Here is a 144,179-nt window from a genome sequence, read left to right on the forward strand (position 1 = left end):
AAATTGCACCATTAAAGTGATCAGCGTCTACGAGGCGGACGGGAGGGATGGTGGGTCGGGCGGTGAGAAGACAAGCCGACCTTGACGGAGCAGATCAGTGTCACGGGACGCTTCGGGCCGCTATGCGGGTGGACTCACTGATAGCTGCTTCCCCTGCGACATACTGGGATGCAATGGTCTTTAGTTTGCAAAGAACAAAGAAGAAGAAGAAGTATTATGGCTTGGCTATATCAGGGCACTGGATATGACACGTTTTTTGACTTTCAATACTTTAAGTACATTTCAGACCAAGTACTTCAAATACTTTTGCTGAAGTGGTACTTTCATCTATACTGGAGTAATTCTGTCAGGGTATTTTGTACTTTTTGACAGTAAAAGTTCTGACCATTTCTTCCACCACTTTTTTCGGTTGTTGTAGTCCATTTTATGGATTTTGGAGGCGATGCAGATGGTATCATTAATTTTTGATATTCTGTTTTCTAATTATATAAAAGTATTTACACTTTATTATCATTATTAATATTATTATTAATATTATTATTATTACAATGTTTGTTTTTTTATTTTTGAAATATTATTATTACACTTTATTAATTACACTTTTCCAAACTTTATGGGTATTCAGTTCTAGTAAATTTCAGAACCAGGAGGGCCAGAAATTGAAATAAACTATTCTATGCATTCATGCATGTTTTTTTTATTTGTATCTATTTTTTAGATATAAGATATTGACTCTTGAGGCGACAGGGAAGCTCATCAAGGTCACCTGGAGGAGAGGGAAGGTGGCACAGCAGTGGCGACATGCAGAGGGTGCATGGATTCCAAAGGAGGAGAGCTCAAGCACCATAGAGCATTTCAGGGTCATTTCACTCCTTAGTGTCGAGGGCAAGGTATTCTTCAATATTGCTGCCCGACCCATGATGGAGTTCCTCCTGAGGAATACCTACATCGACACCTTTGCGCAAAGGGTGGAATCCCGAAGGTGCCAGGATGCATCGAGCATACAGGCGTCGTCACCCAGCTGATCCGGGAGGCACGTGAAGGCAAAGGAGATCTAGTGGTCCTCTGGCTTGACCTTGCCAATGCCTCCGGGTCGATCCCTCACAAGCTGGTGGAAACCTCACTTGTCCGACACCACGTTCCAGGCAAGATCAAGGACCTCATACTGGACTATTACAGCTGCTTCAGTTTGAGGGTCACCTCCGGAGCAGACACATCTGCATTTCATTGGCTCGAGAAGGGCATTATCACCGGATGCACCATCCCTTTGATACTGTTCACCTTAGCCATGAACATGCTGGTAAAGTCAGCAGAGGTGGGGTGTAGAGGCCCAATCACCAAGTCAGGTATGCGGCAGCCCCCCATCAGAGCATATATGGACAATCTGACAGTGACCACAACATCTGTCCCGGGCTGTAGATGGATCCTCCAAGGGCTTGAGCGTCTCATCAGCTGGGGCCGGAGGGACTTCAAGCCAACCAAGTCCAGGTCACTGGTTGTGAGGAAGGGAAAGGTCACTGACCGGTTCCACTTCTTCATAGGAGACACCAGATCCCATCGGTCGGAGAGAAGCCAGTTAAGAGCTTGGGTAAGATCTATGACTGCACCTTGAGGGACACCACAGCACTCAGAGAAAACACCGACCAGTTGGGAACATGGCTGTCACAAGTCAGTGGACAAGTCAGGTCTGCCAGGAAGTTTCAAAGCCTGGATCTACTAACATGGCATCTTGCCACGACTTCTCTCCACCGTAAAGGACTTCAAGAGGAAGGCAGTTTTCAGCGGAAGTGGTTGGGCCTACCACGAAGCCTCAGCTACATCCCTCGTGTGGGAGGAGGAACAGGTTGAAACTGCCCTTCAGTAGTCTGGTAGAAGAGTTTATGATGACCCGGGAAAGAGAGGTGCTCCTATACAGAGACTCGAGTGACAGCAAAGTCTCCTCAGCTGGCATAGAAGTGAGAACCGGCAGGAAATGGAAGGCTCATGAGGCTGTTGACCAGGCTGAGTCACGACTGCGACACAACAAGCTTGTTGGAGCAGTGGCATCCGGACGGGCAGGGATCGGCAACAACCCGAGACCTTGATACAACAAGGTCCAAGGGGAAAGAGAGACGCCAGATGATCCAGGAGGAGGTCCGAGCAGGGGTGGAGGAAGCTCACTGCAGTAGGACAATGGGGATGTGACAGCAGGGGGTGTGGACCCGATGGGAGCAGGCAGCGGACCAGAAGATCTCGTGGTCAGACGTCTGGAAGTCTGGGCAACACCGCATAAAGTTCCTTGTCCAGTGACTACGATGTTCTCCCCAACCCGTCCAACCTCTTCCGTTGGGGCTTGGCAGATACTCCATTGTGTCCGCTCTGCCAGAGAGGAGGATCGCTGGAGCACATCTTGAGCTACTGCCCAAGAGCCCTGGGAGAGGGGCGCTATCGATGGTGCCATAACCAGGTGTTGGAGGGTCATAGCAGAGGTCATCACCACAGCCATCTCGTGCAGCAGGCAGCAGCAACCAGCTAGGCAGTCCATTGCCTTTGTTAAAGCTGGGGAGAAGCCGCAGCAGCGCCCGAGCCAAGCAGGGGGTCTGCTGGCAACAGCACGGGACTGGACCCTGAAGGTTGACCTCGGGAGACAGCTCAAGTTCCCGGAAATCATTGCAGCGACCACACTCAGACACAAGACAAGTGGTCCTGCTGGAGTTGACTGTCCCCTGAGAAGACCGGATGGAAGAGGTCTTTGAGAGGAAGAGGGCCAAGTATGAGGAGCTGGCAGGCGAGTCCTGAAGCAGGGGAAGGCAGACCAATGCAACCCTATCGAAGTTGGGTGCAGATGTTTCGTCGGCCAGTCACTCATCAGAGCAATGAAGATGCTGGGAGTGAAGGGACTGCACAACAGAAGAGCCATCAGAAACATCACAGACGCTGCAGAAAAGGCTTCGAGATGGCTGTGGACCTGATCACCCCGGCTGGGTCACCTGGGGGAGGGTGTATGATGTTGAAAGACCCGAAACACCCGATGATCCCAGGTCACATCGCTGATGATGTGTCTAAGTTGCACCAAGCGGTGTCTGTTAGAACTGTTAGTTTTGACAAATGCAGTTGACATGATGAAATGTAATGTTTTATTTTTTATTTCATATTTCATCCAATCGGGACCAAGATGGATGAAAAGAAGAAGAAGGAAGAAGAAACAGTGAAACAATAGCAATGGCATATATATATGAATAATATAAGATTGAAAAATGAAGAAGAAAAACGTATGTTCTGTGGTTCTCTGTTTTGTGGGGTTGCACAGCGATACACTGGTGTTACAGTGTGATAAAACTACATCTATTCTTCACGGCCTCGCTCAAATCACACAATCTCACACACACATATACACACACACACACACCCACATACACACACATACACACACACACACACACACACACGCACGCACACACATACACACACACACACACACACACACACACACGCACGCACACACATACACACACACACACACACACACACACGCACACCTACACACAAACACACACACACGCACACACTCTCCTTGGCGCTGCCTACACACAGCGCCATCTCGGCGGCAGCGCGACGTCGGGTCCTAATTGTGTCTCGGAGCCACGGCGCTGCTCATCTCTGGAGATCTCATTAGAAGATCCACCAGCTTTTCAGGCACGTACCCACTCTCCTCACGTCCACAGAGCTGTCTGAGCTCTCCGTTGTCCCCCCTCGCCGTATCGATGGACTAAAGCAATTATTGTTCATTAGGAAAATTGTAATCATGCTCCTAGAGAGATGCACAGAGAGACAAAGAGATAAAGTGCTTTTGCCGGCGCTTAGACCCCCCCCCATGTGTACTTACTACTGTGTACTTAGCGCCTGGGCTGCTGGGCTGCTGGGCTGCTGGGCTGCTGGGCTGCTGGGGAAGTTCGGCTTTCAAAGCGTTCAGGAAAGTTTTGTCCATTTGACAGGAGATATAGCCATCCTAACGCCAAAAACATGGACGTTTTCTTGTTTCCGTAGCCCCCTCAGTTTTAAACCGGGGAAGGAGGAGAACACGTACTCTGGAGTCTCACTGGATTGTGTGTTTACTACTAGGGAGGAAATACTGAGTGTTGGGGGTATAATCATTTTATATTGTTTTTTGTTAACAAACTCACCATTGTTTTTATGTTTATATTTATTGTTTATCATTAGGTTTACTGTATGCTTCCAAATATGTATTGTTAATAATTTATTTTTAGGTAAATTCTTCCTGAGTTATGTACAGTACATTTTTATTGTTCATTTTTAGGGTTTATTGATATTCTAACATTTTTACAATTACATACATACAACATCTTCTAGTTATTTATTTTAGGTTTTTTGTACATTGCAAAGTATGAACTGGTGTTACCGTATGTACATTATCCTAATTCCCATGTTCCCCCTCAGCATTCATCTACATTTATGCACGTTTTGCTTTGAGAATGTAAAGTTAATCAATATTAATAACAAATAAGGGTTTCTTCAATACTGCAGTAAATTGGATGGATCACAAGATTCTACACGGCTTATATGTGACATTAGGTTAGGACGCCTTATTGTCCTCTGTCTTTACTTAAGTCAATATCATCTCAATGTATCTCATTGAATGGTGTGTAGCTAGTTCTGTCAGACAACTTGACGACACCACATGCGTCCACGTCCTTGTGGGCCATTTTAAGCAGCCAATCCCTCCTGAGCTCCCTGCTTTGCTTCCTGCTTCCTGCACTCCCTCCGCTCCTCTGCATCCATCTGCTGGGCTCTACTCTTCTATCAAATGAAGGGATTTAAGCTCATCACTCCATTATTTCCGGCTCAGGACTGTAAGTACGCCTATGGTTTCTCGCTGGGAGTGATGAGCAATAAAGTCCAGACACTAAACTCAAATAATTAAAGATTATTTAAAGGGCAATCTAAGAGTTGTCTGTCAGAACGGAACGTAATCAGTTTTTTCAAAATTAATTGGCCATGCCTACATGTGATACAGGCACGTGCGAGGTGTGCCCATTTGCCCCATGGTGCCCTTTTTATCAGGCACATTTTATTTTTAAGTGTGAATGGGCATCGAGGTAGTACATTGCCCGGGCAAGATTTCCATATTCATGAGGAACGTGTCCTCAGCGCGTCCGGGATGTGTGCACAGCGGAGGGTGGATCACGGGGGCCCAGATGCGCACCATGGCCCCCCACCTGATGACAGATTGCCCAGAGCGGCAAGATGCCTCAAACCGGAGCTGGGGTCCATGTGCCTTTTTTTTTTTTTTTTTTTTTTTGAGCACCTGCCCCTCTTAACGTCTCTGCACGGCCCTGATGTGATACGTACACAATAAAATACTACAATACAATACTTGTGTTGTTTAAGGTCCCAACCCTCACTACTTGTAAATTCAAGCTCAAAAACCTCTCTATTCACTGTTGCCTTTGTAGTGAATAATCAGCCTGCTTTAAATTGAACTTACACCTTTTATATAAAGTTGGCAAATTATAGGATTGCGTTTAATAGAGGATCTGTGTAATCTGTCAGAGTGTGGAAATACATCTTTCAAAATGTGTACAAAGTCTACTATACAATTAAACTTGCCTTGGCTTACTTTCATTAAATAATAGTCATTTATTTGGTCTAAAATATCGAACAATTTCTCTTATGCCAGGCTTATATTTTCAACCATGCAGGAAACCAGGGTGAGGAGGAGTAATAATCTAAAACTATGTATGGAATGCATGTAATGTATAGTATATTAACCAAATTCGCGTCACCTCCTCAGTAAAGACTGAGGTGGAGATTTTGCGGGATGGGATTTCAGTCCGGAGTGTTACGTGTGAATATACAGTGACTTTTTCCTTAGAAACGCTACAGCGCACATCACACCAGACCGTAATTAGGAATTTTCCTCCACCCCTCCCCTTGAGACCCCCACATTGGGCAGATATTGCCAGAGGGCCTGTCAGCTCCAGTTGAGCGTCTGGAGCTGTGAGACTGCAAGAGAAAGTGGAGTTTTTGGGCGTCTTTATCGAGATTTCATCGAGACACGTTGTTAATGCATTGCAGAAACTTGCACATAAGGAGAAGAAGCACTCGGATATTGTGAGGATAACGAGGGCCAGATGAGGACTGTAAGAGAGAGGAACATATTGAACCGGGAGACGATCATCGGGTCTCAAAGAAACATGTGTCTGTTTTATTATACTTGTGAGGACCAATCCCTGAATGGACTATTTCTTGGGTCACAAGTGGACCAGAAACATGGGTCCTCAGTTACTACATCTATTTACTCAGACCTCACTTTGATACCAGAATGTGTGTGAGTGCTTTACTGTACTTGTGAGGACCAGTCACCGAATGGACTATTTCTCGGTTTAGAAGTTCACCAGAAACCTGGGTCCTCACTTTGATACCAGTACAAGAATGTGTGTGTGTGTGTGTGTGTGTGTGTGTGTGTGTGTGTGTGTGTGTGTGTGTATGCCTGTGTGTTTGTGTGTGTGTGTGTGTGTGTGTGTATGTGAAATTAATATATGGAGAAACGATCCACTCGTACTCATCCAGGAAGCCAGGCTGTTTCCCACCCAGTACTGAAGAGGTATGTTTATTTCTTTCAAATTTTATAATCATTCCTTGGTTGGAGCTCGTAACGACTTAGGCTGAAGTACACCCCCCACCCCTTGAATAACAAGATGATATGGACAAAAAAACAAACGTATTTCATTTTGTTGCGAGGATTATAAACCAGTTTCGTCTGAACCTGCAGTTCGCCCGCTCACCGTGCTGTAAACATCGCATCCAGGTTTGCTTGTGTTCACCCTCATCACTCTCAGGCTCATTAAAAACTTTTTACGATTTATACGCTTTAACTTATCGGGCTGCATATCTTTGCAAGATCCCCCTGCTTTCCCGACTCTCGACTCCGGGAATTTATTTAATTGTTTTCAGAATAAATAAACATTGATTTCTCTTTGGGGCCTCATACTTACAAACATACAGTTCGTGCAAACTGGAGACGTGGAGCGATTTTCTTTCAAAATGCAAGTAGCAGCATTTTACAAGTTCAACCACTGTTAAACACACACACACACAAACACACACACACACACACACACACACACACACAAACACACACACACACACACACACACACACACACACACACACACACACACACACACACACACACACACACACACACACACACACACACATATATCCATACCCTCTAATTCCTGCTAGATGTCCGACTGCAGTTGCCTGGATAATGAAGTCACCTCTCCAACTTCTTGGCTGGGGTCCAGGGGTGACAAGACTGTTGTCAGTGGGGACAATGAGAGAAGATTCAGAGTCCCCTGCCCGTGGGAGGGTGTGCTGTCCTTGTCCACCCTGCCAGACCCTCCCCCCACACACAAACCACCACCTGCCCTCGCTGTCCATCAGTCGCTGTCAGCCTGTCATGCACACATGAAAATAAAAACCTGTAATACACACTGACCTTTCCACTGTCCTGTTAGGATGGGCTCAATAGCCGCTAAGGCCATTGTCTCACACACGCACGCGTTTGTGTGTGCATGCACATGTGCATGCACACACAAACACACACACACACACACACACACACACAAACACACACACACACACACACACACACACACACACACACACACACACACACACACACACACACACACACACACACACACACACTTCTTCCAAGCTTGCAGGAATCCGCCATCTGCACCCGCCACCACCCCTCGCTCCCCGGTGGCCACCCGTGGAAACCCGCTCCCCCCCGGCAGGGCCATAGGCTGCAGCATCCAGGGTAGTGGAGGCATCTTTATTCTAAGCGTGTAAGGCAGAGAAAACTGCTATTGATAGAATAATAATTTCCTAGTTAAGGCTATTTCCTGACACGGGCACCGTGAGACATTGCGGCGGCGCTGTGTTTGTAAACCTTGTCTGGGAGCAGAATAAGATATTACCCGGAGAGGGCTGAAGGCGCATTTAGTTTAGAGGACACCGGGATGATGTATTGCTTATATGAAATGATTAGAGGCAAAGAAGCATGACGTGGCGCAGAGCGCAGGCAATCTCTCAGGGCAAACCGGCTGGAAACCAAATTAAAATGGGCCTCCAGAGCACACAGGTGGAGGGGATGGCTCACCCCGGTTAAGGGACTTTTTACTTTACATCACTTCCAGAAACGCGCGCTGCAGCCGAGCGAACGGAGGATGATAGAGGGGAATTACATCGGACACGGCGAGAAAATAAATGGAGCGTCACCATGTCGAGCTGCCACCATCTAAATTTTTGCCTAATTTAAATTCCTATAACAATCGCATGGGTTTTTCTTTTTTTTTCTTTTGGAGTACTTTTACTTACTTTTGAGATAAAATATGAAAGCTGGGAGATATCGAATATGACGTTTTGCCGCGTCCCCTGGGTTGGATGCGGGGATAACGCTTTCAGAAAAAAGCTTTCAGCGCTTTGTGTAGAGCGCCGCTATCCTGTGGGCGGTTGGGAGCCATTAACAGCGAGAGACCTGCAGGAGACTTGAGGAGGTTGCGAGTGCAGGCACAACAACAAAAGAAAAAAAATCACGTAATTGTACTTCTAATGTTCGCAAGCGGTTTCACCACCGAGAGAAAAGTCTGGCTTGGGGCGTAGCATCGCTCGGAAAAGCAAAAGTGAACGCAAGCACATTCACAGCACAACATAATACAGAAAAAATAACTGTAGTTAGTCATAGTCTCAGTCTTATAACGGTTGTTATAAGACTAGATAGATATAGACACTGAGATATAACTACCGAAATAACAATAATAATAACAATAACTAAAAGGTGACCTGGGTGTACAGTAGCTGTAGGGAAACACAACGGGGCGGTTTATCATAAAAAAAGTTTTTTATTACCCTAATTGTTATCAGAGGACAGATACCAATCTTTTTATCACTGTTTACAATATATTACTATTATTAAACATTTTTAATTTGTCTTATACATGGTTTTTATATATTACTCGCTTTCCCTTTATTCCCTTTATACATGCTTTTTGGGGGGACATGTGACATTCCCTGGTCAGAAGATGCGGAGCGATGGTACAAAAAAAAAAAAAAAGGCACATGATCGCTTCTGTGCGCAGTGAGCAATACTCTCACAAAGATAAAACAACAGAATTTGGGTCAGCGAGAGCAGGTGAAACACTCCTCGATCAGACGATGATTAGCAACCCGTTGAACTGAGGAAGCCTTTTTGAACCGGGGTGTGTGACAAGCAAATTTTCCGAAAAAATGATAAAAGGTCGATTTCGGCAATTTATACCGATTGGGTCTTTTTGGGTGTCTTCAGATGAAAACCACCCCCCCCCACACACACACACCCCCCACACACACACCCTCTCCCTCCCTTCCTCTCTTGATCCCATTCTCGCTCTCTCTCTCTCTGAATGATTGTATTACAGTAGAAAACAACAAACAAACATCGTCCGCCGTCTTGAAAATCGGGGCTTGGATGGGCAGAGTCTCTTCTCTTTGTCAACCGTCCGTTCTGTACACGTGGCTGGATGTACGAAGGCGGAGCAAAACAAAACCGGCGCGGCTTGCCGTAAGGTGTCTGTCGGGCACAGCACATAAACGTATCATATTCTACTTTAGGACTCGACTCTTGAAAGCTGGTCGCCTGAGAGGGCCCTCGGCGTGCACGGCGGGGGTGGGGGGTGGGGCAAGGGGTGGAGCAAGGGGGGGTGGGCGGTCAGGCGGTCAGTGGGGGTGGGGGCTTTGCGGTCCATGAGGCGCCTTCCGTGCTCTCCGCACTGCCATCGGCACTGCCGAGCTGTCCCCCGGGTGTCCTGGGTGCTGCGGTGCAACGTGGTCCTGCTCCGCGGGGTGGCCCTCAGTGCCGGGGATGCTTGATCCAGTTCCGGATCATCCACTTCTGGCCGGAGCACCGCTGGACCACCAGCCGGAGGCCAAAGTTGGCATCTTTCGACATCTCCACCTCCAGACACCGGCCGGTATCCCGGCTGATGATCGGGCCGTTCTGCGAAAAATGTCAAATTATTGACTTTTTTGCTTGCAGAAGCTGCAACACTGCACCTATTCCACCAGAAATACTTATATTTATTACTTTGTGATGGTGATTTCAAGTCAATACATTTTATTTTATATTCAGTTAGACTGACTATTTACTATTTAAATATTAAGGACTACTGTTATATTAGAATCATTAGTATTATCACCCTTATTTACTGTTAGGATGGACTGCTGTTATTACTAGTGCTACTTCATGTTAACGAGTACAGATAGTGTACATATCTGTTATTTCATATGTCATTTTAATTTGTATCTCCTTCTCGACGGCACTGTTTTTTGCCGCTGTGATGCCTCAATTTTCCTCGGGGGATTAATAAAGCGTTATCCTATCTTATCCTAGACAAAACAGCGATTATAAAGAAACTCCTTTGACAATAATAATTACACACACACACACACACACGCACGCATGCACGCACACACACGTACGCACGCACGCACACACACACACATACATACAAGAAATAAAATCAAAACCATCTTTTTATTCACCTGCGTGAAGTCCCACAACCGCTGGGAGACCCGAGACACGGAGTCACACTTTTTCAGCGCCGGGGTGCGCCCTCTGCCGTCGTCGACCAGGCATTTGGTGTCAGGCAGGAAGGTGGTGGAGCCCAAGGGTCCCAGCTGGAGCAGCCCCTCGTTGGAGTAGCGCGCCAGCTGCGTTGGGAAAAATACGGCGAAAGCCCCGCCCCCCCCCCAACACGTCAGAACCCGAAAAAAAGAAAATCGAAAAGTGCACTTTTTAGAGGGTGCACCGCCTGGAATCATATCATGGGAAAATTAAAGACACCGCGCTGTAGTTTAAGAGAAAAGCTGGCGTGCTGTTTGTATGTGTGTGTGTGTGTGTGTGTGTGTGTGTGTGTGTGTGTGTGTGTGTGCGTGCGTGCGTGCGTGTGTGTGTGTGTGTGTTTATCGATACCGGTGACTTTCACCAAGCCAAAAACTTGATCTCGCCCGCCGCTTAATCCTGCACATGAAAGGGCTTTGGCGGCGGTTTCTATTACGTAAGGGCACGGTCGAGATAGCATCTATTATTCATGGGCATGATCCTCTCTGAAAAATGAGATGCCAAAGATAGGTGGGAGGGTGTGGTGGGGGTCTTTTGGTGCAGCCCATGTTCACCTGCAGGGCCAGGCTACACAAACACACACACAAACACACACACACACACACACACACACACACACACACACACACACACACACACACACACATACACAGTCATCCATTTAAGCCCGGGCTGGGCAGCTATATCACGCCGAGGCTTGTGCGGTTCAGTGTAATAGAATGCCGTGTTGCTGATAAGCCGACTTATGCGAACAATGCACGCGCCGGCGATATCGTCTGTTGGAAAGTTCTACTCAACCCAACATTCTTGACCTCCCCGCCCCGACGGGGGTATCGGGTGGGCTTGGGATTTTTAAATTTACGGGGCGAACCCCCCCCCCCCTGTGGGAGGGGAAGGGAAGAGGGGAAGCGTCGGAACGAACCCCGCTGGAGAAATCCCCCACAGACATAAAAGAGGCGGATCTCTTGAATAAAGTGCTGAGCGTAAACTGATCTCATCGGCGCAGTAACGTAGCGTAAACTGAGATCGGCGAGATGAGTCCCTCTGTTTTCAGGCCGATCGACTGGTAAATTTGTGTCGAATATCTTGGTGGCAGCGCATTTTAAAAGGAAACAACTACCAACGATAAGCCCTTAATCAATCAAATCAATCAATAAAAACATTTGCGTGGCGCTTTCTGACCTTTTAATTGTACTTTTTTTCCACTACGCCTTCAACACGAATAATCTTTCACCAAGTGCTCGCATGAATATCATATTTTATTAGCAGCATGTGGCACGGTGTGTGAGGCTCCGACTGCCACCCTGTGCGCATAAGTGGCTCTGGGGGTTCACATCTCAAGAAACAAGCAAAAAGTTGCGATAAAAGCCGGTAAGACCCTGCGTCGAGTGTGTGCGTCTCCTGAAGGAAGAAACGCGAGCTTGCTTTTGTGTCATCCATCCGCCATGCTTAATACCCGCATTAGCTTATTGGACACGGGTAGGACAATGTCTGTGATTTCGATTTCTGCTGGGAGCGGCGGGGAGATAGAGGAAGTCATTTCTCAGAAGCACAATAAAGATTTATTCTTTCCAATTACGCCCCCCCCCCCCCGCACAAACAGGGAGCAACGGTAAAAGGGAACGCAAAAAAAAATTATAATTCACAGCGAGCAGCGAAAATTGAATTTGGCCCTTGTGCGGCGATGGCGACCATCGCTATAATCGAATGATACCATAAGGCACGGCGTTCATCTTTATTTTTCACGCTACTGTCTATTTCCCCAGGGGAGCGCGATTAAAAGAGTCGCCGCGTCTTACCATTCGCGGACCCCGCTGCGCGTTCCCAGAAGACGAAAAGAGAAGGAGCCCGGTGAGGTGCTGCCCTATTTATTTATACGTCGCATGCCGCCGATAATAAACATGTCACTCACCATCCAGAGAGAGGGAGAGAGAGGAGAGGGAGAAGGGAGGGAGGAAGGCTGCAGGGGGAAGGAATCTGCCATGAATAATATTTGCATGATTTGTGTCTTTCACATTTTCCTTTGTTTCACTGAATAAGATAAAAGCCGTCACCAACAAAGAAAGAAAGAAAGAAAGAAACAAACAAACAGGACCCTGCCCTGCAGCTGACGCCGACCTCAGACCCCACCTTAAGGTGCGGGCTTTGTTTTTTTTTGGGGCGGGGGGGGTTCTCTGCCTCCGTGGGAAGGATTTGCAAAGCGTGCCTGCGATGGTTTCTGTGGAGGCGATTTGAAGCCTCGAGTTTGTGCTCACGCCCGTCGCCGCCTCGCCAGGAAACGGAGCCAGTGGGTTTCTAAATTCGGAGCCTTGGCGTGCAGGCGGAGGAGGGAAGAAACACTCCCATCTTACCCGAACGCGAATGAGACACCTGTCTAATTAAGGCAACCACACCCTCCAGGCATACACGTCTTTTTAGCCTGAATAGACTCTTTATGGAACAACCACTCATAACGATGATGCAGACACCCGTGAGAAGAAGACTTAGATATTGAGACCCTGAATTCTTGTGGAAAACAAAATTGACTCGGTAATTTCAAGCAGGCGGTTTTCTTTGTTTTTCCATTGACTTCCATTCAGTCCCATATTTTCCAAAGTCAGCATCTCGCGACCATTAGCCGAACTGCGGGTTAAGGCACTTCTGCATTAGCATCAACACGGTCCATAACGGCCAACACTTGATCCATGTTCTCCGACACACGCTCACTACTAGTAATTTTCCATCGCAACTTTTGTCTTCTGTTGGGGTGTAGTGGTTCAAGGGAGTCTCTTCAACCCTAAAGCACAGGGCTTGCAAACTCACGTCAACTCGTGGGTCAGAGTGAACTAAATATAATTTCATGTGGGTGGGATTACTTTTACAGTACAAGCCGTGGCTGGAGGTCTGTACGTACGTGCATGTGTGCAGCAGCCCACACACTCTACTCAAACGCTCTTTCAGTGGCATGTATTTGGAATTAATGAACTTAATGCTCCTATTATAATGGGGGGCAAAGGTCTTTCCCCACTGTAGATGCCTCACAGCTAACAAGCATATGAAATTAGGGTTTGCGAGTGGTTCCACCTTAAGTTTTCTTTTATTTCCAATTGATATATCTATTATGCATCTACAAATAAAGATGAGAGGGGATATAGCTATACGTAAATATGAAGACTGACATTTCCGCTGCCCGCACCACCTCAAAGTTTGTTTAAAGGGGCGTCTAAGGGGAGAGAGCCGCTCTATCAGCCTCCTGTTCTACCTTTAGGACAAGGGCTTCACACACCACATCAGACGGTCCACCACAAATAGAAAAATCAATAACAACTTCCAGAGAGAGTTTATTATTACATGTTTATATTTGATGTACCGTACTCTCACCTGGGAGGACATCCCGTGACAGGGGTAGAGGATGGCTCGGTCGTCATCTTCTGAGCCCTGGTCCAGGCAGTAACCGCTGGCTTTGCTGTTTCTCACCTGGAGAAGCCAATGGTTGAACTGTTACTTTCAAATCAAATCCCTGAACCCCATACTGCATATACCAGGTGGCAACAATAGTTTCCTTGGTTGTCTGTTCGATTTATCCAGCACAGCGAGGAATAATGAACTGAACTGAAATTAACTTTCGCTGACTTAAATGTTAACTATTTAGTGTGGGAGCTATACTCCACAAAAATGGTTGGCCGATATTCTGTGCCATAGAAAATTATACTACAGTCTTACTCTTATCCCCTTCAAACAAAGGATTTTTTCTTTATCCGATTAGAATAAAACCCTATGAAATAGTAGGGCTTCTGACTCGTAGTCTAACAAAACCATACTGATGTATTGCCCATGATTATATATTGATTTTTTCAAAAGGTCACATATACATTTTCCTGTATGTTTCGACATGATTCCTTGGTCATTAAAATATATTCTTTCTCTCTCACTCAGCCTCACTAGCCTGTTCTATGTGTGTGTAGCCTCAAGTTTCTCTATGATAATATAATAAAATATAATAAAATATAATAAAATATAATATAATATAATACAATATAATATAATATAATATAATATAATATAATATAATATAATATAATATAATATAATATAATATAGGTGCTATTTCAGGTACAATAGTGGAGTCTTCTCCAACCTCTCTGGACTTCACTGATGTTTTTTTACATGCACCCGAAAAACGGTCTTTTTTCTTTTTTGTAGAGCCAGGGGGGTTACTCAGACAGAGGTTATTTCCTTTATCCGTGCCTACGCCAAGTTTTTCCCGTGGTTACTTTTGGAGCAGAATTGAAGCCGAAAGCAAATCAATGGTCATTGTTTATTTAGGACCGCTCTAGCCTTTTAACCTGACCCTGCCCCCGCTCCTCTTCTCCTCTTCTCCTCTTCTCCTCTTCTCCTTTCATCCCCCTTTTCTTTCATTCACTCAAGCCTGTCGCGCCGCCTCCCTCCTCTCTCCGCCAGATTCGACGTGTTGTCAGCTCGTCCACGCAGGGTCTCATATCGGAGTCGTCTCAGAGCAATAATCACACGACATGATGGCGCGATAGGATATCAGCGCGCAGAAATGGCCGTGCCCCCCGCTTGCCTCCTCCTCCTTCCCCCAGAGCGCTGGGCTGGGTGAGATTTGAATTTGCCTGACTTCATTTCCAGGTTTTGAGGCATCTATCATGTACCATTGTCAGGGATTTTTCCACCTGGCCGGTCTGGTCGGCAGAGTGGCGGAGTGCGGCTGAGATGGCCAATGACGGATGAGCCTCAACTCGGGCTGCGGCAGCTATGGCAACACCAGGTAGCTGTTCTCTGGCTTGTCCGGAGATTTGAAATGGTGCCGCCTAAGTGGGCAAGGCGATGAAGAATCCATCAAGCTGGGTGCTGCAGCCAAAGCCGATGTGTATAGTCATATACAGTATACAGTATAGCGTTGATGAATCTAGTGGTTGATTTTGATATATTCTGACAACGCGTTTTGAGGGCACATCGATTTTTCTCCCCTCTCTCCATGGTGGGAATCGATGGGGAGGGGGGTTCACTGTAACTTCCAAAAGGCGTCGGACTCTTGCTCAATTCCTCAGCCTGTCATAATCTCTCGTTGTCCCGCTATGACAGGCAAGATCCAGACCCAGAGCGCAAAACAATCAAGTCAGCATGACAAAAACGAATAAGTGTTTAAATAGAACACATTCCCGGGAAATTGCGATCAATTTCGTGCCACAGTGTCGCATTACCACAGCAACATTCAAAGAGTAAGCTTTAAACGGGGCCCCCGCTCATTTCAAGAAATCCTTTTGTCACCACATTATGAGGTTATGAGGTACAAGGTAATGAGGTACAAGGAAAATGCTGCTCCCTCGCACACAGGTGCACAGGGTTTAAGGTTATATACACTAAATCTGTAATGAAAACTTGAAGCATCTTAATCTAGTTTTTAATAACCTGGTATCACGCATTTTTGTGCCTATAGTCGCGAAAATGAATCTATTGAATTGTGGCCCAGAGCATGGTTGTCTGACTTTTATTGTGTTACGCAGAATGAAATTTAAACCAATGCATTTTACACCCTATAGAAATTATTGATACATAAACAACAACAAATACTGTACAACATAGGGTAAATGCAATGAAATGCAATGTATTACGGATTATCCGACTTTTGCCCCAGACCTCCTCAAAAACGAAAACTAACTATGTCCCTTACAGTATGACTTAACTATATATATATATATATATATATATATATATATATATATATATATATATATATATACATATATTATATACTCCACATTTCTCCACATCTGTAACATTTTACATACTGCACTGGCTGATGGGTACATTCACAATTTCAGCAATGTACGTATGCGCAGTTGGGAAGCCAATAAGGACGACGCTACAGGGCAGAGCTAAAGCTGGAGTTAGGTTGGAGGTGAAGGTATCATTCACAATGGTTCATGGGATGAGTAGTTCCTTTTTACGTAGACAGTCTTGTGTCTTTGCCCGTTTTTCCATTTTCCAATTTTTTCTTTTGCTCCGAATCAAATATTTTATGGTCACTATATAGCTCGTACTTTTTTTGGCTTGGTTCCAGGCTTAAAACTCTTTGGTAAAGGATTTTCTGAAACGTATGAATGAATAGGAAATTTACTTCCTGAAATGGAGCAGTCAAAAAGTGCACTGTTGAGCTCTATAACAAGACAATATTATAATATTTATAATACAAAACCAAGGGTATACATACAGTATATTATAAATAAACACTGACATTTATATACAGTTAAATTGAAGAGGTGTGCAAAACTCAGAGTATCCATAATACCCTGCATTTACCCTTTGTTGTTTTGATGAATAAATAACTACTAGAGGGTGAAAAATGCATTTGTTTAAATTTTGTTCTGTGTAACACAAAAAAAGTCGAACAATCGTGCTCCGGGACACGATTCAATAGATACATTTTTGTGACTATGAGCACAAAAATGATACCAGGTTGTTTATTAAAAGGGCATTTGGGTTAACATAGACTCGATCAAAGTTATTTTATTATCCATAGTCATAGTTTGCATTCTCTAATGCTGTGCTTCCAATTTATCAACACAATCTTTTGGCATTTGGCATTTTTCTACATTTTCAGGGTCTTGGTTGGGTTTGGTTGATTTTCCAGGTTTTCAAGGCTGAGCACAGCAGTCTCTAGGGTGGTTCAGCACAAAGAAACAGGTGTGAACCCTGTTCATCTCTTATATCGGCATTCAAGACCCTTGTCCTCAAATAAAGCAAGACTTCTGACAAGCATTAAAGCACATTCAACCTTCTTTTGAATTAAGATTCACATGTTCCTCAAATTACACAGCAAATGATGAGCATCAGAGCGCCGTGTGAAGTCATTGAATAAATAAGCTTGCGCTTGATAATTCTCTCTTCATCACCCGTGGAATCAAATTAAACCCCCGTATCCCTGTTTACGTCGCCCCTTTAACCGTAGCTTCATAGAATTAACAATTGTGCAATCGTAAAATTAACACACGGAGTGTATGCTAATAACCCTGTTCCTGGAAACACACACACAAACACACGTGCACACACACACACACACACACACACACACACATACACACACAGAAAGACTCTCTCACCTCCCCGTACGTAATGGTGTTGTTGTAGATGCGCATCTCGGGGTAGACGTGCTCCAGGTACCAGCGGAAGCTTCGGCACTGCAGTCGCTTCCTCAGGGCCACGCGTTCAGACACGTCCCCGAAGTCGACCCCCGGGTTCTGTTTGTAAAAAAAAAAGAAAAACTCCAATCAGCCGCCGGGCACTTTACTTATGCAAGCAACCGTGTGACAATACTTGTTGTTGCTTAGATAAATGAAAGAGCCTGAAGGATGAGGTGGGGTTTTTTTGGGGTTTTTTTTATTCTTTTTTTTTTTTTCCACAGTTTGTGAGGGGGTTGTTGCCGTGAGTGGAAAGATAGCGTTTGATTCAAAGATAGATGGATGTACCCGTCACGGGGGACCTTCATTGTTCTTTCATTAGGCGTGATCCTGCGCTGAGCAAATTCTAATCAGCTGCTTAATTATGAACCCTGGCGGCCCTGTCGGCATTTACGGAGGAGCCTCCCCCATATTGATTGGGGGTGGGGGGGGGGTTAATCACTGCATGGAGGGAGGGGGCACTGATGCATGCACGCTCTCAGACAACTCAATGTAGGCGTGCTCAAACACGCACAAGTCACACGTTTTCAAGCGTAGATGAGTACATGTTCGCAATGGTGCGCTCCGCCGGCTCACCTGGTAGAGCGCCTACCATTTTCAAGGCTAAAGTCCTCGCCGCAGACGGCTGGGGTTTGAATCCGGCCCGAGGCCATCAGCAGCATATCATCCCTGTCTATCTGCACTGTCACTGTCAAATAAAACATGAAAAATGCCCAAAGCAAAAAAAACACACGTTTGAACTGATATGGGCGCGTGAACCTGTGAACGCACATAAATACACGACAGCCCCTTCAACACACAGACACAAGTTAGCGCAGGTATTCAGATCACATTGCCCTGATTGCAATTCTCTGCGTTGCAAGGCAGATCATTACCTCCCTCACTCTGCGGGAGTCTGCCGCCAGCTGCCGGCACTCTTCACAACAGCTGTCGATAACCGATGCTAGGCGGCATTGTCCACTCGCCATTTCCACCATGGAGAAGGACAAACAAAATGTGTTCTGTTTCATGTGGGAGATGACGGTGATAGTTGCCTTCAGAGGGGGCTGGTCGATGTGGATGGTGGAGAACACCCCTCCACCAAACCAAAGAAATTGTATTCTCAGCAGGCAACCTGAGCAATAGCCCTGGCACTGTGTTTGTAATTACACTGGAGGTGGGATGTGGCTTTGTTTTTCGGGCCAAGTTTGTCGGAACGGTTCACCGCACGTAAGTCGGTGAAGATGTTCCCGGTTTATCTTTCCTACCTGGGTTTACAGTAAGTTCATGAAATTCGGGCCGTTTGGGCCCTCATTTCCAGGCGGTTCGCAGGTTATTTGCATGGCTACTGTTTTACTGTACTGTATATTACCATTTTTTGTCTGCTTTTACGCCTGGCAACGTTCGCAGGCTATTTCAGGTCCCCTTCAGTGACAATCGCGGCATTAATGTAAAAGCAATTAGTATTCAGCGCTAAACACGCCTTTATTAGGAAAAGGAGCTGTTTATTATTTTTGCTACACATCTCAAAAGACCCTTGAAAGCAATTAAGATCAACTGATGAGCTTGAAAGCCGACTCTGATTAACTGTATATATTGCATTAATTTGTTGAACCTCCCCTCATCTGTCTGGAGCGAAACTCAGCTCCGTCTCCCCCGCCGCAGCCGCCCACCAGTGTGAAGGTCGAACAGGGATTGAAATCAGAATTCTGAATTTTTATTGACTACTGTCTCCAGAGGCCCGGCCGCTCTGCCTGAATGAGCAAGCGAGAAGGAGAGAGAGAGAGAGAGAGCGCAGGGAGTTGAGGAGGGAGGGAGGGGGGGGGGGGGTGATCGAAGTCGAGGAAGAACTCACGTTCATGGGGATGTTCCAGGCCATGTAGACGTGCGACTTATATTCATCCATCCACACCTCGGCGGCGCGCAGGGCATTGCGTTTGGCATAGTAATCGATGTCGTTGTTGTAGGGCTTCTTGGTGCGCTCGATGTGGGCCACTCTGGCGCACGGCAACACCTCCATGCTCCCGCCGCACTGCCACACCTGCACAGGTGGAGACGAGAAGCCTCTGGTTAGGAAAATTCAGGGTACTCTACAAATACCTGGAAAATTGTGTTGCAGAAGCAACTTGTTGACGGTACATCTTGTTTTGTACTGACAGAGCTGCCCAAAATTTATACAACGTATTCAACGTATCGCTGAAATACAAGGCATCCATTCTGTACAGGGAGCTTTAAAACATCCACAGTACAAGCTGGGTTGAAATCACATTTGTCGGCAAGACATGAAGACATGAATAACATACGATAAAACACTCTGGGCGAATTCTGGGTGTTGCGGGGGGACACCTGATGACTCCTGGGTTTCCCGCACCCCACAACGGGGCCTCCCTGTAACGGGGTGGTGACCCTGGGTTTTAGTATTCTTAGGTTTATGTGCAGAGATGTACAGATATATATATATATATATACACACACACATTAGACATAGATTATATACTATATATATATATATATATATATATATATATATATATATATATATATATATATATATATATATATACAAATAATCTATCTATCTCTGTCTCTCGCTGCACCCGAGGCTGCGGCCTCCAGGGCTGTCCATGGTTCCTTTGAGTTTCAAGGTCATCTGTGGTTCAATGCCAGTTTTGACCACTTTATCACTGTACCCTCAAACGATATTGAAAAAAAAACAACAAAAAGTCGTTTTAGTTGTTTTTTTTCAACATCGTTTGAGTTTGATAGGAATTCTAGAAACGTCTTTGTTCACATTTCTAACAGCTTATTCGTACAAAAGAATTATTCAAAGTTTCGACAGCTTTCTTTTGGAGTGCGTTCTGAAAACAGCTACCTTCAGATGCCGTGATGTAATAATAATTTTAATGCGCCCCGCGCTGAGCAAACCCCGCTACGTGGATGGGCGCTCGCAGCCGGGTGGGGCGTCTGGTCGGCTGCAGTGGGGCGGGTCCTCGCCCTTGCGTGGGGCGTGGGTGGGCATGGGGGTCCCACCGGCTCACCTGCAGGGCGGGCGGTTCGGGTGGGGTGTCGGTCTGTCGGTGCGGTGCCTGGCTCTGAGCCTGCGGTCCGTGCCTGGCGCCCGCGGCCCGGGTCCTGTGCCTGCGGCTGCGTCTTGTGCCTGCACTTGGGGGTGGGTTGTATGTGTGCGCCTCTGAGTGAGGGAGAGTGCCTTGTGACACACCGGGGAACCTCAACATTTGATTGCTGAGTACTGCCATCAGTGCATATAAATATACTGTATATATACAGTATACTGTATATGTACACAGCCATGCAGTAAATGCATCTAAGCAACCCATCCATCACTTTATAAAGTATTGATTGACTCAGATGAAGTGACGCTGAACTGGCACTCTCAAGGTTAAAGAGAAATTGCGGCAGGCAGCTTCATGCTGGAAGCGAGGGGATTTTTCAGAATGCAGCAAATACAGTTTCAGGGCTCTACTTGGGGCCAATGAAAATATACAGTAAGCAAAACTGAACAAGACTCCCTCGCTGCAGAAGAGCAGTTAAGTAGTTTGACGCGCGCTCAGCAGCCCCGTAATGGGACGGCATATGGCGGTGCCCTCCCGGCCCTACAAACTGCGGCGCCTCAGCCAGCCCGCGTTCTCTTAACGACAATCATTGCAGCATTTACAACAGATGTTCCGACCTATTAGCATCTCCGAACCCCCCGAAAAATGCCTCCCGTGTGTGATGTTAAAAGGGTGTGATTGCAAAAAAAATAAATAAATAAAAAGAAGAGACTAAGTCGAGGGCACAGAAGAAGAAGCGTGTTTCTGTAATGGCATACGTGTCAGCACTATTCCTGGAGGTGGAACGTGGTGGGGGTGGGGGGATTCAACACCGGTGTTGACACATAGTCCGCGGTGCACGGTAAGCAGAGTGGCGCGGCGCATAATATAACACGCTCTGTGCAACGCTGACATGTGGGTCATATATAAAGTGCACAGGGAGCTGATGTGGCCTATTTGCAATGAACACAACACGGTGACTTGAGAACCGAAAACAAAAACAACAAAAACAAAAAGACTCCCAATTAAACCGATAGGGCCGAGATATTTGTGACGACTGTGACGCCTACAGCATCACCTGGATGGCGTCACACGTCCCAAGTACGCACGCAGCGCTTGGGGAAATGAGACGACATCAAATATTTACCAAGTCCACATTATCATAATCCACATGTCGAAGGAACGCTCGGGGTTTGCGGAGCCTACGAGGGCGCTTGTTTAATTGCTCGTTAATATGAAAAAACTCTGAGGCGTTTGTCCTCTGTTCACTCTGCGGATCTTAAAAGCTTTTATTGGCTCCACTGTATCAGCCGCTCGCCAGCTCCCCTGGGCTCACCTAACCCCGGTCACCTCTATCGAGTGGCTGAACCCCTATTTTCACTGCGTTGATCCTGTGTAACCCCGGCTGGGAAAAGAAATCCATGAGAACTCAGAGTAAGCCTTATCTGATTTGCCATGCTGCTCATGGCAAGTACTGTGCTTTTTATTTATTTATTTTCTTATTTCCTTCATGGCCTTCATTGCAAGTATGTGTGTACTTGGAGCTATCCACCATACCTGTCAACATTGGGATTTGAAAATAAGGGAAATTTCCTGTCCCAGTGGGACACCGTTAAACACACTGTTATTATTGGTTTTGTTTGGAGAAATGGGGAGCGGGGACACGCAGAGGTTAGCCGAGCGGAGATCGGGTAGATCAGAGAGAACCTTTTTTTTTTTTTTTTTTTTACATATTTTTTTAGAAAGGTTAAATATACAGGAAATTTACAGAAAAATAAAAAAAACGGGAGGACATCGACAAAGAAGGGAAAATCCGAGACGGGTTGACAGCTATGGTGTCAACTAAATGCTAAATCCTGTGTCCTCGCCAACACATACTTTTTTTATGTGTAATTCAAGGAACTTGCTCGCAAATCAAAGTCCAGTTAAGTTAAAAAATGTATGTATGTGAAGTGGGCTTCAGTTTTAGTTTTTTTTGCACGATTACAAGACTTTGGCTGTTGTTGGGCAAACACTGTGCAGATATAAGCATCTCTCCAGAAAAGCGAAGAGACTGTCATTTGGATCAATGCCTATACATGATTTTTTTATGAATATAAATCAGGGCTTTAACTCGTTCGTACAGGACCAGGGGTCAGGAAGCCTCTGACAGTGGCGATAGACTCCAGTGCCTCTGAGACGAGACTCACCCCAACGACTACTCAAGTGAAGTGCAGCGCCTTAATATGACACATTTGGATGTGCACTAGCCGCTAAAAAGCCACAGCGCTGACACACCACTTAACATTAGCCACTTAGCACCTAAAAAGCTGCTCTGCCGTTCAATTAGATGCACAACTCAGTTCTTATCCGCTCCGCCATTAACCCGTTCACTGGACGACTTCATCTCTGTGCCTGAGATCGCCGTTGCTCGGACGTATAATAATTCCTGCACCTTTTCATTTTGCGACTATCACGCAAAATGGAATCTCCCTGTCACCTCTAATTGCCAGCCCAACCTCCTCCCCTCCACCTCAAAAAAAGAGAGCCATGATCTTCAATCATCAAATGTATCTCGTGGTTACAGAAAATTGTATAGTTGTAATATAATTAAAATAGTGGTTTACTTGTTGGATGACTGCAAAGGTAAAAATGAATTTAGACTCTACCGCGTTATAATAGTCAAATTAGATTCGATGTCAAATTACAGTCTTTTGTTCCTCGATGCATTACCGTTTATCTCATTGTTACTATTAGAATTCTCAGCGGCAAAGCGATACAAAAGTCATTGTCTGTAACTGATTAATTGCTCGCTAAATTATGAGCTGTACTGACAGCTAAGGTAATGACAGTATGTTTGCATTGTGTTCTCGTTTTAAAAGGATCCTTAATGAGATGTGTTGAGGGCAAAGTCGACAAGACGTCCCGCCTGCATGCAGGTCTTATTCTATGCACTTTAATATTGATCTGTGTGTGTTCCATGCATGCAAGAGTGTGTTCAACTGCCATATGGGATCTGGCTGGAAGCGGGGAAGGGCTCATCAGAAAATATCCCAGGCAAAACCGGAGGCTGGAGCGAACGTAGCAGGAAGGCGAGAAAGGATTCTCCTTGATTAAGCACAAGCAACATGGAACATAGCATCTGCGTTTGAGTCCGCTCCGTCTTTGAGGATCATCAATGCAGATCTGACCTTATCCGATGCCTCAACAGGAGAGAGGAGAGAGAGAGAGAGAGAGAAAGAGAGAGAGAGAGAGAGAGAGAAAGAGAGAGACAGAGAGAGAGAGAGGGGAAAGAAAACAGGTGCGCAGCAGACTGCTGGCTCAGTGGTGTGCGACACGTTCCAGTACGACTCTATCCCCCTGCCCGCCTGCTCTGCTCACAACCCGTGCTTCAGCCAAGGCATTTGCCAAACAAATCATCTTTCAATTTTTTGATTCACCCCGGACATATAAGGCATCCTTGCGCCTGGTGATCATCCCTCAGTTTAAGCGGAAAAAAGGGCGCCATGCTGGGAAAGCTTGGTGCGGTAAATCACTGATCTGTCATAATGATGAAAGCTTTGACTCTTTTTTTTTTTAAGATTGGACCCTGACAAGTCACTCAGTAGAAAGAGTCGCTTGATTTTCCAACTCTTCGTTCACTTGATTCTGTTCAGTTGTAATACACGGCGAGCAATGAAGTTGAGTCTAAAGGATCGGCTCGGCCCTATTGGATATGAAATAACGAAAAAAAAACTATTTTTACTGGAGTGACCAGCGACTCCCGAGTCCAGGGACATCGGAACTATTTTCCGAGAGGGGGTGCTGTAAATGAGGGGTGGGGGGTGTGGGGGGGCATGGGCCATGTACTACTTCACCCGTCGCACGCAGACTACTTCACCCCTTGCTCCGTTATCACTTTGGACAGCGCTGTCCGACACAGCAGTGCTGATTAGACTGAGCTATTAATGAGCCCAATCCAAGGCTTTCATTTCAAAAGATTATACAGCTATTAAGAAAACATCTGAGTCAGCTAGATTGATTATCATATATTAACAGAATCCTCTTCTTTTACTTGAGTTTGTTTCTCAAGTGGTAATTTTGACTTTTACTTGAGTGATTTGTTGTGAGCGTAATTGTGGGCTACTTTTACTCCAGTAAAGTTTTTCAGTAAAGGTACCCCTCACTTAACGACCGAGTTCCGTTCCTACGACCGGGTCGTTGAGCGGATTGGTCGATAAGGGAGGACCCGCCCCCTTACTGTTATTTCAGTTTTGGAGATTGCGAACACTAGTGTAGTGAGTACTGACCGACTGCGTGGACTCTCAGTTGTCCTTCTAATAAACATTCACGGCAGCGACAACCATGCAAGATGCACACCAGCTCATTGAGAGCACTTTAGGGTTCAGTGTCTTGCTCAAGGACACTTCGACGTGCCGCCAGGAGCCGCCCTCTGATTACCTCCTGCGCCATGGGGTTGCCCTGATGCAACAGCGCTTAGGAGAGACGGGCATAGCTTTATGAGCCTTTCCACGTCTGACAGCATGCTTAGGGTTTGTGGCTGCAGCTCCTGGAGGATGAACAGCACATCCTGGATGGTGGTGACTTCTCCCCCTTACACATTTACTGTAAGCCAGCAGGGCCAACTCCAGGCTTAGCCAATAACAAGAGCCCGCTTTCGTCGCAGCAACTCGGATTCCCTCCCGGTCAAAATGCTGCTCCACCTCTGAGCGGACCAGGTCCAGGGCCTCAAACACCTCCCTTTTCCACACACCCGGACGCCCTATAATATGAAACCATGCACAAAATCTTGATGATTTGCATTCTAAAGTAACTAAATACTTCTTTTGGAATACTTATTTTACTGACTGCTCTTATATTTGAGTAAAGGTAGGCTAGTGCTCCATGTATTGAAGTAAGAGCTGCATTTCTTGTATGAAAGGTGCTATAGAAATAAAGATAATAATAACAATAATAATAATAATAATAATCATTATTATTATTGTTATTATTATTATTATTATTATTATTATTATTATTATTATTATTAATAATAATAATAATAAAAATAATAATAATAATAATAAATAATAATATAAATAATAATTACCTTCCACTTTGCTCATCTCCTAGTCTTCCACCACCTCTGCATGGCGAAAGCGCACCTAGGTCTTGGTGATTTGCGGTGGATGTAGCATCTTTAAGTTGTAGCGATCGGCATATTTCTTCGTCTTGGCCACAAGGTCGTCAATGTTCGCATCCTGTGGCAGTGTGCTCAGTCATTCGCAAAGGAGTTTGGCAGATTCCATTGAGCCCAGGACTGTGGTGCCTTGCAGAGACTGTGCCACCGCTTCGCACGGAGTGAATACAGTAACGCAGGGAAGCAAACGGAGACCGTGTGCATGTTGGTGGCTTACGGAATAGTCCCGCTACTTGGGCACGTGTCTCCCCCTTGACAGTCTTGTCACTCTCCAAGGTCCGAAACATTTCTGACACACCATGGAGTTGGGCACAGGCAGGGATACCACATCTCCAGATACAAATAGGGACTGGTACAAGGCCTTTCTCTCTGCCGAATCGTTGATAATAACTGTGACCTCCTGCACAGAGTTCAGCGTATCAGCAACCAGGCACAGTTCTGTTGCAACTTCCTGCAACACTAAATCCAATGAGTGATTTGTAAAGTGGACAAATACAGAGTCGGGAAACGTTTCCTTTAATCTAGCCTGTACCCCCTTGAACCTCCCAGACATATTGCTGGCTCCATCAAAGCAGTAGCCTTTCATTCTCTCCAGGGGTAGATTGAGGCACACAAGGACGTAATTTATGCATAAAACTAACATCTCGGTTGTTGTGTCTGGGGCCCGGCCCAGAAAGAAGTTCTCAACTTCCAGGTTGTTATATGCAAACTTTTAAGTACATGAGAACTGTTCTTTGCCAGTGATATCTGTGGTTCCATCAGCTGAAAGCCAAAAAAAAGGCTTTGGGATGCCTTGGCACTGATTTGTCTCTGAATATCATTGGCAAATAGCTCCGGGATTTCATTTTGTTGTCAGTCTCTTCTTTTCAGCCAAATATTCAAGTCAGGATCATTGTGCACCATTTCCGGCATCACGTGCCATAACACCCCATCCCGTTTTTTAGCCCCTCTCAGTGGTAGTCCCTTACGCCCCAGGAATCTTATGCAGCTGAAAAGGAGCTCCAGCATCTTCCGGGCGGTCCTCTGTTCATTTGCAATGACTTCAGATAGCAACGCATTAGTTGGGGTTGTTTTCAATGCAGCCAATTTTTGAGCCGCATCAAAATGACACTTCTCGTGGTCCCTAATATTCTCTGTTGCTTTTCTCCAATTGGAAAAGCCTTTCTCCTTCAATCAGAGACTCTCAGTTTCTGACACCAACTTGATAGCTGACCTGCACACCCCGCACACAATGCTGTCACCATCTGCAATGTATTCTAGCCGCTGCCACTCTTTGAACCAGGCAGCCTTGCAGGGGCGAGTGAAGCTTTCCCCAGTGAATTTCGGACAGGGAATGCATAATTCTCTAGAGGTATGAAGGACGCTGCACCTGCCTTTTGAGTAGCCTCAGGAGGCGGGGAAGGTATAGGTGTACTACCGAGTGGGGCTAGCTGCTGCTGCCTCTGTTGCTGTCGGCCTACTGGTACAGATCTGGGAGGTGCAGGCGTCAACTTGTCAGCCGTCGTTTCTGCCTGCCTCTCTATCGTTCTCTCTCTGTCTCTCCCTCTCTCTCTCTCTCTCTCTCTCTCTCTCTTTCCCAGGCGCTTTGCTGGCTCAGAGTAGGGTTGTCACGATTCGGATTTCGAGGTCGAAGATCAAAATGAACGTTCAATTTCAAACTTCGAAACCACAAGCAGGTTTGCAATTTGCATATTTTTGTGGGTAATATTGTCCGACATGGTCGCCATATTAGGGCGGTCAATATCCCCGGGTAAACAAATGCAGTGCGCGCTGGGGCGTGCGTGTGAATGCACATATACAGTACAGTAGGCTACAGCATATGTGTGCATTAAACTTTATTAACATTGGTCAGCAGTTTTTCTTGCTCGGTTGCTAAGGAGCCCTTTTTGGCTCAAGATGATGCCAACGGCACTGGCCTGACTAACAAATTTTGTTTACATATTTCAAGACGCATGAAGTGCTTTAAACAGGAGACAGGCTTATCATTTCTGACAATCAATCACAAGGCTATGAAAGCATCTTTCCTTTATGTTGTAAGGAAAATAAGAAAATAATGTCAGACAAATTTAAACACCAATTATTATTTATTAAAAAAAAAAACATTTGGCGTAGTTTGGGGTCTCTGCCCGAATCATTAAAAAGATTTGTTCGCTAAAGATCAATCGTTCGCGAGTCTTGCATCACCAAATGTACAAGTGTGTTCCTCTTAGACATCAGTTTATGATGTACTTCCAATCTACAGTACAAGAACTACTTCAGTGGGTGTTGGTTGATGTTAGGCATATACAATACTGGAGGTAGAAGACATTGAAGACAAATGAAGACATTTAATGTAATTGAAGAGGCCACCTACAGTTTCTTATCACGTTAGAGGATAATTAAAAGGGCTGTCAATGTTAGCGCAGGCGATTCATTAAAAAACCTTATTACGCTAGATTTCACAAGCATCGTACTGTATGTGACTTTACCTTCACCCGACATTGACTGTCGCACACTGCAACCGGCGGAAATGGAAAATGTCTGTCAAAAGATTGTTTTTTTTCAAATTTCTTTCTCGCCGTAATGAAGAGACAAGCCGGATGTTGCCTTTTGTGCTGTAATTTGTGATATAGACCAAAATGAATGATGTATGGAGAATTAAGGATTTACTGTTGGTGAAGTATGTGCTAAATGTTTTGCAGACAACATAAAGAAGTTGATAAAAGATGTCCGAGAGGTAAAACCTGATTGCTCTGTGATATTAATCTCTTGCCATAACCAGTTGACAGACATCTGCCAGACTTCTATAGTCACAAACATATGCCTACACGTAGCAGTCTACACCAGGAATCAATCCATGAATGTGCAATTGCTTTGTTTTACCACTTTTGAGTCTCCATTTAGCCTTGATATTTGGAATATAGGATTCTTTGCCGTTCTGCATGCGTTTTGCTGGAGTTTAACAAAGTAGCAGTTACAGTATCTGTGCACGTCATGAAATTTAACATGCAAATAATCACGCAGCAATTTAAAAAAAAGTCATCATCACATTCTGGTTTATATTAGCTTTTTGTCTAAAATTGCTTCGTAAGTAGCAAAATTATCTACTTGAAAAAGGTATTATTTCACTCTTAAAAATAAAATCAAAGAAATCCAATCAAGGACTTTGATTAAGACGAATGACGGTTGTTCACTGTCTCAGCAGGAGTCACCTTCTCCCTTTTAAGTCTCACCCCCTCATCCTCAAATCGAAACGCCACTGCCAGTTACCTTTTCTCTTTCATCTCACCCTCTTCACATCATGCGTTCCAGGTCAATAGACTACATTTTTTTGAAGTACATTTGGCATTGACCCTGAATAAAAAAGGAGACTACCTCATTAACAACAGTCACTTAATAGAGAACATTCACTTTGATGTAGTGGTAATGTAATTGCTAATTTAATTGAATTGCCACTGTACATGCAGTTAGTTAATTGGAGCAGGACCATAAGAGTGATATGCTCCGTGAGGATATAGGAAACATCGCCCATAAAAAGCCTAAAAAGCTATTAACAGCGGTAAACAGGTTTTCATGAGCACCGTTACACAATATAATCAATACAAAACAAGTGGTGACACCCAGAAGGGTTGGGGTGGGAAACATTGAAACCAATTTCCCTCTTGCACCTAAGAATCCTCTCTTAATTTGTCCAGGGTTGAATTTATGTCGACAAAAACAGTCCTTTTTTGACAAACTTAGGTCTGCCAACAACAACAAACTATTATATTATCGATTCAGAAGGTTGAGGGCAAAACAAGGACCCCGTCCATGCTCACTCACTCTGTGATACTGTGATACTCAATGAGCAATGGAAGTAGAGCAATGTTTATTTTGACCTTGAAGGACCAGTTCACCTCCGACGCTACAATTTTGCGCAATGAAGCTTCAACGTCATCCTGCCTTTTCCGTGACAATTTAAGGCAAATTGAATTAGTCTGTGCACAAGCAAGCGATTTAACAGCCCTTGGGAACTCTAGAAGCCCCAGTATCTGGAACGTGAGTGAGTGGGCATGTAAGTTCAAGCGCTAGGCGGAAGCGCCATGCTCTGTGGATGGTGAATTATAAACATGGTCGGGGATGTTTTGACAATTTGGATGTGGTCAGTTGAACTGTAGTGATTGGAAGATTGTGCACTCCCAACAGATGATCCTGCCAATATCGTCCAAACAAAGACTGACTTTGGCTTTTGAATTCCGCTGTATTCAGGTATCAGTGGCAACGTCCGTAAGATGGAATCCGCTGGTGATATGGAAAAAGGTCCATATCCATCCTGTTAACGGTTGCACTGGAGTGAATGAGCCATTGCCCCCATTTGAGTGCGGTTGTTCCCCTTGATGTGTGGCAACACCTATTCAAGGTTCATAGGTGCTATTTCAAATTCTAGGCACCTTTTTACAGCAAATTTCTACAGTCCACCTCACCTTTCTGAAAGACACCATAACATAATTCCAGACCTTGTGAAAAGTTTGCTTAAAGCGCACAAGATGTTAGTTATCAAGCCCTTTCTCTCCATCAGCGGATGGATGAAAATAGGGAGTGGGGCAGTAGTCCAGGAGGCAGATTGAGATGATGAGAGGGCTGGTTGAGGTCAGACTGATTTCATGTCAAGGCTCATCCCGCAAGGCCTTTGAGTGATTTGACAGACAGTGCAGAAGATTTTCCTGCTACAAGGAAATTAGACCCTCAGGTTTGCCCGAATGGCCAGATGAGTTGCCAAGGGTCACCCTGAGTTCATCTCCATCTTTATGGGGTATTCTGTATGCATGACAGAGTAAATGGCTGTTAGATTTGGGGGAAGAGCAAATCACTACCAAGAGGTGCCAGTTATATTTTAGCTGTTGGTTTCTCTAAATGATGGCTCTTCAGTGTTTTTAAACATTGCTAAATTTTAATGGATCAGAAGCCATTCCACAGAGAACTCAAGGTTTGACCGAATGACTGATAGATTGGATGAGACTGCTTGATACTTTGAAGAGGAAAAAGACTCTCCCCTATTTATAACGCCAGGATTCAACTTCCCCAGTGCACATTTGAGCATGTGTACACCCACAGACGCTTGACATTTACTATACCGCTATGAAAATCAATGGCTAGGGTCAGCTAATGGCTTCTTCCTATGGACCATCACATAAATCAGATAATTGGTATTTTGGTATTCTGCATTTGACACATACAGAAATCAGTTCAAATGCCAGAAGAGCAAGTCGAGTTGGGATTCGCCATCAAGAGCTTCCAATGTGAAAGTAGACAGAAGCAAGTAATTATGGGTCCCGTTCATCAGCCAAGGTCAAAGTTACTACTGTGTGGTCAAGCTTTCTTTCCGATCTACAAGGTGTGATTGCGCACGCACGCACACACACACACACACACACACACACACACACACACACACACACACACACACACACACACACACACACACACACACACACACACACACACACACACACACACACAGCAGCCAGACACTGATTTTGCATCAGTTGCCAGAGCAATGCAAAAATGGGAGAAATATCCCACAAATACCAAAATATCTCCCGCTGGAGCCGAATGTCATGAGTCCACTCGTTAAGAATTTCTCTGCATCAATTTTAGGCTGCTTACATAGACTTTTCCAAATATCTGGCATTTGGAGAGAGTTCCATGGCCCCTGCGTGCCCCTACAAACTTACTTTACTGATAAATCTTACAATTCAAGGAGTTCTTCCATGCCAACAATAATTATCTTTTTGATAAATATCTTTATCCAAGCAAATGGATACATTTTGGCATAAATGGCCATAGCATAATACACTTCATAAAAACATTAATCTTTGTCCTAATACTACAAAAGCCCTAATCCTTATCTTGGCAGTCTGAACAAACTATGCCCATTGAATCATACAACATCCAAAAAATAACATCATGTTACTGTGAATAAATACCAATGGATTATAACAGGATTGAAGACCTTACTGTATCTATCATAATCAAAAGACAGCTGAATCATAAGGGAAATTCAGCAGGGGAAAGAGAACATCCGCACTGGAGAAAAAAACAAAACTTCTTCTCTCTATTTGAAATCTGTCTGCATAGTTGTGTCCCAGGAATTTAGGAATGTCCTGCTTTTAATTGAAATGCTGACACAGAAGTCTCTCTTTACCCGGAGGACATCTCTTTGCAAGATAATATCCCAACAAGAGCCCCTTGCTTCCCAGAAATACCAAAAAAAAAAAGGCTAATAAGGAACACGGAATATCCAGTCTACGCTTTTGTAGTTTTTTTTTTTCAATCTTGTATTTTAAGGACTTTAGAAAGACAACCAACATTCGAACTGACAGCTCCTGATAGAGTCATAGCAAATCTAATCATCAAACATGCAGAAGCCAATGTAAAAAAAACCCCATATCCAATATATACAGAAACAATATACAGAAACAAACCAACATTAGAGGGATGAAAACAGGAATCAAAAATGAAACCCAGCAGCTGCAGCCTCGGTCTTACTATTCACAGAATGCAGCGTTTGTGCATTTACATACATTCATTCTGGGGAGCCAGGCAGTGATTATCACACAGTTATTCAGATTTGCCCTTGTAGAAAAAACGGGAACGCTAGAAAACAGTTTGATCCGATGGACATTAATGCTCGCCACCGCTGAACCCATGTTTGTCAAGACTTTGTGGTTATGCACCTCCTGTAGCCGAATAATCAGCATCAGCCATCAGCAATGAGCCTCTGATCTAAATTTGTCTGTGCGTTTAAACCAAGCAACTTATGACGCCCTCTCGGCCGTTATTTTGGTGATATGTGCATTTTCATTCAGCCACCACTTCTGCCAGTGTCATGGCCCCATCAGTCTCTTTATTCGTGACCTACATGTCTGCAGGGAAATGCTTCCATGATTCACTGATTTTAATGTTTCCACCCAAGTCGAGAAAATTGTATTAATCAATGGCAGGGTCAGCGGGACAGCTTCTCTCTCACTGTAATAATTTACACGCGATTTGTCCGTCCTGATTCGTTCCCCATTTTGTTTGTCACGATGGGATCTTCCACTCTGTCTCACATCTGAAGCTTTTTTTCAGTGCCCAATATTTTTAAAAGCATCGTGAGCTGAAGGCACCATTCTTCACAATACCCCCCCCCCCCCGCTACCACCGCCTCCTTTCGCAACTCCTTTTACCCGTCTCTCCCTTTCATACATCAAAAAATGGAGTGCATGTCAGGACATTGACGGAAAAAATGTAGATGCAGGGGCCGCCTTTTAACGCCTCTGTCTGTCAAGATCTAATTCAGCCCAGGCGTGCCTTCCTCCTTCTGATACAGGAGCTCTGATTCAGAGCTGTATGTCTGAGTACCCCTCAAACGTTGGCCCTGTCACATCATTTACATTTTTTCCTTGCAGAATAGGTCCGGCATATCGTAGTGGAGGCAATTAGTTTATCTAGCGGCTTAATAATTACATTATTGTCAGTGTAATCAGGGAGATGGGACTATAAACCGTCGGCAACTGTCGAAGTTTCTTTCCCCTCTCGTCGGTGGAGCAAGAGGGTTGGGATCTAAAAAAATGGAGGGATGTAATAAACACCATCGCCATTGGAAATTATAGTAATTACCCTGTCAACGTACCATTAAAGTGTGATAGGGAGAGCGTGCGGACGGAGTTAAAAACTGTTTTTAATAGTGTCTATTATTCCCAGGGACTGTATTCGTCAGGGTGTATTTAATTACCGTGGCTGTCCCTCTGACCCTGAACGGCGATGGTGCTCCTCCATGAGCTGTACATCTGTACAGCTGTACAGCTGTACATGTCCATGTCAAAGGGGAAACATGGCAGCGCACAGCTCTGCAGCTTCATACAAAACTGTCTAACTGGAGCAGTGCTCCATTTCACAACAGCAATAGTTTATGTACAGTATCTGCGTGCATAAGTAATTTAATGCTATCTATGCACCCAGCTGCTTTAACCCACCGTCCTCGTTTTATTCTAATGCTGCCTGATTTCATGGAAATACCACATTACCATTGACATACTGAACCGTGTCTTTATGTTTTATGCCTGGAAAAAAAACGTACGGCAGCCAATTTGCTTTTCAATTAAGTAAAATCTTTATCTTTATCTTTAAAATTTCTTTATCGAGCGATAATTTTTTACACTCATATCTATTCCCTTTGACAAGTGCAGGATGGAAATGTACAGTAATGAAGCGCAGAGTAAGTAACTTTAAGTCAATTAAGCCCCAACAGATTGATTCTGCTGTTAAATAATGCAGCTGTTGAAAAAGACAAACACTTGATCAATAGCCGAAGCTCTCCCCTATTGTTTCCTGCGCCCGGCGGGTATTGATAGGAAGCAGACATGGCTCCACCCACGGTCTAGACTTAAGGCTGTATTCTGTGGAAATTAATTGGTCATCCGCATGACATGTACAACACTTCACTTGAGAGACCCAGTGCGTATAGATCGGTCAATAGGTCAATACAAGTGCAAGGCAAGTGCATTAGAGAGACTCGTTTTTTTTGTAGAATAATCTTTCAGACACTTAGATAAAGACACTAAAGATACAGACACAAAGATTCTAACTGTAAATACAGAGACTTACTGTAGATTCAGAAAAATACTGCATCAACTGTACCATTTCTACATTGCATCTGACCTTTAATAAATAGAATTCAAAAAGTAATAAAATGTGACTTTTAATAAATTAATAACACAAATGATTGGTATTTGTATATTATTATACTAAATCAATAATAATAATACTAATAATACTAATAATAACAATAATAATAATAATAACAAATATGACATGTTAAATTACATTGATCACAGAAATACATTTGACTTTAAATACATTTAAATTGGACAAATTGGTGTATTTTTTCAGTGTTGGTTTCCTCAGCAGATCGTTTTGAAAAAAAGCCTCAATTTGCATCAAAGCGTTCATATGGCCAGCGCTCCCTCCATCATTTGCTGCGAGGTGGACACAGGAAAGACAGCGATTTTGCAGCTGGTGACCACAGATGGCTCGGGCTTAATGCCTTCTCATAACAACATCTCTGTCCTTTCCAAGGTTATCGCTTTCGCTGAGGACAGCATCCGAGTCCAGCGGAAAAATATCACCCAGAATTTATTTTATCATCTACATTTTAGATGTAAGGTTATCGCTTCGGTATTCCCTCCTTATCTTGTCATACATCTTGTCTGTTTTTGTCCCATCACCCATAAGATACATAGCAGTGTCACAGCAGCTCCCATCAAAATAGACAAAAAAAGTAATATAATAAGAATACAAATTGGAAAAAAGAAAATGGCAGTATGGGATAAACCTGAGGATTACCTGAAGAACTGGCGATATAACAGTAAGGCTAAGGATTAACTCGAGGATAGAAATAGGGAATGTATGATAAACAATAAAAAAACGGATAACAAATAAAATAACTGACTGATAGATAATAAATGTAACCTAGAATTAACAATAACAATAAAATAAGCCTTAAAATCAATAATAAGCAAGAAGTAATGGTAATAACTAGGCTAGGATTATTTTTCAATTTTCATGAACCTAACCCTAAACAATAAAAATAAACCTAACAATAAACCAGGGAGAAATAAAGCAAAGAATGAACAATGAATAATAGAAAATTTGGCAAATATACAATGAGCCTAAAGATCAACATAAAACTCATCATAATACAAGACATTCCAATGAACACACACATTACACATCTGAATAATCACTGCTCTGAAAGTACTTAGTCTCATCATTAATATATCATATGATATGATATCATTACACTTACACGGATACTGTATGTACGTTCTAGCCATACTGTAGCTCCTGCTATAAGTCATGTGGTTGACTCAGCTCCAGATAGCTTCCAATCAAGTTTATATAAATTGTCCTAATTGACTCCTAATTATTTTAAGACACAATGCATTGATTTATCTTTGGGGAACCTATTACTGATTGGTCCAAAATAGTACTGACATGAACATTAGTTGTATTCATAACTCAAGAACTGAATACTTCCACATCTACAGAGGCCTGGCCTTTGCCCTGTCTTGGAGCAAAGCTGTTCAATTTGAAAAAAAAAAAAACAAGCGCAAATTATATTAAAGATAGTACAAAACAAAGATCTTTAACTCCTGGAAGCAGAAGGAAAATACTATTAAGTTCAACTAAAGTAATTTTAAACCAAATAGAGAATACACCAAGAAAAACGATAAATGAACTGAAGCCAAAGCCAATCAGAAGTAAATAAAATAAATGAATGAATTTATCGCTGATGGGACCAAGTTAAAGTGTAATTAGAGCCCTTTCCTCTCCGGTACCCCGTGCTGCGGCAAAACTTTAATTAACAACAATTTCCTTGCCGAGGAGAAATTACGGCCAGATGCCGAGAGGGATTGCCCGCATAATTATATGACGATGACCAGACCGAGAAAAAATAAAAGATTGCAAATTTTTTGTATTTAAATGTGGATGTGGCTGATAAAATGTAAAGGTCATTGAGCAACCAAATGGAGGAGGTTCCTGGTTGACCATTTGGCCATGGTACAGCCCTCTCCAAGGAAAAAAAATGAGGGAGAAGTTTAGGTTTTAACTGTTATTAACAGCACGTTGTTTTTATATGAGCTTAAATTTGCCAGTTAGAGTCATGCAATACCCCTGCCGCAGGGAACTTGGAAATAAAAATCTATGATCTATCAGGAAAGACTCGCTGGGAGGAGCTCTGGGTAGGAATCACAGAATAAACTGTACTGACACTTCTGGCAGAATCCATCATGTCTGCCCTTGAGCACATTTGCCTGTTTGCAAAGTCCACCAAGATGCAAGGAGACATTTCCTCCTTCTAATGAAAAACCGAATTTACCCATAAAAAAACATGCTCACCACACATGCCAATGATTTGATAATGCTACCGAAAAAAGCATTAATTTCAGCGGCTTTTCTGCTCTTCTAAAGCTGAACTTCGAGTATGATGAAAAGCAAAAGTAGATAGGAAACCTCTCCAAATTGTATTGCGATTGCGCGAGAATTTATTTCGCAAGTCCTCAGAAGTGCAAAACACAGGAGAGATGCGTTCATCCAAGATCAATTTGGCTTATTAATTCGTTGTGTTTGCCTGTAATAGGTTTGAGCCTATTTCAACTCAAAAAGATTGTGCCTCTAGAACTTCAATCAGTAATTACTGAACTACTTATATAAGTATACTTATACTGTATACTTCGGTAAAGACTTCCAGTAATCTGCTGAAAATATGCAATTCACTACCGAGCTCCAGTTCATTGTGACAAATGAAATGCTTTAAGCTTGCTGGAATTCATAGGGCAAGAACCAGTACGATGGCAGATCAAAACATGTGAGGGCATATACAACCAAGTTTGACCTCTTTGACCTCTGAGCTCTTAGCTCTTTAGCCCCTGCACTTTTAGGAAGTGTGTGAAAGAGTCAAGAAAAAAATCCCCCACCGTGGTCTATTTCATCCTTCCAGATTCACTTATTCCCCTTCCAGGCACTCTTCCAAATGGAAAAAAACTACCGCCACGCAACCTATGCAACCGAGCCTTGCTTCCTCCTTTTGGGTCCCAGAGGTATTCTTTTCTTTTCTTTTTCTTTTTTTTTTTTTACTTGCTGCGCGTGACAGAAGAACCAACTCAAAGTAAATTATAAATACGCCGTAACCTTTTTGCAGAGAACTGTGACTTCCATCAGCCCCCTGCAGTGAAATGGTCCTGGGCGGGCTTTAGCTATTGCAAGCAGTCTAGGCTAATTGTTAAACATGTTCCTGTCAATCAAGCCCTCTCCCAAATGGCAACTCCTCAGCCAACGCTACAATGAGCTGCCTGAGACACAGCAGCCCCTCAGAGAAGTAATTGCCCTCCGCCGACCAGAAGCCCCATCCCCATTCCATTAGCGGCTGCACAATATGAATGGCTGAAGCTGCTTGTTGACCGGGGGGCTATTTTGAGCCCGCGCTGGTCTATTTCTCTGCCGTGTGTTTCATTTCCACATGTACATGCCGAACAGAAGGGGAGGTAATTGCGTTTGCGATGGCGTTGTGTTCAAAGATATAAGGGCACGGTTACAAGGAGTCGCACGGCTTCATATATCTAAATGAAAATGAATCCTGGCAGGCTCAGTGTTGAACGGGTGGGATTGAGCCAAAGGAGTAACCCGAGCACACCGCTATATTATCACAGTTCACGCGGTTCATTCTGCATTTATTTAGTTGCCAGAATGGAATTATTCTCTTTCAAATATCACCTCCAGCTCAGCTGAATGGTTGCTCTGGTGCTTACAGTGTGTGCAGGTGCACGGAATAAGACAACACTGTGTAACGCTGATGGAGATTGTTGGTTTTCTGGCACAGAATGTACAAGGAGGACTCATCGCTCCATGTTAATGCAGGAAATGTTGGATACACAAGGGGGCTCGCTCATTCTGTCATTGTCGTCGGCGGGCGGGAGAAACTCTCGCTCGGGGTCCATTTGAGATTACGAGGGGTTTTGAAACGGTCATCAACAACCATAAATGTTTCTGACTCCAATAAAGCTCCGTTGAAATCTATATCGCAGTTCTATTCGCCGGCCGCCACTCCAATTGCTTTTTCCAAGGCGTCCGACACTTCTGAGGTGCCATTCGAGCCATCTCAAGATTTGAAATGGATGTGAGGAAGACATTAAATGGAGGAGTGCGATCTTTCAAGCATTTCTCATTCCAATAAGCCAAGGAGTGAGTTTAGATTCAGAGTGGTTCCACTCGGCTGGAGAGAAACATTTTCTGAATTTAAACGCTTACCAATTCTTCACCAAGCCCTTCGCTCACATGAAGCGTTAAATTCAACTCAAAGCGGCTGCAGTGAGAGATTTACATTTTCCGTATACAGGTTTTAGAGCCTTTGGGTTGGATGAAGATTTGCATTAAGGGATTTTTTTTCCCTCCTCTGCTCCCATCTAAGAGAATTCCAACTTTTCAGAGTTTAATCATGGCTTGTGTTGACGCCCCTGGATTCTGTATCCTAAGCTGTATCCCCCAGGCAAGAGAACTTAAGGAAACCTTGTCATAAGCTGCTCCATAGTCTGAATATAGATTTGGTAAATCATTCCCACTAGGACTATTCATCTGATTAGAACCACTCCCAAATATTGGATTAGTGATTACAACTTTTTGTCTTTTATTACACTATCCCTCACTGAAAACCCGCCCCCCCAAGCCTGCACAAGCACACACAACTATACACACACACACACACACACACACACACACACACACGCACACACACACACATATACAAAGCTTTGGAGGAGTATCTCATTAAAAAACAAACCAAAGTCTCCTCGCAGCAACGCTCCCAGCATTCGCCTCTCCAGTGTACGGTGGCATCTTTCATTTTGTCATTAAAAAAAAAACAAAAAAAAACCCCAACGTCATTTCTTGAGCAAAGTAATCTCCCCGAGGCAATGCGTTTCACAATTAAAGGACCCGGCAACGCGCCTGGCGGTACGCACCCTCATGCCGAGTTCGATGTTTTCGCCCCCGTAGACCTCCATGCCGGGGTCCAGCAGGCCGATCTCTCCGAAGTATTCCCGGTCGACTACAAAGGAGCAGCCAATCATCGCCGGGGTTCTGAACGAGGAGAGAGAGAGAGACAGAGAGAGAGAAGGGGAGAGAGAGAGAGAGAGACAGTCAAATATTAGAAAGTATTCCCCCGCCACCAGTCATTTATACACCCACCGAGAATGCTGTTCATTATCCTTGACTAAAAAAAAAAAAAAAAACAACAAAAAAAAACCCCACCGCAGTTCAGACAGTGAGAACAATTACAGTAAACAAGATGGCTGGTACCTCAGGTTAGACTGCGGGCGGAAACACAGTTTATCTATCCTTCATTTACCGGCCTCATTCTCATTCTGGGTCTCAGTCATTACGGAGCAAATTGATATTGATGCTTTATCGATATCTTCATTCGGCTGTTTGTTTCCACGGTACAATGTTGGAATTTAAGGCTTTCTCGTGGCTCTCATGTCACCCACAACATCATCTGTAGTTCGAACATGCAAATATCTTTATATTTAATTATATTTGATATTGAAAAAAATCCAATATCCCGATATTTTGTGACAAGTAAGTCGATATTTATAATTTGGCTCTTTGGGCTATCCAGAGGTGGAACCAAGTAATTGTTTTACAAGTCTCAAGTAAGTCTGAGTCCTAAAGTCATAATGTGCTCCTCACGTAATAACATTTCATATTTTTAACAATGGTAATAATTTGGTTATTAAAGTTACACAAATCATGAACGCTTTTTAAAAATATATATATTTATTACTTTCCAAATAAACTTCATATTTCCATGGAAATACATATGTAGCCATGAGAAAGACACATTAATATGACGACAAAAACAAGATATTGTAATTATAGCATTATTTTAATAGAAGCTTTAAAAACAGGGTTTACAAAGTGCTTTGACAGAGAAATAAAAGCAGTGTTCAGATCATAAATTTAAAAGGCAAAGGAACATTAATAAATAGGAATTTAATTACTTCATTAAATCGTAAAAGCGGATAAAGAGACAAAAAAAAAATATATATATATATATATATACAATATGATAATAAGAAATTGAAATGAAAATATCATTTTAATAAATGAATAAGTAAATGAAAAATAAAATACATATACACATAATACATAAAGAAAGGGGGCAAAAACATAAAAGGAGATCTATGAAAATGGGTTTTGGGAAGTGATTAAAAAGAAGTGTAGCGCTCTCTCTTCCTCCAGATATACTCTAGACACCGAAAACAATCCTGTCATAAAGTTTAGTGTAAGTAAAGTGTGTGTGTGATTGTGTGTGTGTGTGTGTATGTGTGTTTCTGTGTGTGTTTGTATGTGTCTGTGTGTGTTTGTGTGTGTGTGTGTGTGTGTGTGTGTGCGTGTTCAACATTTAAAACATGCAGTCTTAAACAGTTTTGGAATCATCTTTCCAAGGTCCAACGCCGCTCTGTCTCAATTCAGACGCCGATGTTCCTCCGCGCTGCCACGCGCGACTTTTTCTCCACTTGCGCGATCTGATTGGCTGCTGCCGGATTGAAACTGTAATCCGTTAAATGGAGAGTTGTTTCGCTGCACACTTGTTGTTGTGGTTTTTTGAATTGAATCACGTTTTATATTTGGGCTTGGGGAGGTTATCAAGTCGGCTCGAGTCAAAAGGCTCAAGTCCAACAAAGAGACAGCAATGTTTGCTTGGCAGCAAGCAAACATTTAAACTCTCAAAAAACACTCCACACAGTATATAAATGTATGCAGGAACAGCTTTCAAGCGGTATTGTCAATCTTAAGATTAAAGTGTTGGAGGAAAAGGCTCGATTTTTGCCACCTGAAGAAATTAGGCAAATGTCATGTGTTTCTTTCCCCCAGTTTCTTATGAAAGTGTTCCCTGTCCTCCTGGCATTTTAGCACAGCGTTCGGGTGGCATTATCTTGAGTGGCTATGGTGCCTATTACACGCAGATCCTTAAAATGTGACGTTCCCCCGCACCAGGCCGCGCTGAGGGGATTAGAGTGGGCTGATGCTCACTGTGCATTATACCACACATTCATACAATGTCAGAGCACAAGCTTGCACGAGCACACACACTTACAGTACACACACACACACACACACACACACACACACACACACACACACACACACACACACACACACACACACACACACCACACAGAACAGATGAGACACATGCAAAGACACATTGGGAGTTAAGTGTGGCAGACACTTGAGTTTGAGAGGTGTGAAAGCAGGAGGTAAGTGGGAGCTCCATTATGATTCATTGACTCTGTGCAGGAAAGAGTGCACTGTGCCATATGCTGGACAGAGAGGAGGACGCTTTTATCCTCACATTTGATACAAAGCACGTTTTAGCCCATCTCAGTCCCGTAGTTTTGTTTGTTCTTTAACCGATTTTTGTGTTGGGTTTGTTTTTGTGTTGGCTGGCGGCTTCATAAATTGTCTTTCTTGCTAATTATGGATTGGGAATCGTCCCTTTGGAAACAGACTTACTGCCAATATTTGGGATTCATGCAGTCCCAATATTTAGGTTTAAGAACAATTTGTTTATCAGACCTCCCCATCTATCCAGATTCCACCGTACCAGCATTCTTTCCTCATTTCCTTCACTTCCCTGCCTTAGGGGCCTTTCAGTGACTGTTTATTGTCTAGTTACTCTGCAAACCCGTCGGTCGCTTGGAGTTGTGTATTTCATTGTTTTGGTCCTTGTGATTATGCAATGTGCAACTGAATCATATTGTTTGGGAACTTTTTGTTAGTATTTTATTTTTATTATTTTTTATGTAATTTGTTCTCAGGTGCCTTCTAAAAAAATAGATAATCATCTCAATGAGACTGACCACATGTGTTTTTTTATAATTATTATTATTATTATGGCAATTATTATTATCAATATAAAAGTGATAATAATAATAAGATGAAGAAGAAGAGGATGAAGAAGAAGAAGAAGAAGAAGAAGAAGAAGAAGAAGAAGAAGAAGAAGAAGAAGAAGAAGAAGAAGAAGAAGAAGAAGAAGAAGAAGAAGAAGAAGAAGAAGAAGAAGAAGAAGAAGAAGAAGAAGAACAACAACAACAACAACAACAACAACAACAACAACAACAACAAAAGCAATTATAATAATAATTATAATAATAATAATAATAATATCAATAATATTAATAAAAATAGCAATAATGATCATTATAATAGTAATAACTATTTGTATTATTACTATTTTTATTACTGGTGGTGACCAGTCATTAATAACATAGTATACGCACACTCCTTTTACCGGAGTCTGGATCAAACTTGGACGACAGCATGTTGGACAGCATGCCCCGAAGACAAATGTTATTTGTTGTGTCCGTGGGTTTGTCAGTTCCGTGACGTCCATACACTAGTGACGTCAATTTTTCATGAACCAAAACAATAGGGGTCTCCAGCTGCTTTGGAGGCTGGACCCCTAATGACAGGAATCGTTCAAGTTCAAGTAGCACTGTAGTCGTAGTATCTAGCAGTATCTGTTCTTTCCATATGAATTTATATCCTTTTCCAAGATACTTTGCACCAGACGTATAACACTCATACACGCCGTGCAAGGACATGAAATTGACCAAACCATTTTTTTTGTTCATGTTCTGCAATTTGGAGGGAGAGCTTTTTTGGAAATGGAATTCTCTCCTGTTATTTTGATGTCGGTGAGATAGTTAACTAATTTTAAAGCCCTGGGCTATGAAACCCAATCTCAAATCTGCTACAGCCCCGCAATCTCGTACGTTCAATTCATACTCCAGTAATGAGGCATTTTGGACTTTTGTTCGCCTTTTCTCCGTCGCTTTTGTTGCGCACGGTTTCCAAAGAGCCCAAAATGTCTGAAACCTGTCAGTGTGCTGAATGGCCATGTGAGGCTCTAGGAAACAGGCTGATGGAATGATTTCCGATAGATGTCCGCAAAGCCAACACACTTCAGTCGACCCTCGAGGCCCTCTGTCATTTGCAACCCAGCGGCAATAGGGAAAACAAGAAACAGTCCTGCAAACGTCGCCCCCCCATCTCAGTCTCATCCGCCCAGAAGTCTGGAAATGTGTTTTTCTGTGTTACTTGGATACCAAACAATATCTAGCATGGCATATTAGAACAAAAGTCAAAGTAGTTCCTTTAAAACTTTTTTCTTCTTCTGACAAACAAGGCCAATCGTCGCAAGCTGAAACCATGTGTAAAAGGTTTTTGGTTGGATTAGTGTTGTCTATTAGTTTATGGCAAGAAATAACACAAATAACAAAGCTGTTTGTCAGGAATTGGTATTTTTTAAGAATTCAATACCGAAACAGACAAAAAGACAGAAATATTATTTCCGTCACTTCTAGCATTATTGGAGTCAACAGAGTTTTGATACCCATCTGTTCTTATTTTTGGATTATTCTTGATGACTACTGGGGCTGTAGTAACAAAGAAAGCACAAAAGTGGCTATCCAGCGAACCCCTAATGGTCTGAGAGTGGCTTTTCCCCCAAAGAGTGCTGAAAAAAAGAGACATTCTGGAAGGCTGCAGACACTGGATGGAGGATTTAGAAGGGCAGTGAAATGGAGGACGGAGAAACACAATAAAATAGTCTCTTCAACCTTGGGACTGATGGTTTCTCACGCTTCAGAAGGTGCTTCATACAGTACCAGCAGCCATTAGACTCCAGTAATTCTTTCCCCAGCTGGCTCAATATCAACACCCCGAGCAAGCTTGTTATTGTCTCATGTCTCTTATATACGTCTCTACGTCACTTTTCTACAACCAGCCCCCAAAGGGGGCGGAGACCCCTATTGTTTTTGGACATGAAAAATTGACGTCATTAGTCTATGGATGGCATGGAACTGACGTACCCATGGACATGATGAATACGAATTAGATTTGGGGCATTCGCGACATGCCGTCCTCCGAGTTTGATCTAAATTTGCCCTTTTTTGTAGGATAAGTTAGTTAAAAATGCTGCATTTCTCATCTCTGCAAAGGTCACGCGATAGCACTGCAGACCTCCAATTGGTCACATATAAGCGTGTCATTGCTTAAGATGGCGGCAGGCAGCTCTAGTCATCACTCTCAGGGTTTAAAAAAAAATGAATTCAAGACACGGATTCCCGAAATACAAGCAGTTAGAGGAGAGCAGTGCTGTACCACTCCTACACCACCGTCCACAACGCATATCACGCCGCTCCCCGCGCTCCGCTGTAAAATTCCGACCACATCTTGATCCACCTGATCCCCGCATACAGACACAAAGTCAAACTGCCTAAAGCTGTTGCGAGGAGAACCAAGAAGTGGAGCAGTGAAGCAGCAGAGGATCTGTGTGTGTGCCTGGACTAGTTACGTCCGAATTGAATTTACTCAGTGCAAGTCAATGTGATTGTATTTAACCCTGGAAACCATAGACATTGCATCTTACATAGTTTGTAGGATTATTGTATTTGGGTGGAAAATTATATCATACTAAAAACAGTTTTGATTTGAAATTGAGATCAGAGTGAGAACTATGCATCTATATTTAGCTGTATATCCCAGCGTACATTTACCAGATGCTTTTATCCAAAGCGACTTACAATTATTCAAACACTGATGGACACAGCCATCAGGAGCAATTAGGGGTTAAGTGTCTTGCTCAAGGACACTACAGCATGCTAGCAGGAGGAGCCTGGGATTAAACCAGCGAGCTTTAGATTACTAGACGACCAGCTCTACCTGAATGGGACATGAATGGTACTGTAATATTAATGTTATACTTTATAGTCAAAGCCTGATGTGTTGCCATTATAACATAAAGGCACTTTACTGACAATTAAAAGGACAAAAATACTCTCTGAATGTTTGACAAAAGGAACTCACCTTAATCAGGACATGAACACGTCTGGTGGAATAAAAGATAATGTTCTTGGAAGAGATTATATTGCAATAAAATAACTGCCAAGAAAACATACGTTCTGTAATACAACATTCGAATTAACGTATGTTCAGGCATTTACTGGTGTTGAAAATTATGACTTCAGATTGCCAATTGCATTTTAACCAAGGGCCGACTACGCTACACCCCCCGTATTGCTGCCTGCAGCTATATTTACTATTGATTTTATGACTTCCGTAATAAAGAATTCCCCCATTTGGGGATCAATAAAGTGCCAATCTTATCTATCTTACACATAAAAAGGTCATGGCAATCTCATCAAATGTGCACAGTACCTTCAATTGAGAGGCCTGGGACATCTCTCTTACCATGAGTAATAGCACCAGCAGCTCTCTCCCCCAAGACCTGTCATAATCTACACAGAGCTTTTCCATTTTCTATACAAGTAGAGTATCCATTGTGGTTGTGGTGGACTGTTTCAATAGCCTAGTTGTAATCTGTGGTATTTATCCTGGGATGGGGGGTATCACAGTGTAATAATGCCTTAGTGAAACTTCTGAAGTTCAGAAGTAGTGTCCGGTCGTCCGGCGGCAGTACTCTTTTATGAATTATAAATAAAAGTCCTTGCAGTGGCCTCTGTAGTGGCTGTTCTACCTCCGTCTCCTCTGAGACAAATGATTGAAGGGGGGGTCTATTCCCATGAAATGCGACGCCACACTATTCCCGAATCCGTACGATTGCGGTACATTTTAGCAAGGACACAGAGTTCAAGAGTTTTCTATTGTAGTTTAGACTGAAAAATGCTCTTCCCATTATACAGTAGCCCTTCATTCACGAGCCGCACTGACACTTATCACAGTGAGCGCCATATTGTACATCACCCAATTACACTAACAATGCTACTTTGGCACCGCCTCACGTGCTCCTGCATCGACATCATTGTATTCAGGGCAGAAATGAGAGAGGCTTCTGCAGGAGGCTTCCCCCATGCTCAGTCAACCAACCCCCCATTCCCCCAACCCCCACCCACACACACACACATGAATTAGTAATTTCCCAGACCTATAGTCCATATTTCATCAAACATGCTCATCCATAATGGACAGTGCAGGGGGCCCCTCACCTGATAGGGGCCGTCTCATCGCCTTTATCCAACCACTCTTGAGGGGGGATTATGTACATGCACCACAGCCCCCAGTTGTAGCCGTGGGCTGCGTTAGCGTACTGCTGCACCTCAAATGTGTTGTACTTGATGTTGTCGATGGCGGGCAGGATGATGCGGGTGTGATCCTCCTTGATCCTGGTCAGAATGGGCTCCGCCCTTTGGACAGATAAGAAAAAAAAAGGGGGGGAAAGGCGTTGAACAGTTGAGTTGCAAAACACTGTATATGTTGTGGTTCAAGAGGCCATGCTTGCAGAGGCAGAAACCAGGAGGAGAAAACGCTAATGAACCAGTCAGGGCATTTTCAGTGTTGTGCAATATTAACCCTGCAACAATGTTTGAAAGATTCCGCTATTGCTGTACTTCTCTCTCAGCGTATGTGGCGCAAAAAAAAAGTACGATCATTGAATTCAATTGAAGACATTCATTTATGGATCCCACTGCATTAAATATCTGACGAGATTAGTGGAAACAGAATGTCAAAGTTAAACTTGAAAGAGCAGACGAAGAAGGAAAGTATTTAAAGCAAACCGTTCCCTCCTGCGTAATTCTAGACGCCAATGTGTGTATTCTTGTTTCCATGTGAAGGGCTGCCAGTCGGCCTGTGAAAAGCCTTGCTCCTAAAGCCTCGCCACACTTTTCATCTCTGGCTTTTGCTCCGGGGCTGCTTTGGCTGGCATACTTTCTTTCAGAGGACATCAAACAGGCAGATTTTGGTGCTTGTCACTGGAGTGGTTGGCTTCACACCTACCATGTTTTTCCCCCGCCTTTATTTTTATTTTTATTTTTTAACCTCAAGCTTTGGCCTAAGGCCTCGATTTTTGTATATATTTTTTAACCCCAAAGATACCATCTGAGGCAAAAGGCAGTTGGAGTGACTGGTCCAGTTCACACTGTGGCACACACTTGTTTAATCCCCCTCACGTTGAAAAATCCTCTCTGCCGCCATTTCAAAGCAGCCGCACCCGTGCTGAATTTCACATCGCATAGCTCTAAATATGAACAAGGGCAGAAGGATGTAATTATGAAATGATAAATGCCTCCCTCCAGAATGCTCCTACACTCCAAATGCACTGATCACTACCTTTGTCCACCCACCGTCTTACTCTGCCATCGCTTCTTCCAGCTTCCCGCAGTGTACGCCTTGCTCCCCCTCTACATCAATCCCATTTATCTTCCGAAAAATAAAATTACTCCTTATCGTACGGAGGTAGGGGAGCGGGAGTAGGGGACTGGGTGGATCCGAGGGAAAGTATAAGTAATGATGAAGGTAAAATATGACTAGGAGGGGGGCAGTACTTAGAGTGAGCTATCATTTAACAACGTTGGAGTGGCTTACTACTTTAGTGGTCGTTGCAGAAGAGTAACACATGGCACTCCTCTTGGTCTGATCTTAATGATGGAGGTATAATAGCAGTAGACTTTAGGCAGTAGAGAACTTATAGACTGGAATGTCATTTTGAGCTGCATGACCGGTGTTGCGTTGAGGGGGCAGGACGAGGAGCTTTTGCCAACTGAATTACAGTCGTTGGCGCCGCCAACGACTGTAATTCAGCGGGCGACAGGCTGAGAATGTTTAATCTGTCATTTCAGGGGAAGACACGTACTGTTGATTGTAATTACGCTGCTGCAGAATGAAAGACCGTGCAAGTTATCTTCTAAGAAAGTTTTCCTCGTGGCCGTTTCTTTTGCCGGTGTGTTGCAACGTTTTTGAAAGCACGCATTTTCTGTCCCTTGATGACAGCGTCCAGATGGTCCAAATGTGTTTTCTGACTTCGGCATCATTTGTTTTAAGGAAACAAAAATATGTAGACTTTTTACATATTACCACTCAGGAAATAGTACATTATTTTCCTCCAAATTTTAGCTTTTTTCAAATTCAAAATGATTTAGAGGCCGTTTTGTGATTTCTTTTAATGAGCAATTCTATTATATAAATAATCTGCCTATAAAAAGGCAGATCTCGAAAGTGCATATGAGATGGTGGAGGAGGGTAAAAGAATGAGTATAAGTCTTTTCTTCTGAACTAGGGGCATTATATTTAATCAGCCCCCGCTGAGCCTCACGCTGCTGTCGTCTCACTGTGCCTATTTGCATGAGTGACTCCACAGCCGCATACGTAGATGCCATGGCTGGCGGGTCCCTCTTCTTCTGCACTCCCCTGACCTTGAGAACAACCCCTCCGCCGCTCAACGCCCAATGCCATTCATCTTCCCGATGTCCTTGAGAACCCCCAGAGCAAGCCGGTAGCTCGCTTAGCGGGAGCGCTATGACCGGGAACTCAAGGTTGGCTTGATGGAGACGTTCATGATGAGATGGGGACACATCTGGCTTTGACAGATGAGTCCACGTTGGCTCCCCCTCCTTGAAGCCGCCATTTCATCTGCATACCACTAAGAGGGTTGTTCATCCGTATCTGACCGAATTAGATTCACTTCCATATTGCAATAAGGTTTTTCTTTCCCCCTTGTCAGCCATGAGTCATTGCCCATTATTGCGAATGCACTGTAACAGCGGGTCTTGCTATTAACCCCCGGTGTTGTCTCTTGCCGTGGAGTGCATTGAGGCGGGAGGCCTTTTGACCTCTTAACTCCTCTTGTCTGTTTGTCCATTATAATGGTACGTACCCAAAGATGGCCTCAATTCGGACTGAGCACACTTTACCCAGCCTTAAACAAACGGCACGCCGGTCACATTGGAAATGTCATAAGCCTTGACAAATATCTCTACAATCTCAATCTGTTTGTACTTGACTCGACACGGTATGCCAGGACAATGCTTTTCTTTCCTCCCCTAGGCTCATCCCTGGGCCCACATACAGCCCTCGGCCCTAGTCCTATGGGATTACGATGGCATTCCTGGTTGTTTTAATTCTGGTTTCCCAGATTAATGGAGTTCCGCCATGACACATCTTTCACCTGCAATCAAAAAAATCTGATAATGGGATCGGGCTACAGTGCATTAGCCTGTGAGATCCCCTCCCCTGTTGTCTCTCCCCAGAACATTGAAGCTGCCTGTGTGGAGAAACAGAGGGGACACACAGTGGCTTTCATTTATGAGCCAAATTATCAGACAGATCATGTGTGTGTGTGTGTGTGTGTGTGTGTGTGTGTGTCTGCATGTTAAAATAAATAAATAAATGGGTAAGCCCTGTGATGTGTGGGCCGATGCGCGTGCAGATAGGAGTGCGTGTGCACATTTTCGAAAGGCATCTAAGCATCCACCGCCTCTAGCGATGTTGAAGCGCATTAAAGGCTTTAGAGATCTGAGGCCGTCCCGTCCTCCTCGCGGCCTGTTTGGCTGAATGCATCAGCCGTGTGTATGTAGAGCAGATATTAATGTCGGCCAATCCCCAGCCTTCGATCATAATATCATAACTCCAAGGAAGAAAGTTTCAGGTATTCACCCCGGACGATCAACTTATGGCGTTGTCGCGAGACCTTTTGAAGTCGACTCTGTAATGCCGAGACATGAAGCAGAAAACTATATGCGTCCACTCGGCATGCGGTTGATACGATACCAGAGCAAAGGCAGCAGGAATCTCTGTTGTCTGGCCTGTACCCTGTGAAGTCTCTATTCCCGAGGATCAGCCAGGCGCTAAGAACAAAAGGAAGAACACGTCATCATAAAAATTATGATGACAAACAAAAGATTTCCCTTCCCTGTTCTCTTCTGTCATCAAAGCATCAGATTGTGAGCCACATATTTCATTATAACTTGTGAGACAGTGAGAGCCATCCCCAACCCCCAACCCTCAAGCCCCCACTCCTCCTTATCTCCACCTACTCAGTGGGGAGCGAGGGCAACACAGCTAATCACCAATCATTAATATCTCCAGATTGCAACGGTACAGGATTAGAAAAAATATATAATAAATATCAATTTATCTGCAACTCACCTCTGTGGCTAGCTGTGGTCCAGAGGCATCGTTCCCTATTACGACACTCGCCTGCTCCCCCCCATTAATCCTGCTTCTAACCGGGCGGGGAGATAGAGACTAGACTCACTCGCCACCCTCTGTCCCTGCTGCCAGAATGGATGATTTCAGCTTGGACGGATTTGAAGTGAAGGACAAGATAGCAAGGGGCAAAGTAAAGACTTGAAAATTAGACAGTTAACTCCTTATTAACCAAGTTGTCAGTCTGAATCACAAAAAAAAACCACTGAATATCTGAATCCCACCGTTGGGCTGGCAGCGTAGGCTTGGACTAGGCGCGCTGGGGAGGCTACATGCACCAGTAGTGTATACAAGGTCATTTGGGGGACTCAGGACTGAATCTAGGGGGAACCATCTGTCTCACTTATCACTTCATGTGCTGCGGTTGATCTTATGATGATGAATAGGCGGCCTCCCTCCCATCGCAGCAAATGGAAAGATACCCTTAGTACATCTATTTGAATAAAGGGGCAGCTCACAACTTCAAGCACCTCTCTGACTAAGTCCGTATCCGTGGAATGTAGCAGGATCGACTGCACGTCTGGAAACTAAACAGACACACACAGACACACACACACACACACACATACACACACATACACACACGCTTCTTTTTCAAGTCACCGATGTCTAAAAATCACAACCGAATTCCGTTGCGGGATTTCCAGATGCCTATCATCTCATTGACAGGCAAATTCCCGTTCTGTACAATCTCCCTTGCTCCGAATCACAGCAACTCGTATCTCCCCCCCTTTTTTTTTATCTCCTGTAAACACGGCCCCGTGTACAGCGACTTTAAAGCACCCCAACAACAAACAGAGACGCAGAGTGGATCAAAAGAAAACGGGGGGAGGAGAGGGGTGGAAGGGTGCTGCTGGAAAGTGAGGTGCATGGGGAAATACACGACAGCTCCGAGCAAGAGAGAAAAGCAACCCCCCCCTCCCCCGAAAAATGGCCTGCTGACGGCGGGTTGGGCTAGACTGTTGGAAACAAGTGGGAGGGTGGGATATTAGGGAGGTGACAGAATGGCGCCCAGAGGGGGTAGGGGTGGGGAGGGGTGGGGGGTGGGCGGGAAAAGACGCATCCCGTTCCTGAGCGGGAACAGATGGGGGAACAGATGAGGGCGCCATCGGGGGCTCAGCTATCATTGAGCGATCAACCCACTTCCCGGAAAACACCGCCCCGCTCTGGCTGGAGAGGTGCCTGGGCCACGCCCTGCCTCTCGCAGCCCCTTCAGCCTGGAGGAAGTTTGGAACACCCCCCGCGGAGAGGAGAGGGCTTCAGATGCCGCGGCTTTCGTCACTCGCACACAAAGTTAAAAAAAAAAGGGGGGGGGGGGGGGGGGGGCGCTGTGTTTACTGTTATAAGCGGCTGAGCCGGAACATCCTGCCCTTTGCCAGGCACGCTGACCTTTCACGGGCTTTCGGGACGATTTAAGGAAGAGAGAAAAAGACGTTTCATGCGTACTCCTCTCGTGTTCACTTGTGGATGATTTAAATATATCGTGAGAAGGATCTTTCAAGTTGTCTGATTTTGAAAGTGGCCCCAGCCAGATGTTCCCTTTTAGCAGCTGAAACAGTTTGAATAATTGTTTCTCCTCTGTTTCCGCGCAAGGCCTGCCACATTGGCTAACGTAACGTTGTCATGGCGGTGTATACCGAGCACCCCGAGCCACTGCGGCGGCCGTAGACAATTCACATCCTACACATCTCACTGCACCTTCTCCCCCCCCCACCTCCTCTCTACTCCCCTCTCCCCTCCCCTCGATCCTGCCTCCCGGGCAGCCGCACTCAATCTTCAGACGCTGACAGAATGACAGGCTCAAATTAGCTGCCAATTACAAGGAGTAAGAGTGACTTGTTTGGTGGTAAACCTAAGTGGCCGTCAGACATTGGACTGAGACCCCCTCAAGTCATTTCGTAACGCAAAAAGAAATGCTGGGAGAAAAAAAAGACAATATTTGGGTTCTGCTCTTTCTTTAGTTATCTCTGTCCTCAACTGTATCTACTTTATGACAATGCATATGCGTATTGCCTGGCAGGGTAGCACAGCACCGCTTAAACCCAGACGTGTTCTTATACAGCCCGTGCCAAATGTCTTTACTTGCCGTTTGGAGAGGGAGAGATGCGTGATCGGAGGCTTATTAAGGTTAAACCCTTATATCTTAATAAGGGGTCGTTCCGCTGAAAACTGCCGCCTCATTTAGAATTGCTGGAGCTTAGAGTCAGTGCCCGGCCTGGCACGATGTCAAAACGCTCAGGGAACACTCACCGGCATATTTCACGGCTAATAACACAGGATGACAGCCGCTGCGTTGCAAAAGGACATAAAAGGAAAACTCCAAAGTCAAATGCCTATGTGAGGGAGGGCCGTGAAGGTCGGAAGCCTTGTTGTACCGGACGTGACCTTTTCCTTACCAGCCGGCGTTGAACTCGACGTGGGCATCAAAGAAGCCCACGATGGCGGCCGTGGCAGCGTTCCAGCCGTGTATCCGGGCGCGGATCAGGCCCTCCCGCTTGCTGTTCCTCACGATCTTCACCAGGCCCGGGTAGCGCTTGTTCACGTACTGGTCCAGGTTGAACTTCAGCTCCACTGCGAGAGAAAAAAAAAAATGAAAGAGAGAGAGGAGAGAGAGAGAGAGAATTTACGTCGGAGTGAGGCTACAATATATTGAATGTTCAGCCCGCATTATTGATCTGGTTTTTGCAACATTTTTATTGCAGGAGTCACAATGAACTCCAGCCTCTGAGTTTACTGTATTATAACACCCTTTGCTGGAATCTCAAATGCTTAGTCTGTTTCTTTTTTTTTATAGCTGTCAAAATGAATCAAATCACATAAAAAAATAAAATGGAAAGTGGCGTTTTATGCCTTTATCTGCTGAGAAGTTTACACAAGAGCACTTGACACAATCTCAAGTGAGGGCCTCAAGGACAATATACAATTGTCCGTTTTTTTATTATCAGACTATGAAGTGCACTCCAAAACTGATGACTTTATTTCAGATAGATTATGTGAGTGTTGTGAGTGTTCTTTGAGTCAGATGACGGCTGCTGTCATCACCAAACTGTGAGCTCCGCAAATTGCTCTCTATGTTTTGTTGGGAGGATGGATGGCTGTTTGAGCTTCTCCTCTAGGTTACCGCTGAGTGCTCCACTTTTCCATGGGAGAGATTAATAAGGACGCTTGTGGCATGAGGCTTCTGTGCAGCATCCCAACCTGCCTCCTGACTGGGGCTCACAACATACATCAGACACTGGAAAAAAAAAAAAAAAAGCTGTTTTCTAATCCCTGTCATGGTGAAAGTAGACACGCTGTGCCAAGAAAGGAGTGTGAGTACTCTTTTTCTGTCTGAAAAATCTTCGCACGGAGCTTGCACCTGTGCCCCCCCCATCCACTCAAAAAAAAAAGAAAGGATTGAGAATATGAAAGCAGCGACCCTTGAAGGAATCTGGACGGGAGTTTCACACAATTCAGGCAACCGGTGAGTTGTCATTGGAGCTCGGTCATTAAATGTGTCTTTTCTACTTAGAAGGCGCGGCAGTGGCAGCTGTCCTATCGCCTATGCAAACTCAGCACGCCCGTGAAAAATCTCAGAATAACTAAAGCAGAGTGCAAATTTGTGTAGCTTAATTAGGAATTTGATTTTTCAAATATTCCATTTTCACAATGGCCTTTGCAGGGATCGCACCTCTGGAATTTATTTTTTGCTAATCACCAGGCTACCCGGCTGCTAAAATATGATGAAAGCCATTAGAGTATAATAATTGCTGGGCTTCGCCGCAAAGCAGAAAAGTGATGGGCCTCTACACTGGCAAATAGAAAGTTGGACTCATTCCATTGCAGGAGAGTTATAGACCAAAGAATACATTTTAACGCACCGGTGGTGTAACGCAGCAGAGAATAAATAACTATCCATCATCCTGTGAATAATAAAATGAACGCACATCGTACAGAGAACCCTGTGAGTTCCTCAGGCAAAATAGCATTGGGACTATTGGGACTTCTGTGTTAAAGATAGATGGTTAGAAAGGTATTGAATGCTGAAAGACTGTACTGACATGCAGCAAAAATCTGGATCTCACATCCTACATGGTGTGTGATTATGAGCCTCAAGACAAGGAATAGCCGTTCAGAAGCAAATGATGGCTTAACTTACAGCATAACAGCCATGTATTGCATCATCTTCAAATGCCACTGAGAAATAGAGTTAGTTGTAAGCAGTAACAAGAGAACATTGAGCGGAAAAAAGGTCAACTCTTTCAAAGCTGTGATGGTGGAAGAGGTTATACATGATATTTGCCATTGTTGGCCAAACTACAAATGCCATTGCACTGACGTTAAACACATCCTAGCGGCATATTGTCAGATTTAGAAACCCCTCTCAGTTGTATTGTGTGTATTGCTGTGCTTTCTATATAGGGCTGAAACATTTCATCTTATGAAAGAAATCATGTTACAGTATTAATCAAGCCTTTTGAAAGACAAAGATTTAATTCACAAAACACACATGAGCCTGGCCTTTCTTTTTATTGTTCAGTAGAGTAGTGTGATACCAATTTTCATCTCAGATGATCTCAGAAATTGATTGCATTATCACATTGAAATTACCTTCTTGATGCCGTTCCCTTTTCACACCATGATGAGATGCTTGTGCAATCATCCCCATGTCAGACTGACATGTCAGTGCAATAAACAGAGTCAAATTCGCTGTCTTAAAAGCCCGCCGCAATGTGGGAAAAAGTGCTGGCAACCGTCCTGGCACTGGATTTTTCACTTTGCGTTGAAGAACTTATCTGTGCCAAGCCAAGGTGGCCCATCAGGACAGCAGAGTTTCCAGGTCTGACCTATATCGAGAGGACGGCCTGCTCGAGAATTTATACATGCAGTAACACTGGCACATTTGAAATTGAGCACAGGTCGGGTGCGATTGATGTTCTCAATTTGAATCATTGCCACATGAACTACCGTAGTCCCTGTAAGCTGCTTCACCTCCGCTTTTTTCCCCCTATGACTGAGCCGCACCGTTGCTTTGGTTACGTGAACTGTGCAGTGGGCTCCACACCTCACCGCCTCACCTCCAAAACAGCCACTTCAAGCTTTCTCTAAACAACAGTGACTACATACTTAACAAATGCATATGTGAATGTATATGGCAGAGAGCGAAGTATAGTGTGTATCGTGCTTCGTCCCATTTTTTGTCTATGGGAGATTCCATCCTCCTTTGGTGCTATAGCGAATATATTAGTCCAACCCCGATTCCGCAAATGCCAACAGCACAATTTCTTGTGCACGTTATGTCATCACAAATGTCATCAGTAATGTTAATGAGCAAAGTGCATGGCTAGCTTTTTAAATTAAATTCATTGTGTGCAATGCTTACAGTAATTTAGCTCATTTGAAATTTATTGTACAAGCAGTGTTCAGGGGCTTGGGCTTATACCCTATTTTCACCGTATCAATCATTAGATTGTGAATTTAGTGGGATTGAGTTCTGTGTGGTTTGTTCCACATTTTTCAGGGAATTAATGAGTAGGGAACAATGATGCCAAAGTATTCTCTCGACAAGAAACTGCAAAAGCACTTTTGGGTTGAAGAATAAATATAATATAACAACGCATCCGTATAGATCTACTTCTATGGTTGTTCTATAGTGTAATTATAGCGTACTTAAGGTACAGTATGTGTGTGTGAAAATGCATAGATTATTTACCATATGGGTTAAATTACATCCACAGAATTTTAGGGCTTAGATGTTACACCTCTATCTCTTAAATTAGAAAACCATGTAACTGTCCTATACAGTTATAGAGAAAGCAATGGTAGATTACATTAAAGATTATATTACTAATTTCCGTATTTCCGCATGCAGTGACCAGGGCCTTTATTTACCTCAACTGCAGAGGGCTTATATTAGAGACAGACTTTCATATCTAATTCCTTCTGTTTAACAAATATATTAGATCATATTTTAGTATTAATTTTAAATCAAACTTTCCATACAAACACATGTATAGTGAAATAACAGAGAGTTAGCAGCTACCCTAAACGTCACACTCGTGGTTGTAGCCGATGGGGGAATTATAGTTTGATTGAACGCAGCACTTCTTGCTTGGAGCGCTGGAGAGTGAGAGCGCTCAAAGTGGGGCAGTTGCCCCAAGAAGTGATCTGGGATCTGCTATGCAGTAGTAGGAGATGGGGTAAATTAAAATCATCTCCAATAAAAAAACACTGTTTTAATTTGCTTTGTTTGGGAGCAGAGCTCTCCCGACAGCAAGTAGCAACCAGGGGTCACCAGAGTTTGAACAATATAAATCTACCAACTCTTCCCCCTTTTAAGGTCAGTCCCAGTCAAGAAGACCATTCACCTGATTTCTCTTCATCCATCCATTTATCCATTTTCATGCTGCTTATCCGGGTCCGAGTCATGGAGGCAACAGGCTTAACAGGGGGGCCCAGATATCCTTTTCCCGAGCAACTTCCTGCAGCGCTTCCTGGGGAATTCCGAGGTGTTCCCATGCCAACTGGGAGATAAAATTCTTCCAGCAGCTCCTGGGTCGGCCGCGGGGTCTCCTCCTAGTTCTCGATGCCGATTTCTAAGGCTGAGCCCTGCCACCCTGCGGTGGAACCTCATTGCCGCCGTCTGTATCTGGGACCTTATTCGTTCAGTCATGACTCAAAGCTCATGACCAAATTGAGAGCTTTGCTCTCGGCTCAGCTCTGTCTTCACCCTGACGCGAACTACAGTGCCTGCATTACTGCAGATGCTGCACCCATCCATCCGTCAATCTCACGAGATACCTAAAATACTCCACTTGGGTCAGCTGCTCTCTCCCCACCCAGAGGGGACAAACCACCTTTTTCCGGGAGAGGACCATGGCCTCAGATTTCATCCCCACCATGTCACGCTCAGCCCTTCTAGTGAATGCTGGAGATCACAGTCTGATGAGGCAAAGAAGACAACTTCATCTGCAAAAAGCAGAGATGTCACCCTCAACCCCCCAAACTGGATACACTCCAGCCCTCGGCTACGCCTTGATATCCTGTCAATGAAAATCACATACAGAACAGGAGACAAGGGTAAAGATTTGGTCCATTGTTCCACGGCCAGGACGAAATCTGCATTGTTCCTCCTGTATCCGAGGTTCGACCGTCAGCCGGATCCTTCTTTCCAGTAACTTGGCATACTGTAGGCTTTCCCAGGGAGGCTGAGCAGAATGACTCCTCAGTTGTTGGAACATACCCTCTGGTCCCCCTTTTTAAAAAGGGGACCTGTTGGCCAATTTCCTGGCACTGTTCCTGAAATCCACGCCACATTAAAAAGGCGCGTCAGCCATGACAGCCTCCCAACAGCCAGGGCTTTAAGTACTTCCGTGCATTTCTCATCCACTCCAGGCGTTTTGCCACTGCGTAGCTTCCTGACTACCTCAGTGACTTCCACCAGGGAGATGGGTGCTGATCCATCAGAACACTCCGGGCCTGCCTCCTCCTGGGAGGGTTCATCAGTCGGGTTTAGGAATTCCTCAAGGTGTTCCTTCCACCTCCCGCCAATATCCTCAGTCGAGGTCAGCACTTCCCACCCTTGCTGATTACAGCTTGAGCGGTGTCCTGCTTTCACCTCCTGAGCAGCTGGATGGTATGCCAGAACCTCTTTGAGGCCAGCGGAAAGTCCTTCTCCATGGTCTCTCCGAACTCCTCCCACACCCGAGCTTTCACTTCCACAACCACTGCAGCCGCAGTCCTTCTGGCCTGCCGGTACCTGTCTACCAAAACGCGAGTCCTCCATGCTAACCAAGTCTGGAAGGATGACTCCTTTTTAAGCTTGACCGCCTACCTCACCGCTGGTGTCTAACAGCGGGTCCTTGGGTTGCCACCATAACAATCACTGACCACCTTCTGACCACAGCTCTTAACAGCTGCTTCAACGATGGCAGCTTTGAACAGGGTCCATTCGCACCCTCCTTCGGGATGAGGCAGAAGGTCCTCCGGAGGTAGGAGGTGAGATCACTCCGGACAGAGTTCTCTACCAGTCATTCCCAGCTAGCCCTCACTACCCGTTTGGGCATCCCATGTCTGTCCGGTAGTGTTCTGATCCAACTCGCTACCAGGCGGTGATAGGTAGACATCTCTGCTCCTCTCGTCACCTCACTGTCCAGAACATACGGCCTCAGGTCAGATGATACGACTACAATGTCGATCATCCACCTTTGGCCCAATGTGCTCTGGGACCAAGTACACTTATAAGCTCCCTTGTTTTCGAGCATGGTGTTTGTTATGGACAGTCCATGGCTAGCACAGGAGTTCAATAACAAACTACTGCTCGGGTTGAGATCAGGCTGGCCGTGTCTTCCGATCACACCCCTCCAGGTCTCTCCATCATTGCTCCACATGGGTGTTAAAGTCCCCCAGTAGAACTATGGAGTCACCAGGTGGAGTGTTTTCCAATACCCCACCCCCCCGGACTCCAAGAAGGTGGTCAACTCAGAACTGCTGTAAGTCAGAGCACTCCTCCCTGCGACCCAAAGTTGCATTTAGGCCACCTTCTCATTGACCACTACAAACTCCAAACTAGTGGCTCCGAGCCGGGGGCTGGTGAGTATCCTCCGCCTAGTGCCTCTCCCCCTGGGCGGCTCCAAGATTTCAACATGTTTATTTGTCACATATTGTACATATACATACTAGCATACATATATGTAGTGAAATGACATACTAACTACGTACTGTATATGTATGTTTGTATGTTAATTACTGAGTTAAATTAACAAACTAATACACAACAAATTAAACTTCTATGTTGTATTTAAGCCAGAAGCTGCTGTGAAAAAATAAAAACAATGGATGCTTAATAACAGGTTAATGCAACTACGCTGAGAAATTAGCAGACTCCAAATGCGAATAAAATGAAAAGTAAAATGTTGAAAACGAAAGCAAAGATTAGCTTACCCATTGAAATTTGAGAAATTTAACAATATGAAGTTCCACATCTCGAGAATTCTGCTTGACGCGAGTGCGTCGTAGACGGAATGAAGTTGGACACGGATCGCCAAATGATGCGCCGCTTTCGTTTTGCTGACGTGTCTCTGACGTGTCGCTTCTGGTTTGGCCCAGGGATTTAGGCTATGCGTGGCTTGCCTAATAATTGCACTTGACAAGTGGAGACCAAACTAACATTTCACTGACCAGAGTGGGTGTTAACCCTCCATGACATTAGTCTGTTGGAAAGATCTACTGCCAAATCTGAGACTCTGAGTTCGTTGACCTCTGCTCTGGAACGTGAGAAAAGACTAATGTTCCTATTTGACAAAGCAAGCCATTGTTATAGCCATTTTATTTATTTATTTTAAGTATTTTTCTTCTCTACTTTTCTGTATACTACTGATCTCAGTCGGTTTCATCTGCCATGCTCTTTTAGTACTTTATCTCAACCAGTTGTATGGCCAATTAAAATTATGATAATTTATCATGAACTCTGTTTATTTTATGTTCTCTACCCTTCTCTGTTTCATTTACTACATCAGTGTAATAATTTTCTCGATGTTAGTTTCTGTTGACCGTGTTCGGAATGAAATAAACACAATAAACATATTACTGCAAATAGTGAATGTTTTCTTTTCAACCAATTTCATCACCTATAAAAAAAAGCACTTCCATTAAAATTATAAGGATATATTTGCTTTGAAATATAGTGGTGTAAAAGTTACTTCCCCAAAAATGGGGTTGCTCAAGTAAACATCAAAACAAATACCTCTCTATTGAAAGTGAGTGGTCATTTACTTTACCCCTATGCCAATAAATGTCACCAGTCATCTTAGCTCCTGATAGGGCTTGATCTCATGGAGGCAAAGGGCAGAAAGCGCTTCCTGCGCGTGACTCCTAGGAGTGAGTCCGGCTCTCGCTGACCCTTGTTTGAAATGAGAGGGGACAGGCGTACCCAGCGTTTGAAAAGGTCAAACAGTCTGAAACGCATTTTAATTACTCAATGTCGGAGCGGAACAGAGAGTAACAGCTGCCGCATCTGCACAAATGTCAAGAGTCGGTCGCGGTTGGGATGCACAGGGACAACCGGGTCGCGGTGGTAGATGGACCACAAGGCGGGTCCAGGTTAGGGGAGGGGTCAGCCGCCATCTTGTATCTTGGCTGTTCATCAGCTTTTAAATGCCCACCTATTTGAAAGCCTGGGTGGGTAGCGTAGACGTGCCAGTGTTGACTCTCGCTTGTTGTTGTTCCCCTTTCAGTGTTTTATTCATGCGCCCTTTTCCTCTGCCAGCTTGAGGGAGGCTGGGGCCGCCGGTCCCTGCCAAGTGATGGAGGGCCAAGTGTCAACTGGAATCTAGTTCACTGTCCCTCCCGCTCACAACACACAGGCTACTGGGACACTGAGCCGAGCACGTCAGCCGCCACGGGCGTGCCCACGCTGGTGTGGAAGCCGGCGAAAATAGACGTCCACATCGGTACAGAGACACACACAAGTTTTTTTTTAGTGCTAAACTGAAGGACGAGACAAACCCGCTACAGTCCTTCCATTTTGATTCCACTATTTTTAGAGGGCCCTCTCAGCGATTTTTCATCCCATCGAGACTCAACCCTCTGTCATGCCATCACACCACACAAACACACACACACACGCATGCACGCCACCTTCATGCTGATTTATGATATCTCACACATATGCAGAAACACAAGAACACATCACACTGAGTCCTTATCTGATTACAGCTCATTCTTCATTCTGCCATGGAAGATGAACTGTGATGGATTGTGTAAATTGCCAAGTATACCTTTAAGATCTCAAAATATGAAACTACGAATCCCTCTATAACCTAAGTGTTACAGCCAATATGCAATTCCAACACAGAACAACCGAAAAGCAAAGATGACACTTCTAACCTAATGTTTAGGTTAACGGCCAAGGTAAGTGAAAGGTCTAATAAAAGTGTGTTTTTTTCCAATGGGGTGTAACCATATCTTTTCCCCGGAGGCAGCTTACCGCTGTCACTGTTGTCGTCCACCAGAATGATCTCCTTGAGGAGATGCGCCGGGGTGTGGTTGACCACACTGTGCACAGAGCGCAGGATGACAGACAGCGCCTCGTTCACAAAGATGAAGACCACCGAGATCTGCGGCAGGTCCTCCGGGTATGTCAGCTGCTTACACCTGACAAGAGGGAAAAAAAGTGTGTTCTGTTATTCAGCTTCAGATATTCGCTCCTTGATACTCATTTGCACCCGCAGTAGTAGAAGAGTGACTGGAATTTTGTCCTTCAGGAAAAAAAGTTCACACTCAGTCATCGTTATCTTAACGCGTCGTCTTGCCTCGTCCCCCATGTGTCAAGCGTTCTCACTGCACAAAGAAGTCAAAAAAAGAACATTCTTAAAGAGATTTCATTTGAAGGCCTACTTCCATTTGATGATGGCTAAGCTGCAGCTGTCAGCCTTGGGTATACTGTGACTGTGGCTGCTGCATAGCACTGTTATGGGGGTTGGGAGCAATAAAAAGCACATGTTTCAAGAGTTGAAGGAAATACATGTTTTTTTTTCCTCATTGAAATCCAGCTGCAACACACCACATGTTACACTAGGTGTCAAGAAAGGCATTACTTATTAAATCAACAAAGTACAGTATGTTGGCGATCGTGCAAAATTCCAATCGGCTGGATCACATAGAACATAATGTAAGGCTGCAAATGCTGTCTGCCAATTATAGAAATGCAAAAAATAAATCTATTATTTACAAATATTTACAAGTATTTACACAAAAACTAAACTAAATTAAGTCCCATAGCAACGGAAAGCAATAGGGAGACTTGCAAGGGTTAGGGTTAGAACAGTTGGTTATGGCCAGTTGCGACACACAGGTTTTTGTGTGGGACGGGACAGTCCCTTAACTCAGTTGTGGTTTGTTTCGTACAAGTAGGAAACAGATGAAAATAAATCGATCTAAAATAAAAACACAGGATAAACCGGCACACGAGGCGGGAACCGTCGCGGGCTGTCTGGAGGAGAAACTTAAAAAAAACGCCATTTCTCTGATACCCCTTTACCACTGCAGAAGTTGGCGCGTGAAATAGACAGGAATATCCGTGTATCATTCGATCATTTCATATCCGATTTAGAATACAAAATCAACCAAAAATATGAATACTCTCAGTATGAATAAAATTCATGGGTATGAAGGTAGGGCCCTATATCCCTTTTCTCGCCTAACCTTGAATTGAATAGACCATTCAATAGAGAATATGTATCCCAGTATCCCACTTTTATTTTGTGCTCGTCAGAACAAAAATGCATTTAAAATTTTAATACATTCATTCCCAGCCCCCCCCCCCCCCCCCCCCCCCGCCCCACCACCACCCCTTTTAAATCGAAGAAAATCCCCCCGTTCAATTGAGTTGGTTTAAATTTCATTATGTATAGCAGAAAAAAAAGGGAAAATCACACTCCGGGACACGATTCAATGCATAAATTTTTGTGACTACTGTATGGGCATGAAAAAGCGTGAGACTGGGTTGGAAGAACACATAAAGTCACAACAAAGAGAGGAAAAACATCACATATATTTTTTTTAACGCGCAATACAAAAGCACTTTTACACAATGAACATTACAAATAATCAATAATGAATTCAAAACAGTGCAGTGTGGAGGTTCTTCCTCCTGTCCACACCTGTCAGTCACCAAGCACATTGACCCCAAAGGATCATCCATCCAACCCAAAGGTCCTTTTAACAACCACTCATATCAATAAATGAAAAAATGTATATATGTTATTATTATTATTATTATTATTATTATTATTAATAATAATAATAATAATAATAATAATAATAATAATAATAATAATAATAATAATAATAATAATAGTCTTCTTCTTCTTCTTCTTCTTCTTCTTCTTTTCTTCTTCTTCTTCTTCTTATTATTATTATTAGAACCATGTTATTATTATAAAAATAATTAAGAAGTAGAATAATCATTTTTTGTATCATTTGTCCAAACTGAGAAAGAATTTAGGAAATTGGCCCCCACCTTTGTGTTTGCCTCTGAGCTCCCACCTTCTCCGCCCGCTGCCGGCCCCTCCCCTCTGGGTGTTACTATAGCAACGGTGCCAATCAGCACTTACACCCACGCAGTGTCGGTTGGAACAGACGCGGAGAAACGCAGAAAGACCAACCGATCCTTCATGTCTTTTCAATGGAGGACACGCCTCGTTACTTTGACACATATCTCAAAAAGTAGACATGGCACAGCAGATTTTTACATTGCCAGCATCAGAAGAAATTCATGAACAGGCACTACATCCTTGTGATGTAGAATTTGTCCATTTTGGGTCAGAATTTAGATTGTAACAGCGATACAAAACATTTTTTGGGCGGGAATTTGCTTCAGCCACAGTGTGGTAATTAAGCGTTTTTGTGTGTATGGGACACACCTACATGCGAACAAATGCTCATATCAAAACTATACAAGCTACTCTAGCTGCAAGACTTTTTCTTTGTGGGTGGACAAAACATTATTAGTTTTGATGTATCATTTGTATGGATGTGTATTTGTGGGGGGGCTCACACTCAGCTTTGCAAAAATTTCGGCACTAAACTTGATTTAGGAGAAAACCGTCAGTGGAATGCTTCCACAAAGTAGTAGCACGCGACCAACCGAAACGCTAATTTTGATGTATTTCATGTGCATGTGGCTCGAAAACTCTGAGAGACGATACGCGGCAAACTTTGCTGAATTAATTAGATGTGTAAGAACAGTAAGTGAGTGGGCTGTAGGCAATAATTCACAGGGGAGGGTGGGCGTGCCGTGTGTTGATGATATCTCTATCATTGCCAGTTATTCACTGTTGTGCGGCGCGTAGCTGCTTCGTACTCCTTTCTGCTTTCCTTTATACAGTATTACTTTAAACTCTTTTGTTTGTATTAAGCCCAAATACAAGGAGTATCAATGCCAAAGAAGAAAAGTTGGTCGCCTCGTCCCTCGTGCCCTCTTGGGTGTGCTTAAACTCCGCACCGTCATCACGCCACGTCCTGCCTCCTGCACGCTCTACCTAGGCTCCGCCCCTCATATGGACCAAAGCGAGTATTTCCAGGTAGTGTAAACGCGTCTGACACGGACAATCTCCGGTTGGGTGCTACATGAGTGAAAGGGCAACACCGGACAATGTCCAGAGTTCATGTGTGAAAGCATCTTTTAAGAGACCTAGAGTGGAATTGCCCCTTAAAGTTGTGTTCATGGTGTGTATGTGCATGTATGAGCTGCTGCTGCTCCGTGTGTCCTCGCTCCTGGAGCTTGAAGGCTCCACAGAGGTATGAAGCATCAGACACGTGGAGAACACCACCACCACAGGTCTCCTCCGCAGCCCAGGGGCTCAAGGAGAAAATCTGCTTCCAAATGACAACACTCTGCTGCCTCTGATTAGAGGGCCCTCTCTCTCCCTCCCTTTCCTGCCATTGCCCTCTCTATCCCTCTATCCATCTGTTTCTGTCGGCTCCTTCCTCTCTTCACTTTCTCTCCCGTAAGGACGCATTGGTAACGGCTTTGCGGGAGCAGTGATTGGAATCCGATTTCATGTTGCCATTTGCAATGACCCAGTTAATGGAATGAATTGCACGCTACACTATACAAATTAATACACGTTTACTTTGCCTTGCTCTCTCTCTCTCTCTCTCTCTCTCTCTCTCTCTCTCTCTCTCTCTACACACACACATACAGAAACACATGTGCATGAAGGCGTCCTATGCCCGAATACAAAAGCGTGCAAAGTGTCAGAATCCAATCAGTTTTGCGCTTGTCAGTCAGTAATCTTAGTTTCAGCATCTTTTTGGCATGGGCTTAATTCTCAGCAGAATTCTCTCCTTTTAAAAAAAAAAATCCTATTTCGGAGTAATACTGTTTCTTTGAATTAGGGGAAATGACAGAGTTGGCTTCACAGCGGTGCCGAGCTTATTCCTATGGCAACTGTGAGAACACATGACCGGCGTCTCGTGAATCACACCGTCCCAATTTGGCTGGAAAACGCGAGAGGCTGGCGACCCCTCCACCAGGCGCCGGCTCTGTCTCCTCTCACATTTTAGCCATAACCCCACTCAACAGTGTTGAATGGAGATGCTAATGTGGAGATAATGAGCCACAAAATCATCATTTGTGTGGTTTAATTATTAACAGCATATTTTTGGCTTTAAATGTAGGGTTTGTACTTTTGCCCTGCATTCGATTTCCAAGTTGACATGATCTAGTGACTACAAATCCACAGGGTTTTTTTTTCCGTTTGGCAAATTCTGCCAAAGCTCTCAAAACCTCAAAGACCAGTGTGCAGTAAAAAGGATGCAACTGGGATAGTATAGCCCCCCATGCAATTAATATTCTAAAACAGATTATTTTTCAATGTCAGGCTATAGCCAAATGGCTGGACAACCTTCGAAGTAAATGTAACATGAGCCCGCGCTCCCCCCATTGCCTATCGTCTTTCACAGACCCCTCTCCCCACCCCGGCTGAACCCTGCCGGTGTGTATACCGGGTGCGTGGGACCATGATGGCGCCAGGTCACAGTGGTGTCGGCTTAAGTCAGCGGCCTCCGGCGCAGCAGCCATGGCGAGCTCATGCCTGTGGGACGGATAAGCAGCAGATGGAGCCCAGCGTGACGCCCAAGTAACACTCTCCTCCTCGCTGGCTGTCGGAACCCATGTGTCTTAAAGCCCCCGCTTCCTCCATGAGCACAGGTGTGTGCGTGTGTGGGCGTGTGAGAGGGTTTCTGCTGTAATGCGAGTGTATGTGCCATGCGGTTGCCCTAGTGTTTGTTTTGCGTTTTGGTGCATGTCTCTGTGAGTGTACGCATAGTTGTGTGTCTATGTGGTGTGTGTGCGTGTGAGTGTGCGTATGTGTGTGTGTGTCTTTGTGTATGTGTGCGTGCGCGTGAGTGTGTGTTTGTGTGAATATAAGTGCGTGCGTGTTCCCACGCGTGCGCGAGCCTGTAGCTGGCCCACGATAGCAGATTCTCACCCTCCAAACTATGAGAAGTGGTTCGACAGAAACTCTCAATTATTGCAGGCGGAAACAACAGATGTCATCCTATTCGCTTGTGAGATAAGGGACGGTAAATATTTCTGTGTGGTGAAATACGTTACCGCGTTACAATTTGGGCTTCCGCGACAATGTATAAACTCACTGTCATCGTCGTCGTTGTTGTTATTTCCCTTTCTTTAATGTTCTTTGCTAAGCACCTCTTTCCTCATCTCCTCCATCTTTATTTATAGGACCGTTCAGAATATCCCTCAGCCTCCTTGTTGGTCCCTCATCCCCCTCGCCGTGGCTTGGATTTATTGTTGATCTACGGGGGGAATTTAAGCCTCCGCCTGTAAGTCACTCTGGATAACAGCATTGGCTGAGCGTTTAGGAAGTAAATAGTGAACGAAAAACAAATACTTGTTTACTGCATTATTTATTTATTTATTTTACGAGAACGGAAACCGTCGAAGAGCGTAAGGCAAGTCATCGATCATTTTCATGCCGTGCATGTACAGAGGAAAAGGGAAATGTAAAGCCGAAAGAGTGTGTTTATGATGGAGTGTGCTGCGTAGGGCCTATCTATACTTTAAGCCCTGCTGCTTCTCTCATTCGTAAGAGTAAATGCGAGCGCAGTGATTGATAACCACTCCGCTGTATCATTCCCGTCCCTCCCCACGCCTTCCGCCTCCCAGCGGCTGATCTATTGTTCCCTCGCGCGGCTTTTTCCCACTTTCTCTCCCAATCAGCTTGGCCTGGTCTACAAACGCAATGACAAATCCTGGCAGTGAGCTGGAGGAGAGGGGAGGGGGAAGGGGGGAGAGTTTCCGAGCACATTTGTTTTTATTCAAACGTCGCTGCGGCGGCGCGGTGAGAAGACAACTGTGCAAAACAGAATGATGTATGTTTAATTTGGGTTTAGTAACCGTATTTCCTCCAATGTAAACCGATAGTCAAATAAAAACCGGGCCTCTAATAAATGCCGGGGGCAGTGGGGGGGGTCAACAAACAATTAAACGCCTGCCTCAAATACATACCATGGAAAAACTCCATGGGAGCGATCTTTTCTCCAAACAAAGACGGTGAAACAGTGTTTTTGGTGTCGATGTATTTTATTTACTCTGTTTCCTGCTGCTCCTGGAGCAGATCGCTTCTTGGTGCAAATGCCCTGCTCTGAGCGCTCTCTTTCTCCAGTGCTCTGAGGCAGGAAGTGCTGCGTTCAGGGGAAACTTGGAAAACTGTCATTCCCCCGCCGGCTACCACCACAAGTGCGACTTTTAGAGCAGCTACAAGCTCTCTCTTTTTTCACCATACATGTGTTTGCATAGCAGGGCATCCAGACGCCCAAAAGTTGTATTTAAAAATCGTACTAAAATATGATCAAATATACTTAATAAACAGAGGGAATTAGATACGGAGCCTGCCTCTAATATAAGCCTGCCTTCAATAAAGGCTTGCAGTCTGCAGTTGAGGTAAATAAAGACCTTCTATTTGAGGAAATACGGTATCCTTCAGGCTGGCCGCCTGCGTTTAATGGATATTACCATCGTAATGTCTTGCGAAAGTCAGAGGGGGCGAGGCTCTCCCCCGTCGCCGCTGGTTGAGCCCTGGTCTTTCGGTCCGGATGTCAGTGTCGAGATTGTAAAGTGATATTGTAGTTCCATTGCCCTAGTTACTGGATCCAATTTAGGGCATCGCTCAACCTTAAATTTGTACCTGTCTGCGGGCGCGCCGAAGCCTTGTAAGGCCGTAACAGGATGAGCGATCGACTCATCTGTTTGTAATGGGACTGAGCTCACCGGCCAGCGCTCATAAATTGACCTGGAACAAGCTTTGACAGAAACAGAGTGCCAGATTAAGACATATTCCCATCGCACCCCCATGTCTGGGGGTCCCCCTCCCCTTCTCCGCATCCCTACAACGCCCCGCCTCAGCCAAACCGCGCCTTCTTGCCTCCTCCTCATCCTCCTATCGTTTTCTCTCCCGCTGGCCGACGCTCGTATTCACTGTGAAATTTCACATTAACCTCCCGTAACCCGCTCAGCGCGAGAAACGCCAAAGCAACTTTCCAATCGCAGGAGCGCTCCTTCCAGAGAGATAATCGTTTGGCTTGTCATTTTTCCACCCCCCTCCCCCCAACCCACCGCATCCACCCACCCTACCGCCTCACACCCATCCAGAAGATAAATACGGGCATTGGAAAGAGCAACAATTTTGTGCTGAGAGCCTTTGCCTTCAAATGAACACTGCCGAGACTTGGCGATCCCATTTTGCCGTATCAGAGGCTAAGGAAATGAGGCTGCCGCCTTCTTCTGGCCTTCGCTGGCGCTCCTCCGCGTTTATCATCCTCCCCGCAGATAGGCAACAACAAGGAGAGGGGTCCTCAGGGAAAAGACACATCCGCCGTACATCAATATAGTTTGGAGTTTAACAACAATTTTGATGTAATATAAATCAAACCCTAGATAGAGGTGGCACTGAGATTTCATCAATTGAAATATGAATCCTCGTGGCTGCAAGCTTTCGGGAGGAGGAGAACAGGAAGGTGAAACGGATCTAGACACAGTAAATTGCCTTTTTCTATCAACTGCCGCGATTCACGAGTGTCCCTTTTCTTTTTACATTTGATGTGTACGCTCTTTTCATCCTCCACAAACTTAACAGGTACAGTCCAACCTTAATCCCTTTTTTTTTGCCTCTAAAACCCGACTGGCATTGTACCTAAGCCTCCCAAGGATGGAGCTAGACGATAAGGTAGAGCCTACACAAAACTATTCAGTCGAGAATGACAACGCCAGTGACGGCGAAATAGAGGTTGAAAGAAAGAGGCTTTGGATGTTGAATTCAAGTTTACACTTTCCTCAAACCTACCTCAGGAAAGAAGCAGACAAAGACAAAAGGGATTAAACAGAATGGACCCAGTCAACACTTTACCACGCAAGAGGGAGAACCACATCGGCCCCCTCCCTTCCGCCACTCCCCACTCTGCCGCAGGAAGGAGGAAGACCTTTCAGCCTTCATCGTCCAGATGAGCACTCCCCCTTCGGTCCATGAGAAAGCTTTTAAAAAGGGAAACAGCTGAGAGGACCACAACGCATCTGGCAGAACCCGGCTTGACACAAGATGATGGCCAGACGCGCCAGAAAGGCTAAATGCATTACACGAGGCCCAAATAATCAACTTGTCCAGTCAGAGTACGGAGGCCTCGCACAAAGCATTCCAAAAACAAAGGGTTGGCGATTCTTTTCTTTGACTTTTTTGGACCGGTATTTATCTTGAAATGGTTGAAAACAGCTTTTTTTAAACAGTGATTTTGACAACAGTGCCTCTTCCATCCTTTAAACCAAACATATATTCACTGGCCTGAAGAACGCTCTATCTATCTAGCCGCTCATCACTCTATTGAAACGGAGATTTGAATAACGAAAAGTGATGTAAATAACAGTGTTATCTTCATCTTTTGTAATCCAGCCTGCAGATAAAGGAGCCATGGTTATTTCTGACAAAATACAAAAACATCCCAGAGTGGTACAGCCACTTCTCCGATAGTGAGCACGCAGAGGGGAATACAGCTTTTATTTTTTTTATTTTTTTTTGCAACAACCAGTACTCTACTGTTTACTCCACATTGTACTTTTCTATTCCATCCTCTTCCTAAAGTCCACAGGAATATTCAGACACTCCATTCCACTCCACTCCATTGTCTGAGGGATAGGCAACATTCCCAGTTTGTAAATGACCATCTGAAGCCTTTGGGTAACCAGCCCTACCTGACACTGCATATTTTTGTAATTTCATTGATGGATAACGCCTTGATAATTGTCCTACTTGTTTCTTCTAAAGTGTCGTGTATACAGTGATTCCCCATGAAATTGACATTGGCATTGACCATGATGTGCATTTTCTTGACCTTAGAAATAATCCCATCCCACTGTCCATCATTTGGCATCCCTTATGAATATAGGCTTGACAATTGAAGAGATATTTTATCTTCAATATCGAGTATATTCTTGAAAGACAACATTATGGAAACGTGAATGATACCTAATCTTCCAAGTCAACATCGAGGCTTCATTGGCTTCAGGGAGTACCACAGCCTCCTTCTTAAATGTTTTCAGTTGGAGAGGGAATGTCTCCATAAATATGTTTTGTGAAGCATGTGTGTAACAAATGAATTATCTCCATCTTGTTTTCAAGTCACCCTTCCCCATTGTTACCGCAATAACCCTAAATGCTACTCATCTTAAGAAGACCTTTAACGCAGAAATGTCACGTTCTTGGCAGAACAAAGAGAGTTCATGTTTTTCTAGTGTCTCCGCTCCCCATGTTTATCTTCTGAAGCAGCGCCTCGTCCGTGGCTGTTTGAATACCACTTTTACAACCCTTCAATATAAATTGTGACAGGAGTGCCGTGAAGAGGAATAGCTTCCGTCCATCAAAATTGGTCCCTGACAAATACAACTGATTGCTTTGCTGGGTTGGTGGTCAAGGAAACACACAATCAATACCATGCTGTGTTGTACTCTCACACACACACACACACACACACACACACACACACACACACACACACACACACACACACACACACAAAGAAGTCATATTCCAACATTGTTTATCTTTGTTCAAGTTCATTTAACCACACATTGTTCCTAGAGTTTTTATCAGAAAATGGAAAAAAAAAAAAAAAAAGAAGAAAACCTCAAAAAGAGGAATGCTGTAAGAAATGCTTAGCAAACTTGCATTGTCCTCTGTTGAAGCAGAATGTCAGCATGCTTGTATGTGAGGAGTTGCCTTGGTGAAATGTTTGTGTTCAGATTTCCTTTACTTTGTGGCTTTTGTTGTACCTTTGCGGCACTGGACCCGAACACCAGTACGGGTAATGGTATCTATCGCAGCCGCTGGTTGTCGATAGGCTCACAGTTGATATTTCACAAAGCTTGCTTTGCACTCCCTATGGCTGCATTTTGATAGATTTGATATATTTTCAACTTCTCTTTCCATGAAGTTTTGCTTCCCAGCACTGCATGGGCAATGTTGGTTGGTTGTGTGAACACTTTCCCTGTAGCACCTGGGTTCCCAATTTGTGCCTCCAGCCACAGACGACAAAAACGTGGAAGCCGCCATGCTTTTGTATGCTGGCGTGGTTTCTGCTGTGAAATGAGGATCGCAGGAAGAATTAGTTAGTTATATCCACCATGTACAGGAACAATGGGCAAATCTATTAGTTTCAATGCGATACAGATCTCCTCCATCACGTTTCTATCACTTGTTGATAGCTCTCTTGAACTTTGGCTTCTAAAGGGTCGACCTACTCAGAATGTTGCCCCGTCGCCTCATTCCATTTCCGCAGCTCCGACCGCCAAACACAGAAAAATGTGTCAAGAGAAACGTCACAGTCATTTGCAAACAAGGTATTGTGCGAGCCCACAATCAATGCAATGATTCTTAATGACTTTCTCCGCACTGTAGATAGAGATCTCACAAAGCGGAGCCTCCGGGGAATATGAGCGTATCGATATCCAACCGCTCGATAAAGAATCAGGAAAGGGGAACAGGAAGAGAGCGAGACGGGGAGGCCGCCGATGTGCAGATCATTCAATCCGTGCCACGGGCGCTCGCTTCCTCCTGATCTCTCGGCTCAATATCTCCTGTTCAATTAAGTGTTTCAGAAAGAAGTTAAGAGTGTCTCGCCCTCCGACTCACTTCTGCAATGCTACGGCGTCCTGCTGCCAGAGAGTCAGGGAACAGGAATCAGAAAGACCTCGCCGCCGAGGAACAATAGACTAAAATCCATGGCTAATTACTATTGATGACTATTTTTGGTGCAAATCCATTTTAACCGTGAATAATTCTTTCACTTGGCAAACTCGCTGGGCTTTCATGTTCACCTTGCTTTTGAAGCGGCTTCTTCAATGACATGCAAACAGAACAAGAGACCTCGGAAAAGTGAGGGTGCTGGCAAGGTATTCATGTCCGACGTGTTCCACAACGGCCCGCGCTGAATCTTAATCAGCCTCCCGCTCTTTGTCATGTGGAGGCTAGTTGTTTGACCTGGCCGTTCATGCTTTGTTTACACCGGCGCACTTGGGGAGATGGTATGTTTGCTTACAGGCATACAAACAATTCGGCGCATTGGAAATTGATGAAGGAGCCGTTATTGCGCGAGGAAAGAGACACAGAGCAACGGAAATGCTGACGACATCCAGAGAAGAAGCCTACAGCCCCAGCCCGGTGATACGGCGCAGGTGCTGTCTGCCACACGGAGGCAGCCGCTTTGGCAAATGCTCAACGCTTCCTTTTTTCTGAACATCCCATTTCCTGCTGAATTAGTCAATTAAAAAGAAAGTAATTTACTAAAAGTGCGCCGTTCCAGAAGCGCTCTCAGCTGGCGTTATTAATTAGTAAGCTCCTTTTTATTCGCCCTTCCTCCTCCTCCTTCTTTTGCTCCGTTCCGCTCGTGTCTAATTTCTTCCGGTGGTGGAAGGCGGGGGGGGGGGTTGAGGAACAAAGCCGTGCGGGTGAAATGAATTGTTATCCCGTCCAAAGCCTACAGAAACCTCCCTCGGCCGTCAGATTTCCTCATGCCGTCGCTGCCTGTCGCCATTGTTCCCTGACACCGTGTGATATAAATGCCACAGGCAGCCCTGATTAGAACCAGCCCCCCTCTTCTCACACACATACCACACACACACCACCCTAGTTTCAGGCACAATTTTTTTATCACAGCTGTAATTTTACACTGCGAATGTAAAATGTATCTTACAACAGCCAGTTGAGATTCAGGGTTCATTTCATTAAAAAAAAAAAAAAAAAAAAAAAAAAAGGCCTGCACGTTGCAGCATTGTCTCGTCGAGCTGTGGCCGCGCCCTTTAAGGTGGAAATTATGCACGTCTCTAGGTTCTGTATTTTTCTTTTTGTGTGACTTCCCACAGCCAAGGTGATGCCCTGAGATAGCTCCATGTCAAATAGGCCATTACTGAGAAGCAGGAGCAAGAAGAGGGACTGGGAAACAAGAAGGCTTGTAACAACGTGTTGTGCAAAAACACTGTAATAAACATCTTGACTGTCAATGGCATAATATGTTTTGATGCATTTTGGAATTAACCATTCATATGCTTATACAAAGTGATTATTACATTTTGCTGGGGTTATACGTTTGAATGATAAATATGTAACAATTCAAAGTATTTTGTAATAACAAAATTGTGGCCTTCCTTTATGTTAAGTGTCACACTTTAAGACCCAATTTTACTTTTACAATTTCACTAGAAGGCTTCCACAGACACAGAAACACATTCACACCGTCTGTTTGTCTGGTGGTTTCATGTGTTTGAGTTCCTACGTTTGTGTGAGCCTTATGGTGAAACAAATTACATTTTGGCAAGTTTTTACAAAATGCCGGATTATGACTCACAAACCTTCCAGCCTGAGCCCATCACCGTGTAGCTTCCGCACGCGGACCCGCCCGGGGGGAAACCCGGCGCGGGTTGACCAAAAAGTCCGACTAGAGTTTGTTTTGTTTCTTTTTGTTCGCGTGAGGAAGGATACCAAAGGTACGGACGTAATGATGGACCTACTTTTTGGGCCTGTAATCCGGGATGCTCCTGTCGAGGGAAATGCGATCACTGAGCTGGGCGTTGTAGCCGTACTCTTCGTACTTCCCTTCGCCGTCGTGGCTGTCCTCCCCCATTGTGGCGGCGGCTCCTCCCTGTCCCAGTCCCCCGGGACCCTCCACCAGGCCCATGGGCTTTGCCAAGCCTGCCGAGACACAATAAAATAGTAAATAAATGAATGACACTCCCGCCCATGACGCCCAGACACACACATAAGCACACACGTGCACAAACGAGGGAAGACGGGTGAGATGAGAACCCTGTGGAAGGGACGTCTGATTGTCATTCCGTGGCTGTGTGAGGAGCGCAGCGTATGGCAGCTCTTACAAGCAGTGGGGCCCTTCCGGAGGGCATCATTACAATGTCTGTCAACGGGAGCTGCAAAACACCCACATGGACATGAATGTCACTGAGCTGAGCCATACATGGGGAGACGTGGTGGTGCAGCTGGGAAAATTACAACAGAGGCGTCTACATTTTAGTACGGCAGGCATTTTACTCTTTGAGGATACATCAAATGCTCTCGATCATCAGTCGCAAAAAATAAACGTGAATCGTACGTGGAGGTTCACGCAGGGTTTGAATCGAGTCAATGACAGCTAGCCTGCTTCACGTGCATATGTCGGACATGTTTTACAGCTGAATGGGGAAAGATAATTTGGACGTTTACAGTTAAAAGCCATCCAAGTCAAAACCAGTGTTCCGCTTTGATTCTCTAGGGAACCACCAAGGTCTAAATGTTACTGCTCAATGTCTCTCAAAGTATAAATGAAGAGCCACATAGAGATTTAAGTGGTTCTGATAATAGTCATGTTTCCGTGAGTGCCCTTTCAGCAGAATGAGAGTCGGTCATTATAAAGGCATATTTAAAACAATCCATCACCAAACACAACCCATTTGCACCTTTGCAGCGCGTGAGAGCCGTGCACCAGCCTTCCCGGTTGTGCTAGGCCTTCTGTGTGCCGTCCTCCATGGCACGAACTGGTGTTAGATTTAATGCCTTAGACCTGAAATCCCTCCCTGCTCTTATTAAAATGAGTCACCGCGGCCACACCAAGTAAGCATCACTCTTTAACTGTGACTTTGACATTTTATAAAAGGTTGAAAAAGGAAATTAAGGCGTGTTTTATGTTATGTTGAAAATAAAACTGCGGCCGATCAAAGCAAATGCTTGTCTCTTTGTCTGGCCTTCAAATACAATGATTTCTCAGAAGACATTTCGGTGGGAACGTCAACGAGTTTAACAATAGGGTATTAACAATGGGGTTTTGTTGACTCAATTCATTTTGGACTCTCCTCTGGTTTTGCACTGGCTATTATTAAAGTCTCAGAACTTTTCTTGTTTGACAACTGAGAGCTCTGCCAGTTCTGCAGAACCACAGGAGAATGTTGGATAATTGCTATGCTAGACATGCTTCCAGCGTGGCCTCCAAAGAAAAATTGAGCTGCCTCTGTTCTCCATATCAACAGATGGACACACAGACAGTAAGTAAACAGTGCATACCAATGAAGAGCTCAGCTCTTAGACTCACCCCTCAAGGAACTGCAGCATAATCACCATATTTGGATGGCCGCAAATCCTTGGGTGCTACTGGAGATTTGTAATTGGCGCTGAATGGTTGCAAACTGGCATCTCTCACTAGAGGGATCTGCCCTCGCCACTGCGAGCGCGGTGGCATTTCGACAAGCATGGGTGGGGTTCGCGTCACGGACAGCCATCTGGCATAGGGGCCCGTGTCGCACAATACCACAGATACTCTCCAGAGCCAGAGATTGGGTGCCCGAGGGGACCTCTTCCTGTCTCTGTGTGAGTCTTGGAATAAAGTGTAGTCCCTGCGAGTTTTGTTTTCTGCTCGCGCCTGTGTTCCACTTCCTCTGACTGATTGAAAATTTAATTACGGGATGAGAGGTTGCAGAGAGTCTGGGACCTAAAAGTCTGTGTTTCTGTCGTGTGTGCAGATGAGCACTTTTCCACTGGCTTTGGCAATGTCCACTTAAGAAATAGTCACGTTCGGTTTATAAATGTTTGAAACTCAGACCCTGCAGCCATGTTCTAAGGTTGAAATTGTGAAAATGTTTCATAGTATTTCAAATGCTATGCAGTGGTGAACAAAGCACTGTTTTGATGATGCCTACAGTAGGAGGTAAGTTTGTGGAGGGTTGAATTACTCAGCTACTTAGGTACAGATTTATCTCTGAAGCTCGTAGTTTCTTGTAGGGAAGCGGAGAGTCTTACAATGCAGCACTTTAATAATGCAAACACATTAAGGATAGCTTTTGTGGTTTTCCCCGCAATGGGGGGAAAGTGGAGGATTTCAAAGTCATGCACCATCAAAGAACATGACTTGGCATCGTTTTCCCAAGACCTGGTTGCTCACAAAATCACAAAGTCCCTTTTGAAAAACGGAGAAAAAAAAGATTGTTCAAAGAGAGTTTAAGTCACAAAATTGTCTATTGGGTGAACCAGGATGACTATAGGACTATAGGACTGCAAAAGGTTAGGGTTCTATTCCCATTGGATGGTCTGTGTTAAAAGAAAAAATGCAATTGTAAGGTGGTGAACTTTGGAGATACGCACCCAGTAAATAATGTGGTCCAAAAAAGTGAAAATAACTTAATTGATGGCGACACCCTGACAACAACTTTTTACTGTGGTGCTGGGAACGTCAGTGTGCACGGATGATGCACTATATTCAATGTTAAAAGGATTTTCAATTGTCTAAAAAACAAACACAAAATAATGATGGCACACCACAATGTGGTTGTAAAGAGTTGATGTTCCACTGAAGTATCACACTACCTGAGTTTCTTTCTCCAACATATAATTGGCAAAACATCGTTATTATCTTAGTGTGAGGCAATTACGGCCCAGCATCTCCTTCCTTCACTGTAACCACACAGCATTCATTTCATCTGACGTGGATAACACACTATAGCCATTATGCGCATGTGGGTAGAGGGGGATGATTCTCATGTGGTAGATCTGCACAACCACAGATCTAAGCGACAACGCAGCAGCCTCCTGCAAACATTCATCTGGATGGCGACGCAACTGAGTATATGTCTCTGTCTCTCTTTGCTTGTTCCTCAGAATGCATTTGTCCAAATCCTTGAGACATGATGCATTAAACTCTGTAATTATGATAAATTATGGAGCAACCTCACCAAAGTGTTTGATTCGGCCTCGACGAGATTGCCTGTTTGCCTCGCGAACTCAGAGATGCCCCCATTTTGGGGAGAACGATTTAAGAACGGTAGTGGGTTTATGCGTGTCTGACGTGACGCACAGGCATTCTAAATATTGATGGCAGTGAAGGGGGTTCAGCGATCTCCGGGAGGAGGAAAATAACTTGTTCTAGGAAGGTTTAAAGGCTGCCCTTCAAAGGCCTTAAACAAATCTATAAAATATTGAGAGCTTACAGTAGAGGCGCATGGGTTCAGATTTGCCCATGGTTGCAGTGCCCATGTCAAGAGGATAACAGCTCACTCGACCTTATGATTACCTCTAAACAAGGGAATCTCGTATCCATGTAAGATTGGATATATCATTCAAATCAGCCGGCCGCTGTGGCCAAAGGCAGACCTGCAAATACACAAAATGTTTCTCAGTTTCAAAAAATGTTCCATTCCATTCAGAATTGTAGGTCTGTTTATTTGAGGCAATGAATTCCCTGCTACTAAAATACTTTATTAGACAAAAAAAATTACATTCATAGGATTTTAATACATATACCCGCACTAACCAGAGTTTAAAAAGCAAATGAAGGTTATAAAATGTGTGGTTACTGTACATTTGAAGATCTTATACAAATGTATTTGCCATCTACCGTTTTTTTTTTCTGCCTGTGGAAAATACATTGCACACACACACACACACACACACACACACACACACACACACATGTTGATGTAAATGATCAAAGCACAAGTGAGCTCACGATAAAGAATAGGACATCCATATCCATAAAGCGCACCTTTAAAGAACTTCCTAATCTAATGCCAGTACGCCGATCTTTTCCAGGCACGATACCAGATATGAGAGGAATGCGAGCTCCCTCTAAATACTCCCGCCATTATTGGTGTTTCATTACTGACTCGGCTCCAATGCTGATGGTCAGGTGAGCTGTAGAATACATTACTGTGATTCCTCAAGTCTGAGCAGAATTGATTCTCATCTGTTTCTGAAACTATTTTGTCACCCAGCCCCTCATCTACATACCATTATTTAAATATATTTCATTCCATCAGCCTCTGCTCAGTGCTCACACCAATGTGCTGCTGTGCGCCTGCAAACGTGCAAAATGTACTGTACGTATACACAAACACACACACATACCATGATGCAAATCACTAAGATACCGTCAGATCATCAAGTGTGTATTAGGATGTGCTAGAGAGAGAGAGAGAGAGAGTGAGAGTGAGAGAGAGAGAGAGTGACGTTACTCACTTCTCATTAAGATTTCATCCCTACGGATGTGGAGTATAAACAGAAAATGCCAGTTTCTCTGCCATAATTTGAAATGCTAGATAAGAAGCATATCTGCCGCTGCAGCTGGTCCTCGGAGGCTCCCGTTTCATCAGCACCCACACACTGGGAGGAGACCAGGAGTGACATGCATGGCTGATGACAAGTGCCTCCGTCTGACCGTCTGCTCCGGGACAGAGGAGGAAATGAAAGTGTGACAGATGCAGTGGTGGCCCCGACGCCGGCCAGATAGCAACACATTAACTGTGGGTGAAAAGCCCGATTGACAAAAACAATATCTATCTACACTTTTTTAAGGATTATCTTTTCGGGCATTTCTGCCGTCGGCGCCAGGATGGATATGCGAGGGAGAGAGAGACGGGGGATTACAGGCAACAAAGGACACAAGCCTGATCAAAGTCTGATCTCTGGGCCTGCCCACAAGCGTGGCAATCTGCAGGGAATCTAGCTCAGAAAAATGTGTCTTTTCCATGTACTTTTCATTTGGGACATACTGAAGTAAACATCAAACTCTAGACTTTTTGGCGAAGGGTGGTCTATTGGTTCCAATTGCCCGCTTAAAGTCAAGACATGTTTTATAAGCTTGTTAACAACAAGCTTAACCCCCACCCCACCCCACCCCCCAGATGATTATCCAGCCAAGGTGCATCCCACCACAGAGAAGAAGCGCTGATAACCCCCTTGTCGGTCATTTTCTATAAAGTACGGACTCTGATAAAGCACGTCACGTTGTTTTCTTATCAGACATCAGTTAAGCATCTAATAAACAACCATAAAAAGAACTTTTCGGACTCATTGATGTCCACCAAATCACACTGGACCTTGCTGTGAGGTCCTCAGGCAGGCAATTGGTGACCAATAAACAACACAGAAGAACGGGCAATTATTAAATATCACCGACCAACACGGTAATAGTTATTGGCATGTCTGGTCCACCCCCTAGTATATGTAATAATTGCCAATGGCCACTAAATGCAATTTGTGGTCTCTTGACATTGTAGAAAGGGTTCAGTTTCAAGGGATACGAAAAAATGATTATACAGCTAAGCACGAGAATGTATGTCCAGCCTGTATGGACGCCAGAGTAGATATATACTAGAAAAGTCTTTGAAACAAAGGATTTCCAAGGCACCAACCTGGAGGTTTTGACAGCCAAGCCTCGCCCATGTAAGATAGACATAAAAACATTTTGCTTGGTCATCTTTTGACCCCTTGACGCTAATTGAAAACACCATTGAATTGAAAAATGTACATCCGTCAATATGAACGCAAGTGTCTTACGGTTGAACTTTGCAAAGACAGTTTGTGTATTTCTAGGAGAGAGTTGCATAGCTCAGACGCACAGCAACTCACACAGGAAACAATGAAGCTTTGAGTGAGAGGGTGCATTCTGCGTTTCATAAAAGCGCTGCCCGCCAGCCATGGACGGAGCTTCCAGATGCGAAGCGTAGGTCAAAGTGACAGCCCTCCTCTTTGATACAGGGATAAATAACACAACTTAGGCAAAATTAAGAAGACATTGAATAAAAGAAATACCCATTTCCCAAGTCGCTCTCTTTTGGTGACATGGCAACTATAGTTAATATTTTGTGAACTACAATTTTATGAAATTAACTCACAAACCAATATTAATGTGAATAAACCTTAAATGCCTTAACACTTCCATTGGCTCTCCACACCACCCAATGTTGTAGCTCATAGAGAAAACTTTTCGACATTCCTATGCTTTGTCAATCGCTCTGATCTGCAACTGACATTGGCACATTGTCCATGACTTAGTATGGTATTTCGTTTTTTGAATGACTGAATTACGAAACTTTCTGCTTCGGCTGGATCCAAGTTCAGATCTACACAAGGTTTGCTCGTTGTAAAACTTTGGAAACACACACAAAGGGTTTTACCTGATTTTGGGGGGGATGCACTGATAAAAAGAACACATCTCCACCATTATATTACTGGCTAGAGCCCATAAAGACTAAGAGACAAATATAGACCAGCCACAAATACTTTTACTCAGAATAGTTATGCCTGGAATAATATAATCAATTTCAGTTCACCACCATCCCGTACCGTTCAACTGGTTGTAGACCACATCCTCCAGCCTCTCCAGCCTCTGCAGGATCGACTGCCTGTCCACCAAGTTGGAAACTTTGCCATTCCTGGCTCTGAGTCTCTGGTCGGAAATCCGCCCTATCTGGATGAGCTCCTCGGAGCGGTCCTGTATTCTGCAGTAGACGGAGAACAGGATGATTCCGACGAACACCAAGATGTTGACCGTCAGCAAAGTTTTAATTTTGCGTGCCACAGCCATGAAAGAGAGCGGCGCAAGGCGGGCTGACACGCAGTCAGGCCAAATCACAGTCCGTGTGGAGAGAGGTCCGCAGAAAAACAAGGAGAGGAGGAGGAGAAGGTTTTGGATGCTGGGGCTCTCAGCACCGCGGACAGCTCCGCGGGCTGCATGGGGGAAGGCGACGCTGCGGCGGCGGGAGCTCGGCTGACGGATCTGCGCGATCCAACGACACTCCGCCCTGCAACCTCGTGGATCGTGGATGGGGCAGTCTCCTGGACGCCGGGCAGCCTCCCTCCGTCTGCTACACCGCGGTGAGTCTCCATCCACTGGTCGCGCTGCTGGTGCCCTTCAGTCCCAAACACGAGGCTCTGCCGGAGTGGCGGTGTGCGCCGAGCATCTCCCTCTCATCCCTCGATCCTGTCCTCCCCTCCTGACATGTCCTTCCCCTGGCCACACGATCCACGACCCGTCCCCTGCCCACGACACCACAACACCACAGCACAACAGCGCCGAGCGGGCGGAGGATCGTCACCGACTGTGCTGAAAGCGGCGACGACGCGTTCGCGCTCCTCGTCCCCGTCCGTCCATCGCTGTCTTTTCTTGCCCTCAAATGTTTTCGATCGGTCCCGATGCTCCCTGTGCAGCCAGCACCTCTCTACCTCTCTCTCCCTCTCCCTCTCTCTCTACCTCTCTCTCCCTCTCCCTCTCTCTACCTCTCTCTCTCTCTCCCTCTCCCTCTCTCTCTCTCTCTCTCTCCCTCTCTCCCTCTCCCTCTCTCTCTCTCCCTCTCTCTCTCTCTCTGTCTCTCTCCCTCTCTCTCTCCCTCTCCCTCTCTCTCTCTCTCTCTCTCTCTCTCTCCCTCTCTCTCTCTCTCTGTCTCTCTCTGTCTCTCTCCCTCTCTCTCTCTCTCTCTCTCTCTCTACCTCTCTCTCCCTCTCCCTCTCTCTCTACCTCTCTCTCTACCTCTCTCTCTCTCTCTCTCCCTCTCTCTCTCTCTCTGTCTCTCTCTGTCTCTCTCCCTCTCTCTCTCTCTCTCTCTACCTCTCTCTCTCTCTCTCTCTCTACCTCTCTCTCCCTCTCCCTCTCTCTCTCTCTCTCTCTCTCTCTACCTCTCTCTCCCTCTCCCTCTCTCTCTACCTCTCTCTCTCTCTCTCTCTCTCTGAGTGATTGGAGGTGTGAGCGAGCGGAGCGTGTGAGCGTTTGGTAGAGTGAGTGACTTTCTCTCTAACTTTTTCTATCAATTGCATGTTTATAATTATTTGTTGGTGACGGTGTTAGTTTTTTTTGTTGGTTGTAGGGTGTGCGCACAGCGGGTGGGGGGGTGGTGGTGGTAGTGGTGGTGGTGGTGGTGCGGGTCCGCAACCATGTCGGACCTCACCAGGCTAACGAGGAAGCACGGCATTAAGTTGCCCGTGGCTTCCTCGGTCTCGGTGGAGGACTGCAGCCTGGCGGTGGGGAAGGCTGTCGGCTACAGCAGCGTTGTGTCCGCAGCGCGGATGAACAGCGCGGTGGTCATCTTCCTGGATGGCGTAGACAAGGTGAACGCGGTGGTGGCGAGCGGCGTTACGGTGAACAAAATGTTTGTTCCCGTCCTGCCTCTCTCCACACCGGCGAGGAGGGTGAATTTGGCGAATGTTCCGCCGTTTATTAAAGATGAGACCCTCACTAGGGAACTGGCGAGGCACGGGAAGGTGGTGTCGCCAGTTAAAAAAGTCCCGTCGGGGTGCAAGTCGCCGCTGCTCAAGCATGTGGTGTCGCACAGGAGACACGTCCTGATGGTGTTGAACAACAGGGATGCGGAGCTAAACGTAGCTTTTAAAATCAGGGCGGATGAGTTTGACTACGTGGTGTTTGTCAACACTGACACCACCAAGTGCTTTGGGTGCGGTGGGGAGGGACACCAGGTCAGGGCATGTCCAGGTAAGAAGGCAGGCGGCGAGACAGGTGAGGGGCAGAAGGGTGGACAGGACAAGGAGGGAGCACAGGAGGGGGCAGGTGAGGGTCAGAAAGGGGAAAAGCAGGCGAAGGTGGGGGCACAGGAGGGAGCAGGGGGGGGTCAGGAGGGGGGAAAACAGGCAAAGAAGGGGGCACAGGAGGAGGCGGGGGAGGGCCAGAAGGAAGGAGGGGAAAAGCAGGTGAAGGTGGGGGCACAGGGAGAGGCAGGTGAGGGCCAAATGGAGGCAGGGGAAAGACAGGTGGAGGTGGGGGCACAGGGGGAGACAGGTGGAGGGCGGAAAGGAAAGGAGAAGAAACAGGTGAAGGTGGGGGCACAGGAGGGGGCAGGCGAGGGGCAGGGGAAAAAAAAGGAGGGGGGGGAGGGGAATGTGGAGCCGCAGGAGGGAACAGGTGGAGGTAGACAGCGCAGCCAGGTGAGCGTGGAGACACGGGGGGAGGCAGGCGAGGGTCTGGAAAGAAGGCAGGTAAGGGTGGGAGGACAGGAGGGGAAGGAGGAGGGTCCGGAAGACAGGCAGGTGGGTGCGGGGGGACAGGAGGGGACTGGTGAGGGAAAGGAAGCTACGGAACAAAGTCAAAGGAGTGCAGGTGACGTAGCTAGGGAGGAGGAGGCACTGGAAGGAAGTGACTTTGAGATGGGGGACGAGGACGATCGGGTGAGAGTCCCCCGGCTCAAAAGAAAGTCCAACAAAATGGCAGGAGACTCTCAGGCGAAGAGAGGGACATCAAGCCAGGGGAAGGCAAGTCAGGAGGTGGAGCAGGGAGGCTCGGAGTCGGAGTCCTGGATGGAGGAGGACTCTGCTGCAGACAGTGAGGGGCAGGTTTTTCTCGGCGTAAAGAAGAAAAAGGGCAAAAAAAGCTACAGTGTGGGCAAAATAAAAGCGTTTCTGCACAGGACGAAGAATGTGAAAGGGATTAAGGTGGAGGATTTTTTCTCAGACAAGGAGTTGCTGGCGAACGCGGCCCAGCAACAGATGAGGAGTAAGGGGAGAGGAGGGTTCACGGACCAGGAGGTGTACAGGTTAAAGAAAATAGTGCAGAAGATCAGGAAGGAGCTGAACAACGGAGAGGATGGGGAGGAGGTGGAGGTGGGCGCTGCTGTTCGGGCTGTTTCCCTTTTCCGTTGCAATGAGTGACTTTAACATCAGCACGCTGAACGCGAATGGGGCCAGAGACGCAGCTAAGAGGTCTCTGCTGTATGAGCTGATGGAGCAGAAGAGGCTGGATGTGCTGTTGGTGCAGGAGACCCACAGTGACTCTGGCAATGAGGCTGACTGGAAGAGGGAGTGGGGGGGGGAGGTGGTGCTAAGCCACAAGAGCACCACCAGCGGTGGGGTGGCTCTTCTCTTTTCTAAGAGCTTTGCCCCAGCATCCTTTGAGGTGGAGGAGGTGGTGGAGGGCAGACTGATGGTGGTGAGGGCAGCATTTGAGCATCATAAGTTTGTCTTTATAAATGTGTACGCTCCCACCACAGGACCACAAAGAGTCACTTTTTTGCAAGTTTTAAATGGGGTTTTAAGCAAAGCTCGTACTGGGGAGTTTTTGTTTCTAGGAGGTGACTTTAACTGCACCGAGAACGACCTGTTAGACAGGAACCACTGTGAGCCTCACAGAGCATCGCAGAACGCGATGAGGCTGCTCTCAAGCGAGAACGAGCTAACGGACGTGTGGAGGAGAACCAACGGGGATGAAAGACAGTACACCTGGGTGCACTGCAGAGGCACCTCTTTATCGTTGGCCAGACTAGACCGGTTTTACTGTTTTAAGCACCATTTTAACATTTTTAAGGAATGTAGAATGGTGCCTGTTGGTTTTACCGATCACTCCCTGGTTGTTTGCCGTGTTTTTATTGCCAATGTAAAGCCCAAAAGCGCATATTGGCATTTTAACACCACCCTACTATGTGACTCCAACTTTAAAGATGCTTTTAGGTTTTTTTGGGAAGGTTTTAGAGACAGAAAGCAGGATTTTATTTCCTTAAGACTGTGGTGGGACTATGGGAAGAGGGAGATAGAGCAGCTCTGTCGACAGTATACTCTCAATGTCACACGGGACATCACCAGATCTATGAGGGATCTGGAGACTGACATTGTGGAGTTACAGGGTGTAGTGGAACCCACTGGGAATCGAGATCACATTAAGGACCTCAAGTCTAAAAGAGCTGCTCTTGCGGACCTACTAGGCACCAAGGCGCAGGGGGCGCTGGTCCGCTCTCGCTTCCAGAGCGCAGCACTGATGGACGCACCATCTTGTTTCTTTTTTAGCCTGGAGAAGAGCAACGGGCAGAGCAGGTTTATCCACGCCCTGAGATCAGACACAGGACAGGAGCTCAGGAGGCCGGAGGAGATCCGGACGAGAGCCGTGGACTTTTACACAGAGCTGTACAGAAGTGAGTACGAGGAGCAAAAAGAACTGCTTTACTCCTTTTGTGGGAATTTGCCCAGGGTCCCGGAAGATGTCAGTGCGGTGCTGGGGGAACCTCTGACCCTGCAGGATCTTTCCACGGCCCTGCAGAGCATGAAGGGGGGTAAGGCCCCTGGCATCGACGGGATTCCTGCGGAGTTTTACAAAGAGTTCTGGGAGGAGTTACGGGAGGACCTTTTAATGGTTTTTAATGAAGTTTTTAAAGATAAGTTATTGCCAGTCAGCTGCAGGAGGGCAGTCATCACTCTCCTACCCAAGAAAGGAGACCTGCAGGAGATCAAGAACTGGCGTCCTGTGTCCCTTCTGTGCACGGACTATAAAATCCTGTCGAGGGCACTGGCCAACAGGCTGAGGGAGGTGATGGACCTGGTAGTCCATCAGGACCAAAGTTACTGTGTGCCTGGTAGGTCCATTCTGGACAATGTGTCCCTAATTCGGGATATTTTGCACGTCTCTAGTTCTCTGGGCATTGAAACTGGGCTCATTTCGCTAGACCAGGAAAAGGCGTTTGACCGGGTTGAGCACCCTTACCTCTGGAAAACTCTGGAGGCTTTTGGCCTCAGCCCTGGTCTGATAGCCATGATCCAGGTTTTGTACCAGGACATCGAGAGTATACTGAAGATTAATGGAGGGCTGAGCGGCCCTTTTAAAGTGCGTAGAGGGGTGAGACAGGGCTGCCCCCTCTCAGGGATGTTGTACTCTCTGGCCATAGAACCATTGCTGTGTCAATTAAGGACGAACATTGAGGGTGTGTTTCTAAACGGTCTCGAGAGAAGCCACATTCTATCAGCCTATGCGGACGATGTCATTGTCTTAATAAAGAAACAGGACGAAATCAGCAAACTGGAGGGGATCGTCAGGGACTTTGGGCTGCTATCAGCAGCGAAAGTCAACTGGGGCAAAAGCGAAGCGCTGGCTGTGGGCGGATGGAGGGGGGGACTTTTAAAACTGCCAGGAGGCTTACGGTGGCGAAGGGATGGGTTCAAGTATCTGGGAGTGTTTTTAGGGAGCGAAAGTGTGGTGGGGAAGAATTGGGAAGGACTGCTAGGAAAGATACAGGGCAAGCTAAGAAAATGGAGGTGGGCACTGCCACAGCTGTCCTATAGGGGCAGGACGCTCATTATTAACAACCTGGTGGCCTCACAGCTGTGGCACAGAGTGGCCTGTGTCCAACCACCAGACCTGCTAGTTAGGAAGATACAGGCCGAGCTGATAGACTTCTTTTGGGGGCGGAATTTCCACTGGGTCAGGAAGGAAAGGGTCTTTCTGCCTAAAGAGGAAGGGGGGCACGGTGTGGTGGACATCAAAAGCAGAGTGGCAACTTTTAGGTTACAGTTTGTGCAGAAGTTGCTAACGGGGTACTTTAACGTTTGGAAGGACGTGGCGGGCTTGGTCTTAAAGAGGACTGGGAGGATGGGACTTGACCGCTCGTTGTTTTTAATGGACACGAGTCTTCTAAACAAGTCGGGCTTACCCCGTTTTTATCAGGAGCTTTTTAAAGCATGGGGGTTATTTAAGAACAGGAAAAGGGAGGCCGCAGATTCCCTCCACTGGCTCCTGGAGTAGCCAGTGATCGGAGGGGCCAGGCTGGATGTGCAGGACGGGGCCACTCCAGGACTGAGGAGCATCCTGAGGGAGGCGGGGGTCCTGACCCTGAGGCAGGTGGTGGCGGCGGCGGGGAGCGACCTGCAGGACGGCGAGGCCATGGCGGAGCGGCTGGGGGTGAGGTCCACCAGGATCGTACACCTGGTGCTCAAGAGGTGGAGGGAGACGCTCACGGAGGAGGAGCTGGCCCTGCTGAAGGAGCACGGCGAAGGCGCGGAGGAGCCAAACTCGGAGGATCCCTTCCCGGAGATGACCCTGACCCCCAACCTGGAGGGGTCCTCCGGGAAGCTGCTGCACAGGGCACGTTATGCAGAACTGGACCTGCACACAGCCAGCGGGAAGGCTTTTTACAAAGAGTGTGTGGTTGTTTTAAATAGGAAGGGACTGGAGGGGCGGCAGGACACTGTCTGGAGGGGACGGCTCCAGATGGGGGGACAGGAGGAGCCGTGTTGGAGGAGTTTTTACAAAGCTCCCTCCAAGAAAAGGACGGGGGACCTCCAATGGAGGGTCCTACATGGAGCCATAGCTGTCAACAGCTTTGTTTCTGTTTTTAATCCCACGGTCGCAAATGAATGTCCATTCTGCAAACTGCCAGAGTCCGTGTTTCACTGTTTTGCAGAGTGCGACAGACTTTTAGAGCTTTTTAGTCTTTTAAAGGAAAGTTTTAAGCTCTTTAAGGAGGAGTGGTCCAGAAACTGTTTTATTTTTGGGGCTAGATACTACAGGGCCAACGCAGAGAAATGGCGACTGCTTAATTTTCTAGTAGGGGAAGCGAAGATGGCCATCTACCTCACGAGGAGGAACAAACTGAGGGGAAAGGAGAGTGTTTTAGGAAGAGTGTTTGTAGCGTTGGTCAGGGCCAGAGTCTTGATTGATTTTAACTTTCACAGACTGATGAAGAGTCTGGACGTCTTCATCAAGCTGTGGTGTTTTAACGACGCCATCTGTTCCCTGGTGGAGGACGACCTGTGCTTCCAGTCTGTTTTTAACGTGTAGGACTCTGTTAGTGAACCAAGTGTGTTTGTTGTATTGTCTGTAACTGTGAACTAGAGAAAATGTTAAAATAAAGATGCTTTAAAAATCAAAAAAATTCTCTCTCTCTCTCTCTCTCTCTCTCTCTCTACCTCTCTCTCTCTCTCTCTCTCTCTCTCTCTACCTCTCTCTCTCTCTCTCTCTCTCTCTCTCTCTCTCTCTCTCTCTCTCTCTCTCTCTCCCTCTCTCTCTCTCTCTCTCTCTCCCTCTCTCTCTGTCTCTCTCCCTCTCTCTCTCTCTCTCCCTCTCTCTCTCTCCCTCTCTCTCTCTCTCTCTCTCTCTCTCTCTCTCTCTCTCTCCCTCTCTCTCTCTCTCTCTCTCTCCCTCTCTCTCTGTCTCTCTCCCTCTCTCTCTCTCTCTCCCTCTCTCTCTCTCCCTCTCTCTCTCTCTCTCTCTCTCTCTCTCTCTCTCTCCCGTGACGTTAAAAGGAACAATCATGAATATTCACGACCAGTGGGGATTTTTCAGGATTCAATAAACACGTCAATAGAGGCATGCATATACTGTATATATATATATTAAAAAAAATATATATATATATATATATGTATATTTATATTTATACTGTATGTGTGTGTGTGTGTTTGCATATATATATATATAAATATATATACTGTATATACACACACACATATACACACACACACACATACAGTATGTATATATATAGATATAGATACACACAGACACATATATATACATACATATTGTATATATACACATATATATACATTAACATATATATACATATATATGAAACAAAAAAAAAATATATATATATATATTTATTCATATTCTTTTGCCATGACCATTTTCACATAATTTAGTTTGCTATGCCAATGATGCAATTTCGAATTGACTGTATTTGCTCTTGCAACAGCGTGTGATTCACACACCACTGGTAGAGTGATCTGAAATATTTTTTCAAATTCTAAATTGTGGAATCAAGCATATAATTACATGTCATATTTGATGCATCGTGTTCATTTTTTTTTGCATATATTGTGAAAAGTCACTCGTTTCCGACTTCCAGCGTGTCTAGGTCTACACCATGTTGTTTTCATGCTTGACCAAGGTTTGAACTCCATCACATTGCACCAGCAAAGTGCAAAGAGCTCCTCTTTAATTCAAAGCATTAGGGGACGAAGGCATTACTTAGGTTTCCTCCAACCCATTTTTGCATGTTACTCGCTTTGATCATTCTACCAAACAGATTCCAGGCCCATACACTTCCCCTCTTAATCTTAGTGTTTAAAACACATTTTGGCATACATCTTATTTCCCAGTTGCACGATACAATATGAGCAACATTTGCAGGCCCAGGATTTGGAGACTACTGATTGTCATGGAGTCTTCAGTCTGCAGCTGCAAACTTTGCTTCAGAGAAGTGGAACTCATACGCAGCATCGTTGCTGTTAAGCCATATGGCCCTAAACAAGAAATTTGTAGCCCAAAACAATGAACAAAAAATTCATATACCCTCTGCAGCTGGTTGGATGAGCTAATTTCCTTGCTTACAGCAGTCATCACATAACAAAGCTGCCTTCATGCTTGGAGTGATATTATAGCCCTTGCATAAAAAAGCAATGAAGCAACGAACCTTAAATGCTGATTTGGGTTAATTGAGTTTGTTTAGGACTGTTTTTCAACCACTGTTCCATGGCACACAGATGTACAGATGCAGGTTACTGTGAGAACCCACCAGGTGTGCTGTGAATTTCTTTCAGATTCCACTTCCACTCAGTTACAGCCAGAATGGCAGCTCTGTGTTCAGCAGAAGAAGTTTCAATCTGAAGGTGAGGCCTATCCGTAGTGGTGAAAGGTTCCGCTCTCCTTTTAGATCCGGTTCTTGATCAGTCACTCGATAAAAAGGAGTCTTTCAATTTTCTGACTCTTGTTTCGTTTGGTTCAGTTTGTGTAACGCATGGTGAGCAAGGGATGAGACTCAGAAGAGTTGGTGTGTTTCTGAGTTGTGAATGGAATTCTTACAAATATCTTCTAATTCACTCAAAACGATCTATTTTGGTGGAATGACAAGAGTAAATCATGATGTACGGATGTGCGGAACGCCTTTGCCTCCTTTGCCTTGGATTTAGTCAGTAATTATTTTCAGTTTGTGAATTGTTTTACTCGCTTCGCCACTCTTTTGCCGAGTCATTAAAAAGAGTTGTTCGCTACGAACAAATCGTTTTGGGAGTCTTGCATCACTATTAGTTGGTCAAAATAATAAGCACAGTAATTCTACATGCTTCTGACCTTTTTAGTGGTTGACAGGATAGTGGTGTGCCGTGGGATTATTTCATTGCAAAAAGAGTTTCCGTGGCAGAAAAAAGGTTGGGAACCACTGGTTTGGAGCACAAAACGATGTAGCTGGTTGGAGCACTAGTAGATTTCAAATGATGCAGATTTGGCAATTTATTCAACAGCAGCCCAATCATTTAAACTAACCCTGGACAGAACACAACGCCAGTACACAACAAAACACCAAATCGCTGAGGTTTTACATAACAATCCCTCCAGCAGTGAATCACTCGTACCCATCAGTACTTAGAGCCAACTGTATGAAGTAACCTATACTCTGGTGTTCCGGGTCAGCTCATTGATCACCGTTTTCCTCAGGATCTCCGCGATCTCCTCACCACAGCTCAGTCCGCTCGCTCTCCCCTCGTGGCGCGTGGCCGCATCTCCGATTCCAAATGAATTACGGTTCAAATGACCTACAACCAAAGAGTTTCCCACTCACCATGCACTTTTACTTGATTAGACAAACCCAGATGCGGTGGAGGCAGCCCACAGCGCTCCCATCCCACTTCACACCCACCAGCTGAGCACAGATTTACACGCTTTGGTTTTGTTTGACGTCGCAGCGTAATCGGATGTGGGCTGTGACTGTAAAACCTTTACTGGCTGCACAGCTCATGGTCAAAGGATGTTGGGGATAAATTGGTTCACAAGCTTATAAATCTTTTTTCCGTACCTCGTCGAGGGGCTCGACGGCGGAGCCTGAGATGGAGTCAAATCTCGCTTTGTTCTTTTTCATCTTATTGAAAGCTTTTTTTAATCCGGTGGTCTCAAAGACGCACCGGCAACCCGGTTCTTCCCGGTTGAGAGAATGCGGCTTCAGTCAGGAAACACATGTGGCATCAACCTCCATATTGGGTAAAAACTTGATAGGCGTGTAAGAAACTATATATTTACTGTTGTCCAAAGGCTCATACCAACCATTAGCTTTACATAACAGTGCATAGTGAATCAAGATCGGTTCTTTATTTGTCTTGTCTTGCACAATTTGAGTGATATGCAATTTGATAATGAGTTCCTCGGCTGTGGATCGGTGACGCTGGTGTTACATAGTGTATTTATCTGGCTTATAACGTATGTTTCACAATGTCTCAGCGCTGTTGCCAGGAAGATTGCATTTATTCTTCTTGATCCACCACTATGACTGCAGGTGTGCAGATAAATCTAAAAGTATCTACCGGAAAACCAGAGATTGTCTTTCGGCCGCACATCCAATCTGTTGCGCAAAGACGCTGACTTGATGAGAGGTCTGTGGAAACAGACCATTCCGGAAAATCACATATCGCTGCCTCCTCCTCAGCCACCTCAGATATGGGCTTGATTGCCGGCTTGGTTGTCTGCTCGGACTCGCCAGAGTCGTGTTCAGTATTCAGCATCCTCACGTGCCGCTGTGACAGCAGACATTTTGTGCATAAGTGTTTTAACCATATTAACCTGGGCCGGTGCCAGCTGCACCTTAGTCACCCAGCTGGCCCACGCTTCCCTATGAGCCACTTCAACATATTCAGGGAGGGAGGCTGGGACTGAGGGCATCTGGGTTTGGTGTACAACTGCATTAGAGCATCCATATTCATATAAAAACACCACTCTTCACAATTGACTGTAATGTGTAAAAATCATAAAAATGCATGCATTGGGTATTTGGTGAAAGATTAAATGGACTTTCACCTCGGTGCATTCAGATTACCGTCAATTGAAAATGAATCTCATCGTAATAACCCTTTGATTGTGGAAGGGTTTAGGGATGAGTTGTCCAAGTAGACTACACAGTAAATAATGGCTCATAATAAAAGCTGAAAGGATTCCGCGTCGCTCAGAAAAGAATATGGGAGCTGAATATTAAAGACCCCTGTGAGTGACTCCTTTGTTGGAATCTGTCCTTCCTCTGCTTTTTATTGCCAGTGTTTATTGTGGGGAGGCTACGCTGTCCTTATGTTTTGAAGGCGCACTTCCACCGTGCTCGGTTCACAGAAGGCAGACAGGGTTGGGTTAGAGGAAGCGCATTCCGACAAAGTGCTCTTAACCAGACAGAGCCAGAAGTCACACAGATATCAGATGTGCACTACCGGGATTGTTCCGGACAAAATTCCGAAGCGAAGAGGGAGATGAGAGAAGCTTTTAGTCTGCCCCCATGTCAAGGAAATGGCATTGTCAGACCTTGTGCAGGGTTGTTTTTTTTTTGCACCCTTGGAGTCTTGTAAACGTATTTTCTTGCATTTAAATTGAATGTAGTGCAAGAGCCTTCTGTTCTTCTTTGAAGAAGAGGAAGAAGCAAAAAACACACGGAACATTTTAATGGAAGCGGTGTGAAACTGTGGAACATATCTGCATACAGAAGTATGCAGATCTCTATGCAGATGCAAAAAACCTGCAAATACGTTGTCACTGTATGCAAACACGAATAGCATGAGTCAACTTACACAGTCTTGCTTTCTCAAGGGCAATATTCAAAAGGTAAATCGGGAAGCTAGGTTTACAGCATGGACACGTCAACTTTCATCACATCTACACACTGACAAGGTTTTTGTTTTCCTGCGGAGGGAACATTGCGTCCTCCATTGTAGTCGGCCTAATAAGCATAACGTTTTGGCACACGCCGTTTTCTAATTCTCCACACGCTAGGCAAAGGTCAACGCAACAATATGCCACTGTAAGAACAAAATACAGCAACAAACACAAATTTGAGGCGGTAGCACCAGTACGGATGTACAGTCGAGTCATAAATCTGTGTTTGCGTATAAGCGGCTGACATACACACACTTGTGCTTTGGGGGAGAAAGTGGCACACAAGATATTCATTGGTCATTAAATGTGGTGGTGCCTGCTTGCCTGCCAGAACTAAGTTCATACACGTACATAATCACTTTGACCCCCGGGCTAAGAGCTAAGACCCAGTTCTGTCTGCCTTAACTTAACTCATTCACATTCCACCTCCGGCCACCTCTCTCTACTGTGCAAGCGCTGGAGCTGGTGATTCGCCTAATGCCTTAACTAAATCAGAATAATACCCCTGAAGACTGGAATATCTGCTGCTCGGCCCTGAGCAACTTTCCTATGTGTTTTCTGCTTTTTTCCCCCTTTGTAAAGCGTTAGATAAGGCAACATTGGAGGCGGCCCGCTGAATGCTTATCACGGCACAAGCCTCATTAAGACACAACACGCTCCTTGACCTTGCGAGGAAACTGTGCTTGTACCCATAATGCATCACTCAGAACCTGAGCAATAACACATGCAAAGTACTTCCATTCTCAAGTGTGTCTCAACGTTGACCCTCGGCGGCTGTTTAATTATGACTAAAATCACTCAAGCCAGAGTTGTTTGGTGTGCTTGCCAGCGCGGGTAAACAAGTTGAACTTTAAGAAGACAAAACTATAAATGGAATCATAGAATGGAGAAATGTGAGACGTTGAACAAAATCGGATATCGTGTCAAAATGAATGATTGTTCTTATCAAAATAAACATAAGCCTGGCTTTTCTACATATTTGTATTATTGGATCAGGGACTCTCTAACCCTCCCCCAAGCACACACACACACACACACACACACACACACACACAGACACACACACACACACACACACAAAGTTTACTTGATTCATGGCGGAGGCAATTACGTTTTGCCAGTGTACAAATGCTTGATGGCAGATCTGCGCAGGTAATTAGAAAGAATAATGAAACGCTAAGCCCAGGGAATGAATCTCTGCATCCAAAAAATCTAATCAAAGATAAATGGACTCCATATCATCTTGTCATTATGCCAGAAAGATTGTTGTTTAAAATCCCTGTGTGCGCTGAGTAGAGACCCCTTTGACAAACTGAAACCATTATTCTGCTGGTGCTTTCATCTGTTTAACAGATTGATTGGCTTCGTGGCTTCTGAGCTTGCCTTGTGCTCAGGGTTGGGACTCAGATGGCTGCAGAAAAGAAAAGTTAAATTCACTGTGATAGAAAAGAGTAGGCTCTTTCTCTACATTGTTCACATTTGGAAAACACATAATTGCACAGCGATTGGATAAAGGAAAAAGGAAGCCATCCTCCCCTGCTGCAGCTGGAAACGCTCCGAGTTCAACACCGACGGCCCTCTATTCCTTTTAAGTCAAATCAGGTTCATTGTTCAATGGCGTCTCAATTCGCAGGCAAAAAGAAAAAAAGAAAAGAAGAGAAGCAAAAACACGGCATCCGAGCAATAAAGCCAGCGTACTGAAGCTTTATAAGAGTCGTGGAGAGGTGCACCTCTGCCCAATCAATCCCCTGCAAAATTCACATCTGCCTCAAGAGACATCTCCAATTGAAACTCTGAACCCAAATGGCCCGCCAGGGAGAAGCACAATCTCCAGAAGTGCTTTACGATGGTAGACAGGATCGCTTTTGAATACCGGACTCACCCCCGGAGTATTCTAACTTTGAGATGCCTCTTCAAATTTGCCCCATTTGACACTGTTGTTCATGGTATATGTTACTATTATATAAGTAAGAGTGAAGAGCGCTCCACTTGACGCGGGGGGCCCTGATCACCCCGGTGGGGGGATAATTCATGATAATGACCGGCTGGATATTGATTTGAAATGATGTTATAACTAGTGTGCCGAGTTTAAGAGCTTCCGTTAAGAAATACAGTCCACAGCAACGTAGTTATTGTTGCGTAGCAACCTATTCGCTCTTCAAAAAAAAACTTTGCCCTACATATGACCTATATCCTTGGTGAAATAGGAAATTGAACATATCCACATTCATCTCTTCAGTTATTCTATTGTAGTTTCTACAGTATGCAGCATCAAAATATGTCGCGATCTGGCGGTGACCAGATGTCCCGGTTTGCGAAGGACTGTCCCTGTTTCAAGCTGTGTCCCGAGTCCCGAGAGATATCTGTAAAACACTAAAGGCCCAGGTTTTCAACATTCGCGACCAAATTTTCCTGGTTTTCAGCACAACTCAAGTAATAATAATAACATTATACTTGTTTTCAGCGCTTGCACATATTATATATGTATACAGGCAAGCAGAGAAGAGTGTGCACGAAGATCCCACCGGAGAAGTAGGCGTCGTCAACAACACACCCACTCGCTCTGAATTGTGTGCTTTCAGGGGTGTGAGTGTGTGTGTGTGTGGGTGTGTGTGTGTGTGGGTGTGTGTGTGTGTGTGTGTGTATGTGTGGGGCCGGTGCTCCCTACAGGCGACTCCGCTGTGCATCCCTGTGCCTCCCTGTTGCCTTATTGAACGTGCATAACAGCAACGTGCATAACGGGGGGAGGCTTATCTGCCCCCACCCGCCAACAGAGTGCCGAATGTGCGGTATGCTTAAGGGTCCTGTTTTGAGGGTTTCAAAATGTGGGATGATGAGGGATGTGAATACAGACAGGGAGAAGTGGTTGTCTGTGACAAAGTTCATCGTTTACAAATAATTGACAGCCAATTGCCACTATTGACCAATCAGAATCAAGTATTCCCCAAAGCGCGTAATGATATATACAACTATACACTCGTCCTGGATAACCGTCACAGTGTAGTATGAACAAATACGTAGGCCTCAGCTCTCTCTTTCAGGGGGCGGCGGCAGACTGCTGGCATTGTGCTGCTTGGCACCTCTGCCCCCAAGAACCAGCTGCCAATGTCTCCACCGCAGCCAGCGTTCTAATCACAGGTTCACAGTAGCAATCGCACACAGCCAGTTGCTAATAAGCAAGCGCAACCATGCAAGCATGCAAAACAAGCTCAAGCGTACCAAAAAAACATAAAATACCAGCCCCAACCATGCCTGTCCACACAAACATGTACACATGTACACATGGTTGCATCATGAGCGATCTTTAAAACAGCATTAAAGCCTTTTCGTGAGGACACCAAATGATGTGGACACTAAAGGAGGACATTAATTATGCAATTATCAGGACACTAACCCTGCCCTGACGATTCCTAATGTCCAAGCTGGTGTGTCTGGTGTGTTGTCCCTCTTAACCATACATGCACCCACGCACACACACACACACACACGCCTCAACCACAAAGTCATCATCAGCACCGGGGATCAAAGCCCACAACGCCACAGATTCACACCAGAATCTCGCTTTTTGAACAGTGCCACGGTCACACCAAAGGCCCTCCATCCAACATGAGCATCCACCCAAGGCCTTTGTCAGTCACTTTAGACCCCCCAACCCCTCCCGGAAAAATAACGTCTGCGGTGTCGACCCACATCGCAGACGTTGACGTATTAATGAAAAAGGCGCCATCTGAAAGCGAAACTAAATAAAGCAGGAGCGTGCGTGTCCAGGAGGAAAGGACATCAAAGCGGCCCCCATCCCCGTTGAAAAAAATCTTGGCCCGGGCGATCGTAATTAAAGATAGAACGTGTGCGCGCTACGTCTGCCAGAGAAAATAATTACGTGGCTCTGCCCGGGAGAATGGAGGGGTGGCGGTTGCAGTGGCGGTGGTGGTGGAGGGGGAGGGGGTAGATAGTAATTGTGAGGCCGTCAGAAGGCTGGCGGGCCGCTGGGGCCGAGGTCGAGGAGACACGTGCACGGGCGCACGCACACACACACACACACACACACACACCCCTGAGGCAAGAGAGAGAGACAGTTGTAGAGAGAGTGGTAACAGTTGAATGGGAATCCATTTAAGTCCACAAATTCCTATAGTGGTGTGTCTTCAGTGATATACTATAGACAGTACACTATATACAGTGTGCAGTACACAATGTGTAGTCCACAGACATCACCTTGTAGTGTAAATGTGTAAGGCGATCAATAGAAGCGTACATAAATATGCCGCACATAGAATATCTAAACACAGAACCACAATGAGAACGTAAAGAATGTAAAAAATAATAATTAAAAGTATATAATAATGACTATATAAAAATATAGTCAAATATTATGAATATAATTCTAAAAATATACATTTTATAAGAATATAAATATCAAATATAATTTAAAATATATACTTTTTTTATAAATATATCTACCTAATGTAATCTAATCAAACTATCTTATCCAACTTCTATCTAATGTAACTATAAAGGCAGTAATCTCTGTCTGTCTGTCTGTCTGTCTGTATGTATGTCCTGTTCATCCGATCTACTTCACACTTGGCGGGTGTATTGCTAGGGACCGAAGGATGTGCAGTGCCGAATTTGGTGCAATTTGAATATGCGACAAGTGTGGCTGCGCTCGGCTGGCTGGCTGTGCTCGGCTGGCTGGCTGTGCTCGGCTGGCTGGCTGTGCTCGGCTGGCTGGCTGTGCTCGGCTGGCTGGCTGCGCTCGGCTGGCTGGCTGTGCTCGGCTGGCTGGCTGTGCTCGGCTGGCTGGGTGTGCTCGGCGCAGGGCTCACCATGTGGCCTCCTTCAGTGGGCAGCGGTCTGGGGGCTAACCAGGGGCCTGATGGGGGCCACTCTGCCCCTGTGGCTGATCACTGTAGGTTGGGTGCCGCCAGGTACGGGAGGGTGGCGTGCTAGGGCAACTTCGGGTCCCGGGGTGGCAGATCCGCGTGGTTGTTCCCCGGCCTGCTGCGCTCCTGCATCGATCTGGTCACGCTTCACCTATCTCTCCTCGTGCCAAAACTCATACTCAATACATACACCACACGATAGGCCTAAGGCTAGTGGGATGGGTGGGGTGCAAGCTATGTGTGTGGGGATGCGGCAGGCGGTAGACATCTTGCCTGTCACGCTCCTGCCCCAGTGTGCTTCTTGTCCGTCCTGAAATTTAACTGCGATTACCAACAGCACACATTGAGCACTGGGGTTTTCCAGGGTGGCTGGTTGCTGGCGGGTTGGTATGGGGGCATGATTGGCCGGGAAGTGGCCTGGTGGGCCCCCACGCTGGCTGGCGTCCTGGCGGCTTGCGCCTGGTGGCTTAAGGCGTGCTTAGACCTGGTGGGGCTGCGGAGGGTGGCACTGGGTCCCTTCCGGGGCCCCTGGGGAGGCTGCTGTTGGGGTGTGGGGGGTGATTGTCGGTCTTTTGCTCTTGCTGCACGGCTACTTTACGGCCGGCACCCCGGGGTGGTGGTGGGCCTCTATATCTGGCGGCCTGCTGGCATCGGCGGGGGGTGGGGGCTAACATCCAGGTGCCCTGCGTTGAGCACGCTCTGCTACTGTACGTGGATGGGCACTCGGCACTCACGCCAGGTGGGGCGTCTGATCAGCTGCAGTGGGGAGGGCCTCGCCCATAGGCGGGACGTGGGTGGGCATGGGAGTCCCGCCGGCTAGGCGGTTCGGGCAGGGTGTCGGTCTGTCGGCACGGGGCCTGCCTCCTGTGCCTGCGGCTGCGTCTTGTGCCTGCACTTGGGGATGGGTAGTATGTGTGCGCCCATGGGATGGGACTGGACTCCTCGGGGCCGGGGGTTGTGGGGGTTACTCCACGGCCCTCCAGCTTCTCTGGGGTCCCGGGGTCTTCTGTGGCCGCAGGGCAGGGTGCTCAGGGCTTTCCTGCAGCCGTAGGGTGTCTACGCTCAGGGAGGGTCTTCGGGGCGCTTTCCGCTGCTTGGAGGTGCCACGACATAAAATCAACCTTATACTCCAGAACTATTTGGGATCATGTACACTCACCAGTGGACACCTTACACACACACACACACACACACACACACACACACACACACACACACACACACACACACACACACACACACACACACACACACACATGCAATCTGCCATAACTATGACTGGAAGAGGCCACGTGACCAGTTGTAGTTCCAGTTTTCCTGGACCTAATTCACTGTTTTTCAACACATGTTGTCATCCAATGTTTATGTTTTTGTGTAAATGTTGTTTGTTTCTATGTTTATTTGTCTCACCATGGTGATTCTCCCCCTCTTGTAGTAGTGATCAGTTGTTTAGACCCAAACATGATAAATAGTTCTCCAAAGAGGGGAGTTGGTGGTGGTTCTCTACAACCAAAAATGGTGCTGTGTCATTCCACAGGTTATTGCAGCAGTATAAAGAGTTGCATTGCAGGTTGAAAAGTTGAACTCCACTTGCAGACTAACTCTATCCTAGATGCAATGGTATACCAACACTATGTGTTGGATGTCCAGCTGACAACACAGGTTAAAAATAAATAAATAAATATACAAAAAAATTAATATGCAACACGTGTAATACTGTAAAACTATTACAGTATTACACATATTCAAATGCCATTCAAATGTCTTCGAAAATCATATTTACCACTAGTAAATATAAAATATAGTTAAAAGATGTAATTTATATACAGCAATCAGCCACAACATAGAAACCACCACTAATAACCACTTATATAGTTTAGTCCCCCTCGTGCTGCCAAAACAGCTCTGACCCGTCGAGGCATGGACTCCACAAGACCTCTGAAGGTGTCCTGTGGTATCTGGCACCAAGACGTGAGCGGCAGATGAAAATGCTCTGACCCAGTCGTCTAGCCATCACAATTTGGCCCTTTTCAAAGTGACTCAGATCCTTACGCTTGTCCAATTTTCCTGCTTCCAACACATTACCTTTAAGAACTGACTGTTCACTTGCTGCCTTATACATCCCACCTCTTGACGGGTGCCATTGTGACCAGATGAGCAATGTTATTCATTTCACCTGTCAGTGGTTTTAATGTTGTAGCTGATCGGTGTATGTGGTTATGATCGGTGTGTGTGTATGTGTATGTATATATATATTGTTTTTTTAACTTTTAAATCTCTAGTTAACATCAGTTTTGCGATACAATTCCTTGAGAGTTTCTGAATGTATTTCCAGAGGTTTCTAATATATTGGAGTTAAACACAGTTAAAGTTATGTTTCTCATGAAATTTCAACGTGTTACCAAATGTGAGCTGAATCGTGTAAAATAACGAGCCAATGGATCAAAATTCCTCTCCTCTTAATGGATGTGATTTAGTTCTGCATGAGCTGATATTCGTTCCAATTTGGTTTTTTTATTCAATATTAGCCTTTTCCCCTTGCCCCACAATTCTAAATGCTTTGTTTGATTTAATTGGAACAAATCTTAGTCTTTAAAAAACGCCAGTGACAAGATGGCAAAACAGCCGCTGACATATTAACTCAGTAAAGTGAGTTAATATGCAAAGTCAACGACCATTAGGGGGACCACCGGGGCCCTGGCATTTAGGCGCCCATAATCAAAATGTAGGTTCTGCCTGCCGCCACTTTCGTACGGCACGACAAACCGTGTTTGAACTTCAGACGCGGCATCCCGCCCGCTCCATTTTTCACCGGTGGCATCTATTTTACGTGCGGGGGCTAGGAAAGTCAAATGAAAGTTAATTCCAATGTGTTTGATTAATGGCCACTGGAGGATGCACTCTAATCGGCGTCGCACTCGACTCCATTTGAAGCCAAGCCGCGCAGGTAATTATTCCCCCGCTCGCTCTCATAGTCAATGTTTTCCCTTCCGGCGTCGCCTGTCTCCAGTCAAAGAATTTTTGGGGGTTTTTTCTTCAGAAAATGTATTTTTTAGTGGGCCTTTGTGTTGAATCGGAAAATAAGCTGTGTTAGTTGTGTTCTGTGGAACGTGACACATTTTGTAATAACATTATAATAACACTGTAAATAAACAGTAGCTGCTGGCAGCAAAACGCACGGTCCAGGGTAGTCAGCCCTTTGTTAAAGTTCAACGAGTTGGACGAGTCTGCTTTGGTTCTCTGTTTTGTGACTGCAGAAGTTCATTCGTTCCAGCCTGGTTACAGTGTAATTCTGTGATCAGGCGGTGTTTGCGGCTGTGGGTGGGTTTCCTACACCGCAACTAATGGTGGTTATCATTCTGGAGTAGGGCTGTATGGTAATGGCTAAAATGATAATCACGATTATTTTAATATTTTGATCACGATTATTCATCCATTTTGTGGAACACAACTCGTTTATTGCACTTTGTAAATCAACAGAAAACTGCCTTCACAATCATAATGTATTTTAGAAACCTATAAATAAATAAACTCAAATGTAAACATTTTTTCAAAATAGGACTTTGTTCACATGCTATCACGTGATCTGTATACTCCGTCAACTTGTGCAAGGATTTCTCTGTTGCAGCGTACATCTGTGCGCGGCGCCATCTTGGTGAGGTTGTGATTGTTGATCACAAACCTCTTCTACAATACCCTACCGCCGATCTGGATGAGTCTTGTACAACGGCGTGTTGGAACTGCCCCGAATCGTATTCATTCAGTTACATCTGCATGTACCGCCATCTTGATGAGGTCCTGATTGTTGACCAATCACTAGACTGCAATGCTATCATGTGACCTGCGTGTGCTGCATTTGTGCATGCTTGCACGTTGTGGCGATGATAAAATGAAATACAGATTTTTACTAAATTATTCCACAATAATGGACCGATCTGGATCAAACTTGGACGACAACATGTCGGAACTGCCTCAAATACACATTTTATTCATCTTGTCTGTGAGTGGGGCAGATCCATGACATCCATAGACTACTGATATCAGTTTTTTATTGACAGAACCAATAGCCCCTTTGGGGCTAATAAGAATTAACGATAGACTAACCCACCCGTTATTAGCCGTGTCCATAGTGAATACTATTATTCATTATGCACAGAAATACCTACTATATTCATATTTACACACCCATTCAATAATTGCATGCTTAATGCCACTCAACTCACTCACTCACTCGCTCAACTGCTCCTAGATACATCGGCTACTACGATGGGTAAATGCAGAGAAATTGCAAATTGCCCCGTTGTGGGATTGATAAGGGTATATAAAATTTAAATAAATAACTAAATAAAAAACCCTGTCACCGCCTCATTTGAAATGTATCTTTATCTGGTGCATAGAGCACACTTTATATATTTTGTATGTATGACTTTTTCTTCTTTTTTGTTTAGACTGTTAAGCATTCTTTTTAATACTACCTGTCTGTAGGATTACATTGAGATATTCCTTGTATATGAATGAAAATGTACTTGGCCCTCAAATATGAATTTGATTTCACTCTACTGATTTAAGTAAATGAGAGAGCGTGGTTAAAGAAAAAAAAATACATAAATCCTGCATTGCCGCACACATTTACATAATGTCGATTCCTTTCCTGAAGGATAGTTCTGGTAACAAACCTGGGATCCTCATGAATATTTACGTGCCGTCCATTACCTCAGGGACTTTAACCTTAGTGTCAAAGTGGGTTTGTGAAGAGGCTGTAACCTTCAAAAAGACACTTGATGCTGTGCGTACCCTCTGCGCGGCTGCGTCATTCAGAAAGAAGTATATTAAATATGGAAATGTGGAAGGGCGGGGGGTGGCGGGCACAATGCAGGTCAGAGCCAAAAAATATTTGAAGAGCCGCTTCAAAAAGGGAGGGCTCCGCCACTAACTGCAAACAGACTGTAATAATAGTGCTCAAAATAACAATTACTCGCAGAAGGAGAAAGCTCCGTCAGCCATTCACAGCCCTGAATTGAATTAGCACGTCGCGAACAGGCTAAAAATACCCTTTTTTAGACGATTCAAAAGTTTGTTCTGAAAATGTTCTGAATACTTAAATATAGTGGAAACATTACTTTGGTAAATCTCAAGGCATAAAATATCCGCAGATCCCAATTAGTTCTCCAGTTCTGCCGTCGGTCATTTTGACAGAGAACGTCCCGGTTTTGGAGATGTTCCCCAAATACCTGATCTGAACTCACGGTGACCTCGGGATTAAAGCAGAATTGTTAATAATAATAATAATAATAATAATAATAATAATAATAATAATACATATAATACATATAATACATATAATAACAATAATAATAATAATAATAATAATACATATATACATTTAATACATATAATACATATAATAACAATAATAATAATAATAATAATAATACATATATACATATAATACATATAATACATATAATAACAATAATAATAATAATAATAAGTACAATTTGAGCACCGTGAGTCAACAACATGGATCATTACTTGGTGTAATCTTACATTTTTCCCAAAAGTTTTTCAGGTTATTTTTACACATAAAAATTTGTTTAGTTGAGTCTTTTTGTCGTTTTTCCTCCATTACGCTTCCCTCTCTCCCCTTTTTGGTTTCCCCCACCTACACCGGTAATGAACGAATCCCTTGCAGAAACACAGTTTTTTTACTATATTATTTAGAGGGAGCCGGTGTGTTGACATGAATATCGACCGCCGTGCCTGTGGCCTAAAGCGAATAGAAAGCTTTAAAGACGAACTAAATTATGGATTCCTTCGACCCAACCGCCCCGCTCTCTCGCTCCTGGGGTTTTTCATACAATGCAAGGCAGAGTCCTTTTTTATTTTCTTTTTGATCTTTATTTTTTTTAAGTAGAACTGCAAAGACCAGAGCATTGCGCATTTGCGTTTGAATGATTGGTTGAAGTCTTGATTAACGATTTTGCTTTTCATCTGACATCTCATGTGTATATATATTTATGCCTCAACTTTGTCATGATATATAAATTATATTTTTTTACATTATGATGCAAAACGGATGTCATTTGAAGTGAGCAATTTCACTAAATTTGAAGTTAGGGTTAGGGGTATTAATTGTTTATTAAGTTTATTAAAAGGGGCAAAAGACAAGTTTTGAAGCCTCTGTCACATACAAGACAAGACAAGACAAGATTGCTTTACATTTTCCTCAGAGCACTCCGTGTAAATGATCAACACTACTTTGGAAATAAGAGAGAAGAAAGGAGCGTTGGTGTGGGGGTGGTGTGATCTAAGCAACCACACCTGTCTTGGGTCTAGTTAATTGGGCCTAGGATCAGGGGTGGCTGTACGCCTATTGCTCATCAGAGCAATCAATGAGCACAGGTTGAATCACCCATCCCCGCATACACACGGGAGGAGCCGCTGTGACAGGTTTCCATCTGCTCTTGTTCCATCTTGCCAATTCTCTTCGATTAACTGGGACACTTCAACACCACCACCTGTCTCTGGAGTGGAGGGCCCCTAAAAAAGCCACTCGGTTGGCCTGTGGCAATACGTCAATGTTGCCACCATATTGGAGCTAGGCAAGAATGGCCTGTAAAGACGAACGAGTAAACAGGGGAGCTGCGGTTTTGGTGGGTAAAAGCACTATACCGTTTATCAATTTCAATGAGTCGTTGCTTCATCATCCGCAATTTCCACAAATGGTTGCGTATTGGCTGATGGACTTCCTGTGACACACTGCTGTAAATCCATAATTTTCCCCGGAGTTCTTACCCCGTGGCAGTCTGAATGCATAATGATATCGTGGCACATAGCAAACCCATCAAAAGGCTGATGTTGTCATTAGCCATTACACTGTGCAACCAACATTAACTTCATAATGATAAGTAAAAGCTAAAAAGTTGTCTGTTGCTCCTTAAATAGCGCCGCTGTCTAGGGTGCAATCACTTTAAAGAAAGAAACTTTTTAGGGCATAGAACCACTGACTTTTTAAATGAAAATCTGACAAATGGGGAATGTCATTATTTTAGAAAATCTATAGAAGGTCTATATTTGGGTGTTAAAAGTCCTTTTTTCATGGCAGACAGTAGGTTTTTTTCAAGAGTGTAATCCTCAGCTCCTCTGTATTTATCCATTCATCCAGTTCTGATGACGCAAACGATTTATTCTTTTTTTTTAATGGACTAACTACTGGAGCAAATCAAAGACCAAGCCTCCTGATTATTATCCTTAACGGTTAGGAGATGAACCTGAGCTGCAGTTGTGCAACGCCAGAGCCACATCACTTCGACAGAAGTGTAACAGTCAGTCGTTCCTGTGATCGTAGAAGGAGCAGAGAGGGGAACAAGGGAGGAAAGGTGTCATGAATACTATTAACCGTCACTAACTATTTTTAAATAAACACATTTAACATGCTACAAAATGAAGGTACAATGAAGCTGGGGTATCTTCTATTTTATTCAGTTTTGTTCATTGGATTTTCAGAAAACACAAAATTGACAATAGGTCATTTGTGATTTAGAATCGTCCAAATACAAAAAGTATTACAGTTACATCCACATGAATGCCAGGACAAAGGGTTTCCCAGCAAAGCCCAGAACATCACACCTCCTCCGCCAGCTCACCTTCTTCCCATAGTGCATCCTTGTGCCATCTCTTCCTCGGGTAAACAATGTACACGCACCAGCCATCCACATGACGTAAAAGAAAACATGATTCATCAGACCAGGCCACCTTCCTTCCCCATACACAGCAAGCTATGATGCACTGTGTGTTCTGACACTGATACCTTTCTATCATCGCAGCATGGAGCAATGGAAGAAGGTGGCCTGGTCTGATGAATCATGTTTTCTTCTACATAATGTGGGGTTAGGGTCCGATTCGATCGAACATCTGTTGGATGTGCTGGAACAAGAATATGGGCTACCTTTATCACTGACATAACTCCATCATTTAATACTTGAGTCTTGCAAAGTCGGTGCAATGATGTTGTGCTTTGGGGCATGTGGGGGTCCTCCTGGTCTGCCGGGATTGGGTGGACGCCTGGGCGGTGTATTGGTTGGGGGCGTGGTTGTGGGTTATGGGGCTCGGGTGGGGAGCGGGGGGTGTGGGTCGCTGGTTGGGGTCTCGGGCCCGTGGTCGGCGGGGGTGGGCTGCCGGGGTACCTGCCCTCTGACGCTCTCGTGGCTGGGGCCTGATGGGGGCGCAGAGCTGCCCGACATGGCGGAGGCGCATGGCGGAGGCGCATGGCGGACGCTCTGCGCCCTTGGCTGATCGCTGTAGGTTGGCTGCCACCAAGTACGGGAAGTGGGCGCACTGGGGCGCTGTTGGGTCCGGGGGGAGGGGGTCTGCGGGGTTTCTCCTCAGCCTCCTGTGCCCCTGGATTGATCCGGTCGTGACTCGCCTATTTCTCCTAGTGCCAAAAGCTGCCATCTTACCTGTCATGCTCCTACCCAAGCGTGTTTCTCATCCATCCCAAAATTTTAATCCCACTCACATTAGTTTAGAACACATACACTCACACACCAATCCTACAACTGAAAACACTCTATTGGACCAGGGTCTGCAGGACAGGAGGGGTGCGAGTGATTCGGGTTCGATTTGCCTGAAGGACTCGCACCCCAAACCCCGCAATTTCACTGCAATTACCAACAGCACACATTGAGCAATGGGGTTTTTCCGGGGTGGTGAGCGGGTCGGTGTGGGGGCGTGGTTGGGGTGGGGTAAGCCCCCCCTCCCGGCCTGGCTGGAGTCCTGACGGCTTGCGCCTGGTGGCTTGGGATGTGCTGCGACCGGGCGGGGCTGCGGAGAGCGCTGCTGGGTGTCTTCCGGGGCCCTTGGGGGGACTGCTTGCCGTTGTGGGTGTGGATTGGGGTATGGGGGGCAGCTGTTGGCCTTTTGCTTCTGCGGCATGGCTTCTCTGTGGCGGGCGCCCTGGGCACTCACTGCTACATGTATGGGCACTTGGCACTCACGCTGGGTTGGGCATCTGGTCGGCTGCGGTGGGGCAGGCCTCCCCCTTGTGTGGGGTGTGGGTGTGCATGGGGGTCCTGCCGGCTCACCCGTGGGGCAGGTGGCTCAGGCGGGGTGTCGGTCTGTCGCCGTGGGGCCGGGATCCTTGTGCCCATGGCCCGGGTTCTGTGCCGGCGGCTGTGTCTTGTGCCTGCACCCGGGGGTTGGTTGAAAGTGTGCACCCCTGGGTTGTGGGGTCTCCTCGTGCTCCCGGTGACTGGGTCATGCTCCTCGGGGCTGGGCGTGGGAGTTGCTCCATGGCCCTCTGGCTTCTCTGGGGGCCGGTCGGTATTCTGTGGCCGTAGGGCAGGGTACTCTGGGCATTCCTGTGGCCGTAGAGTGTCCACGGGGCTGCAGAGTTCGGGGGGGCTTCGCAGCCCCTTCCGCTGCTTGGAGGCACTGTGACATATTACCGACCTTCTACACCAATGCCAATGGGGATAAGTCAGGTACACTCACCGGTGGTCATCTTTCACACACACACACACACACACACACACACACACACACACACACACACACACACACACACACACACACACACACACACAGGTGGTCCCATCACACCTGCCTCAAGTGCACCCCAGCACCCTCCTGGTTGCATTCCTCTCCTTTCCTCCCTCATTTGCTGCCATAACTATGACAGGAAGAGGCCACGTGACCAGTTGTAGTTCCATTTTTCCTGGACCTAATTCACTGTTTTTCAATACATGTTGGCATCCAATGTTAATGTTTTTGTGTAAATGTCGTTTGTTTCTATGTTTATTTGTCTCACCATGGTGATTCTCCCCCTCTCGAAGTAGTGATCAGTTGTTTAGACCCAAACATGATAAATAGTTCTCCAAAGAGGGGGGTTGGAGGTGGTTCACTACAATCAAAAACGGTGCTCTTGTCATTCTACAGGTCATCGACAGGACAGAGTTATTGCAGCAGTTCTTGATGATTCAAGAATTAATAAAGAGTTGCATTGCAGGTTGAGAACTTGAACTCCACTTGCAGACTAACTTTGTCCTGAATGCAATGGCATACTAATACTCTGTGTTGGATGCCCAGCATGCTGACAGCACAGGTTAAAAAAAGAAAAAAAGAAAAAGGATGTGCTGGAACAAGAAGCCCGATCCATGGAGACCCCACGCCACAACTTACTTTAGGACTGAAAGGATCTGCTGCTAACTTCTTGGTGCCAGATACCACACCTTCAGAGGTCTTGTGGAGTCCATGCCTTGAGCTAAACCTAGAGCTGTTTTGGCGGCACGAGTGAGAGCCACATAATTTTAGTGGTGGTTATAATGTTGTGGCTGATCGGTATAGTTGACTGCAGTGCTTTGTGCGATATCCTCCTGAAAGACATGGGACGATGTGCACAAACCAATAGGTGAAACTGAAAGAACTACTATAAACATTACAAAGAAGTCCTGAGGGAAGGATCTCAATAACTAGAAGAGAGCAGTACAATTAAAATAGAAAGTGTTAAATGTATGTATATCTACAGTATTGTAGTCAGTGCATATATATATATATATATATATATATATATATATATATATATATATATATATATATATAGTCGTGAGTTTGTGCAAATTGTTGGTGTAAACATTACAAAGAAGTTTGGAGGTATTAAGGCGGCGCTATCTCCTCCCATGAATTCAACGCCATCTGGTTATTTTTGTGGTCATGCATGGATGGACAGTACCGATTGTACCTGCAGACCTCTTCGCACAACCCACCTTCAGAATGCATCCATCTTGGATTACCTGAAGCGCCTGGCACGGGGTTCTAAATGTTGGGAGGCGCCGCGTGCACTAATCAATGCTACGGCTGCGGCGTCTACAAAGGAGCCTTAACAACACCAAGCCACAAAAGTTCCCTGTGTTTTATTACATCGGGCCAATGAGTCCCCTTCAGGTACATCTACATTTTCTCTCTAGCGTAATGACTGAAATAAAACATTAAATGTCCCCGAGCCACGGAGAGGGAGGAGGCTCCGTGGAGAAGCGGAGCCGGTGTCCCCTAATAGACACCCGAAACGTCACCAACGTCACCAACAATTGAAACAGCAGTCAGATGTACTCTGGAGCTGATTGAGTAAAGCTCATTATCTCCAGCCGTCACAATGAATCCATTTCATCGGCGCGCCGGGCTCCTCGCATTAACTGTCGCAACTCATCTTGTCCAATTGAATTTCACCCGGGCTCCTTTTTATCGCCGACAACCTTGATGCGGTCACAGTCTCCTTTAAGCAGATTAGCTCAGCGCTATCATGAAACCTGCTCTGTCTTGCCGGCTGCCGGGGTTCCGCCGTTGATGAGGTGTTTTTTTTCTTCTCCATAAACTCAATAATAAATAAAGAAACGCACCCCGAGCAATACAACCTGCAAATAAAATAACTAAATGAAGACAGGTTTTTTTTTGGGGGGGGGGGTTCTTTTCTATTTTCTTGTTAACGTATCGTTTGACTCATGTGTCTACTGAAGTCACATTGACCGACGGTTATTACAGCTGAGTGCACAGTTACATGACCTGGAGTTTTGCCACCCCCCCAATACTGTATGTACAGTACATGCACGCATGCACATTTTTGTTTTGCATTTCTTTCAAGTTTTTGTAATTTTTTGATATATTTCTTTGATTAGTACAAATTAGGTGTATTTATACTGTATAACGATTTTCTTTATAGGTATGCATATGAGTGCATGTACGTAGATGTGCTTTATATGTATATATACTATATATATGTATACTGTATATACAGTATACTGCACATGACAGCTATAGAATGTATGCCTTATTGTACATTCATTTCTATACTATACAGTACACTGAAAACATTGGCCCAACTTGGAAACATAGCTTTAGTTGGTTAAATCTATATATTTTTGAGGTTTTCTTGACTTGAAATTGAAAAGTTAAGGTGTCAATTTTAAATTGAGAAAAAAATATATATTTAAAAAAATTAAAGTTTATCTCTTTAATTTGTTAAAACCTCTATTTTCTTCTACAGTAGGTTGACCTCCAATGACTCCAATTTCAATACATTTCTTCAGGGTGGGACTGGTGTCCTGTAATAATATATCCAGGAGCCATTGCTCCCGAGACAAATGAATAGCACTTGCTGATGGAGCTAAATGTGATTCCAGCACCGTGCACGTTCACAACCTGCCCTCCTAGTTGCAATACCGCGCACGGTGGGGATTGGGCACGGGTGTCACAAATCACAGCTAATTCAATTTGTATTTCCGAATATAGCTTTCCAAATGGAAGAGCCATGTCCTTGGCCTCACCAAAAAAACAAACCCTATTTACTATCATTCAGAATGAAATGATGTTTCCACAGCATCATAAACAGATATATATCGATCCCTGCACGCGAGCGTCAGCCAAACTCAATATAGAAAGTCCTCGTCCTTGATCGACCCCTCAAGATATCACTGTCACGCAGCCTGGCCGACAAGGAAGCCGGCGTCTCTGCCTGTCACTTTGGCAGATCTCACCCTGACATTGTGCTGCTGGTGACGTCTGCCAAGGCTTTTCTCAAACTCAATTCCGGGGATCCATTAACACGTTGGAGCAGGCGGGCTATATTCTGTTCTGTGCTGAGAAGGACTTCTGCCGAGAGAGAGAAGCAGCTCAGATCTCACAGACGTTACACTTGGCTAAAATTCATGCATCAGCGTTGCTTAGAAATAAGTCGAATGGAGGAATGGAAAGATACCACTTTTTCACTACCTGTACCAATTCTGACTTCAAAATGTATGTACAGACAAATTACAGCACAGTTCACGTAGTTGGTTCATTTTGCCGTATTTAAATTTTATGGGCCTTCTCCGCCTATTTGAATGGAATTAAGAAATACGAAATACGGTAAATACAAAATTGTCCAAAAAAAAATGTTTTATTGTAACTGTCAACAGCACCAGGAAAAGATTTTAAGGTCGATTTGCTACCAGATGGTTCATATTTCCCTAAATCCAAATATAGAAAATATTAAGGATCCAAAAAGGGAAACTGTGATCAGGAAATGATCAAGAGTAAAATGTGAGCTGACGAGAAAATGGGATAAAACTGAATTTGACACCATTACGGTCCTTTACGGTAGTCTCTGATACCAATCTATTTGTAGCCTTGTATGAGGACACCAGTATTAGGTCAGTATTAGAATCTGTTCAACCCTCATCAAATATAAAGACTCACCCAACAGTAAATATTAACTTATAAATAAAGAATATAAAGGAACAAGCCCTGTATGCACAAAGTTTGAATGTTGGTGTGTGTGGAAAAACAGTACATCCTTTGGGTAATCGAGTAAACATCTCCCAAGCAATCAGAGCCGCTACATCGAAACTCCAACAGTGTAGGGAATAGCGCCCGTGAAAGGCTCCTGTGAATTTCGCAGGGGCCAAAGTGGATAATCACAGAGTCTGGCGGTTTAAATGTTTTGAGGAGCCATTAGAGGACGGAATGGAAAATACACAATCACACACGTCATGCTGACAGTTTTACTCTCACAACAGGCCCTATTGAATTGAATTTAACTTTGAGATACTATACTATACTATACGATCTCGTACCCTTGTCACGTCCCAATCAATTTCTCCTGCCAACAAAACAACACGGCCTCCGTTTTTTTGTTCTCCTCTTTCTTCTTGAACAAGTACTTTAAACGTGTTGCCTGGAGCCATTGCTATTTGTGCCCCCCTCGCCCCTCCTCGTGCTTTCTCTCTCTCTCTGTATCTCCGCTAGTTAAATGCTCTTTATCCAACCAAATAGAGACTGGGAGCATCGGAAGAGAATGCATAATGAAAAGCAGCAGGACTTTTTTTTTTTTTCTTGATAGCTGTGGAACAAATGCCCCTGCTGGGTTTGCTAATGAGTTTAACTTGAGTGCTCAGTCCCCCCCTACACACACACACACACACACACACACACACACTCCTCATATTTATTTCATGCAAATGGGTATTCATTGCGGAGGTGAGAAAAAATAAATAAATATTAAAAAAAAAAAGAATAACATGTTCCCGACAATTCCAATTTGCCGTTATCATTTGGAAGCATTCCAAGCGTGTTTACCGCCGGTCCCCTCCGCCGCCTGGCACGTCCCGTGTTTACCCAGAATGCACGAGGAGGCGTGCAGATGAATGTCCTTTAAGCGACCAATTTCTCCCTTCAAATAACAAACCCATCGCTGTGGAACGGATAAAATTTGGCAAAAGAAAAAAAAAGCCGACACGTCCATTGTGTGTGACAAGTGCCTTTCCTTAGCGGCAGCCCCCCCCTCCCCCCCCCCCCCCCGAAGGTATGCCGATAATCACGAAGCAATCTCGGTCTCTCAAGTAGGTAAGCGGCTTGGTGCGATCAATGTCCATTTTTCACCATGGAAGACAGCGTCTCGCCATCTCTGATGTGGAGCTTCGGAGCGCCAGGGCAGGCCTCGGCTCCTCGGCCGAATCGATAGCGAGGGGCTATCGAGCCTGAGTGTGGCTACCTCGCCTTTAATTGGTTGGTTTTACGGGGGTTTGGGGGGCGGGCGGGGCAGGGAGGGGTTTGTAAACGAATGGCTCGAGGCTGAGTTACTAAATATCAAGCCTCCGAGCGCAGATTCAGGCGTTGACGTTGTGTGTCCGGTCCAATCAGCTTGGCGGGGGATGAGCCACCAGATTCATTGACTTCACATCAGTAACAATATGGTGGGGGTGGGGGTGGGGCGCGGCCCTCACAATCGCCCGAGGCCATGGACAGCACCACCTTCGTGGAAGGTCATTTTCCCGAGCGCATAACATGTAATATAATGACCATGGTCATGGGAATATTAGTCCATTGGTTTTGGAGACCTGAGGAGATGCATGTCTTTTGAGATGTACTGGTCTAGTGTGGTTCTCCCTCCCCCTCTCTCTCTCTCCACACCATTGCCCCCTATCTCACTGCAATCTATAACCGAGAAGGCGAGGAGGCCCGTATAACTTACAGCCAATTTATGGGGCTATTACAGCAAACTACCTGACGTTTCTTTACGGCGTTAATTTATGGAGAACGAAGGAAAAATAAATCCCTCACATTTTCTTACGCGCAACGACTCCGCCAGGCTAAACCTGCACAGGCCCATCAAAAAAAAGCTGCGCACGTGCAAATTCCTCCAGCCACGTCGGCAATTAGGCGTTTTGAAACTTGCTGGAAGGGGCGTGACCTCCTCGGGTACCGTCTGGAGGCGGAGTGTGGACGATGGAGAAGTCGTAAGTTGACAAATAAATGTGTAATTCAGGCTCTAATTACCCCCGGAATTCCCTGTGGAGTCTAATTTACCAAGACGTGGCAGTTATGCTTGGTATGTTCATTTTTACTGGATATTATAGTTGTGTCTGGATAATAAACAATTATTATCGGGGGAATGTGGTGTTTAACCCAGCAATCCCACCCATTACAGTTATTTGGAACTCATTAGGAAGTTCAGCAACGCTAAGACACAAACAACAAGTTATTCGAGTTTAACATATTCCTCTTCGCCACTTTTCACTGAATCTGAATATCGTCGGCTGATTTCCAGTGAAATAAGAAACGAATGAGTGAAGCTCTCGGGTGTCAACTAAGCAAAGAAAGTTGCAGAGGAAAGCACCTTCTGTGACGTTACGGGATGATTTGTTATTAATATGGGAGATTTTGCCCTGAGACAGCACTGTGCACGTCTGGAGCGACACTCGCAGCCCCGCTTCTCTGGGAGTGCGCGTGTGAGCTTCACTACAAAGAGAATAATGCCGTCATTTATTCAACTTAGCAGGAGCTGCTATCACAGCAAGTTCCCAGTTGGAAGCGGAGAGAGGCTGAGTGCCATGCAGTGTTTTTAAAGAAGAAATAAAAGGAAAGATGTCACTCCCAATGCATCTTTCACAGTTCGCCATGTTTTTTCTTTTTATGTGGAAACAGCCTTGGGGATTACAGTCTTGCATCCCCTAAAAAATGTTACAAAATGCGATCCCTTGCAGGAGGTGAAGTGACCATCATTTGTTGGACTAGGGTTAGACTATGACTATGAATACTTTTGAAAAAACATGTTTTGTATTTATGTACTCACTCAGAATTGCAAACTGTTTAATATAATATACTGAAATAACATTGTAATAAGTTAGACCTTACTTATTATTAGGGGTGCAGCCAGTTCTGGCAATTCTCACATGTCCAAGTGTCTGGCGCTCAGAAACCGCCGAACCAATTAACACAAATTAACGATAGTTGTATTCGGGGCTGTCTACACGCACCATGGTCCACAGTTTGATCCACATCCGACTAAATTTGTAGAAAGAGTTAGTAAGAAACTGCATTTTTGTGACCTCCGTCGGCGATACCAAAAGGGCACATGTTAATATTGCAGACTACTGATTGGTCACGGAGAATCGTCACTGCATCATTACATCACTGCTTCATTTCAGGACACAGAACGTCATGAGTTCATATTCTTCATTCTGAAAGGGTACGTGTAAGTGGATGCGCAGCGGCTGCTGCCCCGCCCTCTTTGTTCTCGGGCACTTTAACAAAGGGAATTTACATGAAATGACACAAACTCCTGAAATACAAGTAGTTTATTAACTATCCAATCAGAGAGGAGAACACACCGCTTCACGCGCTGCGCTGGGAAACTCCGCGACATGCACCGGGGTACGTCAGAACAATGACAAACCCTGGTTTGCAGCCAAACACCTTTGTTTGAAAACAGAGGAGGCATTTAAGAGTGGCGACAGGCAGGGACGGACTGGGACTAAAAAACGGCCCTGGACTTTTTCAACCCAGATTAGCACATCACAACTAGCCTGCGGAAAACAGATAATAAGTCAGAAAATTCAATTGGCAATTTGATCGCGTTAACGTTGAAATTTAAAGGGCTTAATCTTCAGGGCAGGTCTATCAATAATAAATAATTACAAACATCAGGTACTGACTGTACACATGTGTACTTCTAAAGTGCAGTCAAAGAATAAATACTATTTAAATTAACAAACAAACGAACTCTAAATGAAAAAAATAATGACGCTAAAATTTAACAAAAAATTAAGTGCTGTGGATTACTTTGGCCTGCTGCTAATGTACAGACCATTACTCCTGGCCTGGGTATTGCTGGTCTATAAACAATAAAATAATAATAAAGATTAAAAATATATATTTGTACTAGTGCTAGGTTATTGCTGGTCCACAAATTCTAAATAATATCTAAATGGTCTATAAAAAATTAAATAACATAAAACAATAACCATAACAAAAAAAAAAAACACCAGCTTGTATATATTTGTACTATGCTATGGAATTGGTGGTTCATTATTATAAATAATATCTAAATGAATATATATCCGATGCTTGAAGGCAGCACGGTAGCATTTCCCACAGGCCTTGAATGCAGAATGTGCTACCTTTGAAAAAAATCCCTCCCAACTTGGAAAAACAAATGCTGTTGCGCACCGCCGGTAGTGCAGCTGCTGAAAGTCGCAAACACTGTAATCTTCATGCAAGTTGTAGCATCAGCTTAAAGTGACTTTTTTTTTTGAAAGTTTTTTTTTTTTAATATCTATAGCCTTTTCAGCGCCACCTTTCCTTGTTTTATTTGGATTTTGTCCATTTTGAACTACTTGGTCATGAATCCACCTGTTCATGTGGCCGGGGGGGGGGGGGGCGTTGTCAGCACCATTGTTTAGGAAGGTTGCTAAACAAAGTAGGCTGGCAACGCAGATTTGTTTTTCTATGATGGGCTGCTCAGGCGGCCCACAGAGCAACCGTCCCACCGATGGCCAGTCCGACTAAGGCAACGGGAAAGGGTTTAAAGTGGGAAAATACAGGTTTTGTTACGGATACGGTCTGGTGAACAAAAATGCAGGACCCAACAAAGTCTCAGGAGTAGGTGCAAGGTTTAATGTACTGTAGAACAGTCAGGGGTCAAAACAAGGGGAACATTCAACAGGAAAACTTATCGGCAGGGAACCAGCGTCCAGGGGAACAGGCAGAGGATCAGGGTCCAGGAACAGACTGGGAATCGGGATCAGGAAACAGGCAGGGAATCAGGATCATAGAAAGGACCGAGAATTCAATACACACTCACAGACAACAATCAGACGGAGACAGAGTGAATGGGGAACAGGTTAAATACAAGAGGAGTGACAAGGAAGGTGGAGACAGGTGGTGAGATTGCTGACAGGGGACAGGTGTGCAGTGGCGGGGATGTGAAACCAGAGATAGACGGCTTGGGAACTAGAACAGACTGGACATCAGGAGGGGCGGCCGACGGCACGGGAACTGGAACGGACTGGACCTCGGGAGAGGCGGCTGATGGCTTGGGAACTGGAACTGACTGGACCTCGGGAACAGGGGGAGCCTTAGCAGGAGAGGCTGAAGGCTCGGGAAAAGGAACACGGGGAACCTCAGCGGGATCGGTCATCAACTCAGGAAGGTGCTGAGTCTCGGCAGACTCGGCGACTGGCTGATATTAAATCGGCCATTCGAAAATACTTCAGATATTTAATCTGGTCACTAGACTACTTGATTGGACTTTAACTAAAGGAATATAAAACACAAACTCTGATAGACTGTACATACGCAGAAGCACAGAAGCGCAGGGTTAATTGCCGTTAAACACTAGGTAGGTGTTGGGTTTGGAACACAGAAAATGTAGTTTACAGTTTCCTGAATTGTAATTAGTTGTAACAGAAACCATGGGAAATTACAGAGTGACAGGTATTACTTTATTACTATAACATTTTATTATGTTTGAAAATAACTTGATTAAAGTATTACCAGGAGACAATTGGATGAAACAATATGACACTGTTGCAGGCTTTTTGCACAGCATCACAGACATAAAGCATGTCTGAGCAACCCAAAAACCTTATTTCAACGTCTCCATCCAAACTTCCCCTGAAGAATTTCACCTTCTTCTTTGGACGTGCATGGAAAGTTCTCCACATCAGCCAGCCAGCAAACACCAGTCAAGCTGGGAAAAGTAAGTACACCTATTGTTCGTCAATTATATGAGAGGTTTACAGTTCATGTTATGTAGTAGTACCACACTTGAGGTTTCTTTACATTACCATACTAGCACAATGCCTTATGCCTATGGAGGTATGAGGTAGGTGTTACGTTACGCAGATAATGTAACCTCTGTGGTATCATCTTTTCACTTTATCAATTTATTACTAATCCGACATGTACCTGGGTGAGTTATAAAAAACAATAACCAAAGAAAACTTCACCTTCAGAATTGCTAGAAATTTCATAGATTTATATTTATGGCATCTGGCACCAAGACGTTACTGTAGCAGCGGATCCTTAACTGTAAGTTGCGAGGTGGGGTCATGGATCGGGCTTGTTGTTCCAGCACATCCTACAGATGCTTGATGGGATTCCGATCTGGGGATTTTGGAGGCCAAGTCAACACCATCAACAACACCTTTGTCATGTTCCTCAAACCATCCCTGAACAATTTTTGCAGTGTGACAGGGTACATTATCCTGCTGAAAGAGGCCACTGCCATCAGGGAATACTGTTGTCATGAAGGGGTGTATTGGTCTGCAACAATGTTTAGGTAGGTGGTGGACCCAAGGTTTCCCCAGCAGAACATTGCCCAGAGCATCACACTGCCTCCACCAGCTTGCCTCTTCCCATAGTGCATCCTGGTGCCATCTCTTCCCCAGGTAAAGGATGCACATGCACCCAGCCATCCACATGATGTAAAACATGATTCATCAGACCAGGCCATTTTCTTCCATTGCTCAATGGTCCAGTTCTGATGCTCACGCGCCCATTGTAGGCCCTTTTGTCGGTGGAAGTGGGTCAGCATGGCCACTCTGACCGGTCTGCTGCTACGCAGCCCCATAAGCAGCAAGCTGTGATGCACTGTGTGTTCTGACACCTTTCTATCATAGGCAGCATTAATTTTTTTCAGTAATTTGTGCTACAGTAGCTCTTGTGTGGGATTGGACCAGACGTGAGCCTGCACCAATGATCCCACCCATGACTCTGTCGCTGGTTCACCGCTTCCTTGAACCACTTCCTTGGACAAACCACTGCATACCGGAAACATCCCAAAAGACCTGCTGTTTTGGAGATGCTCTGACCCAGTCATTTAGCCATCACAATTTGGCCCCGTCGCTCAGATCCTTACACTTGGCCATTTTTCCTGCTTCCACACATCAACTTCAAGAACTGACTGATCACTTTCTGCCAAATATATCCCACCCTTTGACAAGTGCCGAGATGAGCAATGTTATTCACTTCACCTGTCAGTGGTTTTAATGTTGTGGCTGATTGGTGAATATGCCAGACGTGTGGGGGAACACAAGACACCTTTGACATTGACCACCGCTGTCAAAGCTGTAAGGGTTACTCACTGCTTCAATTTTTTTCTGCAGGGTGGTTACTTCCGAGTCACCAAAACTGAGATTAATATGCTCAAGGCAGGGGGGGCTGGGGGATCCTGGGCACTGAAGCTCATAGTCAGCCCCCCCCCCGCACACAAATGCGTGCACACACACACACACACACACCACGCACCCCAGCCATTAAAGCCCACCTTAATTATTTTGAGCTTCCAGTCAAACTGGTACATGAAATCAACCATAATCGACCATAATCACACACCTATTGATTAAAGGCTGAATAACCAGTCCAGTTGATCAAGTGCAGGAACAGCTTTATGCTCATTAAATAAAAAAAAACAAAGGGATGCAGTGTTCTCGGCTCTGTCTGGACTCTACAGGTGTTCCGGGCTCTGCCAGCAGCACACAACACGCACAGCGCACCAGGACGGAGCACCGGTCTCACCGGGGGCAGCACGGAGGTTCGGTTAAAACAATTCACTTAATTAGGCGGGGGGGGGGGGATCATTTTTTTTCCTTTTCCATTTTTGGGGCCACTTTCTGAAATCTCTACAAAGGATGAGAAGTGAAGGAGCAAAAAAAATAAAAATTAGACCAAATCATGTAGGCTAAAGGAGCCGTCCCAGCCCCCGTTCTGGGTCTCTTCTCCCCAGAGGAGTAAGCAGAAGCAGTGGTTGCGGCTCCCCCGGGACGGGCCCCAAACCCCCTTGTTCCTCCAATATCTGAGCCGAGGATGGATCAAGCTTTGTGTCATATTTCTGTGGAGCCCGATATAAGAAAAAATGCATACTTTTTATTTTTCTCCCAATTGCTAGGGCCCTTTTGCGCTCAGGGGCCCCTGGGCATGTGCCCAGATTGCCTATACGGTGGATCCGTGCTTGAATATGGTCACTAACATTATCAACATTGACCTGGATGAAACGGCAACTACACCAGATACTGCCAAAAAAGAAATTGTTGATTCACATTTAATAAAGATGGTCCCATTCGTGTTCCAGAACAAATTTTTATGTGACATAAAACATGACAACATATAAACACAGTGATATATGTTTGCCTTTTGTTGTTCCGTTCAACTGTTTTGACCAACTGTTCAATTCAGCACTTACCTTTCACTAGATGTGATCCCTTTTCCTGCATTTGGATTGGTCTCCTACCATACTACCATAACTCCTCCTACAAATTTGGCCCGCATAAAGCCCCTGATAGTGGCTCTGAGCGTATTGTGACAAACTCAGACCTCCACCCTAAATAAAATCTACAGCATTTCATGGATAGGCCTTCATTGGATGGATAGAACATCATTAAAGTCACACCAACCAACCTCGATCCCGTGAATTGCTGCCTGCAGCTATATTTTATGTTTATATTTATATCCAGTCAATGCTTGCATCCTTACTGCCTCTCAGCTCCTGTCAGAGCCCATTTTGTCATTTATCTTTATCTAGTGCAGAGAGCACGTTTTGTATATTCAGTATATATTGTCTTTTTTATGCTACTTGTCAGTCTTTACTACAGTGCACAAACTATTGCTAAGACAAATTCCTTCTATATCAAAATATACTTGGCCCAATGAACAGATTCTGATTCTTATTTTGATTCTGATTCTGAATACCACCACACAAAGGAGCAGAGAGCGGCGTTTCAGACGTCTGCCCAGGGGGTCCGTGCAGGAAGTTGTGTGCCTGACAACCAACTGCCACCATTCCCATGACAACAGGGGCATCCCGGGGTTCACGGAACCCCCGTCGTTTTAAATCCCACGAGTACAATAAACAGGGGAGATGGGTGAGGAAAACAAGGATGACAGCGCCCCAAAGTAACGCCGTACACATCGTCTTGTTAAAACAATAACAGTGTCACAGGCGCATCAAACAGTAGGTGGATATTTCCCCTCGGCGTTCGTGATTAGATAAGACAGCGGGAGAGGATGTGCTCAATGGCTTGAGGATTAAATTCTGCAGCTAACTGTGGTCAAGTTGATTCCAGGTCCATGCCAACAAATACAGTGGTGTATTTGGTCAAGTAATCGCAGCTCTCAGTCAACCTTATTCGACATAAAGCGACGTAAGGATCAGTAGCTACTTCTCAGTTGTAGAAGTAGATAAGTCAAACTTTTCTACTTAAAAACAAACAATAAAAGCTTAAAACCACCCTTTCTACCTGGCATGGGAGCCAGTGAAGGGGAGAACGTCCCAGTAAGCAGCGTAGCAGTGAGCAGCCTTCTCATGTTTTACTCATGATAAATAACTCTGTAACCACAGGTCAGAAAGCCGATGCTGTTTATCATACGGATAATTCTAACCACAGCACGGGCACATCAAAGCTATGACTCTTTTTTTTTGGCACCTCCAGTTCAATCCAATTAAGCAACAAATAAACTCTGGAAATCTGACAGTTCCAAACAAAAAACGCTGTCTGTTGCCGATTCAAAAAAACCCCTCCTCAGACGTGGGTAAAAATGCCACGCATTAGAACCTTCAGCCGCTCTACCTTCATTTGGATGAACTTTCAAAGGAGTATGTTCAGCTTCCAGATATACGTTTAATTTTAATTCTTATCTTTTGCTGAATTCAAAATGAAATGTTCTGCCGCAGCCCAAATTTCAACAAAGAGAAACCAAGATAATGAACCATGAGGAAAAAAAATGTAAATGAGTGGTGGAAACATACTGTATATCTTGTTACCTTTGAAATCTGTAAAGACCTTCACCTTTCACAATTAAGTTCTGGTTTTAATGAGGATTTTTGGAATATTCCTCCTGCTTTCTAACAGAATTATTTCTTCTGAAAACTTTTATCTTCTTCATCACCTTTGTTTGCTCAATAAACGCTGCATGTGAGATGAGACCAACAACAACAACAACAACAACAACAACAACAACAACAACAACAACAAAAAGACCATCTACAGCAGTATGGTGTGAAAGCCTTCCAGGGGTGCCGTGAAAATGTTTCATATTCCACAAATAATGATAAAAATAATGTCAATTAGCTCTTGAATTGCAAGATCAAATTGCAAGACTGTACTACTTCACCTTATTTCATCAGTTCCAGTTGGGATAGAAGCTCTGTGCTCATAACAACAAGATTGGCACCTAAAGGGAAGACTTCGTAGTCATGTGAGGTTCGACTCTTTTTTGAGATTGGGTTCTTGGTGAGTCGCTCAGATTTTCCTACTCTTTGTTGATTTGATTCCGCTTGTGTCACTGTGGGCGCATGGCGGGGGCCGTTCTTACTTCTGAACAAACAGCATTTTAATCAACGCCAAATGAAGAAATCGCCGCGGCCGTTGTTTTTGACGAGAGGGGGCGGACGATGGGAGACAGAAGTGTGCGTTCAAATAAATGAACACTGTGGGACGCCGGTTGAAAGACACGGTCCAAAGTTTTTGTCACATTCTGAAAACAGACGCTTCGCTCTCTCTGGAATCTATTGTTTTTCATGGGAGCACATCACGCCGCAACTGTTAATTAGACCTTTAGTCGGTTAATACTCCACTGAGCTATGAATGATGTATGGCAGCTAATTAACATCTGTACTTTGGTCTCTGGAAACGTTTGACGGGGGGATTAAAGACCACAGTAGATGATAGAAAATAATAAAACTAACACTTAAACTGTCAATGGCGAAGCTGATTCAATCTTGAATCAAGTACTCAGAAAATCATTATGTTCAATCCAAAAAAAAAAAAATCAAATCATTGTATTTATATTATGGCCATACATACAAGGACTGAACTCTTTGAACATTTACTAAGCAACCTTATTATTCAATGTTTTTTTTAATCTGGATCCAGATTTAAAACCCTGCTGCCACGTATTAATGACAAACCTTGTTCCAACTAACTTTTTTTTATATTAATCTTCTCCTGTGGGTTTCAAAACAGCCCATGTCATGGGTTGGATCCCAACGCTCCATCATTTTTCTCGCGCTGCAAAATGGTAATATTCACTTTCGAGCGCCCGTTTCCCCTTATTTGAGTAGAAACAATCAGTCATTCCTGTCAAAAGGTGTTCCAGTCACTCAAGTAATATATACAGCGACGGCAGCAGACACACTCGCACGCTGTAAATCATGGAGGCAATCACAGAAAGTGGTGAAATTGGGGGAAATCGAGACGCATTTGATCAATATCACCTCAAAAAACATGACTTTGTTCACCCTTAACGTTTTTAAGGGAGAGTTGCAATTCTGGTTTGTAGGCTCTGTTATGAATATGATGTTTAGCATTTGCATTATTTATCTTTTTGTGGCCTGCATGGTAGCGATGCAAGACTCGCAAAAGGTCTGTTCATTTGTTAACAAATCGTTGAAATGACTCGGGAGTCAGGAGTGAGAAGTCACTCCGGCAGCGTTTCATTAACTCAATATAATTACTGAGGACTGGATAAAAATGCAAGGCAAAACAAAAAAGAAAAGAAAAGAAAAAAAGAGCCGAGGCACCTGGCACAATTCAAATTGAATGTGACTGATTTGGACTTTGGGAGCTCTATTCACACTACCAACACCAAAACTAATCATTTTGAGAGAAGTTACTTTTGTGATTCACATGTGAATTCTTCTCTTGGTCGCTAATGTGTTTCACACACTGAATTTGGAAAAAAAAAAAAAAAGGATTGAAAAATGGAAGGACTATTTCGATTGAGTGACCGGCACGAACAGAGTCTCAAAAAAAGTCGCCTTTCACCACTACTCCATGGCTGTGAATGTGTTACCTACAAGCTCAAAGTTCTTTAACTTTCGTGGATGGTTTTAGTACAGCTTCCAACACCCTGTTTCAGCCAGGTCTCAGACTCATATCACATCCCAGGTATGTACACTGTAGCGTGGAGAAATGTTGTCAGCAAGTCCTTGAAGCGTCCTTCCTGATGCATTCCTTCCTTCTGCCATTGCTCCTGATGGTGTCAAGCTAAAAAATTGAGGAGGAGGACTCTGAATCAGCACTTACTCCTCTTGACCCCGGTTGCCAAGATGTCTGCTGACAGATGAAAGGAGCAAGGTATTCACATGACAATTCTTTGAGGCGGAAAAGCAGAGGCAGTCTTCTTTTTATCTTCTTTCTTATCAGATGTCTCATCAAAATAACTGTCAAGTATTCTGCACGGCCCCCGACCTCGCATCCCTGACAGACGGCTGTGACGGCGGGGATGGAAGCGTCTGGAATCGGGTGGTGGTGGGCGGGGGATTCACCGGACTGACAGGTCTGTCCTCGAAGGGAAGTTTGTGTTAACGCCACATGCAACCCAAACACCTATAGATTTGTGCGGATGTCAGTGTTCACGCCAACACACACACACACATACACACACACACACACACGCACACGCACACGCACACGCACACATACACACACAGGTAAATCATTTGAATGAAGGACAGCCGGCCTGACCGGTGGGGATAAAAATACATTTTTAATGTAAAGAAAAAAAAGGTCTAAGTGCAGTAGAGTCATCGTAACATACTGTACTGTATGTAGATGTGTCACATTTGTCCGTGCAATTTTGAAAACACTTTGCTATGCCACCAGTCTATTTTGATGTTGGCTGTTTGTGACAAACCCAATTTCAAGACACGCAATATCATTGAAACAGCATATCTTTTAACTACCCTACAATGCGCTGCAAAACGCGCATTTTGTCTGAGCATGATTTCCGCTGTCAGATTGCCTCCGCCCCGGAACCTGAGTCTCTGACAACCCAGGCATTTTTTTGGACTCGTAGCGCTCTAAAAATAAAAATTACGCCCACGATAAAAATACCACAGTGTGTGATGTGGGCCTGTTACAATCATAAAAGTGTATGTCCTCACTTTTTTTTAAGATATCTTTTGGGCATTTTCATGCTTTATTTGACAGTAGGGGAAGAAAGGGGATGGCATGCAGTAAATGGCCATGTGCTGGAATTGAACCTGGGCTGCTGGGGTTAGGGCTGAGCCTTGTATATGCTACCTGGTGAACTACTGGGGCGCCCCAGAAGGTCCTCACTTTGCGCGATATCATAATTCATTCAGATACAACAAAGGGCTTGTATAAAAGGTCACAATAATGAGTATTGGAAAAATCCATAATTAAGGCATCGGGTACGTTTCAGCTACTCCTTCACACACAACAGGCGTTTGTATTTAAGGGTCTAATGAGCTGCTCGCGAAGAAAGTCACTTCATAGCGTAATGCGGGGGGCTCACAATATGTAAACGGGCCCAATCGTATTGACTGGCCTGAACTTTCCTCTAAGCGACCTCATTAAAGTGCAAAGACTATTATGTTGGAAAAAGAGTGAGGGGAACAATGACCTCTGAAGACGGGAGCCACACCGTCATATATATATATATGTTTTTAATAATCTTTCCCATGTAGGTGTGAATCATTCTAATTAAGGATTCCAACTCTGGCAAATAGCAGACACCAAGCACTCTAAAATCCACTCAGGGTCAGAATTGATGGTAAGTGATTAACATTATAGAACACAATCGACTGCATGAGCTTAAAAATGTTGCAGTGTGTAGTATAGCGCTTGTGTACACTGTACTTAAAAGTAAAACATTTCTCCCCCCTACGCCACCTTCACTGTTCTACAGCCATTAGCCAACGCTCTTCTGACAGGAAGTGAAATATGGTCCGGCGCCATCCTGAAATAATGTTGCTCGTAACAGGAACAAATGTAATCGAGCCTTGACCTTTACAGAGCGAGTTTGCCTAGCCAAGTGAAAAAAAAAATGAATTATGGTGTTAAGTACGATTTCAGACAACCCCACCCAAAACTACTATAAATAACCCTGTGATCATGCAGCCACATCATGCAAAATCCCTCATCTTGTCTATTACATAAATATCAATGTTACATTCCATTTCAGCGGGAGCAGGAGCGGCATACACCTACAATAAAATGCTCTCAAATGGAGTTGGGGGGTTTTGTTTTTCTAATCAACACCACGCTGTGCCCCGGCGCTGCACCTCGGCGAGCGCTTTAATGCGCTCTGTAACGACAGCAACCAGGGAAGTAGGCCAGGTGGCCAGGGAGTTACAGGGGTTCTGGAGATGGCCTCACCATGCGCCGGCGTGAAGTAGAACGCCGGTGTCGGGAGAAAGCTCGCTTTTAATCACTCTTATTTTCGGGAAGGAACAAGGCGGGTGTTTTACAGACCCTCCAACACCTGAATTATGTACAAAAATAAACAAAATAATAAAATTCCAGTTCCATGGACTTTGTGCGCGCCCTGACTCACCCCCAAAAAAACTCCATCATACGCTAGCAGATGCAGGGTCCACACGGGACCACCGGGCTGCTGAATGAAAACACCCTGGCTTATTGATGAGGTGGGGAAATTGGTGCTTTCCCGGGCTTGGCCGAGCAGCTCCGTCGGCGCTTTTCACTGGATTAGAGGAGGCAGAGGGTCGCGCGAGTGAGAAACGAAATCCGATTTCCTGCGGCATTCCCGAGTGACCAACTCGGCAACCCCTCAGGTGGAGCCCCAAGGAAACAATCTGTCTTCACCGCGGATGAGGACAAAGCGCCGTCGCCACGCAGCCCAGAGATCTCTTCAAAGACGAATATGCGGCCGGCGCGCTCACGGTTTTCCCGCCTAACCATATGGCAGAATTCCAGGTCCAAGTGGCCGGGGGTTAAGGAATCAATTTGTGTAAGGGTTAAGGAGACATTTGATTTGGAATCTCAAGGGCACACTAGTGGGCTTGTTCCATCTCCTCGGCCCATTACCCAGAGTGCATCAGTCTGTCATTATGCTTCCCAAGGAAAGGGAGAGCAAGAGCAAACGTAAAGGCAGACAATGAGGGAAGCAGGCAGAGGGTGAGGAAGAGAGAGAGAAAGAAGGATACAGAGGGGGGTGGGAGCTCCTTGATCTGTGTGCAGGGCTGGGTAATGGTTCCAGCCTCGCAATTGCAAATCCAACCTTGTTGGAATTCAATCATTATATCGAAGCTTGGGGCTGGAAGGAGAGAGAAAAAGGAGAGAGCAAGGGAAAGAGAGAGAGTACTTCCATTTTCACCTCACTATCAACGGAGCATTATAATCACAAGGAGGGCGTATTGTGCAGCGCACGGGTTTCTCGTCAGTTGCCATGGGCTCAGTGCGTGAGGGGTCACCAGGGGCACAGCAGTGAGGTGGAAGTGGGTGGGGGTGGGGTTAAGGAATGGAGGTGAAGGCTGGGTATACGGGAGGTCAGTGGGGCCGCTGGGTAGAGAGAGCCCACATTTTCACCCCACATTTCCCTGTGACCGCTCCCTCCACATGTCCTTCTTGGCCTCACGCATGGCTGAGCAAAGAGCTATGGGAAGCCGATGGCCTCGGAGGTCCTGGCTTCCAAAGCAGGTTCCCCCCGCACGCGCGTGCGCGCGCGCACACACAAACGCGCACACACACACACACACACACACACACATCACGTCAGAGGTGCCGCAGCGCGGTTACCAATGTCTCTGCGTTGCATCAGCGCTCTTTGTGCCGAGCACCAGGGAGCGCGGCGTTCCCAGAGCAGCCATGCATGCCACTCGGGCCAAATGATGCGTAGCGGTCAGGCAGCAGGAAAAAAAATAAAGAAAAAACAAAAACCTATGGTGTACCCAGCCGAGGGGAAATGAATGTGTTTTTTTTCTTATACAGGTGCGCAGAACGAAACATAATGTAGTTTTTTTCTTGCATGATTTGAGACGTGTGCATCTGTGTTCGTGCATTCTGGTCTTGAGACGAAACAGAAGGAGATTAGTGTTCGCTATGTAGAAAACAATGACATTTTGTGTTTTATTCCTGTTGTTTTACAATCCACTACCGGCTGTGAAAAGTAAAAACATTAATCTGCTTTCTGCGCGCCCCCTCCCCCCCGCTTCAGACACAGCTGAGAATTTTCTTGTGGGTAGACTTAGACTTAAGACATCAGGGCTCCTCAATTTGCTGACGCTTTGTCATTGGTTTATTACCAACTTCCCCTGCTGTCCAAAAATTTCCCCAAGATTAATTTCCGGGCACATTGGACGGAAAGCAGTTCCTGGGAAAACGAAATTTCACTCGTACTAAACCATGTTGTTTGTTTGTTCAGAATGAGGGAAAGCGTTGTTGGAGGAGTTCGACCAAAATGCCTCTCAAGTTCAAATAAATCAAGACTGGATGCCACCAGGGGGGAATCAAGAGCCAACAAGAGGTTTAAAATATATATATATATATATATATATATATATATATATAATGATAATATATATATATATATATAATATATATATATATATATATATATTATATATATATACTGTATATATATATAGACGTGGACCAATTTGTTGGTACCTGTCAATGAAAAAAGAAGAAAAACTTGAAAACTTGAAAGTAATTGGCATCCATCATTGTTTATTCCGTATTTAATAGAAATCAGACTTTGCTTTTGATTTTTGATTCAACTGAATATTTAACATGAAAAAACAAATGAAAATTGCATGGATAAAAATGTGAACTGCCGCAGGTTTTTGCATCATTCCAAAGAGAAGAATCAGAGCCTCAAAACAAGGTGGCACTTGTACAAATCAAGCAAATATTTTTAAAGCTATGACTTGTTAATGACAAGGGTGTGGCAAACTGTGATTCTGAGATAATCACCTTAAAAGTTTTCCCCCACACTTGGCTTCATTCAGCCAGCTCCCAGAATGCGAATGGTTTGGAGGACCAACAAAGCCCATGGCTACTTGTCATATACATTTACCAGACGCTTTCATCCAAAGCGACTTACAATTATTCAAACACCGAATAACACAGCCATCAGGAGCAATTAGGGGTTAAGTGTCTTGCTCAAGGACACTACAGCATGTTAGCAGGAGGAGCCTGGGATTGAACCAGCAACCCTTAGATTACTAGATGACCAGCTCTACCTCCTGTGTGTTATGTTAAGCAGTTATGATCGACACACAACATCTTTTGTTTTTTTAAAAGGCCTTTATTTAACAGTAAGAATACACGTTTTATAAAAGCAGAATTATTTTAATGTGCGGACAATACACCAAAATGTAGACTCCATCAATAATATGAGTTTTTGTATATCAGCCTCGGCGTGTCATTTACATTACATTACATTTTGTCATTTAGCAGACGCTTTTATCCAAAGCGACTTACAAGGAAGAATAACATTCAAGCTATATAAATGTGCGTATGCCAAATATCTTCAAGTTCTTGGAATTATTATGTGGGCTAAGCCCAACCCTACCCCAGCTACACTCTGAGAGCCTGTTTGGGGCTGCCTCTTTTCATTTTCTTTTGCCCCTGGCTGCATTTGCAGGTAAACTTGAGAATCTTGTCCATTGCTTCTTGTTCATAATCTGCATCACAAACCTCAACGGACTTCATCACATCATCAACTTCTATTGTTATAAAAACAACAGGTGTATCATTGGTTTCCTCCGGTGGCTCTTGAAAATACTCCCTTTCATCGTCACATTCTGGTTGAAATCCATTTGAAATGTTCTTCAAGTCCGGGATAACGCCGGTATCAGATTAAGCACCGCTGTCGGAGAACTGACTATCATCGCAGAAGTGAAGTCCAATACTTGCCACTTACAATGACTTGGATCTATCGCACTGTTCAGATTTAGTTCTGCAATATGATTTACATCTTCCACCACCCGCTTCTCGTAATCCATTTCACAGACAAGTGAAACCCAAGGATTCTTGTCTTGTTTACGGAAGTGACATCAGCATTACTTCTTCACCCTACACAATAATGTCTCCGTGTGTGTGTGTAAAAGTAGTATGATCTGGAAAAATCTCATTTTCCTTCTCGAAAGGTTTTTTCAACCTATTTGGCTGCTCCTGGCTATTTTAGAAATGCGCAAGATGCGGGTTTTGCTGCGGTGGGTCACAACTGATGGAACCCCAATATTTTATTGCACAACCTTTACAGGCAATCACTGCAATCAAGCAATTTCTGTAGCTCTCAATGAGACTTCTGCACCTGTCAACAGGTATTTTGGCCCACTCTTCCTGAGCAAACTCCTCCAGCTGTCTCAGGTTTAAAGGGTGCCTTCTCCAGACTGCATGTTTCAGCTCTTTCCATAGATGTTTGAATAGGATTCAGATCAGGGCTCATCGAAGGCCACTTCAGAAAAGTCCAATATTTTGTTCTTATCCATTCTTTATTTATTGTTACACTAATGTCTCTGTCGCAATGTAGCTTGAATGTTATTCTCCCTTGTAAGTCGCTTTGGATAAAACCGTCTGCTAAATGACAAAATGTAAAATTTAAATGTAAATTCTTGGGTGCTTTTAGCTGTGTGTTTTGGGTCATTATCCTGTTGGAGGACCCATGACCTGTGACTGAGACAGAGCTTTCTGACACTGGGCAGTAGGGTTTAGTTTTTGGTTGCTCTACCAAGTGAAAATGAGTGAAAATGGAGACAGGGGGAGAGAAAAAAACAGACAGTACAAATCAAAAACAGAATCCTAACAGTACGTTTAGCTCCAGAATGCTTTGATAGTCTTGAGATTTTATTGTGCCCTGCACAGATTCAAGGCACCCCATGCCAGACACAGCAGAGCGGTGCCAAAACATAACCGAGCCTCTTCCATGTTTCACAGTAAGTATAGTGTTCGTTTCTTTGAAAGCTTCATTTTTTCATCTGCGAACATAGAGCCTATGTGACTTGCCAAAAAGCTCCAGTGTTGACTCATCTGTCCAAAGGACATTCTCCCAGAAGCATTGTGACTCGTCAATACGCATTTTTGCAAATTGCAGACTGGTTTTTTATGTTTTTCTTTCAAAAGTGGAGTCCTCCTAGATTTTTTCATGGAGCCCACTGTCACTCAAAACGTGACGGATGGTGCGATCAAACACTGATGTACCTTGACCTGGGAGTTCAGTTTGTACCTCTTTAAAAGTTGTCCTTGGCTCTTTTTCTACCATTCGCACTATCCTTCTGTTCAATCTGGGGTCCATTTTCCTCCTGCGGCTGCCTCCAGGTAGGTTGGCTACAGTCCTATGGATCCTAACCTTCTTAATCATTTGCAACTGCAGTCACAGGAACAACAACCTGCTTGAGGATGGTGTTATAGGCTTTACCTTTAATATGCTTGTCTATAATTTTCTTTTTTATCTCTTAAGACAACTCTCTCCTTTGCTTTCTGTGGTCCATGTTCAGTGTGGTGCACACGATGATACCAAACAGCAGAGTGATTACTTTTCTCCATTTAAATGGGCTGAATGACTGATTATAAGATTGAAAACATGTGTGATACCAATTAAAGTAAACAGTTAGTTTGAAATATCACTATAATCCAATTATTTATAATCTTTTGTAAGGGGTACCAACAAATCTGTCCAGACCATTTTAGAAAAGAATTGATCTCTTTAGCAATAATTTATCTCTTTTCACAGTTTCTATGCTTTACTGTATGACATACCAAAGACATCCAGGTATACATGAGAAAATTGCTTTTAATTTCATCACCTTTCAGGAGGAATGAAGCATTGTTTCAATGAGCTGTAAGGGTATCACCAAATTTGTCCACGTCCACATATATATATATATATATATATATATATATATATATATATATATATATATGTGACCCACCGCATGCTTAAGGGTCATTTGGCGGCTTTCAAGATTTTTTTCACATCCTTTGAATTGTGGAGAATCACAGCTTCCAAACAAGGTGTCACTTGTGCAAATCAAGCAAATACTTTTAAAGCTATGACTTTGGCAAACTGTGTTTCTGAGATAATCACTTTCAAAGTTCTACCCACACCAGGTTCATTCAGCCAGCTCCCAGAATGCAAATGGGGTTGATGGACAAACAAAGCCTCATGGCTCCTTAACATACTGCTGAATGGGCCAATCACAGACAGCTCAACAACACAACTAATTTCGTTTTAAAAAAAGCTTTTTATTAACAGTAAGAATATACATGTTTTATAAAAGTGGAATTATTTTGTAGTTTAAAAGTACGGACAACACAACAAAATGTAGAGTCTATCAATATTATGAATATTATTATTATGAATATTGTGAAAATATTATGAAATCTGGAAATCTGTCACCAACCTAAACGGACTTCATCACGTCATTAACTTCTTTAAGATTTATCGCAGTGGTCAGATTAGGTCCGAAATATGATTCAGAGCTTCCGCCACCCGCTTCGCTAATCCATAAGGATACAGAGAACAAAGTTTTCACAGACAAGTGAAACCGAAACACCCCCGTGCTGCACTTACACCTACACCTACATCACTTCCGTAAACAGACGGTTAGTCTGTTTACGGAAGTGATGTAGGTGCGAGACGCAAAGGGTTTTTCTTCGTCGCTGTTTCACAACAGTGGCTCCGTGTGTGTAAGAGTAGCACGATTTAAAGGTTGAGCTCTATCAAAACGGTTTCACATTGTGACTTCATATCACATGGAATATGGATGAATGATCTTCACCTGGACGGTTGCTTTAAAGGAAACGATTGATCTGCGTTATTCAGCGCTGTTCTGCGTCTCATAAGTGAACTGCGTTTCCCCATGTAATCTAACGGAATATTTAACTTGACGGTTTGACATTTACCTAATATTTATAGATCGAACTCTGTTTAGAAAATACGTTGAGATAAAAAAAAAAAAAAAAAGGAACATGACTATGGAAAAGTCTGATTTTCCTTCAAGAATTTTTTTCAACTTATTTGGCTGCTCTTGGCGATTTTAGAAATGCGCGAGTTGGCTGCTTTTGCTGTGGTGGGACACATATACTGTATATATACAGTATATACAGTATATATATATATATATATATATATATATATATAATAAAGGAGTGAAAATCAACAAACTCCTCTCTCGGCTGTAGGGAGAGGACAGTATCTTAGAGTGTACTTTTTACGTCAATAATCTCGGCTAATTCAGCTTTAAGGGGGCAATTTGTCACCACAAGGGGAATTAGAAGTGGCGCGGAAACACAAATGCAACAGGGCGGGCAATGAAGAGTTCTTCTTTAGTTACTCTCACGTCTCATGTCCCTGGCAGATCAATAGAGTATTGGGCGAGGATCACCATAACATTAACTCCTCCCTACCGTCTCTGAAAGCGCCCCATGCTACGTTTTGTTCCTTCTCACTGTGTCGTTAATGCTTTGTGATGGGCCACAATCTGGACAGTGCTGGCACACTAACAATTGCAATGCAACACAGTGGCTGTACACACACACACACACACACACACACACACACACACACACACACACACACACACACACACACACATACACACACAGACACAATAGAGTATAAAGGCCAACAGCAATAATAGAGGATTATGTTTTGTGTCACATTAAACCCACTTTTCACTCTTTCTCTGACTGTGTGTGTATGTGTGTGCCCTCTATGGATAGCTGTCACTGTAATACCGACACAACTCCCAGGTAGAGTCCAAATGAAGGGCAAAAGAGTGAGAGACAAAGAGTATAGAGAAGGCAGATGTAGACGGAATGGTCCAATGTATTCCTCGGATCAGAGCGACTGTCATTCATTACACACACACACACACACACACACACACACACACACACACACACACACACACACACACACACACACACACACACACAAACACACACTCCCTCACTCTAGGAATAGGCCACAAAATATAAACACACTTGAGGGAAGTGAAATACAGGTTGGTCACTCTTATACATACCTGGATATTTTGATTGATGACTCCCACTTTGAAGCCAGGTGTGCAGTACTTGGTGAAAAAGGTGAGGCTAAAACTGGGTTTTTTTTTATGTTGCTGCAACTTTTTTTATATGTGTTGGATTATTTTTTTTTTACATCATATGCTCAGTGTCTTTATATGGTTGACACAGCTTACCGTGCTTCATTGAGGTTCATTACCTTTTGTAAAGCGCTGACTCACCTGTGTGAGTTCTACTCTCGGTCATTGGTACACCTTTATATATATAAGGCAATTCTTGGTCTGCTCCCATACTACCCATGTGTCTTCATCACGCAGAAAATTGCGGGACAATACCCTTGTTGTTCTCAGGACTCCTTTATGCTTTCTGTCCCGATTGGCCAAACGGAAATTGTATAGAGGGTATTTGTGTGTTCTGCACCCTCCGCATGGAATATGTTGCAGAATGACTTGAAACTCAATGAATGAATTTTTCTCAATGCTTTAAAATCTAAAATGAAAGAATTAGAGGAAGATTCCACCAAAAAGGAGACAAAATTAAAAATAAATAAAAAACAGGAATAGGGAACTCCATGGCGATGTATTAGGGCCATTGTAGGAAAGAATAAAAAATTACGGAAAGGGGGTAATATTCAGAGAAAAAAAAACTCTGACGTTCTCTGAGATTAAAGTGGTAAATTAACGACAAAAAACTCAGTATTCTCTGAGATTAAAGTGGTCAATTTACGATAATAAAACAAACAAATTCACGAGAAAATCTAGAATATTGGCTGAGATTATGAAGTTAGCAAGATTGCTTACTAAATTAGCAAGAAATGAATCTGAAAAGTCTCTGACCTTGAGGTCACAAATTTACAAGAAAAAAACGTATTATATAGTCCTTTTTTTGGTTGGATCAACCGCTGCTTGCCATGTATTATGAATCTGTGTATCATTCGATCATTTCATTTCCGATTTAGAATCCAAAATCAGAAAACCAATAACGCTGTTTTTTGTTATTTTGATTTTGATCTGAAGTTAATAATAGAACATTAGAAAATGTAATATTTGTTTTTGTCATTTAACATTACAGATTTCTTGTGACCACCCGCCCCACTTTCCCAACGGACTGGGTGGAGGCGGGCCGGTGGTGTGTCGAGCCATATGGGGCAGACCCTCTGACTCGCGCATGCATTAGCCTTCTTGGTCTGTGTTCCAAGACTGGGCGGGTGGGTAGCCGACATCGCAGCTGACCCTTTGTGCCGAGTGTAGGGGGGGCCAGTCCTCCCCAGGGCGACGCGACTCGGTTGGGGCACACTGAGGACAGCTCACCCCAGTCGAGGGTCATGCCGGGAACAAAAAAGCCCCGTCCCCGTCCACAAGGTGGACCCATGTGCACTCGGTGCAAAGGGTCAGCAGCAATGTAGGCTAACCACTTGACCCGTCTTAAAACACAGACCAAGGATGAGAGACGGGAGCATGCTGTGAGAGTCAGGAGCATGCTGTGATCTCGCAAGAATTGCGAATTGCAAAATATATAAATAAAGAAGAAGAAAAAAACACTGCACAAAACCAAAGTGGAGGACCCCAGGGATTATATAGATTATTTTTAGAATGAGTACCTGATGGAAGAGGACCAGGACCGGAACAATCCAGTGGAAAAGAAAGAAGGCACGCTCAGCTACCAACACTGACGATCTAATATCCAGCGCTGTAGAGGTTAGTGTTTTGGATGAGATTAACAGGAAGCTGGAAATGCTTGGTCCACTTCTCCGAGACATTTCCGAGATCAAAGCCAACCTTGATTTCCTGCACCGCATGGTCGGCGAGATGCAGAAAGACAACGCGGTTCTAAAAATTTCCGCAAAGCGTCTCACTACGGAGATGGAGCTTGTAAAAAATAAAATAAAAATAGTAAAAGCTATCCTGGTTATCCAATCCAGAAGTATGCAGGACAACCTCATCTTTTCTGGGATCCTAGAGAACAACACCAAGTCCCCAGAAAACATGGTGAAGACTTCCTCCACAACACCCTGAAAATCCCCACAGACACCATGAAGCAGATCACCTTCCACTGGGTTTACCGACTTGGACACTGTGTGGCAAACCATCCCCACTTCATCATTGCTAAGTTTGAACACTTCAAGCACAAGGAGCTGGTTAAAAGCAAAGGACGGTAGCTGAAAAGAACCATGCTGGGTATGAACGACCGATGGAAGGTGCTGTACCCCATCCTGAAGTCGGCAGAAGGGTAAACAGGTATCGTTGGTTGTTGATAAACTTTATATAGACGGTCTGTGATTCCGAGGCTCCTCCACCACAACCTGGTTATTCTAATGATGTATGTATTTTGGTAATTATATATGCAAGATGTAGAAATTAGCATCCTTTCTATGTCAGCATTAAAAATATTGGTCACTCTCATCATCTCACATTCCTAATCCCTCTCTCCCTGCTTCTCTCAAGATTCAAGATTCAAGATTCAAGATTTTTTATTTGTCACATACATATACATACTTCCATACATATATGCAGTGAAATGTAATCAATCTCTTTATTCAATCTCTCTTTATTAAGTCTCTCACTATATGTAATTCTAACTGTGCAATGTTCTATGTTTATCTTTGTCTCGGTTTATATTTGTTTGTATACGTACGGTATGTATCCCTACAAACTTCCTGCAATTCTAGGACAGTCAAAAGGAATGTAAAGGAGAAAAACGCAGAGTTATCGATGGGAAAACATGGGCCAAAAATAAACTATATATTTTCAATGACTCAATAATCAATAACTTCTGTTGGAAATACAAGAAACCAAGAATTAAACTAGCAACACTACTGAAAAACAACGACTGTGGAGGCCTAGCAGCCCCAAACTTCAGTTACTACTATTTAGCGAACCCTCTTCAATGTATAATAAAATGGTTACAACCAGAGCAACAATTGGGCCATGGATGGAGAGACATTGAACAAATACATTTTTTACATTTTGTCATTTAGCAGACGCTTTTATCCAAAGCGACTTACAATTATTCAAACACCGACGGACGCAGCCATCAGGAGCAATGAGGGGTTAAGTGTCTTGCTCAAGGACACTACAGCATGCTAGCAGGAGGAGCCTGGGATCCAACCAGCAACCTTTAGATTACTAGACGACCAGCTCTACCTCCTGAGCTACCGTCCCCGGTATGTCACCGGTCACCGTCCCCAAATGTCAGGTATATCGATTTCTGATCTCCCATTCCTTACTGATTCAATAAAGAAACATAATTGCTTGAAAAAAATATTCCAACAACTCTGTCAGCCTGGTGGATATTCCTCGGACTCAGTGGGCACACTCCATCTCCGAACAAATTCACCCCAATCTGGCACAATCTGGATTTTCTGGTTAAAAACAGACCGATTATCTTCAGGTCTTGGAAAAGATCTCATCTGGAACACATTTTCAAAAACAATTTGCTTATATCCTTCCCAACCTTAATCCAAAGGTATAATATCGGTGGCCACAGCTTCCTACAATTCCTTCAACGACAGCAGTCTCTTAAAGTTAAAATGAAATTGACGAACATCTGTCAACCACCGATGATTGAACATCTTACTCAGATAGGTCATTTAAAAAATCCTTTTTCCAGAATATACAAACTTTTATTAAAATCAGATGACACTTTATCTTTACCTACCATGGAATGGGAAAGAGACCTTGCTGTTTCCACCAATATCAACCTGTGGAAGCATAATTGCAACAACACCTTTTCTATGACCTGCAATTCCAAAAATGCAACTCATCCATTGTAAGATTCTGCACAGAGCTCATATCACCCAACACAAAATGTTCAAAATGGGTTTTGTAAATGAAGATTTTTGCTTTTGCTCTCGTTGTTCCCTTAATACCAGAAATTACTACTTTCATGCCATCTGGCTCCTGCGGCTGGTGTGTGTTGGTTTGAGGCGTGGTTGTGGGTTTGGGGCTCAGGTTTGGGGCTCAGCTTTGGGGCTCAGCTTTGGGGCTCAGCTTTGGGGCGGGGGTTGCGGGCTCAGGCCTTGGCCCCGTGGTCGGCGCACCACTGGCGTCGCCCGCCCCTTGGGCCGGGTGATGGGGCTTGTATGTACTTCGGCGTCCTTGGGGAGGGGTGGCCTGTGCCAGGTCTGGTTAGGTGTCCGTCTGGTCCTGTGACATGGGCGGGAACCTGGGCCTGGTCAGGTGTGCTCGTCGTGGGGTTCCCCATGTGGTCTTCTTCAGTGGGGGGTGGACTCCTGTCGTCACACCAGGCTGCCTGGGTACCTATCCGGGGGGGTCGGGGCTTTCCTGCAGCCGTGGGGTGTCTATGCAGCTGCGGGACTCAGGGGTGGCTTCGGGGCACCTTCCACTGCTTGGACGCACCACAACATAATACCGACATTATACACCAGAAGCAATTGAGATAAGTCCTTTACACTCACCGGTGGACTCACTCACTCACTCACTCACTCACTCACTCACTCACTCACACACTCACACACACACACACGCACACGCCAGAGGGCACCTGCTTTGAACGCGCCCCAGCACCCTCCTGGTTGCATCCTTCTCCTTTTCTTCCTCATTTACTGCTATAACTATGACAGGAAGAGACCACTGCCCAATTGCTGTTCAAGTTTTCCTGGACTCAATTAACTCTGGTTTTCGATATATGTTGTCGTCCGATGTTTTTCCATTTACATGTTGTTGTTTCACTCTTGGAGGAGTGATTAGTTGTTTATAGACCCAAACATGGTAAATAGTTCACCAAAGAGGGGGATTGGTAGCAGTTCTGTAAAACAAGGAACTGTGCTCTTGTCATCCTACAGGTCGTCCACAGGACAGAGTTATTGCAGCAGTCCTTGAAGATGAAAGAATGAATAAAGAGTGGCAATGCAGGTTGAGAACTTGAACTCCACCTGCAGACTAATTCTGTCTTAGATGCAATGGCATACAAATACTCTGTGTTGTATGCCCAGCACGCTGACAGCACAGGTTATAAAGAAAAAAAATAAAAGAAAAAGAGTTGGTTTTGTAAACAAAAAAAAAGAATCCAAAATCAGAAAACCGATAACGGGCTGTTTTTTGTTGTTTTGATTTTGTTCTGAAGTTAAAAATAGAATATTAGAAAATGGGATGTTTGTTTTTGTCATTTAGCATTTCCAATTTCTTGTGACCACCAAGCCCCACTTTCTCGACGGACCTGGCGAAGGCGGGCAAGTGACGGCCTCCGTGGTGTGATGAGGTTGATCCAACCTTGCAAAGTGAAGTGATTTGGTTCCTTGAGAAAAAAAAACCCAAATAAATAAATAAATAAATCGCAATAGTTCCGAAAAATGTTCTTGTATATTTGTGACCTTAATCTCTGAGAATGAGTTTTTTTGCTCAAATTTATGACTTTTTCATCTCAGAGTTATTCAAGTTTTTTTCTCGTAAATTTGTGAGTTTTTTCTCGTTAGAATTTACCATTTTAACCTTGGAAATTCTGATTAATTTTTTTTTCCTCTGAATGGGGGGATGCCATAATGGAAGGTTGACTGGATCCTGGTGTTTATGAAGCCACTGTTGATTTCGTTTTGCAGCGTGTATGAGGGGACTATCACCCTGGATTGAGGGGACATCATGAGGGAACAAAGTCTGCACAATACCTCATGGTCCACCTTCTTGGGTGTTGTACAACCATACAGAGGAATTATTGGACCCAATGACTGTGAGATGGCTGCCCCTACTATTACACACTTCCCGTACTTCTTCCCACACAATGTTTATCCGTTGGCAACAGACATTGTGGGTTGAAGGAAACCTTTGACTTCCTCCAAAATAAACCTGTCTGAGAGTAGGAAATAGGGTGAAAGGTGACTCATCAAACCATATTACTGTTTTCCATTGCTCAGTGGTTCAGGTTTTGCACTTCAGGTTTTGGCTCTTAGTGCGTTGGCATTGGATACAAGCAGTTTGAACTCAACAGCAGCCTTGCCATCCATTTCAGCTTTGTGATGTAAAGTAGCATTAATCCACTATGCTGTTTGTTTTTTCTTTTCTGAAGCACATCCTCATTACAGAAAGTATCTGTACACCATTGCATCGAAAACTGAGTTCATCTGCAAGTGGAGCTTCAATTCTCAACCTGCGATGCCTGTCCATATTTTTATTATAAACTACTTATAATAATCCTGCCCTTCAGTTGACCTGTATGACACCAATCATTGTACATTTGAATCCGTAGTGTTATTTATTCAGGGTTGCCACCGTACCCTCTTCAAAGGACAAACCCACCACGTTTGTGATTCGTAACTATTCCACTTATAGTCATTGTCTCAAAAACAACAAGAAAACCACATACAGTATTAAGCTGGCAAAAATGAGAAGTTATGTTACAGTTACAGTTATGACGCAGCCACACCCTATAATATTAAAGGGCCACACCAGTGTCAAATTAAGTTTTGACCCTTCAACCAGTCAGCACACACACTTTACATTACCCCTGACCATTTTCCTGATGATAGCTCACATTTGTCGATATTTAATATTGTCTCTATTTACATTTTTTAGTTTTGAATTGAATGATATGTGAAACCGAACTAGAAATTATCACCTGGTCGCGCTAACAAAGGCATAATCCAATAAGTTTGTCAAAGTCACTTGATTGTGCTGTCATTTGTGACCCACCGGACATTTTAGGGTTATTTGGCGGCTTTCAACTTTTTTTTTCACATCATTGGAAAGTGGAGAATCAGAGCTTCTCGACAATGTGTCACTTGTGCAAATCCTGCAAATATTTTTTAAAGCTATGGCTTGTCAATGACAAGGGTGTGGCAAACCGTGTTTCTGAGCTAATCTCCTTCAAAGTTTTCTCCCACACTTGTTCACGGTTCATTCAGCCAGCTCCCAGAATGCAAATGGTTGGAGGACAAGCAGAGCCACATGGCTACTTAACACCCTGCTCAATGGGGACTTGAAACTGCTTTGTTCTTGTGTTTTGAGGGAATGTTGAGCAGCTTCAACACACAGCTATTTTTGTTTTTAAAAAAGCTTTTACGAGTGCACTGACAATAGTTTTCCGAGTTACGAGGCGTTGTTTCGTCGATTTTTTGTATTGATTCGCGAGCAAAAATGTGAGTTACGAGGAGCGAGATTCAGGTGCACCGTCGCGAGTTGGCGTGGTGAGCGAATCCGGCCAGCATCCCGCATCTCACTCGTTCACTTCACGTGGTTACCTGACCGTGGAAGCATCTCTTTTGTATTTTGTGCTCGCGTTTTGTGCATTTTGTGCAGTTATTTTGCCCCAAAAAAAAATTCTAACCATGGGTCCTAAGAAAGTAAGTGCTGAGAAGAAGCGGATGATGTCGATTGAATTAAAGCATGAAATCATAGAAAAACATGAGCGAGGTGTGCGTGTGATGGAATTGGCCAATTTTTTTTAAGTTAAGTGAAAGTGAAGTGAAAAAAAAAAATTGAAGCAATTAAGTTCAGCAATAAAGTGTAGCAACAAACGAAAGCGACCGAAAAAGCACGAAATGAACTCCTCCAACCTCCTCCGCCTAGCTCCTCCACCCTCCACCTCTGCCAGCATCTTCCGTTAGTCCAAGTCGTCTGATCTCCAAGGTAAATACACTTTATAAAACGAGTTTATTTCTTTACATTCGCTTTTATTATGTTTTATTATGTTTTTATACAATATTCGTTATTTATAAATACATTTTTCTTATTTAAAAACACGTAACAAAAAAAAATTGGGATGGTTTTTTGGGGGCTGGAACAGATTAATGGCATTTCTATTAATTTCAATGGGAAAAATTGATTTGCTATACGAGCAGATTGAATTACGAGCTCTGTCACGGAACAAATTAAACTCCTGAGTCCACTACAGTACCACTGTACATGTTTTATAAACCTGGAATTATTTAGGAGTTTAAAAGTATGGACAACACAACAAAATGTAGAGTCTATCAGTAATATGAGTCTCGGAAAATCTGAAATCTGAAATCTGAAAATCTGCCATCGTCGGTCTCCTCCGGTGGTTCTTGAAAATATTGCGTTGCAATCGTTAGGCAGGTTGAAATCCGCTGTTTGAAATGTTCTCCATGTCCGGGATACTATTGGATTCAGCAGCGCTATCGTACTTAGGGTCGCTGTTGGAGAACTGACTATCATCGCGGAAAATTAAGATTTGCGATAGATTTGGATCTATCGCACTGGTCAGATTAGGGTCCGAAATATGATTTAGAGCTTCCTGCATCCGCTTCTGCTAATCCATAGACAAGTGAAACCGAAGGATCCTCGTCAAACTGAAGTGACGTCAGCATTTCTTCTTGGACGGTACAAGTTGGTACACACCCCCTCCACAATAATGTCTCCCTGTGTGTGTAAAAGTAGTATGATTTAAAGGTTGAACTCTATTAACACGGTTTCCCATTGTGACTTCAAATCACATGGAATATGGAGGAATGATCTTCACCTGTCGCTTTAAAAGAAACCATCGATCGGCGTTGTTCAGCGCTATTCAGCATCTCAGTAAGTGAACTACGTTTCCCCATGTAATCTAACGGGAATATTGAACTCCACGGTTTAACATTTTTCTACTATTTATAAATCAAACTCGGTTTTGAAAATATGTTGAGATAGAAAAAAAAAACCACGAAAGGAACAAGCAACTGTAAAAATCTCATTTACCTTCAAGAATTTTTTTTTTTAAACTTATTTGGCTGCGCCTGGCGATTTTAGAAATGCATGGGAAAGCGGGTTTTGCTGCGATGGGTCACATTTGCATTTGTTAATTTTTCCATATTAAAGCAATGGCACATAGTAATTTTCAAAGACATTGATTTAAAAAAGAAAAATGTCAGGAAGCCATCATCAGAAAAATAGCCACAGGTAATGTAAAACACACGGTCTGTCCATGTTCGGCATTCGCCGTCATGCCTTTCACGACTGTTCTTCCCATAAACACACGCCATCCTCCGCCTCCCACACCTCTTTCCCGCCACAATCCATCAGCTCAGTGTAAGCTCACCTCCAGCGTGAAGCCCCAGAGCTCAACGGTTTCAAGTCGTGCTTCCTAATAGTGGTGCGGACCTTCTTGCCTTCCGTTAGATCCCAGTGCCAGATCCCACCGTGGTGGACAACTAATAGGACAATGGCCGCCACCATACACGCTTGACAGAGGACACACACTGTGATGCAAGACTCACGTGTTAGCGGTGCGGAGGATGTACCGGGCCGGTCTGCCATGAAGACAGCCACAGAAAGAAAAAAAGCTATAACATCAGCTACACACATACACATCTCCACTTGTCTTTTTCGTCCACCTTCATCTCCCCACACCCAATATTCTTCTCCTCTATCGGTAAGCTGCCATGGGTGCTGGGGGGCTTGGATAAGAGGCCAGGGTGTCTCGTCGGCGCACACACACACACACACACACACACACACACACACACACACACACACACACACACGTGTGAGCTCAGTAGTTCCAGCCGTATGGAGGACATAAATGGGCTGAAAGATAAAGCCCAGGTGAGCTCGCTCAGCCGTGGCCACCTGGGACATTCCCAAGTCCCCCTGTGCTTCCCCACTTTCCTCCATCTTGGTTTTGTATGTGAAAGGGCACAACGTTGCCATTATTTGTTTAACTTTTCCCTATACCTCGAGACCCATTTCAAATGTATAATAATAATTGAAAAAAAAACAATAGAACCGTCTCAACATCAGCAGTGTAGGTATCCGGTGGTGGAAAGAAGTACTGAGACCTTTTACTTCAAATACCCTGACACAACAGGCCTCTTAAAAGTGTCTACTCTGACGTCCACTGCACCTTTCTCTTTTTTCCTCTGGTGCCTTTTGTGAGTGCTCACGCATGCGCTGACTTCAATTTACTAAAAAAAAAACAAACAATAGTAAACATGCTATTGTTTTTTTGCTGTTTTTTTTTTACAACATATACAAAACACGGCACAGAATAAAAGTTGAACCAGTAATACATGAATCCAGTGTCGCCTCTCACACACTGTGCTATCCAGTATAACACTACAAATGAATTAAAGACGATTTACCACTTCACCGTGTACATCCCCGGTCACCACTAGTCTCCATTGTTTGCTGATCCCGGAGCGGCGGGAGTCAGGAGGCAACATGGCGGATTTTATAGGTGTCTTTTAATTAGGCGGTAATGAAGACAGAGAAAACGGTTCGGGCCGATCAGCTGAGCAGATAATTAAGTGAGGTTTGTTTTTTCTTTCTTTTCTTCATAAGGTTTAGGCTAAAAGGGGGGGAGAGCGGGGGAGGACGGGGTGCAGGGGAGGGGGAGGCTGTTGACCACAACCTGCCCGTTCCTTGACGCGGGAGCCTACAAAGCGGAAGTGACGTCCACTAGTGCGTAATGACGGGTGGAAGTGGGGGGTGGGGGGGGTGGGGGGGTGGAAGCGGAGGATGTGTGCATGCTGCCCCCTGCTGGCGGTACACGGAAGTGTATTATTCACGCACTCCTCCCTGGCTCTAATTCAATGACGCTCCATCAATCCACACAATCCACACTTACAGTTGGCAGTAAGTGTTCAGAATATGAAACAGGAAAACATCAGTAAACCAGTCAACCTCTGCATCAGTTCCAAATACAAACCAGGAATCTGCAGACGCACATATGAATTCAATGCATGCGTGGACATTTTCTTGCCGTCACATTTTGGGCGGTTGATACGGAGGTTTAGTGATTCATTGTTTCTTTTGAGGTTTATTGTTTATTGTTAATTGATATTTTTCTGTGTATGGCCAATTCTGTTTCGTGAATTGTGTTACTTAATTGTTACGGCCTATTCATTCTGATGTGTGCTGCTGTAACGCTGCAGTTTCCTTGATGATGGATTCCCTGGATGCTTAAAGTATCTCTACAATCTAAAATAGATTATAACAAAGATGCTTTTTTTTATGGTCACACGTCTCTTTTTAGACGTGTGACCACTTTCTCCCTTGATGTTCAATTTGGCCCCCAGGTCATTTGAGTTTGAGGCCGCTGCTCGAATACACCTCTCTCTTCCCTGTACTCTCTCACACACACACACACACACACACACACACACACACAGCTCTCTCTCTCTCTCTCTCTCTCTCTCTCTCTCTCTCCACCTCTCTCTCTCTGCAGCCCACCTTACACAGACTCCATTTGGCCGTGGCTAGTCACGGCTGCCACTTGAACAAACAAGCATAATTGAGTGAAAATGCGGCTCAGGGGAGGGGATTTGGATAATGGAGATTAATCAGATTGCAGATCGCAGCGGTGGCGACACTGAATTAAGTGCAGGGACTTAACCAGAGCGCAGAAACTTCAATTTGCATCGCAAGGAAATGGGACTGGCACTGCAGTGTAGTGCAATGATGCAGATCCATTTAGTGCAGTGAGTGTTATACTAGAATAAAATCACCACTAGAGGTCAGTGTATCCTCACGTAAAAAGGTGAGTCAGGCACTACCACAGT

At 44.6% G+C, this 144,179-nt stretch overlaps 1 protein-coding gene across 1 annotated transcript; it reads right to left on the reverse strand.

Annotated features, from left to right (window-relative positions):
• Positions 1–9,901: 9,901 nt before the first annotated feature.
• galnt9 (polypeptide N-acetylgalactosaminyltransferase 9) lies at positions 9,902–81,003 on the reverse strand (the record flags this gene model as incomplete). The annotated part of the gene is made up of 11 exons (XM_080004645.1): positions 9,902–10,048; positions 10,594–10,761; positions 14,033–14,128; positions 17,776–17,913; positions 19,688–19,873; positions 39,564–39,681; positions 46,617–46,814; positions 53,010–53,184; positions 61,580–61,746; positions 74,171–74,351; positions 80,763–81,003. The coding sequence occupies 11 exons, from the start codon at positions 81,001–81,003 to the stop codon at positions 9,902–9,904; spliced, it is 1,815 nt and encodes a 604-aa protein (XP_079860771.1).
• Positions 81,004–144,179: the final 63,176 nt, after the last annotated feature.

This window comes from Zeus faber (assembly GCF_960531495.2).
Source record: "Zeus faber genome assembly, chromosome: 7".
In the NCBI taxonomy this organism is placed as follows: Eukaryota; Metazoa; Chordata; class Actinopteri; order Zeiformes; family Zeidae; genus Zeus; species Zeus faber.